General features: G+C 52.0%; 4 protein-coding genes and 1 long non-coding RNA gene across 6 annotated transcripts in view; 3 read left to right on the top strand and 2 right to left on the bottom strand.

Moving 5' to 3' along the window:
- The window catches only part of LOC147091115 (solute carrier family 35 member G3-like), a 30395-nt gene extending 30064 nt beyond the window's left edge, over nt 1–331 (top strand). For both annotated transcript variants that reach the window (XM_085977583.1, XM_085977582.1), the window contains exon 2: nt 1–331. This exon is cut by the window's left edge and continues 795 nt beyond it. In XM_085977583.1, coding sequence (XP_085833709.1) covers nt 1–306 — 306 coding nt within the window. In that variant the 3' untranslated portion in view covers nt 307–331.
- Nucleotides 332–24050: 23719 nt separating this feature from the next.
- LOC147091114 (uncharacterized) lies at nt 24051–40611 on the bottom strand. The gene is made up of 2 exons (XR_015075375.1): nt 40220–40611; nt 24051–25154 (listed from the first exon to the last, which is right to left on the bottom strand). It is a non-coding gene; the product is annotated as an uncharacterized LOC147091114 (long non-coding RNA).
- A 269-nt stretch (nt 40612–40880) lies between these two features.
- On the top strand, nt 40881–99181 carry polr2a (RNA polymerase II subunit A). The gene is made up of 29 exons (XM_085977581.1): nt 40881–41183; nt 48969–49101; nt 51874–52010; nt 53990–54163; nt 54717–54998; nt 57094–57255; nt 58855–59075; nt 59876–60008; nt 62243–62367; nt 63699–63909; nt 65933–66142; nt 68690–68858; nt 73201–73295; nt 73400–73603; nt 75721–75943; nt 77101–77284; nt 77779–77950; nt 79492–79597; nt 81351–81556; nt 82855–83079; nt 83490–83736; nt 83932–84032; nt 84674–84781; nt 90215–90397; nt 91876–92079; nt 92686–92872; nt 94294–94407; nt 94546–94695; nt 97123–99181. The coding sequence occupies exons 1-29, from the start codon at nt 41097–41099 to the stop codon at nt 98235–98237; spliced, it is 5868 nt and encodes a 1955-aa protein (XP_085833707.1). The 5' UTR covers nt 40881–41096; the 3' UTR covers nt 98238–99181.
- Nucleotides 99182–105966: 6785 nt separating this feature from the next.
- LOC147091112 (zona pellucida sperm-binding protein 3-like) lies at nt 105967–114889 on the bottom strand. Its single transcript, XM_085977580.1, has 9 exons — nt 114508–114889; nt 112620–112732; nt 112428–112531; nt 111638–111815; nt 111423–111543; nt 110508–110599; nt 110299–110432; nt 107432–107560; nt 105967–106131 (listed from the first exon to the last, which is right to left on the bottom strand). The coding sequence occupies exons 1-9, from the start codon at nt 114871–114873 to the stop codon at nt 106004–106006; spliced, it is 1365 nt and encodes a 454-aa protein (XP_085833706.1). The 5' UTR covers nt 114874–114889; the 3' UTR covers nt 105967–106003.
- Nucleotides 114890–120382: 5493 nt separating this feature from the next.
- On the top strand, nt 120383–126782 carry LOC147091111 (zona pellucida sperm-binding protein 3-like). Its single transcript, XM_085977149.1, has 9 exons — nt 120383–120779; nt 121962–122074; nt 122161–122264; nt 123451–123628; nt 123724–123844; nt 124653–124744; nt 124823–124956; nt 125463–125591; nt 126620–126782. Exons 1-9 carry the CDS (start codon nt 120414–120416, stop codon nt 126745–126747), a joined length of 1365 nt encoding a protein of 454 aa, XP_085833275.1. The 5' UTR covers nt 120383–120413; the 3' UTR covers nt 126748–126782.
- Nucleotides 126783–141671: the final 14889 nt, after the last annotated feature.

Below are 141671 nucleotides of genomic sequence, written 5' to 3'. Positions count from 1 at the left end.
CTGCTGCAGGTGCCCACCATGCCGGCCGACACCCTGAGCTGGAGCTGCGTCGTCGGAGTCACCGTCCTGGCCCTGGTCTCCTTCTTCTGCGCCAACTACGCCGTCACCAAGACCCACCCGGCCCTGGTGTGCGCCTTCCTCCACTCCGAGGTGGTCGTGACCATGATGATCCAGTACTACGTCCTGCACGAGCCCGTCACCCCTTTCGACATCAGTGGAGCCAGCGTGATAATCTGCAGCATCATCGTAATCACCGCCAAGAACATGGTCCCCAAAGAGGAAGAGAAGTCAAGTGAAACAAAATAACATTAAAAATTTTAATTTTGTACACATCCAAGTCTGTGTGGTGCTTTTCTGTTTCTTTTGTCAGCTGGGCACCCCGCTTACCGCAACTAAACTTGCATTTCGATATCGGAACAGGAGTGGGCCATTCGGCCTCTTGAGCCTGCTCCGCCATGCAATAAGATCATAACAACATCTTCTTAGGCAGTCCCTCGGAACCGAGGATGACTTGCTTCCACATTTTTAATGAGTTCTCAGATGACTGATGAGTCCAATGCGGGACCTACAGTCTCTGTCACAGGTGGGGCAGACGGTGGTTGAAGGGGCGGGTGGGTGGGGTGCTTGGGTTGACGTGCGCTCCTTGCGCTGCCTGCGCTTGGCTTCCGCTTGCTCCCTGCGAAGAGACTCGAGGTGTTCGGCACCTTCCCAGATGCTTCTCCTCCACTTTGTGCGGTCTTGGGCCAGGGATTCCCAGGTGTCGGTGGGGGGGATGTTACACTTTTTCAAGGAGGCTTTGAGGGTGTCCTTGAAGCGTTTCCTCTGCCCACCTGGGGCTCTGTTGCCGTGCCGGAGCTCCGAGTAGAGCGCTTGTTTTGGGAGTCTCATATCAGGCATGCGGACGATGTGGTCCGTCCATCGGAGCTGATCGAGCGTGGTCAAAGCTTCGATGCTGGGGATGTTGGCCTGAGCGAGAACACTGACATTGGTACGCCTGTCCTGCCAATGGATTTGCAGGATCTTGCGGAGGCAGCGTTGGTGGTACCTCTCCAGTGCTTTGAGGTGCCTGCTGTACATGGTCCATGTCTCTGAGGCATACAGCAGGGCGGGTATCACTGCTGCATCATCATCAGAATTAGGAGCAGGAGTCGGCCATATGGTCCCTCGAGCCTGCTCCGCCATTCCATAAGATCATGGCTGATCTATGACCTAGCTCCACCTACCCGTCTTTGCCCCATATCCCTTAGGTTAACAGAAATCCATCAATCTCAGATCTAAAATTAACAATTCACCCAGCATCAATCGCCGTTTGCGGAAGAGAGTTCCAAACTTCTACCATCCTTTGTGTGTAGAAGTGTTTCCTAATTTCACTCCTGAAAGGTCTGGCTCTAATTCGTAGACTCTGCCCCCTAGTCCTGGACTCCCCAACCAGCGGAAATACCATCTACAAGATGCACTGCAGCAACTCGCCAAGGCTTCTTCGGCAGCACCTCCCAAACCCGCGACCTCTTCCACCTAGAAGGACAAGGGCAGCAGGCGCATGGGAACGCCGCCACTTCCAAGTTCCCCTCCAAGTCACACACACCTGGTGTCAGCTGTGACTCAGTGGGTAGCACTCTTGCCTCTGAGTCAGAATATTGTGGTTTAAACTCCAGGGATTGAACACAAAAAACCTGCTGACACTCCAGTGCACTGTCGCAGGGGCAGTACTGAGGGAGCGCCGCACTGTCGCAGGGGCAGTACTGAGGGAGCGCCCCACTGTCGGAGGGGCAGTACTGAGGGAGCGCCGCACTGTCGGAGGGACAGTACTGAGGGAGCGCCGCACTGTCGGAGGGGCAGTACTGAGGGAGTGCCGCGCTGTCGGAGGGGCAGTACTGAGGGAGCACCCCACTGTCGGAGGGGCAGTACTGAGGGAGCGCCGCACTGTCGGAGGGGCAGTACTGAGGGAGTTCCGCACTGTCGGAGGGGCAATACTGAGGGAGCGCCGCACTGTCGGAGGGGGCAGTACTGAGGGAGCGCCGCACTGTCGGAGGGGCAGTACTGAGGGAGCGCCGCACTGTCGGAGGGGCAGTAGTGAGGGAGCGCCGCACTGTCGGAGGGGCAGATCTGAGGGAGCGCCGCACTGTCGGAGGGGCAGTACAGAGGGAGCACGGCACTGTCGGAGCGGCAATACTGAGGGAGCACTGCACAGTCGGTGGGGCAGTATTGAGGGAGCGCCGCACTGTCGGGGGGGCAGTACTGAGGGAGCGCCGCACTGTCGGAGGGGCAATACTGAGGGAGCACCGCACAGTCGGTGGGGCAGTACTGAGGGAGCGCCGCACTGTTGGAGGGGCAGAACTGAGGGAGCACCGCACTGTCGGAGGTTCAGTACTGAGGGAGTGCTGCACTGTTGGAGGGGCAGTACTGAGGGAACGGCGCATTGTCAGAGGGGAAGTACTGAGGGAGCACCGCACTGTCGGAGGGGCAGTACTGAGGGAGCGCCGCACTGTGGGAGGGGCAGTACTGAGGGAGCACCGCACTGTCGGAGGGGCAGTACTGAGGGAGCGCCGCACTGTTGGAGGGGCAGTACTGAGGGAGTGCCGCATTGTCGGAGGGGCAGTACTGAGGGAGCGCCGCACTGTCGGAGGGGCAATACTGAGGGAGCACCGCACAGTCGGTGGGGCAGTACTGAGGGAGCGCCGCACTGTCGGAGGGGCAGAACTGAGGGAGCACCGCACTGTCGGAGGTTCAGTACTGAGGGAGTGCTGCACTGTTGGAGGGGCAGTACTGAGGGAACGGCGCATTGTCAGAGGGGAAGTACTGAGGGAGCACCGCACTGTCGGAGGGGCAGTACTGAGGGAGCGCCGCACTGTGGGAGGGGCAGTACTGAGGGAGCACCGCACTGTCGGAGGGGCAGTACTGAGGGAGCGCCGCACTGTTGGAGGGGCAGTACTGAGGGAGTGCCGCATTGTCGGAGGGGCAGTACTGAGGGAGCGCCGCACTGTCGGAGCGACAGCACTGAGGGAGCGCCGCGCTGTCGGAGGGGCAGTACTGAGGGAGCACCGCACTGTCGGAGGGGCAGTACTGAGGGAGTGCCACACTGTCAGAAGGGCAGTACTGAGGGAGTGCCACACGGTCGGAGGGGCTAGACTGAGGGAGCGCTGCACTGTCGGAGGGGCAGTACTGAGGGAGCGTCGCACTATCGGAGGGGCAGTACTGAGGGAGCCCCGCACTGTTGGTGGGGCAGTACTGAGGGAGTGCTGCACTGTTGGAGGGGCAGTACAGAGGGAGGGTCGACTGTCAGAGGGGCAGGGAGCGCTGCACTGTCGGAGGGGCAGTACTGAGGGTATGCCGCACTGTCTGAGGGGCAGTACTGAAAGAGCGCCGCACTGTCGGAGGGGCAGTACTGAGGGAGCGCCGCACTGTCGGAGGTTCAGTACTGAGGGAGCGCCTCACTGTCGGAGGGGCAGTACTGAGGGAGCGCCGCACTGTCGGAGGGGCAGTACTGAGGGAGTGCCGCACTGTTGGAGGGGCAGTACAGAGGGTGGGCCGCACTGTCGGAGGGGCAGTAGTGAGGGAGCGCTGCACTGTGGGAGGGGCAGTACTGAGGGAGCGCCGCACTGTCCGAGGGTCAGTACTGAGGGAGTGCTGCACTGTCGGAGGGGCAGTACTGAGGGAGCGCCACACTGTCGGAGGGGCAGTACTGAGGGAGCGCCACACTGTCGGAGGGGCAGTACTGAGGGAGCGCCGCACTGTCGGAGGGACAGTACTGAGGGAGCGCCACACTGTCGGAGGGGCAGTACTGATGGAGCGCCGCACTGTCTGAGGGGCAGTACTGAGGGAGTGCCGCACTGTCGGAGGGGCAGTACTGAGGGAGCGCCACACTGTCGGAGGGGCAGTACTGAGGGAGCGCCGCACTGTCTGAGGGGGCGCCACACTGTCGGAGGGGCAGTACTGAGGGAGCGCCGCACTGTCTGAGGGGCAGTACTGAGGGAGCGCTGCACTGTCGGAGGGGCAGTACTGAAGGAGCGCCGCACTGTCGGAGGGGCAGTACTGAAGGAGCGCCGCACTGTCGGAGGGGCAGTACTGAAGGAGCGCCGCACTGTCGGAGGGGCAGTACTGAGGGAGCGCCGCACTGTCGGAGGAGCCGTCTTTCGGATGAGACGTTAAACCGAGGCCCCGTCTGCTCTCTCAGGTGGACGTAAAAGATCCCACGGCCACTATATCGAAGAAGAGCAGGGGGAGTTCTCCCCGGGTGTCCTGGGGTCAATATTTATCCCTCAATCAAGATAACAAAAACAGATGATCGGGTGATTATCACAATGCTGTTTGTGGGATCTTGCTGTGCGCAAACTGGCTGCCGCGTTTCCTACATTACAACAGTGACCACACTTCAAAAAGTACTTCATTGGCTGTAAAGCGCTTTGGGATGTCCTGAGGTGGTGAAAGGAGCTGGAGAAATGCAGAGTCCTTTCTTTTTTTTTCACCATCCCGGCTTGGAAATATATCGGCCGTTCCTTCATTGTCACTGGGTCAAAATCCTGGAACTCCCTCCCTGACAGCACTGTGGGAGCACCTTCACCACACGGACTGCAGCGGTTCAAGAAGGCGGCTCACCACCACCTTCTCAAGGGGACAATTGTGGGACGGGCAATAAATGCCGGGCCTGGCCATCAGTGTCGCCACTGTTGGGAGCTTGGGCCAGAAAGCCCGTGCATCTGCTTGCTTGCACGGGTAATTTGCGGGTTACGGCTGTGAACCATTTTGGGTTGAAATGACGACACGGCAGTTCCGCCCTCTGCCTCCTGGCGGTGCTGTGGGACCCGTCGGCGGTGCGGCTCAACACCACCACCCGCAGGAGGCTGGGCGACACTGCAGCCCGTGCAGGGCAGGCACCCTGGATCTCCGCCGCCGGACCTTCGCCCTCCTCCGCTCGCCCACGTGACTCTATTCCAGCAGAGGTCGGCGGGGGAGCGACCAGCCCCAACGCAGGGGGCCTCCCACCTTCCACCCTCCGTAAATTTAAGCTCATCCGAAACTGCGCTGCCCCCGTGTCCTAACTCGCCCTGAGTCCCAATTCACCCATCACATAGAAACATAGAAGATAGGAGCAGGAGTCAGCCATTCGGCCCCTGGAGCCTGCTCCACCAGTCAATGAGATCATGGCTGATCATCCAAATTCAGTACCCTGTCCCTGCCTTCTCCCCATATCCCTTGATCCCTTTAGCCTTAAGAAATATATCTAACTCCTTCTTGAATATATTTAATGAATTGGCCTCAACTGCCTTCTGTGGTAGAGAATTCCACAGGTTCACCACTCTCTGGTTGAAGAAATTCCTCCTCATCTCAGTCCTAAATGGCTTACCCCTTATCCTTAGACTGTGACCCCTGGTTCTGGACTCCCCCGCCATCGGGAACATCCTTCCTGCATCTAGTCTGTCTAGTCCTGTTAGAATTTTATAAGTTTCAATGAGATCCCCTCTCATTCTTCTAAACTCCAGCGAGTATAAGCCCAATCGACCCAATCTCTCCTCATACGTCATTCCTGCCATCCCAGGTATCAGCCTGGTGAATCTTCGCTGCACTCCCTCCATGGCAAGAACATCCTTCCTCAGATAAGGCGACCAAAACTGCACACAATACTCAAGGTGTGGTCTCACCAAGGCCCTATCTATCCCCTTCTTAAATATATTCAGTTCAGTTCTGGGATTTGTTCGGCAAAGGGTGTTAAGGGCCCACGGATAGATGGGAGTCCAGATGCAGATCAGCCGCAATCTCGTTCAGCAGGCTGCAGGGGCTGAATGGCCTCCTTACTGTTGCTAGCCGTGAAGACCGTCGTCACCCCGCCCCCAACCCCCGCCCCTCCCGTCACCCTGTCTCCGGGCTCGGAATCCCCGCTGCAGTTTCGGTCTAGCTGTCCTTACCTGGAAACCCCATTCCTCGAAGGGCTGGTTGTCCCAGGCGCCATCCTGCACACCCCCCCCCCCCGCACCCCTGGAGGAGGGGGACGATGGGAGTCCGGATCCAAACACAAAGCGGCGGTGTTGGGTTGTTTTTTTTGTTTGCAGGGGGTGCGGGAAGGGGGGGGGGGGGGGGGGACTCCCTCGAGACACATAGAGTGAGAGAGAGACAGAGAGAGAGAGAGACAGAGAGACAGACAGAGAGAGAGAGACAGAGAGACACAAAGAGAGAGAGAGACAGAGACAGACAGAGAAAGACAGAGAGAGAGCGAGACAGAGAGAGACAGGGAGAGACAGAGAGAGACAGAGAAAGAGACAGAGAGACAGAGAGAGAGACAGAGAGACAGAGAGAGAGAGATAGAGAGAGATAGAGAGACAGAGAGACAGAGAAAGACAGGGAGACAGAGAGAGAGACAGACAGAGAGAGAGAGAGAGAGAGACAGAGAGAGAGACAGAGACAGAGAGAGCGAGACAGAGAGAGAGACAGAGAGAGCGAGACAGAGAGAGAGAGAGAGAGACAGAGAGAGACAGAGAAAGACAGAGAGACAGAGAGAGACAGAGAGAGAGACAGAGAGAGAGACAGAGAGAGACAGACAGAGAGAGAGACAGAGAGAGAGACCAAGAGAGACAGAGAGAGACAGAGAGAGAGACTGAGAGAGACAGAGAGAGACAGAGAAAAACAAAGAGAGAGCGAGACAGAGAGAGAGAGGCAGAGAGACAGAGAGAGACAGAGAAACAGAGAGAGAGAGACAGAGAGGGAGAGACAGAGAGAGAGACAGAGAGAGAGAGACAGAGAGAGAGACAGAGAGAGAGAGACAGAGAGAGAGACACAGAGAGAGAGACAGAGAGAGAGTGAGCGCGGCTGGGTTAGAAGCGCAACTCAGTCCCCCCTGTGACGTCACAAAGATCCGCTCCGGTGACATTGCGCCCGGGGCCAGTGCGTTGTGGGTAGCGCCAACCCCGTGAGGTCACTGGGCGGAACCCGATGATGTCACCACGGGGGAAGGGCCGCACATAATTGGCTGTCGCCAGAGGTTCTGGAACAGGCCGACAGAGAGAAGCAAGGGGGCGGGGAGAGTGGGGGCAGTACTGAGGGAGCGCTGCATTGTCGGAGGGGCAGCACTGAGGGAGCGCTGCATTGTCGGAGGGGCAGTACTGAGGGAGCGCTGCATTGTCGGCGGGGCAGTACTGAGGGAGCGCCGCACTGTCGGAGGGGCAGTACTGAAGGAGCGCCGCATTGTCGGAGGGGCAGTACTGAAGGAGCGCCGCATTGTCGGAGGGGCAGTACTGAGGGAGAGCCGCACTGTCGGAGGGGCAGCACTAATAAGAAGAGCAGGGGGAGTTCTCCCCGGTGTCCTGGGGCCAATATTTATCCCTCAACCAACATCACTAAAAACAGATGATCTGGTCATTATCACATTGCTGTTTGTGGGAGCTTGCTGTGCGCAAATTGTCTGCCGCGATTCCCACATTACAACAGTGACCACACTTCAAAAAGTACTTCATTGGCTGCAAAGCGCTTTGGGACGTCCTGAGGTGGTGAAAGGCGCTGGAGAAATGTGAGTCTTTCTTTCTAACTTTGCTGCAGGCAATGATATGGCGCTGCTGCCCTCTTCCTGTTAGTGCTGGTGTACTGCGAGCAGTGTCCGGGGTCTTGGCCATTCTGAGGTACAGACACTGCACAGGGTACTAGAACCCCCCACCACCACCCCCCAGCTTCATATTTAACTGGGGCGCTGCATTCTGTAGATGGGGCAACCATTTGGCGGATACTTTCTCTTCTGGCAATTCGACACCTCCTCAAGGCTCCGACTCTCTCCCGGGGGCATCGTGCTAGACAGACTAGATGCAGGAAGGATGTTCCCGATGGTCGGGGAGTCCAGAACCAGGGGTCACAGTCTGTTAGCCATTTAGGACTGAGATGAGGAGGAATTTCTTCACCCAGAGAGTGGTGAACCTGTGGAATTCTCTACCACAGAAGGCAGTGGAGGCCAATTCATTAAATATATTCAAGAAGGAGTTAGATATATTTCTTAAGGCTAAAGGGATCAAGGGATATGGGGAGAAGGCAGGGACAGGGCACTGAGTTTGGATGATCAGCCATAATCTCATTAAATGGCGGAGCAGGCTCGAGGGGCCGAATGGCCTACTCCTGCTCCTATCTTCGATGTTTCTATGTGCCAGGGTTGCCGGTGATAGTCCAATATTCCCCAACCCCCCCAGCTGGTCACCCAGGCATCAGCCCGAGCAGACAGCATCAGCCCGCTGCTCAACCGCGGTCAACGGTGCAGAGGACAGCAACAGACCGCAGGAGGACGTAGACAGACTGGTGAAATGGGCAGCCACCTGGCAGATGAAAAGTTAACACAGAGAAGTGTGAGGCACTGCATTTTTTGGAAGGAAAATATGAGGAGTGGCAAGCAAAACATTTTTTTGTTTGTTTTTATTCGTTCACGGGATGTGGGCGTCGCTGGCAAGGCCCAGCATTTATTGCCCATCCCTAATTGCCCTTGAGAAGGTGGTGGTGAGCCGCCTTCTTGAACCGCTGCAGTCCGTGTGGCGAAGGTGCTTCCACAGTGCTGTTAGGGAGGGAGTCCCAGGATTTTCATATTTCTTTGTAGCAGTTTGATAAGGGAGAACCAGTGGATGTGGTGTATTTGGACTTTCAGAAGGCTTTCGATAAGGCCCCGCATAAGAGACTAGCGTGAAAAGTTAAAGCACATGGGATTGGGGGCAAGGTATTGACTTGGATAGGAAACTGGTTGGCGGACAGGAAGCAAAGAGTTGGAATAAACGGGTCTTTTTCCGAGTGGCAGGCAGTGACTAGTGGGGTACCGCAGGGATCGGTCCTTGGACCCCAGCTATTCACAATATATATTAATGATCTAGACGAGGGAACTAGATGTAATATCTCCAAGTTTGCAGATGACACAAAGCTGGGTGGGCGTGTGTGCTGTGAGGAGGATGCCGAGAAACTCCAGTACATAAGAACATAAGAAATAGGAGCAGGAGTAGGCCAATCGGCCCCTCGAGCCTGCTCCGCCATGCAATAAGATCATGGCTGATCTGATCCTAACCGCCAATCCACTATCACAGAACCATCTCCTTAATCTAACAGAATTAGACACACGAAATAGGAGCAGGATCAGGCTACACGGCCCCTGGGCCCGCTCTGCTACCCACAGGGCCATGACCGATCCGAACCTAGACTCATGTCCAAATTCCTGCCCACTCCCCGTAACCCTTAATTCCCTTTACTTCTAGGAAACTGTCTATTTCTGTTTTAAATTTATGTAAGATGTAGCTTCTACAGCTTTTTGGGGCAGCATATTCCATGGACCTACCACCCTCTGAGTGAAGTAGTTCCTCCTCATCTCAGTTTTGAAAGAGCAGCCCCTTATTCTAAGACTATGCCCCTAGTTCTCGTTTCACCCATCATCGGGAACATCTTCCCCGCATCCACCCGATCCAACCCCTTCACAATCTTATATGTTTCAATAAGATCACCTCTCATTCTTCTGAACTCCAATGAGTAGAGTCCCAATCTACTCAACCTCTCCTCATATGTCCATCCCCTCATCTCCGGGATTAACCGAGTGAACCTTCTTTGTACTGACTCGAGAGCAAGTATGTCCTTTCTTAAGTATGGACACCAAAACTGTACGCAGTATTCCAGGTGCGGTCTCACCAATACCTTGTACAACTGAAGCAATACCTCCCTATTTTTATATTCTATCCCCCTAGCAATGAAAGCCAGCATTCCATTGGCCTTCTTAATCACTTGCTGCACCTGCATACTAACCTTTTGAGTTTCGTGCACCAGGACCCCCAGATCCCTTTGTACTTCAGTACTTTCCAGTTTCTTGCCATTAAGATAATAACTTGCTCTACGATTTTTCCTGCCAAAGTGCATAACCTCACACTTTCCAGTATTGTATTCCATCTGCCAAATCTCTGCCCACTTACTTAGCCTGTTGATGTCCCCTTGCAGGTTTTTTATGTCCTCCTCACTCACTACTTTCCCTCCCATCTTAGTATCATCTGCAAACTTTGTACGATTTGGACAGGTTGGGCGATTGGGCAGATGCAGTATAATGTGGATAAATGCGAGGTTATCCACTTGGGTGGCAAAAACAGGAAGGCAGATTATTATCTGAACGGCAATAGATTGGGAAAAGGGGAAGTGCAACGAGACCTGGGTGCCCCTGTGCACCAGTCGCTGAAGGTAAGCATGCAGGTGCAGCAGGCGGTTAAGAAGGCAAATGGTATGTTGGCCTTCATAGCGAGAGGGTTTGAGTACAGGAGCAAGGATGTCTTGCTGCAGTTGTACAGGGCCTTGGTGAGACCACACCTTGAGTATTGTGTGCAGTTTTGGTCGCCTTATCTGAGGAAGGATGTTCTTGCCATGGAGGGAGTGCAGCGAAGATTCACCAGACTGATACCTGGGATGGCAGGAATGACGTATGAGGAGAGATTGGGTTGATTGGGCTTATATTCGCTGGAGTTTAGAAGAATGAGAGGGGATCTCATTGAAACTTATAAAATTCTAACAGGACTAGACAGACTAGATGCAGGAAGGATGTTCCCAATGGCCGGGGAGTCCAGAACCAGGGGTCACAGTCTAAGGATAAGGGGTAGGCCATTTAGGACAGAGATGAGGAGGAATTTCTTCACCCAGAGAGTGGTGAACCTGTGGAATTCTCTACCACAGAAGGCAGTTGAGGCCAATTCATTAAATATATTCAAGAAGGAGTTAGATATATTTCGTAAGGCTAAAGGGATCAAGGGATATGGGGAGAAAGCAGGAACAGGGTACTGAATTTGGATGATCAGCCATGATCTCATTAAATGGTGGAACAGGCTCGAGGGGCCGAATGGCCTACTCCTGCTCCTATCTTCTATGTTTCTATGAAGGCCAACATACCATTTGCCTTCTTAACCGCCTGCTGCACCTGCATGCTTGCCTTCAGCGACTGGTGCACAAGGACACCCAGGTCTCGTTGCACTTCCCCTTTTCCCAATCTACTGTCATTCAGATAATAATCTGTCTTCCTGGCAATGGCTTCGGTCTTCCCAATATTGAGTTGGAGGTAATTTCTGCTCATCTAGGACTGGATGTTGGACAAGCAGCGTGACAAACCAGAGAGTAGAGGGGTCGAGAGAGGTGGTGGTGAGGTAGAGCTGGGTGTCGTCAGCATACATGTGGAACCTTACGTCCTGTTTTCGGATGATGTCGCCGAGGGGTGTAGGGAGTGGTGTGTGGGGTCAGCATCACCTCTGACTTATGAGCGGTTCGAATCGCTCCCACTCCCTTGGTTCTACACCGTGGACTTATTTGGGGGTTGTGATAAAATTGCAGCAGACAACTGGTTTTGATGCAAGAACTTTGAATTTTATTTGAGAAAGAAGACAACACAATAATCTTAACACTCTAATAAAATGGGGAAAACACTTTGACATACACGAGGGAATTACAGCAGAAAAATACCTCACCCATCCCAATCCCACCTTACTAGCAAAGTTGGACTCTAAAGGACCAGGGATAATGCTCACCAAACGCAGGAATAGTTTGCAGATTGGAAAAACTTGCGAATCTTCGGTTTTCTTCCGAGTTGGTTTTCTTTGGTCACGGTGGCCCAATATTACCCAGTTGGCTGATGGTAATGTTCGGTTGGTTGTTTCGTAAGGCCCTTGTTGCCGCGAGGTGTCTGACAATCACTGAAACTGTTGCTCCGGTTTCTTCTTGTGTTTGAACTGCTTCCAGAGAACTTCTGCGAGACTCCTTCGAACTGCAGAGCGTACTGAACTCGAACTTGGAACTCCCACTGCTGTGAAAACAGGCGTTTAGTTATACTAATCGGAGCCTGCTAATTAAGTTGTTTAAAGTGGTTTCGGGATGGTTCCGGGATGGTTCCGTGGGCTGTTGAACTGTTTAAAGATGTGACAACTGGTTTCGGGATGGTTTTTCCTGAGCTGTTGAGCTCTTATTTAATTGTGGTGAATTGTCCTCAAGTTTTGAGTTTCCTGTGGGGCCTGAGGTTCTTTGTAGGTTGGTGAAACGATTTGTTTTATGCATGGTTTTGGATGGGTTCTGTGAGGCTGTTCTTCCGTGGGTCTATTGTTAGCATGTACATTTCTTGATGGGGCTGAGTGACGTTTACAGTTCCCCCAGAGAGTTTGATTTTCTCGAATACTCAAACTGTCTACTGCAGAGGTAGATCCCAAATTCTGTAAGCCTTTTTCCAAACATGCCTGAACATGTCCTTTTTAAAATGCCAAGTCTGTTTCTGACTTTGAATCTCCTTGTTAGGACCAACATGCCCTCCTCAAGTTTTTAGCAAGGGTCCAAAGTCATTTTAATAGGGTTTTCCTTCGTCTTGGGGGATCTGTTAATTTTGAGAATCTTACAGGGGGCAGCATGTGGATGAGGAATAGCAGCCATGTAATCTCCTGGGAGGGGCAAAAAAAAACACCCAGAAAAAGAAACACAGGGCCAATAAAATGACTGGAAAATTCCTCTACGGTTACCTCAGGCGTTGGAAACCAGTCCGGGAGATCACATTGACCATGTGTACGCTGTTTCACTACGATGACGCCAGGGATGAGAAGCTTTAGCGAGGAGAGATTCGAGAAACTAACTATCAGGAAAGGCTGAACAGGCTGGGCCTCTTTTCTCTAGAAGAGAAGGCTGAGGGGCGACCTGATAGAGGTCTTTTACTAGCTAGAATACTGCATGCAGTTCTGGTCACCACATTACAGGAAGGATGTGATTGCACTGGAGAGGGTGCGGCGGAGATTTACCAGGATGTTGCCGGGAATGGGGAATTTTAGCTACGAGGAAAGATTAGATAGGCTGGGGTTGTTTTCTTTGGAACAGAGGCTGAGGGGAGACTTGAGGTGGATAAAATGATGAGGGGCCTAGAGAGTGTGGATAGGAAGGAGGTCAATAACCTGGGGGCAGAGATTTAAAGTACTTGGTAGAAGGATTAGAGGGGAGTTGAGGAGAACTTTTTTCACCCAGAGGGTGGTGGGGGTCTGGAACTCACTGCCTGAAAGGGTGGTCGAGGCAGAAACCCTCATCACATTTAAAAAGTACTTGGATATGCACTAGAAGTGCCGTAACCTACGGGGCTACGGACCAAGTGCTGGAAAGTGGGATTAGGCTGGAGAGCTCTTTGTTGGCCGGCACGGACACGATGGGCTGAATGGCCTCCTTCTGTGCTGTGAATTTCTATGATGATACGATTCTGAAGGGGTTTGATAGGGTAGATGTAGAGATGTTTCCACTTGTGGAGACCAGAACTAGGGGCCATCAATATAAGACAGTCACTAATAAATCCAATAGGGAATTCAGGAGCGTGGAATGTGGAACTCGCTACCACAGGGAGTGGTTGAGGCAAATAGCAGAGATGCATTTAAGGGGAAGCTGGATAAACACACGAGGGAGAAAGGAGTAGAAGGATACGGTGATGGGGTGAGATGGAGAGGGGTGGGAGGAGGCTGGTGTGGAGCAGAAACACCGGCACGGAGCAGTGGGGCCGAATGGCCTGTTTCTGCGCTGTAAAATTCTGCGTAATTCGATATAAACTGGGCTCTTTTGATAAGTTTTAGATGAGAGCTTAACGGCGTATTCAAAATGATGGGAATTTCGATATGGTTAATCGGGGAAACCTCGTTCCACTGCTCAGTGAGTCAGGGGACGAATTGAAGATCTCACCAAAAGGGAGGGAAGAGTTTCAAAGGTTTTTCTCTCTCAAAAAACACAAGATTGTCAGAACATGGAATGACCTAGCAAAAAGAGCGGTGGGAGCGGAATCCAAAATTACCATCAAAAAGCAAAATGGTTAAATATTTTTTTAAATAATTTCAATGTGTACGGGGAAAAGGACAGGGGAGTGGATAATTCATTCAGAGAGCCGGCAGAAGTGTGATGGGCTGAATGGCCTCCTTCTGTGCATGATTACAAAACAAACCTCGATTTTAAAATTCTCATCCTCCTGTTCAAATCCCCTCCACGGCCCAAACTGGGGTGGGGGGAAGTTGAGAAGAAATGTCTTTACGCAGCGAGTTGTTGTGATCTGGAACGCGCTGCCTGAAAGGGCGGTGGAAGCAGATTCAATAGTAGCTTTCAAAAGGAGGATTGGATAAATACTTGAAAAGGTGAAACTCGCAGGGCTGTGGGGAAAGAGCTGGGGCAGTGGGACTGATTGGAGAGCTCGTTCAAAAGGCAGGTTGGGCCGAATGGTCTCCTTCTGTGCTGTACGATGCTATATGTCACGTTATTAGGAGGGGCGGAGTGGATAAGTGTTGGCTTTCTGCAATCAATGGGTGATCGAAGTGGTCAGAATTGATTCAGGGGGTTTCTCAGGAAAGGGTCAAGTTATTCCATTCAGTTGCTGGGTACCCTGCGAGGCTGTATCGTGCACTGGTTTGGGGGTTGCGTGTGGGTAAATGTCATTTTTCAATCCTGGCCACCTAAAATGAGAAATACCTGTCTTTAATCCCTTCTGTCCTGGGATATTTTCAAAGGAATTGGGAGCACGATTGCGGCTGTATTGCAACGAGAAGTCGGAATCCATCACTGACGTTTTGCCGTGTTGGAAGAGACCAACCGCATCTCAAAGATCGATTTGATGTCGAGCATTCGTGCAGAAGTGTCTTCGTTGTTGAGGAGGAGAACCGTTTGCAATTACCGTCAATATATTGTTTGTGTGCTCATTCACCCGTCCAAAGCTCTGCTGCCCCGTGTCCTAACTCGCCCGAGTCCCGCTCACCTGTCACCCCGCGTCCTAACTCGCCCCGAGTCCCGTTCACCCGTCACCCCGTGTCCTAACTCGCCCCGACTCCCGCTCACCCGTCACCCCGTGTCCTAACTCGCCCGAGTCCCGCTCACGCGTCACCCCGCGTCCTAACTCGCCCCGAGTCCCGTTCACCCATCACCCCGTGTCCTAACTCGCCCCGACTCCCGCTCACCCGTCACCCCGTGTCCTAACTCGCCCCGAGTCCCGCTCACCCGTCACCCCGTGTCCTAACTCGCCCCGAGTCCCGCTCACCCATCACCCCGTGTCCTAACTCGCCCCGAGTCCCGTTCACCCGTCACCCAGTGTCCTAACTCGCCCCGAGTCCCGCTCACCCGTCACCCCGTGTCCTAACTCGCCCCGAGTCCCGCTCACCCGTCACCCCGTGTCCTAACTCGCCCCGAGTCCCGCTCACCCGTCACCCCGCGTCCTAACTCGCCCCGAGTCCCGCTCACCCCGTGTCCTAACTCGCACCAAGTCCCGCTCACCCGTCACCCCGCGTCCTAACTCGCCCCGAGTCCCGTTCACCCGTCACCCCGTGTCCTAACTCGCCTCGAGTCCCGCTCACCCGTCACCCCGTGTCCTAACTCGCCCCGAGTCCCGCTCACCCGTCACCCCGTGTCCTAACTCGCCCCGAGTCCCGCTCACCCGTCACCCCGTGTCCTAACTCGCCCCGAGTCCCGTGTCCTAACTCGCCCCGAGTCCCGCTCACCCGTCACCCCGTGTCCTAACTCGCCCCGAGTCCCGCTCACCCGTCACCCCGTGTCCTAACTCGCCCCGAGTCCCGCTCACCCCGTGTCCTAACTCGCCCGAGTCCCGCTCACCCGTCACCCCGTGTCCTAACTCGCCCCGAGTCCCGCTCACCCGTCACCCCGCGTCCTAACTCGCCCCGAGTCCCGCTCACCCGTCACCCCGTGTCCTAACTCGCCCCGTGTCCTAACTCGCCCCGAGTCCCGCTCACCCGTCACCCCCTGTCCTAACTCGCCCCGAGTCCCGCTCACCCATCACCCCGTGTCCTAACTCGCCCCGAGTCCCGTTCACCCATCGCCCCGTGTCCTAACTCGCACCAAGTCCCGTTCACCCATCACCCCGTGTCCTAACTCGCACCAAGTCCCGCTCACCCGTCACCCCGTGTCCTAACTCGCACCAAGTCCCGCTCACCCGTCACCCCCTGTCCTAACTCGCCCGAGTCCCGTTCACCCATCACCCCGTGTCCTAACTCGCCCCGAGTCCCGCTCACCCATCACCCCGTGTCCTAACTCGCCCCGAGTCCCGCTCGCCCATCACCCCGTGTCCTAACTCGCCCCGAGTCCCGCTCACCCGTCACCCCGTGTCCTAACTCGCCCCGAGTCCCGCTCACCCATCATCCCGTGTCCTAACTCGCCCGAGTCCCGCTCACCCGTCACCCCGTGTCCTAACTCGCCCCGAGTCCCGCTCACCCGTCACCCCGTGTCCTAACTCGTCCCGCTCGCCCCGAGTCCCGTTCACCCGTCACCCCATGTCCTAACTCGCCCCGAGTCCCGTTCACCTGTCACCCCATGTCCTAACTCGCCCCGAGTCCCGCTCACCCGTCACCCCGTGTCCTAACTCGCCCCGAGTCCCGCTCACCCGTCACCCCGTGTCCTAACTCGCCCCGAGTCCCGCTCACCCGTCACCCCGTGTCCTAACTCGCCCCGAGTCCCGTTCACCCGTCACCCCGTGTCCTAACTCGCCCCGAGTCCCGCTCACCCGTCACCCCGTGTCCTAACTCGCCCCGAGTCCCGTTCACCCATCACCCCGTGTCCTAACTCGCCCCGAGTCCAGTTCACCCATCACCCCGTGTCCTAACTCACACCCAGTCCCGCTCACCCATCACCCCCCGTGCTCGCTGACCTACACTGGCTCCCGGTCCGGCAACACCTCGATTTTAAAATTCTCATCCTCATGTTCAAATCCCTCCATGGCCCTGCCCCCCACCCCCCATCTCTGTAACCTCCTCCAGCCCTGTTTGTGGGAGCTTGCTGTGCACAAATTGGCTGCCGCGTTTCCTACATTACAACAGGTGACTACACTTCAAAAAGTACTTCATTGGCTGTGAAGCGCTTTGGGACGTGCTGAGGTTTGGGATATGGGATACTTGCCTTCATTAACCGAGGCATAGAATATAAGAGCAGGGAGGTTATGATGGAGCTGTACAGAACGCTGGTTAGGCCACAGCTGGAATACTGTGTGCAGTTCTGGTCGCCACACTATAGGAGGGATGTGATTGAATTGGAGAGGGTGCAGAGGAGATTCACCAGGATGTTGCCTGGGCTGGAGCGTTTCAGCTATGAAGAGAGACTGGACAGGCTGTGGTTGTTTTCCTTAGAGCAGAGAAGGCTGAGGGGGGACCTGATTGAGGTGTACAAAATTATGAGGGGCATAGATAGGGTAGATAGAAAGGAACTTTTCCCCTTAGTAGAGGGGTCAATAACTAGGGGGCATAGTTTCAAGGTAAGGGGCAGGAGGTTGAGAGGGGTTTTGAGGAAAAGCTTTTTCACCCAGAGGGTGGTTGGAATCTGGAACTCACTGCCTGAAAGGGTGGTAGAGGCAGGAACCCTCACAACATTCAAGAAGCATTTAGATGAGCACTTGAAACGCCATAGCATACAAGGCTACGGACCAAGTGCTGGAAAATGGGATTAGAATAGACAGGGCTTGAAGAAAAGATATACTTGCTCTCGAGGCGGTTCAGAGAAGGTTCACTCGGTTGATTCCGGAGATGAGGGGGTTGACGTATGAGGAGAGGTTGAGTAGATTGGGACTCTACTCATTGGAGTTCAGAAGAATGAGAGGCGATCTTATCGAAACATATAAGATTGTGAGGGGGCTTGATCGGGTGGATGCGGGGAGGATGTTTCCACTGATGGGTGTGTGGTAAACCACTATTTGTATTCCTGTTTGTCCTGTTTGTATTCCACTGTGTACATGCCTGGACATGCCTCGGCTGACTCCTCCCACAGGTCCTAGTATAAAGGTGACTGCTCCCCAGCCCTTTGTATCCTGGACCGGTCGACCACTCGAGGCAGACCTCCATTCTGTTGTTAATAAAAGCCTTTAGTTACTCTTCTAACTCTCAGTCTTTTATGAGTAATTGATAGCGCATCAATTTTATTAACAACATTTTTATAATGGAGAAGATCCTCACACCAGCATGCCTGGACTTAGATCATCGGGAGGCGGACTCATCCACCAAGTTTACTCACTGGCTTAAGTGTTTCGAAAAATTCCTGACCGCCTCCGAAGCAATCAAATCGGACGAGGACAAACTGGATGTCCTGACCTCCAAAGTGAACCACCGAGTGTACTCGGTCATCCAAGACGCGACCTCGTACGCGGATGCTATCAAGCTCCTCAAGGACCAGTACACGCGCCCAGTGAACGAAGTGTACGCCAGGCACCTCCTGGGGAGTCGTAAACAACAACCTGGGGAATCGACCGTGGAATACCTTCAGGCATTGTCTGTGCTTGGCCGGGCCTGTGGTTGTAAGGATGTAAAGGCCGCCGTGTACACAGAGGAACTTATCCGGGATGCTTTTGTAGCGGGCCACAGATCCAATTACACACGACAGCGACTGTTGGAGCAGAGTAACCTCGACCTCAACAAGGCCTCTGAACTCGCACTATCGTTGGATGCAGCCTACCAGGGCATGGATGCCTACTCCTCTGCACCGTGGACGCCGCGGGGAATGACAGCCTGGGACACGGTAGGACCGCCTCATAGCGCCGTGCCACCCCAGCCACACCCCAACAACGGCCCAACTACCGCAGCAGTGTCCCAAGGCCAGACAGCAGTGCCCCAAGGCCAGAAATGCTACTTCTGTGGCCAGGCAAAACACCCCAGAGCGCACTGCCCGGCGAAAAACGCGATCTGCTCGGGCTGCGGGAAGAAGGGACACTACGCTAGCGTCTGCAGGGCCAAAGCCACCCCGAACCCCAGCAGCGCCGCGTGTGGGCCATGCGGGCCGCCATTTTGGACCTCCCCGGCCGTGTGCGAATCACCGATACAGCAGCCATTTTGGACGCCTCCAGCCACATGGGGATCATGGACGCCGCCATCTTGGACGACAGCCGGGACGCAGCAGGCCCCCGACACCGCCTCATCTGATACCCGCAGCGACACACCGACCCCTACACTGGCATCCGTTACACTGGACCAAGCGAGACCGCACCAACTGGCCAGTTCCACAATGGACATTAAGGTAAATGGTCACGATACAATCTGCCTTTTTGACTCTGGGAGCACGGAGAGCTTCATCCACCCCGACACGGTGCGGCGTTGCTCTCTCCCAGTCCTGCCTGCGCAACAGCGGATTTCTATGGCCTCCGAGTCCCAGTCGGCGGACATCGGCGGCTACTGCGTGGTGACACTCGTAGTAGACGGGACCGTGTACGATCATTTTAAACTTCTGGTCCTGCCTGACCTCTGCGCTGCCGTCCTGCTGGGGTTAGATTTTCAGTGCCACCTTAAAAGTGTTACGATGGCGTACGGTGGACCCCTACCCCCACTCACAGTCCGCAGCCAGCAGCTTCCAAATTGCCCGCCGCGCACCAGGTGCAACCTCTCCACACTCAGAGTCACCCCCCCACCACTGTTTGCTAACCTCACCCCCGACTGTAAGCCCATCGCCACAAAGAGCAGGCGATACAGTGCCGGGGACAGGGTTTTCATTAAAACCGAAGTGGAGCGGCTCCTGAAAGAAGGGATTATTGAGGGCAGCACCAGCCCCTGGCGAGCCCAGGTTGTGGTCGTTAAGACCGGCGAGAAGCAGCGCCTGGTCATCGACTACAGCCAGACAATAAATCGCTACACCCTGCTGGACGCCTACCCACTCCCCCGTATAGCTGATATGGTCAACCAGATCGCGCAGTACCGCGTCTTCTCGACCATTGACCTGAAATCAGCGTACCACCAGCTCCCCATCCGCCCTGAGGACCGCCAGTACACTGCCTTTGAGGCAAACGGCCGCCTCTATCACTTCCTTAGGGTTCCCTTTGGCGTCACCAACGGGGTCTCCATCTTCCAAAGGGAGATGGACCGGATGGTAGATCAAAATGCGTTGCAGGCCACTTTCCCATATCTGGACAATGTGACCATCTGCGGCCGTGACTTGCAGGACCATGACGCAAACCTCGAAAAATTCCTCCGCACCGCCCAACTCCTAAACCTGACATATAACAAGGAGAAGTGCATATTCCGCACAAACCGCCTCGCCATCCTTGGCTGTGTTGTGGAACACGGAGTCATCGGCCCCGACCCCGACCGGATGCGTCCCCTTATGGAACTTCCACTGCCCCACGGCCCTGAAGAGGTGCCTAGGGTTTTTCTCCTATTACGCCCAGTGGGTCCCCTACTATGCGGACAAGGCCCGTCCGCTGATCAAGTCCACCTCTTTTCCCTTGACGGCAGAGGCCCGCTTAGCCTTCCACCGTATCAAGGAGGACATTGCCAAAGCCACCATGCACGCAGTGGACGAATCCATCCCCTTCCAGGTGGAAAGCGACGCATCCGACTTTGCCCTGGCCGCTACCCTCAATCAGGCGGGGAGACCCGTGGCCTTCTTTTCACGAACCCTCCAAGGCCCGGAGACCAGACACTCCGCTGTTGAGAAGGAGGCCCAGGCGATTGTGGAGGCTGTGCGTCATTGGAGGCACTACCTGGCCGGAAAACGATTTACCCTGCTCACTGACCAGCGTTCAGTTGCTTTTATGTTTAACAACAAGCAGAGGGGCAAAATCAAAAATGACAAGATCTTGAGGTGGAGAATCGAACTTTCCACCTACAACTACGAGATCTTGTACCGGCCAGGGAAGCTAAATGAACCCCCGGATGCGCTATCGCGTGGCACCTGCGCCAGCGCGCAGATCGATAGACTACGGGTCCTCCACAATGACCTCTGCCACCCGGGGGTCACCAGGTTCTTCCACCTCATCAAGGCCCGCAACCTGCCTTACTCTATTGAGGAGGTCAGGACCATGACCAGGAACTGCCAAGTCTGCGCTGAGTGCAAACCACACTTTTATAGACCAGACAGGGCCCACCTGATAAAAGCCACTCGCCCCTTCGAGCGCCTGAGCGTTGATTTTAAAGGGCCTCTCCCCTCCTCCGACCGCAATGTGTACTTCCTCAATATTATTGATGAGTACTCCCGTTTCCCATTCGCCTTCCCCTGCCCGGACATGACCAGTGCCACGGTCATTAAATGTCTGAACAACCTCTTCACCCTGTTCGGCTTCCCCAGCTATATCCATAGCGACCGGGGCTCATCATTTATGAGCGACGAACTCCGTCAGTACCTGCTAACTAGGAGTATTGCCACAAGCAGGACCACCAGTTACAACCCCCGGGGGAACGGACAGGTGGAAAGAGAAAATGCGACAGTTTGGAAGGCCGTCCTGCTAGCCTTAAAGTCTAGGGGCCTTCCAACCTCCCGCTGGCAGGATGTGCTCCCCGATGCGCTCCACTCTATTCGGTCACTGCTCTGCACTGCCACTAACGCCACCCCTCATGAGAAAATGTTTGTCTTCCCAAGGAAGTCCACATCAGGGACATCGCTACCGCCATGGCTGACGTCCCCAGGGCCGGTCCTACTGAGAAGACACGTGAGGACCCATAAAACGGACCCCCTGGTCGAGAGGGTCGACCTCCTCCACGCCAACCCCCAGTATGCTTACATCGCATACCCGGACGGGCGGGAGGACACAGTCTCCATAAGAGACCTTGCACCCTCGGGGACCACAGTAACCCACTACCACCCCCCCCCACGATCCGATATCCAGCCCCAGCAGACGGCAGGCCTGGGCCCCGCGACCCGCTCGACATCTACGAGGACGACACGCCTGTGCCACAGCCTACGCTGGACCCGACGCCGGAAGCTTCACTACCCCTGCCGTCGCCACGCCGATCACAGCGGCAGACAAGACCTCCGGAGAGACTCCAATACACTAACTTTTAATACACTTCACCCCGCCGGACTCAATTTTAAACAAGGGGTGAATGTGGTAAACCACTGTTTGTATTCCTGTTTGTCCTGTTTGTATTCCACTGTGTACATGCCTGGACATGCCTCGGCTGACTCCTCCCACAGGTCCTAGTATAAAGGTGACTGCTCCCCAGCCCTTTGTATCCTGGACCGGTCGACCACTCGAGGCAGACCTCCATTCTGTTGTTAATAAAAGCCTTTAGTTACTCTTCTAACTCTCAGTCTTTTATGAGTAATTGATAGCGCATCAGGGTGAGACTAGAACTAGGGAGCATAATCTAAGAATAAGGGGCTGCGCTTTCAAAACTGAGATGAGGAGAAACTTCTTCACTCAGAGGGTAGTAAATCTATGGAATTTGCTACCTCAAGAGAGCTGTGGAAGCTGCGACATTAAATAAATTTAAAATGGAGATAGACATTTTCCTAGCAGATAAGGGAATTAGGGGTTACGGGGAGAGGGCAGGGAAGTGGACGCGAGTCTAGGTTCGGCTCAGCCATGATCCTATTGAATGGCGGAGCAGGCCCGAGGGGCCGTATGGCCTACTCCTGCTCCTACTTCTTATGTTCTTATGGCCGGAAGGGCGTCTTTCTGTGCTGTATAACTCTGTGACTATGAGGTGGTGAAAGGCGCTGTATGAAAATCCTCTTTTCTTGGCGTCTTGTTTCTATATATATATATATTTTTCTTTTTAAAAAGCAGCCCCTGCGCAGGTCAACAGATTTAGGGTTTAATGAAACGCACTGCACGCAACACCTAAAACATATACTGCAAAGTCCTTGCGAGTCTGAAGGCTGCGGCAAAGCTAAGAAACAATGTAGGCGTCCGAATGGAGAGGTTAGAGCTGTAGGGCTGCAATGTTCTTTCAGAGAGATCACGTGTCTGTTCTGTTGCTCTGTATTGATGGAGATTCCACTGCAAGCAGCAAGCTGCCCAGCTTCGACCATCACACCTGCATTCACGACAAAAGGGAGCTGGCTGCACTGGAAATTGTACTGGGGTTTTTCTTTTTTAAAAACAACAAAGTTCCTTCCCCAATTTCCCACCTCCTCTTGTTGGGGGTACAGCTCCAGAAATTCCTCAGAGTGCCAATCCCTCATGCGCGAGCCAAAAACGGTAGCATTGGTAGGAAATTCGACCACAGCGGCATCACGAGGTGGGTGGTGGGGGTAGCACGGCGATCGAGAACATGGACACTCACTGAATCTCCCCCCCCCACAAAATTAACCTAGGGAACACACATGCCAATTGTATGGGGTCGGCCATTTAGGACTGAGATGAGGAGGAATTTCTTCACTCAGAGGGCGGTGAACCTGTGGAATTCTCTGCCCCAGAGGGCTGTGGAGGCTCAGTCGTTGAGTGCATTCAAGGCTGAGATCGATAAGATTTTTGGACTCTGGGGGAATCGAGGGATATGGGGATCGGGCAGGAAGGTGGAGTTGAGGTGGAAGATCAGCCATGATCTTACTAATTTTGGGAGCAGGCTCGAGGGGCCGAATGGCCAACTCCTGCTCCTATTTCTTATGTACTTGTCTCAGCCCCTACTATTGTCTCACACTATTCACAAATGACATAATTAAAAGTCTGGTCAGGGCATGACTGCACAGCACGGAGCTCCGAGCTGGGACCCAGCTGGGTCAAGCACCACAGCATGGAGCTCCGAGCTGGGACCCTGCTAGGTCCGAGCATGACTGCACAGCATGGAGCTCCGAGCTGGGGCCCTGCTGTGTCAGAGCACGACTGCACAGCATGGAGCTCCGAGCTGGGGCCCTGCTGGGTCAAGCACCACAACACGGAGCTCCGAGCTGGGACCCTGCTGGGTCAAGCACAACACAGAGCTCCGAGCTGGGACCCTGCTGTGTCAAGCACCACAGCATGGAGCTCCGAGCTGGGACCCTGCTAGGTCAGAGCACGACTGCACAGCACGGAGCTCCGAGCTGGGTCAGGGCACGACTGCACAGCACGGAGCTCCGAGCTGGGGCCCTGCTGGGTCAGGGCACGACTGCACAGCACGGAGCTCCGAGCTGGGGCCCTGCTGGGTCAGGGCACGACTGCACAGCACGGAGCTCCGAGCCCCTGCTGGGTCAGGGCATGACTGCACAGCACGGAGCTCCGAGCTGGGCCCCTGCTGGGTCAGAGCACCACTGCACCGCACGGAGCTCCAAGCTGGGACCCCGAGCCTGCTGGGAGGGGCTGGACTCCACAGAAATCGAACCAGGCCACCATATGTCTGGGTGCAACAAGATGGTACAGATCTCCGATGTGATCATTCCATTGTGCATCAAGGTCGTCGACACTGCTGCAATAACACAAAGACGTTTCAGACTAAGTTTATTGTCCACATTTAAAAATGACCAAACATTACATTTCATTAATCAGCACGACATTCCACTACAGATGTTTCCATTGTGGGGGAGACAAGAACTAGGCGCCGTCAATATAAGAGAGTCACTAATAAATCCAATGGGGGGATTCAGGAGAAACCTCTTTCCCCAGAGAGTGGCGAGAATGTGGAACTCGCTACCACAGGGAGAGGTTGAGGTGAATAGCACAGTTGCATTTAAAAGGAAGCTGGATAAACACGTGGGGGGGGGGGGGGGGGGGAAAGGAATAGAAGGATATGGTGGTGGGGTGAGATGGAGAGGGGTGGGAGGAGGCTGGTGTGGAGCAGAAACACCGGCACGGAGCAGTGGGGCCGAATGGCCTGTTCCTGTGCTGTACACTCGAAGTAACAGTGCATTAGTGCACCCGAGATCAAATCTGTGGGGAACTGCACCGAGCAGAGCCTCGTCTTCCGAATAAAATATCCAACATTTCTCACTGGCTGGAAGCCAGGCTGCCCAGCGAACCTTGGAGCGGCAGGGAAATTCACAAAGCTGGGGGAAAATCGCCAGGAGGGGAGCAAGTTACCAACCAGACTTGGAACGTTCCAAGTTTCCTACCGTTGCCATAGCAGGGTGCTGGCACGGACCTCGAGCCCTGTCTGCACGGCGATGCCAAAGCCCACACAGATGTAGTGTTTGGCCATCGCAGCGTTCTGTTCCAACATTACTCGCAGCGGCACGAGTTCCGCCTGATGCCAGTAAAACAGGATCTGCGAGGAGGGGGGGGGGGGGGCGACGACGACCACGTGGCCTACACATACCTACTGGGGGGCAAGGGATTAAAATGGGAGACGGACACACAAAGTGCTGGATAACACACAGCAAGCCCTTCAGCGGCAGAACAGAGACAGGTTGGCGCCCTTGGTCGGAAATGGCCGCTCCAGAGAAGGGTCCCCGTCGGTCGGGTGCCTGTATTTTCGGATGAGGCGTTAAACCAAGGTCCTGTCTGCTCTCTCGGGTGGACGTAAAAGATTCCGCGGCCACGGTTTCGAAGAAGAGCAGGGGCATTCTCCCTGGTGTCCTGGGGCCAATATCTATCCCTCAGCCAACATCACTAAAACTGGTTTTACATTACAACAGTGACCACACTTCAAAAAAAGTACTTCATTGACTGTAAAGCTCTTTGGGACGTCCCGAGGTCACGAAAGGCGCTGGAGAAATGCGCCAGAATGATACCCAGACTCCAAGGGTTAAATTACAAGGAGAGATTAGACAAACTCGGGTTGTATTCCCTGGGACTTAAGGTTAAGGGGTGATCTGATTGAAGTATCCAAGATATCAAGGGGAACTGAATGGGTAGAGAGAGAGAGAAACCATTTCCGCCGGCTGGGGAGTCTAGGACTCAGTGACATAGCCAATGTTTCCCGTAAGCTGCGTGAAAATCTGAACGGGCCGCACAGCCAGTTAAAGGGACCGCGCACCCCCCAAAAGAAAATTCGAGGGAACATCGGACAGAGTCTAAAAATAACACTTCTACAGGTGGTAGAAGTTTGGAACCCTCTTCCCCAAACAGCAATCGACGCTGGGTCAATTGTTCATTTTAAATCCGAGACTGATAGATTTATTAAAAGGTATTCAGGGTTATGGGAGGCAGGTAGATGGAGTTAGGTCACAGATCAGCCCTGATCTCATTGAACAGCGTAACAGGCTCTAGGGACTGGATGGGCCTTCTCCTGTTCCTGTGTAACAGGCTCGAGGGGCTGAATGGCCTTCTCCTGTTCCTGTGTAACAGGCTCGAGGGGCTGAATGGCCTTCTCCTGTTCCTGTGTAACAGGCTCGAGGGGCTGAATGGCCCTCCTCCTGTTCCTGTGTAACAGGCTCGAGGTGCTGGATGGCCTCCTCCTGTTCCTGTGTAACAGGCTCGAGGTGCTGGATGGCCTCCTCCTGTTCCTGTGTAACAGGCTCGAGGGGCTGAATGGCCCTCCTCCTGTTCCTGTGTAACAGGCTCGAGGGGCTGAATGGACCTCCTCCTGTTCCTGTGTAACAGGCTCGAGGGGCTGAATGGGCCTCCTCCTGTTCCTGTGTAACAGGCTCGAGGGGCTGAATGGGCCTCCTCCTGTTCCTGTGTAACAGGCTCGAGGGGCTGAACGGCCTCCTCCTGTTCCTGTGTAACAGGCTCGAGGGGCTGAATGGGCCTCCTCCTGTTCCTGTGTAACAGGCTCGAGGGGCTGAATGGGCCTCCTCCTGTTCCTGTGTAACAGGCTCGAGGGGCTGACTGGGCCTCCTCCTGTTCCTGTGTAACAGGCTCGAGGGGCTGAACGGCCTCCTCCTGTTCCTGTGTAACAGGCTCGAGGGGCTGAATGGGCCTCCTCCTGTTCCTGTGTAACAGGCTCGAGGGGCTGACTGGGCCTCATCCTGTTCCTGTGTAACAGGCTCGAGGGGTTCAACAGATTCCGCCTATTCCTAAGTGCGTTCTTTATTTGGAAATAAACCTGTAAAGGTGGCACTGGGATGCCCCATGTGTCATTTACTGAAAAACAGCTGGACAAGCACCCTCATCTGAAGAGGCACCAATTGAAGTAATAAATGAAACACCAAGTCTAACTAAACTGAAAAAAAGGCCGATTCTAAATTCATATTATTTGCGTCTAGTGGCCATTCTACACCCCGCGGCAGCCACTGGCTGCGAAAGGGGTCGGATGCGATGTGAATTTCCAGCAATGTCTGTTGTTATTTAGATGTACAGCCCCTGCATTTCACCCAGAGTAATTACAATGCTTCGATTCACACCGATTGCAGAGTGGGTCCAGTGAAATAATCATCAAATACCAACCCCCCCCCCCCCCCCCCCACCGCCACTCTCATCCAGTCATCTCTGGTGAAATATAAGTGACAAATCTGTGATGGAGGTGCTGTTAATATACATGCAGCGTGTACAGTGATAAGTGATGCAATTTAAATGAGATATTCTAGGCTCAAGCATGGGGCAAATAATCCAGGCGGGCTGCGATCAACAGGTACGTGCCCTGGATGTGGCGTGCTGTCAGAAGGCACAGTTAGTGTACTGGTGCCATTGCGCTATCGGAGAAACTGCACGGCAACCAACGCGCTCTCTATTCATTCAGCAGCACAGAGTGCATCTTCACCCCAATGTTGGACAGCCGGAAATGCTTTTCCCAGACAAAAGGCAGGCCGTACAACTCTGCTGGCTTGATGTTCCACCACAGTGCCCGTCCCTGCCCCAGCTCATCTGCTGCTGAAACCCTCATCTGTCCTGTTACCCACCCCCCGCCCCTCCCAAAGACTCAACTAGACCAACGCTCTCCTGGCCCTCCGCAAACATGAGCTCACCCAAAACTCTGCTGCCCCGTGTCCTAACTCGCACCAAGTCCCGTTCACCCCCCCCCCCCCCCGTGCTCGCTGACTTACAGTGGCATCTGATGGAGAACACACAGCGCCGGGGGGGAATAAATCAGAGGAGAGCAGCGCTGGGAGACCGTGCGCCCAAAACTGGCGCTCAAACACAAAAACGAGCGAGAGAAGTTGTCAGGCGAATCTCAGCGTCACTCCCAGGCACACTTGTGGAGTTGTTTTTAAATTCATTCTCGGGATGTGAGCCTCGCTGGCAAGGCACCCCTAGCTGCCCCTCCAGAGCGCTGGTGGGCCTTGTCCCTGAGCCGCTGCAGTCCGTGTGGTGAAGGTGCGCCCACACTGCTGCCGAGTAGGGATTTTGACCCAGTGGCAATGAAGGAACGGCCAATATAGTTCCAAGTCGGGATGGTGCGCCATTGGGAGGGGGAACTTTGAGGTGATGGTGTTCCTGTGCGCCTGCTGCCCTTGTCGGTGCTGTTGAAGTATATTCGCTGGCAGAGGGTATCTGTCTGACTGGGAGAAGGGGCAGGGAAGAGAAGCAAGGAATGCAGCAGAGAAGGTTAAGGGGAGATTTAATCGAGGCGTTCAAAATCATGAGGGGGTTCGATAGAGTAAATAAGGAGAAACTGTTTCCAGTGGCAGGAGGGTCGGTAACCAGAGGACACAGATTGAAGATAATCGGCAAAAGAACCAGAGGGGAGATGAGGAGAATGTTTTTACGCAGCGAGTTGTTGTGATCTGGAATGCGCTGCCTGAAAGGGCGGTGGAAGCAGATTCAATAGTAACTTTCAAAAGGGAATTGGAGAAATACTGGAAGGGGGAAAATTCACAGGGCTGTGGGGAAAGAGCAGGGGGGAAGTGGGACTAATCGGAGAGCTCGTTCAAAGAGCCAGCACAGGCACGATGTGGCGAATGGCCTCCTTCTGTGCTGTATCGCTCAAATATTCTATAATCTAATCATCCTCTCTGATCACAAATGCAGAAGGAAACACTCGCCTCGATTTGTACAAGCATGCGAATGGATTGACAGAGGACCATGGTCAGTAGGAACACGGGGAAGTGTTTTTAACTGTAGCAGACTCCGCATCCCCGCCACCGCCCCCCCCCAACCACCCAACAGTGTTGTCACTGGGATTTTAATACAGTTTTTAAGGCCATGGGTGTAAAAGAATGTTTGCACACTGACCGCTCGAACCGTGACCACCCAGTCACTCAGACAGTCTGTCCTTTGCCAAGTGTCTACAGAAAGCATGTTGTGCTCCGGGCACGGCACTGTGGTGGTTAGGGCCCCGGGGACTGGCGGCACAAGAGTTCCGAGCACACCGCGGGGAGCCGTGAAGCGTAGTTCAACAAAGCTGCTTCTTTGTGGGCTGGTACTGGAGAACATAGAAACACAGAAGATAGGAGCAGGAGTCGGCCATTCGGCCCCTTGAGCCTGCTCCGCCATTCAATGAGATCATGGCTGATCATCCAAACTCAGTACCCTGTCCCTGCCTTCTCCCATATCCCTTGATCCCTTTAGCCTTAAGAAATATATCGAACTCCTTCTTGAATATATTTAATGAATTGGCCTCCACTGCCTTCTGTGGTAGAGAATTCCACAGGCTCACCACTCTCTGGGTGAAGAAATTCCTCCTCATCTCTGTCCTAAATGGCTTACCCCTTATCCTTAGACTGTGACCCCTGGTTCTGGACTCCCCGCCATCGGGAGCATCCTTCCTGCATCTAGTCTGTCTAGTCCTGTTAGAATTCTATAAGTTTCAATGAGATCCCCTCTTATTCTTCTAAACTCCAGCGAGTATAAGCCCAATCGACCCAATCTCTCCTCATACATCATTCCTGCCATCCCAGGTATCAGTCTGGTGAATCTTTGCTGCACTCCCTCCATGGCAAGAACATCCTTCCTCAGATAAGGTGACCAAAACTGCACACAATACTCAAGGTGTGGTCTCACCAAGGCCCTGTACAACTGCAGCAAGACATCCTTGTTCTTGTACTCGAACCCTCTCGCTACGAAGGCCAACATACCATTTGCCTTCTTAACCGCCTGCTGCACCTGCATGCTTACCTTCAGCGGCTGGTGCACAAGGACACCCAGGTCTCGTTGCACTTCCCCTTCTCCCAATCTATTGCCGTTCAGATAATAATCTGCCTTCCTGTTTTTGCCACCTAAGTGGATAACCTCGCATTTATCCACGTTATACTGCATCTGCCCAATCATCTGAACAATGACGAAAGCTAAAAAAAAGTCGAGTAAAAACCCAGCTGGTTCACCAACGTCCTTCACCCACCAGCCCAACCCGGTCTGGCCTACACGTAGCTCCAGTCCCACACCACGTGGTTGACTGCTGAATGTCTTCCAAGGTGGCATGGCAAGGCACTCGATTGTCAAGGCAACGAAGGGCGGACAATAAACGCGGGCTCACCAACATTTTCCGCAACCGAGAACAAGTGAGGACGATGACGTACCAGCGTGGGAGGGCAGAGTTGCAGCACATGGGGTAGGACAGAGGGAGTTACCCTGCACGTAAGCTGTACCGGGAGTGCAGGCAACTGGAACTCAGGAAATGAAACTGAAAGCCACATCGTGAACTTAACTCTGTCAAAAACACTGATGTTTACACTAGATACGATGTCATCGCCAGGATTTCAGTAAAGCACAGCAGTGGGAAAGTGGGTACACGCCGCACTGTCAGAGGGGCAGCACTGTCAGAGGGGCAGCGCTGAGGGAGCGCCGCACTGTCGGAGATGCCGTCTTTCAGATGAGACGTTAAACCGAAACCCCGTCTGCCCACTCAGGTGGACGTAAACGATCCCATGGCACTATTTCAAAGAGGAGTCAGGGAGATCTCCCCAGTGTCCTGGCCAATATTTATCCCTCAAATAACATCACTAAGAACAGATTATCTGGTCATTTATCAAATCGGCTGCTGCGTTTCCTACATTGCAAGGGTGGCTACACTTTATTGACTGTAAAGTGCTTTGGGACGTCCTGAGGTTGTTAACGGCGCTACATCTCTTTGGAATTCTCTACCCTAGAGGGCTGTGGATGCTCAGTCATTGAGTATATTCAAGGCCGAGACTGATAAGATTTTGGGACTGTGGGAAAAATCGAGGGAAAGGGGGAATCGGGCGGGAAAGTGGAGTGGAGGTCGAATGTCAGCCGTGATGTTATGGAACGACGGAGCAGGCTCAAGGGGCCGAACGGCCGACTCACACTTCTGTTGTTATAAATGCAAGCTCTGTCTTTCTTAAAGGGGCCTGGTGCCAATAGGCTAAGGCTGCAGTTATACTGCCACTGCGTCATCTGAAGCAGAAACAATTAAGGGCACCCAGTTCTCGAGCCAGGTCAGCAACATTATAGCAGGACAGAAACCAGGGATTTCAAACCAGCTTTAGTTGCCAGTATAACCCATCCAAATATGCCTTGTGATAACGGAGATGCCAGTGGGAAGATACTGCCTACCTTGCGCTGATCAGCAGTACGATTCTCTGGACCGTGCGCTGGTCAGGCCACATCTTGGGTACAGAGGCGCGTTCGGACAACAGACACAAGGGAGATACTCGAGCCCCAAAGGCAGTTCAGGAGAGCGTCACCAGACCGACGCTGAGCATCACAGGACTGAAAACACGAGCGAAGACGGGAGAAACGGGGGGTTTTCAGCCGTGAAGGGAGGCGATTGGGAGCAGATCTAGTCGAGGATGGAGACGACAAATCTAGAACACTATTTCAAGCTAAACTTATAAAGCACTGGTTAGGCCACAACTGGAGTATTGCGCCCAGTTCTGGTCCCCACACTTTAGGAAGGATGTGAAGGCCCTTGAGAGGGTGCAGAGGAGATTTACCAGAATGGTTCTGGGGATGGGAGATCTTAGCTACAAGGACAGGTTGGAGAAGCTGGATTTGTTTCCATTAGAGCAAAGGAGGTTGAGGGGTGATTTGATCGAGGTGTACAAGATTATGACGGGTTTGAATAGGCTAGACGGGGAAAGGCTGTTCCCACGAGTTGATGGTATGAGGACTAGGGGACACAGATTTAAGGTTTTGGGTAAAAGATACAGGGGGGGGGGACGTGAGGAAAAACTTTTTAACGCAGCGAGTGGTGAGGACCTGGAACTCGCTGCCGACGGAAGTGGTGGAGGCGGAGACACTCAATGTTTTCAAGGGGAGACTGGATAGGCACTTGAGGGAAATAAACTTGCAGGGCTTTGGGGATAGAGCGGGGCTGACTGAATTGCTCTACAGAGAGCCTGCACGGACTCGATGGGCCCAATGGCCGCCTTCTGTGCCGTTATGACTATGAGTAGGGCAAGGGGAGACCAGATCAACCTGGAGAAGGCAGGAAGTCCTTCTTTACACACAGTGACCCTGGAACCGACTTCTGGGCGGGGAACCGGAGGCAAAAACCCGTCAATGGTTGAAGGAATAAATCAGACACAATAGGAGTCTCGAAAGGCAAAAGGTAGTTTGTCTCTGCTTCCTCAGCAGTGTCTATTTTAGGATTTATGCTCTTCCAAAAGAATGCATGAATCGCACAACATTCCTAACAAACCTCAATTAGAACACAGAAACATAGAAGATAGGAGCAGGAGTCGGCCATTCGGCCCCTCGAGCCTGCTCCGCCATTCAATGAGATCACGGCTGATCATCCAAATTCAGTACCCCGTCCCTGCCTTCTCCCCATACCCCTTGATCCCTTTAGCCTTAAGAAATATATCTAACTCCTTCTTGAATATATTTAATGAATTGGCCTCCACTGCCTTGTGTGGTAGAGAATTCCACAGGTTCATCACTCTCTGGGTGAAGAAATTCCTCCTCATCTCTGTCCTAAATGGTTTACCCCTTATCCTTAGACTGTGACCCCTGGTTCTGGACTCCCCGGCCATCGGGAACATCCTTCCTGCATCTAGTCTGTCTAATCCTGCTAGAATTTTATAAGTTTCAATGAGATCCCCTCTCATTCTTCTAAACTCCAGCGAGTGTAAGCCCAATCGACCCAATCTCTCCTCATACGTCATTCCTGCCATCCCAGGTATCAGCCTGGTGAATCTTCGCTGCACTCCCTCCATGGCAAGAACATCCTTCCTCAGATAAGGACATCAAGACAGAACAGCAAGATTGGAACAGCCACAAAGCTGAGCACCATTCAGCCCATCTAGTTTATCCATCCAATACAGCCCATTCCCCCAGCTATCGTTCAGTTACATGGACAACAACTTTTTAAAATAATTCGAGTAATACCAGTATGTTTTTTTTTTACAAATTCTGCTTGCATCCTGCTGAAATATTTTTGTTTTAAGAATGCATTCTTCAAACAGCCACTTCCTTCAGTTCAGAGGCTCCTTCCTCGGTATGTGTCCCAGGTCATCGCTGACATTTAACAATAAAAAGCATAAAAAGGCTGGAAATGCACAACCGATCAATCAGCGTGTGAAAGGGTCGACAGGCGCAATCCTAGAGGTGAGCAAAATGGGGTTCTCAAAGGGTCACCACATCAAACGTGAACTTATAGAATGGGCCTGTATTCACTGGAGTTTAGAAGAATGAGGGGTGATCTCATTGAAACGTGCAAGATTCTGAGGGGGATTGACAGGGTAGATGCTGAGAGGCTGTTTCCCCCTGGCTGGAGAGTCTAGAACCAGGGGTCACAGTCTCAGGATAAGGGGTCGGCCATTTAGGACTGAGATGGCAGAAATGATGTATGAGGAAAGATTGGGCTTATATTCGCTAGAGTTTAGAAGAATGAGAGGGGATCTCATTGAAACTTATAAAATTCTAGCAGGACTGGACAGACTAGATGCAGGAAGGATGTTCCCGATGGCCGGGGAGTCCAGAACCAGGGGTCACAGTCTAAGGATAAGGGGTAAGCCATTTAGGGCAGAGATGAGGAGGAATTTCTTCACCCAGAGAGCGGTGAACCTGTGGAATTCTCTACCACACAATACAATACAATACAAATCGCTTTATTGGCATGATAAGGTACATCTTATGTTGCCAAAGCATCAAAATACATTTATGGTTGAACACATAAACGCGGTTCCATTCATACAGTAGGCAGTAGAGGCCAATTCATTAAATATATTCAAGAAGGAGTTGGATATATTTCTTAAGGCTAAAGGGATCAAGGGATATGGGGAGAAGGCAGGGACCGGGTACTGAATTTGGATGATCAGCCATGATCTCATTGAATGGCGGAGCAGGCTCAAGGGGCTGAATGGCCGACTCCTGCTCCTATCTTCTATGTTTCTATGAGGAGGAATTTCTTCACTCACAGAGGGCGGTGAATCTTTGAAATTCTCTACCCCAGAGGGCTGAGAATGCTGAGTCTTTGAGTATATTCAAGGCTGAGATCGAGAGATTTTTGGACTCTCGGGGAGTCGAGGGATATGGGGATCGGGCGGGAAAGTGGAGTTCAGGTCTATGATCAGCCAGGATCTTATTGAATGGCGGAGCAGGCTCGAGGGGCCGTACGGCCTACTCCTATTTCTTATGTTCTCATTCTGACGGATCAGCTGTGCAGCGCCAGCATTTTCCGTTTCTCACTTCCAGCAATTGCAATATCGTTCCTAAAAATATGGGTTGGCCTGACTTTTCAGAGAAGAACAGGAGGAGGCCATTGAATGAGACCATGGCTGATCTGGATCTTAACTCCACCCACCCAGGCTCCAGATACCTTCACACGCTTGGCTGGCAAAAATCGATCGATTCCAGATTTCACGTTATTAATTGAGTGAGCTTCTGCTGCTTTGTGGGAGAGTTCCACACTTCTACCACCCTTTGCGCATTTCCGAACTTCTGTCCTAAACGGCCAGGCTCTGGTTTTAAGGTAAGTGGGCAATGGAATAGCTACTGCTGTATATTCAGAATGTTACAATGGCCACAGACAACCTCTGCCATGTTCTGATCAAGCAGCGTGTATGGTTTTTGGGTAACAACCAGTCGCATTGCCAACTCCCTGACACGCCTGTCCACACCACAGTGCACAAGTGTGTCAGAACTTCTCTTGCATAGAAACATAGAAGATAGGAGCAGGAGTCGGCCATTCGGCCCCTCGAGCCTGCTCCGCCATTCAATGCGATCATGGCTGATCATCCAAACTCAGTACCCTGTCCCTGCCTTCTCCCCATATCCCTTGCTCCCTTTAGCCTTAAGAAATATATCCAACTCCTTCTTGAATATATTTAATGAATTGGCCTCTACTGCCTTCTGTGGTAGAGAATTCCACAGGTTCACCACTCTCTGGGTGAAGAAATTCCTCCTCACCTCAGTCCTAAATGGCTTACCCCTTATCCTTAGACTGTGACCCCTGGTTCTGGACTCCCCGACCATCGGGAACATCCTTCCTGCATCTAGTCTGTCTAGTCCTGTTAGAATTCTATAAGTTTCAATGGGATCCCCTCTCATTCTTCTAAACTCCAGCGAGTATAAGCCCAATCGACCCAATCTCTCCTCATACGTCATTCCTGCCATCCCAGGTATCAGCCTGGTGAATCTTCGCTGCACTCCCTCCATGGCAAGAACATCCTTCCTCAGATAAGGTGACCAAAACTACACACAATACTCAAGGTGTGGTCTCACCAAGGCCCTGTACAACTGCAGCAAGACATCCTTGTTCCTGTACTCGAACCCTCTTGCTACGAAGGCCAACATACCATTTGCCTTTTTAACCGCCTGCTGCACATTTCAGAGAAGATAGCTTGTAATCCCCTCCATGCCACACAGTCTCGTCCCAGCCTGGAACGCAAGCACGAGACCCCTCGCCGAAGCCTCTTAACAATGCTGTACTCTACCCAAACACAAAGGAGGTTTGGGATAATGGGTCTCCCTCCTACATGTGGGAAAGGACTTGGCCTCTGTTCAGCTTATCCCAAACACTTGGCAGGCGAGAAGAACATATTTTTGTTTGGCATGGGTAACGGAACCAAGACGGGCAGACTGAGTTAAGATGCAGACTAGCCATGATCTAAGTGCATGGCGGTACAGGCTTGAGGGGCTGAATGGCCTCCTCCTGTTCCTGTGTAACAGGCTCGAGGGGCTGAATGGGCCTCCTCCTGTTCCTGTGTAACAGGCTCGAGGGGCTGAATGGGCCTCCTCCTGTTCCTGTGTAACAGGCTCGAGGGGCTGAATGGCCTCCTCCTGTTCCTGTGTAACAGGCTCGAGGGGCTGAATGGCCTCCTCCTGTTCCTGTGTAACAGGTTTGTGGGGGCTGAATGGCCTCCTCCTGTTCCTGTGTAACAGGCTCGAGGGCCTGAATGGCCTCCTCCTGTTCCTGTGTAACAGGCTCGAGGGCCTGAATGGCCTCCTCCTGTTCCTGTGTAACAGGCTCGAGGGGCTGAATGGCCTCCTCCTGTTCCTGTGTAACAGGCTCGAGGGGCTGAATGGGCCTCCTCCTGTTCCTGTGTAACAGGCTCGAGGGGGCTGACTGGGCCTCCTCCTGTTCCTGTGTAACAGGCTCGAGGGGCTGAATGGGCCTCCTCCTGTTCCTGTGTAACAGGCTCGAGGGGCTGAATGGCCTCCTCCTGTTCCTGTGTAACAGGCTCGAGGGCCTGAATGGCCTCCTCCTGTTCCTGTGTAACAGGCTCGAGGGCCTGAATGGCCTCCTCCTGTTCCTGTGTAACAGGCTCGAGGGCCTGAATGGCCTCCTCCTGTTCCTGTGTAACAGGCTCGAGGGGCTGAATGGCCTCCTCCTGTTCCTGTGTAACAGGCTCGAGGGCCTGAATGGCCTCCTCCTGTTCCTGTGTAACAGGCTCGAGGGGCTGAATGGCCTCCTCCTGTTCCTGTGTAACAGGCTCGAGGGGCTGAATGGCCTCCTCCTGTTCCTGTGTCACAGGCTCGAGGGGCTGAATGGCCTCCTCCTGTTCCTGTGTAACAGGCTCGAGGGGCTGAATGGCCTCCTCCTGTTCATGTGTAACAGGCTAGAGGGGCTGAATGGCCTCCTCCTGTTCCTGTGTAACAGGCTCGAGGGGCTGAATGGCCTCCTCCTGTTCATGTGTAACAGGCTCGAGGGGCTGAATGGCCTCCTCCTGTTCCTGTGTCACTGTGCCAAGTGATTTTGGTGGCATGACATCCCATGAATTTCAACACTTGTGTTGTGGTTTGACCACTGCAATTAAAAAGTCTCAGGGAACGAGCTTGCAACTCTACAGCGCCTTTCACGACCTCAGGACGTCCCAAAGCGCATTACAAATAATGAAGTGCTTTTGAAGTGTAGTCACTGTTGTAATGTAGGAAATGCGGCAGCCAAATTGCGCACAGCAAGCTCCCACAAAGAGCAATGTGAGAATGAGATCATCTGTTTTTAGTGATGTTGGTTGAGGGATAAATATTGGCCCAGGACACCGGGGAGAACTCCCCCCCCCCCTGCTCTTCTTAAAAATAGTGGCCGTGGGATCTTTTACGTCCACCTGAGCGGGCAGACGGGGCTTCGGGTTAATGTCTCATCCGAAAGACGGCACCTCAGACAGTGCAGCGCTCCCTCAGTACTGCATTGGGGTGCTACCAACTGAGCCAAGCCAGACAACATAAACCAATGGATCCCCAAAATTCCTGCAGTGATCCCGGAACCGCATTTAACAAGAACAGAATCGGACTTATTCATCAGTCACCATAAATCAGTGGTTGTACCTCAACCCATCACTGTGATAGAACACACCAATGGGGCTTCTCTGTTCAATAAGACGTTAAAACTTACATTAATAGTGCAGATAAGATTGTCGTTAGGGCAACGGATTTAAGTAAAACCTACATTCGCCACAAACTATTATAATTAATTAAAATATATATCGTCATTCCTTTTTCTTAGAAGTAGCTAAGTTTTAGGACAAGTGTAGGCATGGGTTAGTTTAGAAGCGAGGAGCTTGTTTGGTAACACAAAAAATGAAGTTTTATTTTCAATAAACTTACGTTTAAAACTATTTTGACTAGTAGACTTAGGAAATTTTGAAGCAAACTTTACTTTCCTCAAAAAGATATTAAATTAAGAGCGTCCACACGAACATTTAACGGCGCGTCCACACGAACATTTAAGAGCGCGTCCACACGAACATTTAAGAGCGCGTCCACACGAACATTTAAGAGCGCGTCCACACGAACATCTAAGAGCGCGTCCACACGAACATTTAAGAGCGCGTCCACACGAACATTTAAGAGCGCGTCCACACGAACATCTAAGAGCGCGTCCACACGAACATTTAAGAGCGCGTCCACACGAACATTTAAGAGCGCGTCCACACGAACATTTAACCGTGTTCACACGAACATTTAACTGTGTTCACACGAACATTTAAGAGCGCGTCCACACGAACATTTAAGAGCGCGTCCACACGAACATTTAAGAGCGCGTCCACACGAACATTTAAGAGCGCGTCCGCACGAACATTTAACCGTGTTCACACGAACATTTAACGGCGCGTCCACACGAACATTTAAGAGCGCGTCCACACGAACATTTAAGAGCGCGTCCACACGAACATTTAAGAGCGCGTCCACACGAACATTTAAGAGAGCGTCCACACGAACATCTAAGAGCGCGTCCACACGAACATTTAAGAGCGCGTCCACACGAACATTTAAGAGCGCGTCCACACGAACATTTAAGAGCGCGTCCACACGAACATTTAAGAGCGCGTCCACACGAACATTTAAGAGCGCGTCCACACGAACATCTAAGAGCGCGTCCACACGAACATTTAAGAGCGCGTCCACACGAACATCTAAGAGCGCGTCCACACGAACATCTAAGAGCGCGTCCGCACGAACATTTAAGAGCGCGTCCACACGAACATTTAAGAGCGCGTCCACACGAACATTTAAGAGCGCGTCCACACGAACATTTAAGAGCGCGTCCACACGAACATTTAAGAGCGCGTCCACACGAACATTTAAGAGAGCGTCCACACAAACATTTAAGAGCGCGTCCACACGAACATTTAAGAGCGCGTCCACACGAACATCTAAGAGCGCGTCCACACGAACATCTAAGAGCGCGTCCACACGAACATTTAAGAGCGCGTCCACACGAACATTTAAGAGCGCGTCCACACGAACATTTAAGAGCGCGTCCACACAAACATTTAAGAGCGCGTCCACACGAACATCTAAGAGCGCGTCCACACGAACATCTAAGAGCGCGTCCACACGAACATTTAAGAGCGCGTCCACACGAACATTTAAGAGCGCGTCCACACAAACATTTAAGAGCGCGTCCACACGAACATTTAAGAGCGCGTCCACACGAACATTTAAGAGCGCGTCCACACGAACATTTAAGAGCGCGTCCACACGAACATCTAAGAGCGCGTCCACACGAACATCTAAGAGCGCGTCCACACGAACATTTAAGAGCGCGTCCACACGAACATTTAAGAGCGCGTCCACACAAACATTTAAGAGCGCGTCCACACGAACATTTAAGAGCGCGTCCACACAAACATTTAAGAGCGCGTCCACACGAACATTTAAGAGCGCGTCCACACGAACATCTAAGAGCGCGTCCACACGAACATCTAAGAGCGCGTCCACACGAACATTTAACAGTGTTCACACGAACATTTAACAGTGTTCACACGAACATTTAAGTGTGTGCTCACACGAACATTTAAGTGTGTGCTCACACGAACATTTAACAGTGTTCACACGAACATTTAAGTGTGTGCTCACACGAACATTTAAGTGTGTGCTCACACGAACATTTAACAGTGTTCACACGAACATTTAAGAGTGTGCTCACACGAACATTTAAGAGTGTGCTCACACGAACATTTAAGAGTGTGCTCACACGAACATTTAAGAGTGTGCTCACACGAACATTTAAGAGTGTGCTCACACGAACATTTAAGAGTGTGCTCACACGAACATTTAAGAGTGTGCTCACACGAACATTTAAGAGTGTGCTCACACGAACATTTAAGAGTGTGCTCACACGAACATTTAAGAGTGTGCTCACACGAACATTTAAGAGTGTGCTCACACGAACATTTAAGAGTGTGCTCACACGAACATTTAAGAGTGTGCTCACACGAACATTTAAGAGTGTGCTCACACGAACATTTAAGAGTGTGCTCACACGAACATTTAACAGTGTTCACACGAACATTTAAGTGTGTGCTCACACGAACATTTAAGTGTGTGCTCACACGAACATTTAACAGTGTTCACATGAACATTTAAGTGTGTGTTCACACGAACATTTAACAGTGTTCACACGAACATTTAAGAGTGTTCACACGAACATTTAAATGTTCATGTGAACACTCTCTTAAGAGTTGTTAAATGTTTTAAAAAGTTTTTAAATGATTAAAGAGTTTTTAAAATGATTAGAGAGTTTTTTTAAATGATTAGAGTTTTTAAAATGATTAGGGAGAGTTTTTAAATTAGAGTTTTCAACTGATTAAATCAGTTTTTAAACGAACATTAAGAGTTTTTAAATGTTTAAAAGTGTTGTTAAATGATTTTAAATGATTCAAACAGGAATAAAATGCTACGACACAGACACACTGGAACTGGAGACATTTGGTGGATCGAGTTGGATTTCAGTGGGAGGGGGAGTAAGGTGGAGAAATTTTGTAAAAAAATAATGACGACTTATTTTTCAACGAGAAATGTTTTACTCAGTTGAAGGAATCATTTAAAGAGAGAGACAGAGGGGAATTGAATCCCTGTCCATTGTCGGTCAGGAGCTGCCCCGCCACCATTTTCCACACACACACACCACACACACAGAGCCGGGCCTCACACCGACACAAACCTCTCTTAAAACTCGGAAATCGAATTCAAAAATCAACAAACCCGAGCCAGCGACCAGATCCGACCTCCGTCCCCGGCCGATCCCAGTCCGATCGCCCTCAAGGCCGAGCTCGGCGTCGAAAACCCAGGGCTCGGGCTTTCGGCGGCTTTTCCTGACGGAACCATCGCTCATCTGCCCCCGGGGGAGGGAGGCCTAGCTTACGAGAGCCCGGGGATTTTGGGAAGATTTTTTTTTAAATTAAATTTTTTAAAAAGTTGGCCGCGGTTAGAATGAGCTGGAATTGGGACTCGGCGCGGCGGAAAATGCCGTTTTCTGAGGTAAAGCGGTGGTAAAACGGGTGAGAAGCGGGGGAGGAAATGAAGCGTTTATCTATAGGCCGCAGGCCCAGCCGGGCCGAGCCGCCTCGCTCGCTCGCTCGAACCGCTTTCGTCTCTCTCTGTGTGTGAGAGGAAGCCGCCAAAAAAAAAATCATCATCATCACAACAACAACTCCGCACCTTCGGGCATTTCCGTGACGGCGGCGGCCGAAGATTAATATATGCGCCCCGCCCCAAATGCGCGGCCGACCAATCGGCCGCCTCCGGAGGCGGGCATTTGCATAGGGAGGCGTGCCCGGCCCGTGCGGCGCGGCGCCGGCCACCCCGTGCCGGTTGCAAAGTCTATAAAAGGCGGCGCGCCGGCCGCGGAGCTTTCAGATGCGCTTCGAGCGCACTCGGAGCGGCAGGGGGAAAAAAAGCACCCACCTCCTAAAGGGTTTTAACACAACACTCTTCCCTCCTCTACGCCCCCCCCTTTCGGTGTTAGAAGCCGGTTTTAATAGTGTTCTTTTTAAAAGGGGGATTTGTGTTTTTTTTCTCTTTTTTCCCCCCCACAACAACACACTGACGAGGCGTCGCTCGGCTGCTGCGAGTCTGAACCATGCAAGGACCGCCTTCCGGGGACAGCGCATGCCCACTGCGTACCATCAGGAGGGTGCAGTTTGGCATCCTCAGCCCAGACGAAATGGTACGTGCTGCACTTTTTCCAGGGACCAGGGGATGTTGGCAAACACATTTTCCTTCGCACCAAATGTAACCCAAAAGAAAAAGATGCACTTGCAAATCCCCCAACCCCCCCTCACCCCAATTTGGAGCAAATGAATTTTTGCAATTGCATTTAGATCTCAGCATTTTTTGCGGAGCCTGACTTCCTGCTTTAAAATGTAATACTTTTTTAAAAAGTTGTAATTGCATTTGCAGTAAAATGTCTTTGCATTTCATCTAGCCCGCCTGATTTCTTTTTTGAATCCTGATTTCACTCCAGTTTTTCTGAATCATTTGGTGTTGGGAATGTGCAAAAAAAAAGCTGAGTGTTTCTTCTTTGCAGGGTATGATTATTTCTCTGTGTGAGAGAGGGGGGAGATTCTGCATGCTCCAGGACTTCCAGATGGCTTCAGTGCTATTTCATAGAAGATGGGATCGGCCATTCGGCCCCTCGAGCCCACTCCGCCATTCAGTGCAATCATGGCTGATCATCCAGCTGGGATGGCAGTTGTACAGGGCCTTGGTGAGACCACACCTTGAGTATTGTGTGCAGTTTTGGTCGCCTTGCCAAAGGGTGTTCTTGCCATGGAGGGAGCGCAGCGAAGATTCACCAGGCTGATACCTGGGATGGCAGGAATGACGTATTGGGTCGATTGGGCTTATACTCGCTGGAGTTTAGAAGAATGAGAGGGGATCTCATTGAAACTTATAAAATTCTAACAGGACTGGACAGACTAGATGCAGGAAGGATGTTCCCGATGGCCGGGGAGTCCAGAACCAGGGGTCACAGTCTAAGGATAAGGGGTAGGCCATTTAGGACGGAGATGAGGAGGAATTTCTTCACCCAGAGAGTGGTGAACCTGTGGAATTCTCTACCACAGAAGGCAGTTGAGGCAAATTCATTAAACATATTCAAGAAGGAGTTGGATATATTTCTTAAGGCTAAAGGGATCAAGGGATATGGGGAGAAAGCAGGGACAGGGTACTGAATTTGGATGATCAGCCATGATCTCATTGAATGGCGGAGCAGGCTCGAGGGGCCGAATGGCCGACTCCTGTTCCTATCTTCTATGTCCCACTCCCCAGAGATTTCTCAGTGCAACATCCAGGGCTGACGCTCCCCCAGTGTAGGGCCGAGGGAGCGCCACACTGTCGGAGGGGCAGTACTGAGGGAGTGCTGCACTGTCAGAGGAGCCGGCTTTCGGATGAGACGTTAAACCGAGGCCCCCGTCCACCCCCTCAGGTGGACGTAAAAGATCCCACGGGCACTATTTGGAAGAGCAGTGGGTGGGGTGGGGGGGGGGGGAGTTTCCCCGGTGTCCTGGGCCAACATCACTAAAACAGATGATCTGGTCATTGTCACATTGCTGTTTGTGGGAGCTTGCTGTGCGCAAATTGGCTGCCGGTTTTCCCACCTTACAACAGTGACCCCCACTTCAAAAAGCACTTCATTGGCTGTAAAGCGCTTTGGGCCGTCCGGTAGGTGTGGAGTGCACTGTAGAATCGCGAGTCTTGGTCTAACTCCAATCTGAAATGCCTTTTGAATGTCTCTTTGAGCGCCTTTTTTTCCCCTCTTTCCTGCAACTGTTGGTTGGTCAAGAGCTCAGGTTTACAGGTGGGAAGTGTTTTGGGCTGTTGCCAGCAAAGTGTTGAATTTTATCTCGAGAAAGTGCAGCCTTGTACATGTTACACGTGCAGTTGCGTAATCCTTCTTTCATAACCGGTTTAAAGGGACATTGTCTTGAAGTGGCAGTGTCCTTTCCGAGTTTGCCAATCAGTGCCCTGACTTATTGACATCGATTTGCAAAGTTTGTTTTTACTGTATGGCCTTATTTTTATGCCTGCCGTTTTAGTTTAATTTTCACAAAAGCAATCTCAAGTGTTTCGGCGTGACGTAATAATTAGGAGTGGCCCATTCGGCCCCTCGAGCCTGCTCCGTCATTCAATAAGATCGTGGCTGATCATTGACCTCATCTCCACTTTCCTGCCTGATCCCCATATCCCGAGATTCCAAAAATCTATCGATCTCAGCCTTGAATATACTCAACGACTGAGCCTCCACAGCCCTCTGGGGCAGAGAATTCCAAAGATTCACCACCCTCTGAGTGAAGAAATTCATCCTCATCTCTGTCCTAAATGGCCGACCCCTTATCCTTAGACTGTGACCCCTGGTTCTAGACATTCCAGCCAGGGGGGAAACAACCTCTCGGCATCTACCCTGTCAATCCCCCTCAGAATCTCCGATGTTTCAATGAGATCACCTCTCATTCTTCTAAACCCCAGACAGTATAAGCCCAATCCACTCCATCTCTCCTCATAGGACTGCCCTCTCTTCTTGGGCAGTCCCTCAGAACCGAGGATGACTTGCTTCCACATTAAAAGAGTTCTCAGGTGACTGATGAGTCCAATGCGGGACCTACAGTCTCTGTCACAGGTGGGGCAGACGGTGGTTGAAGGGGCGGGTGGGTGGGGTGCTTGAGTTGACGTGCGCTGCCTGCGCTTGGCTTCCGCTTGCTCCCGGCGAAGAGACTCGAGGTGTTCGGCGCCTTCCCGGATGCTTCTCCTCCACTCTGCGGTCTTGGGCCAGGGATTCCCAGGTGTCGATGGGGATGTTACACTTTTTCAAGGGGGCTTTGAGGGTGTCCTTGAAGCGTTTCCTCTGCCCACCTGGGGCTCTCTTGCCGTGCCGGAGCTCCGAGTAGAGCGCTTGTTTTGGGGAGTCTCGTATCGGGCATGCGGACAATGTGACCCGTCCATCGGAGCTGATCGAGCGTGGTCAAAGCTTCGATGCTGGGGATGTTGGCCTGAGCAAGAACACTGACGTTGGTGCGCCTATCCTGCCAATGGATCTCGCATCCCAGGGATCAATCTAGTGGCATTAAGGCCGCGCTAGCTTGAGCTTGCTCCTGATAAATTTGCCTTGTGGAAAATCGACCCTTTTTTTTTTCCAACAGTAATTCCCGAGCGGTGCAGTGAGGCACGAGAATAGAGTAACTCCCCAGTGTTAATTTCATGCAAAGCAGCCCCCTCGTAAGTTTTTAACAGGCTGCATTTTTGCTGCCAAACTGCAGTGTAGCCACCCACTTCATGGACACTGACGTTTCTGTCAGTCGAGTTGACCCGGAGCGCGGTAAGTTCCAGCTGCAAAGCTTGCCATCCCTTCCATGATGCACCACGAGTTAAAACCGTACACCAGCTCTCGGGGAACGTGGGTGGGGCCGTACAGCTGATGTGCCTTATTCAGCCTGCTTTCTCCTGTTTTATTTAGACAGAATTGTCCAATGCTTTTTTGATGAGGCTGTAGTTGGGAGATACGGAACCAAGACTGGCAGGTGGGAGTTGAGATCTAGATCGGCCGTGATCTCATTGAGACAGGCTCGAGGGGCTGAATGGCCTCCTTGTTCCTGTGCCACAGAATGAACTGTACTTCCACAGGTCGGGTGAACACTTCACCGGAGCTGTTCTAACTTTGGAATTCAGAGAGTGTCCTGAATAAAATTCTTCCCTTTGTCCCTCCTAACTTTTCTTCCCCCTTTCGGTTTCCACCGTGACTGTATTTGGGCGGTCGCGCGAGGTGAGCAGCGGCCCCCAGCTTTCTTCACTGTCCCGCAGGGTGATGTGGTTCCTCCCGTCTCGGACCGTCCATCAGCTGCCACCCTCGAGTGTCTGAAACTCCTTGAAACGATCGTGCTTCAACAGCAAGCAGAAGACTGGAACTGTTGAGTGCTGCTCTTTAAGAAGGGGGGATGATTTCGGATTGTTAGAACTGTGTATAGATGCCCATCTATAACACGAAGGGCTGCTTCAAGCCAACACAGTTTATCGTGCTGATACGCCCCCCTCCTGCCCTGCTTTTGATTCATCTGGCATCTGTCAGACCTGTCCGCACCAGTGCCTCTCCCCTCGTATTGTGCAGCTCTGAATATGCAGTGCGTGTCTGGAAAGATGGGGTCTAGAATTGTACTGTTTCCCCTTCTCCCGGGTCCAGTTTGTGCAGCTGCCATTGTACACTACTGAAATCCAGGTGCCAGCACTGGAGTGACGCGAGGCTTATGTAACAGATGTTCAGAGAGCGCTTGTTATAGTGTCGGTGCTGCAGTGTAATGTTGGGTGTCGTACGTGAAGTGCTGTAGGCTTGTAGGCAATACAGGCACTGGGTGTATCATCCACGATCATTGATACTTCCGTGTGTATCCTTGAGTTTGTGAAGCATTTGTTTTATAATAAACAGAAATTACCAATAAAATCTTTTTTTAATGCTGCAAGTTTTTTACGTCCTTTCCCGATACACTCTCGGGGGGGGGGGGGGGGGGGGGCACACCACTGCTTGTTTAAAAAAAAAATAATACCCACCTACTCAGTCTGTATTGGGCAGGATCCATTGAGATGCAGAATAGCGCCCACTCCAATTTTATTCTTTCTCTGGGTGGGTGGTGAAGAGGTGGATACTCCTTATCAGCATATTGTATTTCAGCATCCAGCCCCCTCTGAGGGGCGAGGCTAATGTTTTAAATGGGGGGAGGGGGGGTTGCGGTTGATTACCCATACAACAACAACCTGCATTTATACAGCGCCGTTAATCACAGAATCACAGAAAAATGTAGTAAAACATCCCAAAGCGCTTCACAGGAGCGATTATCAGACACAATTTGACCCCGAGCCACGAGATATTAGGGACCGGTGACCAAAAACTTGGTCGGGGGTCAGTTTTAAGGAGCATCTTAAAGGAGAGGAGAGGTTTAGGGAGGGAATTCCAAAGCTCGGGGCCCAGGCAGCTGAAGGCACGGCCGCCAATGGTGGAGCGATGGCAAGAGGGCAGAATTGGAGGAGCGCAGAGATCTCTTGAGGGTTGTGGGGCTGGAGGAGGTTACAGAGATAGGGAGGGGTGGGGGGGGCGAGGGCCGTGGAGGGATTTGAAAACCAGGAAGATCATTTTAAAATGGAGGCGTTGCCGGACCAGGAGGCAATGTAGGTCAGCGAGCCCAGTGGGGGTGATGGGTGAACGGGACTCGGTGCAAGTTCGGACACGGGGCCGCCGAGTTTTTTGGATGTTCATGGAAAATAAACACAGGCTGCATGACTGGTTCGCTGCCTCGCCTTCTGCGTCTGACATTAAATGCTACCTCATTCTTTCTCTCGTGCTCGTATATGAGAAATATACTCTGATGTTGCCAGTGTAGAGATATATCATCGAATTGTACAGCTCTTTGAAAGAACTTTCCAATTATTCCCACACTCCTCTGTCCCCACAGCCCTGCTCACTTTTCCCCTTCAAGTATTTACCCAATTCCCTTTTGAGTGTTACTATTGAATCTGCTTTGAATACTTGAAGGGGGAAAATTTACAGGGCTGTGGGGACAGCCGGGGGAGTGGGACTAATCGGAGAGCTCTTTCAAAGAGTCGGCGCAGACACGATGGGCCGAATGGCCTCCTCCTGTGCTGTGATTCTATGACTGGCGCTGTCCTATTGTACTGACTGTTCTCCATAGATAATCAACGCGATTATAAAGAGGTTGACGTTTCTCCAGCGCCTTTCACCGCCTCAGGATATTCCAAAGCGCTTTACAGCCAATGCAGTACTTTTGAAGTGTAGTCACTGTTGTAATGTAGGAAATTGTGGGCCCGGAAATAAAAAGTGCGCCTAAGAATGTTGCGTCTGATGGTGAAGTTGGTTTCTGTGAAGTGGATGTGGGGGAGGGCTGCCCCCCCCTCAATTGTTTTTAGAGCTCCATCTTGCACAAGAGGGAAATGGAAGCTGAGCGGCGGACAGGCGATTGAATCGGGGTCCCCCGGGGCACATAGTGTGCCCCAAGGGCTGGTGGCAGATGTGCCCGAGGTTTGCTCCTGAGTGCCAGATGCCCGAAGGCTGTACTGTGTGCCTTTAGCGTGTGTTGACTGTGCATCGATCCACATGGAACCAGCAACAGAGGATGTTCCGTCGCCCGCCTGAAATGACTTGTGCTTTCGGCCCCGATTTGCATTCGGTTCCCTGTGTCTGATCTCCACCCTGGTATATTTGTTAAAAAGTGCCTCGGAAACAGCGTTGGCACTAAGTGCCCTGAGGGATGGTGGCGAGTGGGCTGGAGTCTGGCTTCCTGCAGCCCTGGTTAACCGTTGGCAAACAAGAGCTGCTTTAGCGTGCGATTGACACCATCTGAGGTGGTCCAGGAAAGTCTGGAGCTTTGCAGCTTGCGTTCCGTGTTAGCGGAGAGGTACTGGCCTGTCCAGCGGTTGAGTGGCCCTTTCTCCAGTGTAGGTGGTGTCTGGAGACTCAAAGAATCATGTGGTTTGAGATCTCGTACTGTTACAATTCTGAAAATTGAGAAACTGGCGAGTTGGGCTATCTTAATCGTGGCTTTTGGGTTCGATTTGAATGCAAGCTAGCTGGACAGCATTGATTTTAAAAACCAGAGTGTGCTGGAAACACTCAGCAGGTCAGGCCACATCTGTGGAGAGAGGGAGAGAGAAACCGAGTTAATGTTTTAAGCTCGACGTTCTTCAGAGCTGGAGGAAGTAAGAGATGTGGCAGTTTCTAAGCAAGTGTAGAGCCAGTGTGGGGGGGCAGGAGTGATTAAATGACAAAAGGGATGATGGTGCAAGGGATGGCAACGGGACAAGGAAAGAAGCAAAAGACACGGAGCAGAGGAGGTGTAAATGGTTACAGCAGAACCGTTGCCAGCTCCTGCGCTCCCAGAAAATGGGAGCGGTGGTTATGATCTGAACTCGACGAGTCCGGAAGGCTGTAATATGCCCGATCAAAAGATGAGGCGCTGTTCCTCGAGCTTGCGTAGTTGGATGACATTGATGTTGGTGCAATGGTGTAAATGATAACTTGGATCTTGAGCCTCCTATCTCTGTCTCGCCCCCCCCACCCCGAAAACAACTTACGATGTGTTCAGTTCCGTCATGTTACAAGGAAGACCCTTGTGTTTAGTCTCTGCTCCATCCCAGCAGAATCGGTGTTTGTATAAGCGCCCTGACCGCATCCTCGTGATGCGCTCTGTAACCAATGGGCTGCTTTTCAAGTGCAGTCGCTGTCGCAGGCACGGCAACCAGTTTACTACACACAGCAAGCTCCCACAAACAGCAGGTGAACAAAAAGGACCCGTTAATACGTTGTTGGCTTTGTCGAGGCTAATAAATCCAATCGGGAATTCAGGAGAAACTTCTTTACCCAGAGAGTGGAGAGAATGTGGAACTCGCTGCCACAGGGAGTGGTTGAGGCGAATAGCGGAGATGCATTTAAGGGGAAGCTGGATAAACACACGAGGGAGAAAGGAATAGAAGGATACGGTGATGGGGTGAGATGGAGAGGGGCGGGAGGAGGCTCGTGTGGAGCAGAAACACCGGCACGGAACAGTGGGGCCGAATGGCGTGTTTCTGTGCTGTACGTTCTCTGTAATATGGCTGGGTCTATGGAGCTGTGGGTCGGGATTCCTCTCGTGGGCATATAATCGCAGAGCCCGTCCCACCCATCCTGCAGTGTAAAACCTCCTGTACCAGAGTGCTGGTCTGAGTACTGGGACGCAAGAACATAGAATTAGGAGCAGGAGTGGGCCACACGGCCCCTCGAACCTGCTCCACCACTCGATGAGATCATGGCTGAGCTTCGACCTCGACTCCACTTTCCCGCCCGATCCCCAAATCCCTCGTGTCCAGCAATCTGTCGATCTCACTCTGAGGGGAGACCGTTTGGTGGGAATGTCGGGCTTGACCCGTTGTCGCTCATGGTTTATTTTGTGTGTTTGTTTTTTGTCGTCGTCCCCAGAAACGGATGTCTGTGACTGAAGGGGGAATAAAGTACTCTGAGACCACCGAGGGCGGCCGGCCAAAGTTAGGTGGGTTGATGGACCCCCGCCAAGGCGTTATCGAAAGAACTGGAAGATGCCAGACGTGTGCAGGTGAGCAGCTACCCGGTTACAGGAAGCAAACTCCACCGTGCTCACCGCTCGCGATGTTCCCCGTGTGCTTAAAACAATAAAGTCTCTCGAACCCCACTTTATCTTTGGTCCCTCTCTGCTGGATTTGCTTACCTCGAGGCCGTTCCAGTAACGTCCCGAGTCCACACTGCATAACGGTCCCTTTATTTGTCCCGTCCTTCTCGTCACTCCTGTGCTGCACCGCTATCTGAGAGACGGAAATTCGGGCACTTGCTTATTTACCAACTTCCAGTCTCAACATTAGTGGGACGGGGTGGTGCTCCACGGATGATAGAAGTTCCAGTGTTACTGTGCAGTGTCGGTTTACCAGAATGATACCCAGACTCCAAGGGTTAAATTACAAGATTACACAAACGAGGACCCTGGAATTTAGAAGATTAAGGCGATCTGATCGAAGTTTTCAGGATATTAAGGGGAACAGATTGGGTAGAGAGAGAGAAACTATTCCCGCTGGTTGGGGATTCTAGGACTAGGAGGCAGAGTCTAAAAATTAGAGCCAGACCTTTCAGGAGTGAAATTAGGAAACACTTCTACACACAAAGGGTGGTATAAGTTTGGAACTCTCTTCCACAAACGGCAATTGATGCTGGGTCAATTGTTAATTTTAAATTGGAGATTGATGGGTTTTTGTTAACCTGTGGGATACGGGGCAAAGGCGGGTATGTGGAGTTAGGTCACAGATCAGCCATGATCCCATTGAATGGCGGAACAGGCTCGAGGGGCCGAATGGCCTCCTCCCGGTTCTTATGAGGAGCTAGGAACACCAGGACATCTTTGGTAAAGGGTGATGTTGCAATTCACCCACTCCTTGTTCCTTTTTGTGAGTCTGATTTGGAAACATCTACATATCCTTGGGTAATAGTGGAGCATCAAGCGTGTATGAGGGAACCTGTAGAGTTGACCCATGCCCATCTCTAGAGCATATGGAATGGTTTGGTTGGGTGAAGATGTCATAAACCGTTTGCCTTTGCTCCCCAGCTCCGTGCTCCTCTACTAAATCTGCTGGGGTAGATTCTGCTGGTCTTGTTCCCGGGATAGTGGGCGGGGAAGAGCAGATGCCTGTAAGGGAATCCACCAGTGTTTTCCACTCACTTATTTCAATGGAAAGAGGACGGATGGGCTCCCTCGTAGGTGTGAGCGCCGCCTTCCCACAACTATTGTGTTCACTGCGCCCAGGAGAGCCAATGTGCCCAGGCAGAAGAGCAGGGAAATCTAACCTGCAAACTATCTCTGTGGGTGCCAACAGCTCCCTAATACTGTGGCCATCCTCCTGAGGCATGGCACACTATTACAACAGCAACTTGTATCTATACAGCGCCTTTAACGTACTAAAACGTCTCAAGGCGCTGCACAGGAGTATTATAAGACCGATCCACATAAGGATAAATTAGGGCAGGTGAACTAAAGTTTGGTCAAAGAGGTCGGGTTTTAAGGAGCGTCTTAAAGGAGGAGAGAGAGACGGAGAGGTTTGGGGAGGGAATTCCAGAGCTCGGGGCCCAGGCAGCTGAAGGCACGGCCGCCAATGGTGGAGCGATTATAATCGGATGCTCAAGAGGGCAGAATTAGAGGAGCGCAGATATCTCTGGGTGGTGGGAGGGGGGTGGAGGTTGTGGGGCTGAAGGAGATTAGAGATAGGAAGGGGCGAGGCCATGGAGGGATTTGAAAACAAGGCTGAGAATTTTGAAATCAAAGCATTGCTTAACCGGGAGCCAATGTAGGTCAGCGAGCACGGGGGGGGGGTGGGGGCGGGGGGTGATGGGCGAACGGGACTTGGTGCGAGTTAGGACACGGGCAGCCGAGTTTTGGATCACCTCAAGTTTACGTAGGGTGGAATGTGGGAGGCCGGCCAGGAGTGCGTTGGAATAGTGAAGTCTAGAGGTAACAAAGGCCCAGATGAGTGTTTCAGCAGCGGATGAGCTGAGGCAAGGGCGGAGACGGGCGATGTTACGGAGGTGGAAGTAGGTGGTCTTTGTTATGCTGCGGATATGTGGTCGGAAGCTCACTTCAGGGTCAAATATGACACCAAGGTTGCGAACAGTGTGGTTCAGCCTCAGACAGATGTTAGGGGGAGGGATGGAGTCAGTGGCCAGGGAACGGAGTTACAGGGTGGAAGGAGGGTTCACAGCGGAAGCTGATTACGAGGACAGGTTGCACAGACGACATTATATTCCCTTGAATATAGAAGATTTAGGGGTGATTTGAATTGAGGGGATTTGATGGGGGTGGATCGAGAGAAACTATTTCCTCTGGTGAGGGGAGTCCAGAACAAGGGGGCAGAACCTTAAAATTAGAGCCAGGCTGTTCAGGGGTGATGTCAGGAAGCACTTCTTCACACAAAGGGGGGTGGAAATCTGGAACACTCTCCCCCAAAGAGCTGTTGAGGCCGGGGGTCAATTGAAAATTTCAAAATTGAGATTGATAGATTTTTGTTGGGTATTAAGGGTTATGGAACCAAGGCGGGTCGATGGGGTTAAGATACTGATCAGCCCTGATCTAATTGAATGGCGGAACAGGCTCGAGGGGCCGAATGGTCGTCTCCTGTTCCAATGGTCCCTTTCTCACCGATTATCCGTACGCATCTTTTCCAATAGTGGACACCCTCGTGCCCAGGAGTAGGAACCCTGACTGCTGTATTCTCTCTCTCTCTCTCTCTCAGCTCCTGGGGCCTGTAGAAGCCGCCCCGTGGTGTGTGGGCTCTGCACTATCTCACCGATCTGTTGTCTCCATTTGTAGGTAACATGACCGAATGCCCGGGTCACTTCGGGCACATCGAGCTGGCGAAGCCGGTTTTTCACGTCGGTTTTCTTACGAAGACAATGAAGGTTCTGCGATGCGTCTGTTTCTTCTGTTCCAAGCTCCTGGTGGATTCCGTAAGTAGTGCTTTTACATCGAGTCCACAGCAGAAAAACAGGCCATTCGGCCCACCTGCTCCATGCCAGTGTTTCTGCTCCACACGAGCCTCCTCCCACCCCTCTTCATCTCACCCCATCACCATATCCTTCTATTCCTTTCTCCCTCATGTGTTTATCCAGCTTCCCCTTAAATGCATCGACGTTATCTTTAGTGATGTTGGTTGAGGGACAAATCTTGGCCACAGATTGAATGGAAGAAATTTTTTTTTTTTTTTTTAAGGCATTTTCTTCTTCCAGGGCACCCCTCGGATTTACTCCCCCCACCCTTCCCCCTCGTGACGATGCCTAGTGACACTGGGGCAGCAGTAAATGGCGATCCTCTGGTGCCTCGCCCCATTGGCCATTCTACGCACGCAGACCCGGACAGTGAGTGTTGGGCTCATCGGCTGTGTTGGGAGCCAGGCGAGCCTTCAGTTGACCTGATGCAGCAGCCAAGAGTCACCAGACACCGACTGGGAGCGAGCCATCTGGCTGTGTTTTCCCCCCTGCCCCAACTCTCTCAAAGCCCAAACAATATTGAGGCCAGCTTGCAGTAACCCAACTACCATTCTGCGCTACCTCAGGAGGCAGCTGGTGCGGTTGAGAGGACGGGTTGTGGTGCATTTAATCATGGACCCATGAGGCTCATTCTGTGCTGTTGTATGTGTCGGATACTTTCGCCCATAGCCAAGGGTGTCCAATGGAGCCTGTGGAATTCTCTGCCACAAAAGGCAGTTGAGGCCAATTCATTAAATATATTCAAACATAGAAGATAGGAGCAGGAGTCGGCCATTCGGCCCCTCGAGCCTGCTCCGCCATTCAGTGAGATCATGGCTGATCATCCAAATTCAGTACCCTGTCCCTGCCTTCTCCCCATATCCCTTGATCCCTTTAGCCTTAAGAAATATATCTAACTCCTTCTTGAATATATTTAATGAATTGGCCTCAACTGCCTTGTGTGGTAGAGAATTCCACAGGTTCACCACTCTCTGGGTGAAGAAATTCCTCCTCATCTCTGTCCTAACTGGCTTACCCCTTATCCTTAGACTGTGACCCCTGGTTCTGGACTCCCCCGCCATCGGGAACATCCTTCCTGCATCTAGTCTGTCTAGTCCTGTTAGAATTGTATAAGTTTCAATGAGATCCCCTCTCATTCTTCTAAACTCTAGCGAATATAAGCCCAATCTCTCCTCGTACATCATTCCTGCCATCCCAGGTATCAGTCTGGTGAATCTTCGCTGCACTCCCTCCATGGCAAGAACATCCTTCCTCATAAGGCGACCAAAACTGCACACAATACTCAAGGTGTGGTCTCACCAAGGCCCTGTACAACTGCAGCAAGACATCCTTGTTCCTGTACTTGAACCCTCTCGCTACGAAGACCAACATACCATTTGCCTTCTTAACCGCCTGCTGCACCTGCATGCTTACCTTCAGCGACTGCTGCACAAGGACACCCAGGTCTCGTTGCACTTCCCCTTCTCCCAAACTATTGCCGTTCAGATAATCTGCCTTCGTGTTTTTGCCACCAAAGTGGATAACCTCGCATTTATCCACATTATACTGCATCTGCCATGCATCTGCCCAATCACCCAACCTGTCCAAATCATACTGGAGTTTCTAGAAGGAGTTAGATATATTTCTTAAGGCTAAAGGGATCAAGGGATATGGGGAGAAGGCAGGGACAGGGTACTGAATCTGGATGATCAGCCATGATCTCATTAAATGGCGGAGCAGGCTCGAGGGGCCGAATGGCCGATTCCTGCTCCTATCTTCGATGTTTCTATGTATTGGGCCATTTTCGCAGAATGATACAGCACAGGAGGAGGCTATTCGGACCATCGTACCTGTGCCGGAAAAAATCTTTGTGGAGAAGCTTGCGTTCGAGGTGTGTGTGTGTGAGCGTGTGCAAAATTATTCATCAGGAAATCTCTGCCCCCTTTTTTTGCCTTCTGTAGAATAATCCCAAAATCAAAGACATCTTGATCAAGTCGAAGGGTCAGCCGCGCAAACGCCTGACTCACGTGTACGACCTGTGCAAAGGGAAGAACATCTGCGAGGGAGGCGAGGAGATGGACAACAAGTTTGGCGTGGAGCAGCAGGAGGGCGAGGAGGACCTCACCAAGGAGAAGGTAAACGGCGCCCGGGACCTGTGGTCGTCGTCCCTCCCTTCCCTTTTTAAGTGCCGTGTAACCAGAATCACGTGGCGGGGGGGGGAGGCCGTTCGGCCCGTCGTGCCTGCGCTGTATCCAATTCCTCTTTGAATTTGTCAAACTGCTGGCCGAGTCTGCAATTCCCGACCACTCCCTGCGGCAGCGGGTTCCACATTCTCCCCGCTCTCTCTGGGTAAAGAAGTTTCTCCGGGTGGATTTATTAGTGACCGTCTTATATTGATGGTCAGTGTTCCCTTTTAAGCTGCCCGGGCCACGCAGCGCAATGGCGCTCTCGCACGGACAGTTCGCCGGCTTTTAAAGGCAAAGACGGAGTGTGCGCGGATTTTTGAATGGGCCGTGCAGCCCGTTAATGTGGCAGCGCGGCTCAAAGGGGAGCATTGTTTATGGCCTCTCCCACAAGTGGAAACATCTACGTCTGCCCTATCGAACCCCTTATCATTTTAACGTCTGGTTAATGTGACGATTCGGTGTCATCGCCTCCGATGTGCTTTTTTTTTCCCCCCGTCGCTAGGGTCACGGAGGTTGCGGTCGATACCAGCCTCGCATTCGGAGGGTGGGACTGGAGCTGTACGCGGAGTGGAAGCACGTGAACGAAGACTCGCAGGAGAAGAAGATCCTGCTTAACCCGGAGCGCGTGTACGAGATCTTCAAGCGCATCACGGACGAGGAGTGCGTGATCCTGGGCATGGACCCCAAGTACGCCAAGCCGGAGTGGATGATCCTTACCGTCCTCCCTGTGCCGCCGCTCTCCGTGCGCCCGGCCGTCGTCATGCAGGGCTCCGCGCGGAACCAGGTACCGTCTTGCCGTGTAGCGCGAGCAGAAATATCGCGCGGGCGCTGGGAAATCGGGAAAGCAAGGCAGAAAATGCTGGAGAAACAACTCGGCAGGTCAGGGAGCATAGGAACTAGACGGGCAAGGAAAAGACCCACAGGTCCATCACTCGTGGCGGCCAGAACTTTGTCACTAAAACACTTCCCCCCCCCCCCGCAGTCATCTAATCTCCTGGGACAGAGAAAATATCCAGGGGCCAAATGAGGGGAGAAATACTGTGGAAAATTCCTATCAATAATCTATCAATAGGCATGCTTTCAAGCTCTTGAATTATTTTATCGACCTGGATTGGGTCACCGCCAACATTCCCGCTAAGCTGCGAGCCAGGACTGGCTTTTCAAATGTGCAAAATGGACATCACAGCCTGTTAAAGGGACCACACAGCCAAAGTTAAAATTGGGCAAACATTGGCCACCTCTAAGTCAGCGGTTCTCAAACCTTTCTGGTTGAAGGACCCCTTTTCAAATGGATTAGTGATCACTGGACCCCCCCACCTCTCGTCTAAATTATAATCAATATATATGAAAATGCTACGTGTAAAGTGTTTTAACAATGCCTTTTCTGTTAACAAATGTTCAGTTGTCCTGCAGTGACCTATGTTAGGGAGGAGGAATTGGCCAGGGTTCATAGAAACATAGAAGATAGGAGCAGGAGTCGGCCATTCGGCCCCTCGAGCCTGCTCCGCCATTTAATGAGATCATGGCTGATCATCCAAACTCAGTACCCTGTCCCTGCTTTCTCCCCATATCCCTTTAGCCTTAAGAAATATATCTAACTCCTTGAATATATTTAATGAATTGGCCTCAACTGCCTTCTGTGGTAGAGAATTCCACAGGTTCACCACTCTGAGTGAAGAAATTCCTCCTCTGTCCTAAATGGCTTACCCCTTATCCTTAGACTGTGACCCCTGGTTCTGGACTCCCCGGCATCGGGAACACCCTGCATCTAGTCTGTCTAGTCCTGTCAGAATTTTATAAGTTTCAATGAGATCCCCTCTCATTCTTCTAAACTCCAGCGAGTATAAGCCAATCAACCCAATCTCTCCTCATACGTCATTCCTGCCATCCCAGGTATCAGCCTGGTGAATCTTCGCTGCACTCCCTCCATGGCAAGAACATCCTTCCTCAGATAAGGCGACCAAAACTGCACACAATACTCAAGGTGTGGTCTCACCAAGGCCCTGTACAACTGCAGCAAGACATCCTTGTTCCTGTACTTGAACCCTCTCGCTACGAAGACCAACATACCATTTGCCTTCTTAACCGCTTGCTGCACCTGCATGCTTACCTTCAGTGACTGGTGCACAAGGACACCCAGGTCTCGTTGCACTTCCCCTTCTCCCAATCTATTGCCATTCAGATAATCTGTCTTCCTGTTTTTGCCACCAAAGTGGATAACCTCGCATTTATCCACATTATACTGCATCTACCATGCATCTGCCCAATCACCCAACCTGTCCAAATCATACTGGAGTTTCTCGGCATCCTCCTCACAGCACACACACCCACCCAGCTTTGTGTCGTCTGCAAACTTGGAGATATTACATCTAGTTCCCTCGTCTAGATCATCATTAATATATATTGTGAACAGCTGGGGTCCTAGCACCGATCCCTGCGGCACCCCACTAGTCACTGCCTGCCACTCGGAAAAAGACCCGTTTATTCCAACTCTTTGCTTCCTGTCTGCCAACCAGTTCTCTCTCCAAGTCAGTTCCTACTCCTGATTGTGATCCAGATAGGAAATGTGTGGGGCACGGGTGAGGTCCGGATCTAGCTTTGCTGGAGTGCCTCCCATGGTTGAATAACTGTAAACACTCGCATGCCGATCAATTGGGCGCAGTACCGCAAGGGGTGGCTGGTTCCCAGTAGCACTTGAAGCCTTCTGGGGCGAGGGAGAAAATTGAGAGGTGGGGAGGGAAGGAGAGAAAGGGGGACACGAGCTTAAGCGGCCGGACGGTCTAACCCGTTCGCCGTTTCCAGCTCCTCGGCCTGAAAGGAACTCGCTTCCTTGGCGTTATTTAAAAATATATAAAATGTGAACTGCGTGTCGTTTGCAGGATGATCTGACCCACAAACTGGCCGACATCGTCAAGATCAACAACCAACTGCGGCGGAACGAGCAGAACGGGGCGGCAGCCCACGTCATCGCTGAGGACGTTAAGCTCCTGCAGTTTCACGTGGCTACCATGGTTGACAATGAGCTGCCCGGTCTCCCCAGGGTAAGTGGAGCTGGGCGGAGCATGTGGCACACCCGAGGGCAAGGGGGGAGGTTCGTGCGCATGAGTAGCAACTCCGGGGGTGTGGAAGCATGCCCCAGCTTGGCTCAGTGGTTGGGGCGTGGGGGGGAATGGTGTGGTTAAAGCCCCACTCCAGGCCTTGGATCATGGAACCCAGGCTGACTGAGGGAGCACCACACTGTCGGAGGGGCAGTACTGAGGGAGTGCCGCATTGTCGGAGGGGCAGTACTGAGGGAGCGCCGCATTGTCGGAGGGGCAGTACTGAGGGAGCGCCGCACTGTCGGAGGGGCAGTACTGAGGGAGCGCCGCACTGTCGGAGGGGCAGTACTGAGGGAGCGCCGCACTGTCGGAGGGGCAGTACTGAGGGAGCGCCGCACTGTCGGAGGGGCAGTACTGAGGGAGCGCCGCACTGTCGGAGGGGCAGTACTGAGGGAGCGCCGCACTGTCGAAGGGGCAGTACTGAGGGAGGGCCGCACTGTCGGAGGGGCAGTACTGAGGGAGCGCCGCACTGTCGGAGGGGCAGTACTGAGGGAGGGCCGCACTGTCGGAGGGGCAGTACTGAGGGAGCGCCGCACTGTCGGAGGGGCAGTACTGAGGGAGCGCCGCACTGTCGGAGGGGCAGTACTGAGGGAGCGCCGCACTGTCGGAGGGGCAGTACTGTGGGAGCGCCGCACTGTCGGAGGGGCAGTACTGAGGGAGTGCCGCACTGTCGGAGGGGCAGTACTGAGGGAGCGCCGCACTGTCGGAGGGGCAGTACTGAGGGAGGGCCGCACTGTCGGAGGGGCAGTAATGAGGGAGCGCCGCACTGTCGGAGGGGCAGTACTGAGGGAGCGCCGCACTGTCGGAGGGGCAGTACTGAGGGAGCGCCGCACTGTCGGAGGGGCAGTACTGAGGGAGCGCCGCACTGTCGGAGGGGCAGTACTGAGGGAGCGCCGCACTGTCGGAGGGGCAGTACTGAGGGAGCGCCGCACTGTCGGAGGGGCAGTACTGAGGGAGGGCCGCACTGTCGGAGGGGCAGTGCTGAGGGAGCGCCGCACTGTCTGAGGGGCAGTACTGAGGGAGCGCCGCACTGTCGGAGGGGCAGTCCTGAGGGAGCGCCGCACTGTCGGAGGGGCAGTATTTCGGGTGAGACGTTAAACCGAGGTCCCTTCTGCTCTCTCGGGTGGATGTAAAAGATCCCACGGCCACTATTTTGAGAAGAGCTGAGGCGTTTCTCCCCGGTGTCCTGGGGCCAATATTCAACCAACAGCAGCAAACAAGATTACCTGGTCATTTGTCTCATTGCTGTTTGTGGGAGCTTGCTGTGCACAAACTGGCTGCTGTGGCTGTCAACCTGTTGACTGACGTGCTTCAGTGCGTTCCTGATGGGCGTTCTGTAAATGGCAATGCATTCTTTCAATGCCCCTTTCCTTTTACAATGTTGTTGCTACCAGGTGTTTTAAAACTGGCAGTGGTTGGGAGAAGACTCTGTGTCCCTTAGCAATTATTATATCTTCAGTCCCGAGAGCCAGCCCGGGCACGACGGGCTGAATGGCTTTCTTCTGCGCTGTGATTGTATGATTTTTTTTTTTAACATTTCAGGCAATGCAGAAGTCGGGCCGTCCGCTGAAGTCCCTGAAACAGAGGCTGAAGGGGAAGGAAGGCCGTGTCCGCGGCAACCTGATGGGTAAGCGCGTGGACTTCTCCGCGCGTACCGTCATCACGCCCGACCCCAACCTCTCCATCGATCAGGTGGGTGTGCCGCGGTCGATCGCAGCCAACATGACCTTCCCCGAAATCGTCACGCCGTTCAACATCGACAGGTGAGTGCAGCGAGACACTTTGCCGCCACCCGATTGGGTTTATTCTTTGCGTTCGGCCCAGTCGGTCTGGTGCTGTGCTGGGCGGGGGGGGCTCTCCCCCTCTGTGATTGACAGCAGCCTCGCCGCTGTTTCGGGGAGACCCAGACGTACATATTTGCGCGCAAATCATCTTGCCGTCGGCGTTCAGTGCATGAACGACAGGGCCAGCAGCCTATCTCCTTAACCAGCGAGGTTTAGGGATTGAGAAAGAAACAGACAGGGCGGAGAAGGAGGGTTCATTAAAGTCAAATCGGGTAAAGAAAGAGAGGGAACTTAAGAGTGAGAGAAGAGACAAAGGAAAAATAAGAAACTCAATTTTAAATGTACAAATCTCTTAAATTTGCTACCTGCAGGAATGAGATTGAGCTGTTAAATTGTTCCCTCTCTGGGCCGGAGGGGTTGATTCACATCGTTAATGGGGTACTTGCGCTGTTGAGTACAAGCTCTAAGTTTTCCGCGGCGAATTTAATGTGCACATCCAGCCAGTTCTTGAATAACGGGGAGGTTGAGGGCGAGCTGCCGTTTCTAATGGGGGAGTGGCGTAAATCGACCAGCGCGTTCTGGCGACTCCGGACTCGTGACGTCGCTCTCCGTCCCCTGAACGTGCTGGCCGATTTTAGCCCGGCGATAATGGCGTCCTTCCTGAACGCGCTGTTAATTGTCCAGCCAGGTTTTGCGGTATGGCGCAAGCGCTCCGATTCCAGTGCTGCGCACTCGGCGGCTTTTAAAGTTTGACCATTTGCCGCGATGTGCTTGTGCAGGCTCCAGGAGTTGGTGAGGAGAGGCAACAACCAGTATCCGGGCGCCAAGTACATCATCCGAGACAACGGCGACCGAATCGACTTGCGTTTCCACCCCAAACCCAGCGACCTCCATCTCCAAATCGGATACCGGGTCAGTGCAAAGTGCTTTGAGATGCAGGAGGCGTCTGTAGCTTAGTTTATACTGACATTGGAGGCTGAGTGCAGTTTACTGTCACCCTTGCTGCGAAACTGTGGAGCTGGGGCCAGTTCTGAAAGGGCCTGGAGGACATGTTCTTGCAGCATGTGTTTGACACTGGTTTACAACTCCAGTATTGTCCAGCTTCTTTCCAAAGGAAATGCTTGTAGGAGCAGGGGCTTCTCGTTTAGGTCTCCCGAATACTTATTACCCAGAACTTTTTTTTTTTACATTTGAGATTCTGGCATACTCTAGATTTAAAAAAAAAAAATAATAATAATAATAATTCTCATCCTTGTTTACAAATCATGGCCTTGCCCCTCCCTATCTCTGTAACCTCCTCCGAGATCTCTGCGCGCCTCCAATTCTGCCCTCTTGAGCATCCTTGATTATAATCGCTCCACCATTGGTGGCCGTGCCTTCAGCCGCCTGGGCCCTGAGCTCTGGAATTCCCTCCCTAAACCTCGCCGCCTCTCTCCCCTCCTTTAAGACGCTCCTTAAAACCGACCTCTTTGACCCTCGCCTGTACTAATGCAGGAAACTGGTTTATCCGGAGGTTGTATGTCCGGAAACATCGATCTACCGGCAGAAATCAGGAGCCGTTATGTTAGTTTTTTTTTCTTCTCGTGGCTTTTTTTTCCCCCAACAGTCAGGCTCTGCAAAGTCTCTCTGAAGCTGTTGCTAAGCTACAGAGATGCTTCCAAGGTACGGCCGACTGTTTAGAAGCTGTTGCTAAGCAACAGTGTTTGTTGTCAGATACGGAGATGAAAACCTCCATATGCTTCAACATTAACGCTGGTATGTCTGGCAATTTTGATAGATCGGCAACAGCTCGGTCCCGTCGGTGCCGGATATCTCAAAGTTTCCTGTATCTCCTTATGTGGCTCGGTGTCAATTTTTTTGTTTGATTATGCTGCTGTGTAACATCTTGATTTGCTACGTTCAGGGCACTTTATAAATGAAAGTTGTGACTAGGCTGGTGCCCGGGCTTTCAATGCACTTTAATACTTACAGGCTGGGAATGGAGTTCTTAATCTCAGTGTGAAGCAGAGTCTAGTTGCTGCCTCCTGCAATTGGATGTTGTAGCTATCGCTCTGAGACTGGTGGCTACAATATAACCTCAGTCTCTCTGCCCAGCGAAGCCTCACTCACCAAGATTGGGTCATGCCCACCTCTCTGGGGGCAGGCAACGGATCAGCAATTGTGGTGCACGTGCTTTCCCAGCATAGCTGTGGCTCAGTGAGCAGCACCCTCGCCTCTGAGTCACAAGGTCGTGGGTCCAAGTCCCGCTCCAGAGACTTGAGCCCACAATCCAGGTCGACATTCCCAGTGCCAGTACTGAGGGAGTGCCGCACTGTCGGAGGGGCAGTACTGAGGGAGCACCGCACTGTCGGAGGGGCAGTACTGAGGGAGCACCGCACTGTCGGAGGGGCAGTACTGAGGGAGCGCCGCACTGTCGGAGGGGCAGTACTGAGGGAGCGCCGCACTGTCGGAGGGGCAGTACTGAGGGAGCGCCGCACTGTCGGAGGTGCCCTCTTTCAGCAGACGTTAAACCGAGGCCCCGTCTGCCCCCTCTGGATGTAAAAGATCCCACAGCCGCTATTTGAAGAGGAGCAGGGGGGAGTTCTCCCCGGTGTCCTGGGGCCAATATTTATCCCTCAACCAACATCACTAAAACAGATTATCTGGTCATTATCACATTGCTGTTTGTGGGAGCTTGCTGTGCGCAAATTGGTTGCCGCGTTTCCCTAAATTGCAGCAGTGAAGAAGTACTTGATTGGCTGTGAAGCGCTTTGGGACGTCCTGAGGTGGTGAAAGGCGCTGGAGAAATGCAAGTCTTTATTTCTTTCTTTCACAGTGCCGTTGGGGCGAATGAGGTTGTGCGACCTTACATTGACACACTTGGTAACTAAATTGCTTCAGGAAAGGTAACCGCTCCGCCGTTTCCCACCACGCCGGCCCCCCCACCTCGGAGTAAACGAGCCCCCTTCCTACGTGGAAGTCGCAAGCTTGGGCGGTCGAACTCTCCCAGCAGGTTTGGGGGCTTGCTGTCCGGGGCGGGTGGTGGGCGAGGAGGTAATCGGTCGCGACGGCGCAGATGGCAAAAAAAAAAAAATCTTGTTGAATTCCCCCATCGTGTTCTGCCCGCACCCGCCACTTACAGTATGCCTGCTGTCCATGCGTTCCAGGTGGAAAGGCACATGTGCGACGGCGACATTATCATCTTCAACCGACAACCCACGCTGCACAAAATGTCCATGATGGGGCACAAGGTGCGGATCCTGCCCTGGTCCACTTTTCGACTCAATCTCAGGTGAGTGTCCATCCTTTTCGGAAGGAGCATGACGTAAGAAAACTACTAGGCACTTGGTCTAAGCGTTAAACAAAGCTTTAATCAACTGTTTTACCACATGGAGGTCTCGTTGTGTCCTTCACTAGTTCCTGTTAAGAATGTCCTGCGCAAGCTGGGCCCGTGCCCGAGTATTTATACTCTCCCTGGACAACAACACCCGCAGGCTGCTCGGTATTATTTCATAAGTTTTTCTTTCATGAATGACTGACTCATGTCAGTGTGTTTACCCTTTTTTTCCACCCCACCTCTGTCACACCTCCCCGTAAGAGTTTAGCAATTGGGAGGTGTGTAGGTGGTAGCCCTGGATGTGAGAGGCCTGGGCGCCGTTCCACCAATTGTTCATCAGTTGAGCCAACGTCACACCGGTTGGGAGCGTCGAAGCCGCCGTGGCTGACCAAGGTCGGCCCGTGATCTCATTGAATGGTGGAACAGGCTGAATGGCTTGTTCCTGTGTAATGGGCTGAATGGCCTCCTCCTGTTCCTGTGTAATCGGCTGGAGGGGCTGAATGGCCTCCTCCTGTTCCTGTGTAATGAACTTGAGGGGCTGAATGGCCTCCTCCTGTTCCTGCATAACAGGCTCGAGGGGCTGAATGGCCTCCTCCTGTAACTGCGTAACAGGCTCGAGGGGCTGAATGGCCTCCTCCTGTTCCTGTGTAACAGGCTCGAGGGGCTGAATGGGCCTCCTCCTGTTCCTGTGTAACAGGCTCGAGGGGCTGAACGGCCTCCTCCTGTTCCTGTGTAACAGGCTCGAGGGGCTGAACGGCCTCCTCCTGTTCGTATGCGCCACTGGAGCCAAATAAGTTTTAAAGCCCAGATTTCGAGGATTTCTGATTCAGGATTTATCCATCATTGAGACAACTGCGCTCAGAGCTGTCCTGTTTCATAACGGTCGAGTCCTGTGAAATTCAAGCGGGGCGGAGCAGCGGGTGAGAAATAGGAACTGAGCTCCCTGGGTGTCGTGGGCTGGATTGCCAGGGCAGTGCTCAGGCAGTCCAGTGGACACCCTGCGGCCTTTGACGGTTCGCCGCTCGGTACAGGAGCCAAACGTAGGGGCAGACGACGTAAGAAAACTACTAGGCACTTGGTCTAAGCGTTAAACAAAGCTTTAATCAACTGTTTTACAACAGGGAGGTCTAGTTGTGTCCTTCACTAGTTCCTGTTAAAGAATGTCCTGCGCAAGCTGGGCCCGTGCCCGAGTATTTATACTCTCCCTGGACAGCGCCACCCATAGGTCGCTCAGTATTATTTCTTTCATGAATGACTGATTCATGTCGGGGTATTTTTGTGTGCAGCGTGACGACTCCGTACAACGCGGATTTCGACGGGGACGAGATGAACCTCCACCTGCCCCAGTCCCTGGAGACGCGGGCGGAGATTCAAGAGCTGGCCATGGTCCCCAGGATGATCGTCACCCCTCAGTCCAACAGGCCCGTCATGGGTATCGTGCAGGACACGCTGACTGCAGTGCGCAAGTTCACAAAGCGAGATGTCTTCATGGACCGGGTAAGGGGCTTTTTAGGGTTTGTTTCCCGGCAAACGTTAAGCTGGGGATTCTGACTTTCATTTAGGGGCACACCTCTTGATGTTCTCCCCCCCCCCCCCAGTCTGTGCTGCGCTAGCTGACCCCAGTCAGGACTGCAAGTAGAAGCATAGCCACAGCCGTCAGCGACCTGGTTTAGAGGGGCGAAGAACCGGCCCGGGTTACTGCTCCTGATTTTGGCAGATGGTACAATGTGGGAAAATGTGAGGTTATCCACTTTGGAAGGAAGAATGAAAAAGCTCATTATTATTTAAATGGAACGAGATTACAGAATGCTGCGGTACAGAGGGATCTGGGGGTCCGAGTATATAAACGCAAAAAGTTACCGTGGGTACAGCAAGTAATTAGGAAGGCTAATGGAATGTTGGCCTTTATTGCAAGGGGATGGAGTATAAAAGGAGGGAAGTTTTGATGCAACTGTACAGGGCGTTGGTGAGACCGCACCTGGAGTACTGCGTACAGTTTTGGTCTCCTTATTTAAGGAGGGATATACTTGCATTGGAGGCAGTTCAGAGAAGGTTCACTAGGTTGATTCCTGGGCTGAAGGGGTTGACGTATAACGAAAGGTTGAGCAGGTTGGGCCTATACTCATTGGAGTTTAGAAGAATGAGAGGTGATCTTATTGAAACGTATAAGATACGGTGGCACAGTGGTTAGCACTGTTGCCTCACAGCGCCAGGGACCCGGGTTCGAATCCGGCCTCGGGTGACTGTCTGTGTGGAGTTTGCACATTCTCCCCGTGTTTGCGTGGGTTTTCTCCGGGTGCTCCGGTTTCCTCCCACGGTCCAAAGATGTGCGGATTAGGTTGATTGGCTATGATAAATTGACCCTTAGTGTTAGGGGGATTAAATACGTGGGGTTACGGGGATAGGGTGGGATATGTGTTGGTGTAGGGGTTACGGGGATCGGGTGGGATATGTGTCGGTGCAGGCTCGATGGGCCGAAATGGCCTCTCTCTGCACTGTGGGGTTTCTGTTCTGTGATACTGAGGGGGCTTGACAGGGTGGATGCAGAGAGGATGTTTCCCCTCGTGGGGGAATCTAGAACTCGGGGGCACAGTTTCAGGATAAGGGGTCGCCCATTTAAGACAGAGATGAGGAGGAATTTTTTCTGAGAGTGGTGAATCTGTGGAATTCTCCACCCTGGAGAGCTGTGGAGTCGGTGAGTATATTCAAGGTGGAGATAGACAGATTTTTGAACTACAGGAAACTCTTTGGTATCCGGGACCGACGTGTTGCCGGTTGATTACAAATTCCGGATGACGGAGAGGGTTATCTACCGAGGCTATTTTTAACAAACAAACAAAAATTTTAAAAAAACAAGAAATGTGCGGTATACAGTAATTGGCGGATCAGAAGAGACTCCCGGCAGCGCAGGAGAGTCAAACTCCTGTTATTGAGGTGTTCCGACTCCCGACAGCGCCAAGAAGCCGAGTAGTGGCAGTTTGGAGAACCAACCCCCCACTGACTAACTCGGCCACTGCGGGAGACTCGGACTCAGCAACATTGCCGGTTATTGGGGTGTTGTTTTCGGAGTGAGAATTTTGCCGGTTAAGAGAGAATTCCGGATATTTAGGTGCCGTTTAAACGAGAGTTTCCTGTACAAGGGAGTCGAGGGGTATGGGGATCAGGCGGGGAAGTGGAGTTGAGGCCAAGATTAGATCAGCCATGATCTTATTGAATGGAGGAGCAGGCTCGAGGGGCTGATTGGCCGACTCCTCCTGTTTCTTATGATCACTTCAGTCATGTGCACGGGAGCCCAGGGCGGGGTGGCTGTGATGCACGTCATAGTAGCACATAGTTCTGACATGTCCGTGTTTAAGATGATTAAAGGACTCGATAGGATAGATCGAGAGGAACGATTTCCTCTGGTGGGGGACAGTCCAGAACAAGGGGGCAGAACCATAAAAATTGGAGCCAGGCGGTTTTGTTTTTTGATTGCGGTATGTTGGGGTCGCTGACCTGTCGCTCTCTCCCACTGACCCAGGGTGAAGTCATGAACCTGTTGATGCATCTGTCGACGTGGGACGGGAAGGTCCCCCAGCCTTCAATCCTCAAGCCTCGGCCGCTCTGGACCGGCAAGCAGATCTTCACACTGGTCATTCCAGGCCACATCAACTGCATCCGGACCCACAGCACTCACCCAGACGAGGAGGACAACGGGCCCTATAAGCACATCTCGCCAGGGGACACAAAGGTCAGGCCGGCTTTCTCCCCCCTCGCCACCATCGCACTGCTTTTAGACTGAGTTAGCTATCTGATCGAAAGACCGCATGACGGAAAAGAACAATCAAATGTTGCACAGGAGCTGAGCATAGACAGTTCATCGAGCGTACAGCACAGAAACAGCCCATTCGGTCCCACTGCTCCGTGCCGGTGTTTCTGCTCCACACCAGCCTCCTCCCACCCCTCTTCATCTCACCCCATCACCGTATCCTTCTATTCCTTTCTCCCTCGTGTGTTTATCCAGCTTCCCCTTAAATACATCTCTGCTATTCGCCTCAACCACTCCCTGTGGCAGCGAGTCCCACATTCTCTCCACTCTCTGAGGTAAAGAAGTTTCTCCTGAATTCCCGATTGGATTTATTAGTGACTCTCTTATATTGATGGCCCCTAGTTCTGGTCTCCCCCACAGTGGAAACATCTTCTCTACGTCTACCCTATCGAACCCTTTCATCATTTTAAAGCCCTCTATCAGTCCCCCCTCAGCCCCCTCTTTTCTAGAGAAAGGAGCCCCAGCCCGTTCAGCCTTTCCTGATGAGTATATACTTTCAGTTCCGGTATCATCCTGGTAGATTTTTTTTTGCACCTGCTCCAGTGCCTCTATTTTCATTTTATAATATGGAGACCAGAACTGTGCCCGGTGCTGAGTGTGGTCTAGCCAGACCTGAACTGTGCACGGTGCTGAGTGTGGTCTAGACCAGACCTGAACTGTGCACAGTGCTGAGTGTGGTCTAGACCAGACCAGAACTGTGCACGGTGCTGAGTGTGGTCCAGACCAGACCAGAACTGTGCACGGTGCTGAGTGTGGTCCAGACCAGACCAGAACTGTGCACGGTGCTGAGTGTGGTCTAGACCAGACCAGAACTGTGCACGGTGCTGAGTGTGGTCCAGACCAGACCAGAACTGTGCACGGTGCTGAGTGTGGTCTAGACCAGACCAGAACTGTGCACGGTGCTGAGTGTGGTCCAGACCAGACCAGAACTGTGCACGGTGCTGAGTGTGGTCTAGACCAGACCAGAACTGTGCACGGTGCTGAGTGTGGTCTAGACCAGACCAGAACTGTGCACGGTGCTGAGTGTGGTCTAGACCAGACCAGAACTGTGCACGGTGCTGAGTGTGGTCTAGACCAGACCAGAACTGTGCACGGTGCTGAGTGTGGTCTAGACCAGACCAGAACTGTGCGGAGTGTGGTCTAGACCAGACCTGAACTGTGCACGGTGCTGAGTGTGGTCTGGACCAGACCTGACCTGTGCACGGTGCCGAGTGTGGTCTAGCCTGACCTGAACTGTGCACGGTATGGAGTGTGGTCTAGCCCAGACCTGAACTGTGCCCGGTGCCGAGTGTGGTCTAGCTTGACCTGAACTGTGCACGGTGCCGAGTGTGGTCTAGCCCAGACCTGAACTGTGCCCGGTGCCGAGTGTGGTCTAGCCTGACCTGAACTGTGCATGGTGCCGAGTGTGGTCTAGCCCAGACCTGAACTGTGCCCGGTGCCGAGTGTGGTCTAGCCCAGACCTGAACTGTGCCCGGTGCCGAGTGTGGTCTAGCCTGACCTGAACTGTGCCCGGTGCCGAGTGTGGTCTAGCCCAGACCTGAACTGTGCCCGGTGCCGAGTGTGGTCTAGCCCAGACCTGAACTGTGCCCGGTGCCGAGTGTGGTCTAGCTTGACTTGAACTGTGCCCGGTGCCGAGTGTGGTCTAGCCCAGACCTGAACTGTGCATGGTGCCGAGTGTGGTCTAACCTGACCTGAACTGCACGGTGCTGTAAAAGTGTGTCGGCTCCGCTCAAACCAGCCTTTCCGCTGCCCCCAATTCTTTCAATGGAAAGTTGTACCGCGAGGGCAGAGAATGACAGTACGTGCAGTAAGATTATCGTTTGTTGCAGGATCTCATGACGGTTCGTGTGCTGGAGGGGTGGGGGGCGATGGAGGGGCAAGGGGGTGGTGTCTGTCGAGAGCAGCGGCACGGTTGAATTGAGGTCGGGCACATTGCTCATCACCGATCGGGAATCGCTTTTCAGGAGATTAAATGGGTCGGGCCCAGTCCTGTGCGAATAAATTATTGGATGCTATCGGGAGGCCCATATCTTTAAGGATCCCCCCATTTTGCTAAATTATAAAGTCACTCGAATACACCCGAACTGCTCGGTACCTCCCCAAGTGTTAACGACACGTTGATTGCTCTTTGTGCGATCACCCCCTCCCGTACTGTAGTGCCGAGAGTTTACTAGTGACCAGTGTTCCCTGTAAGCTGCACCTTGTCCTGCGCAGCCCGGTTCTCTCAATGCGTGGTCCCTTTAAATGTAGGCGAGTGCACGGTATTTACAGTGGGAAAGCCGGTGAGCGGCCTGCGCGGGACCTCTCCCGTTACTGTGCGGCCGCGCGGCTTCGAGTGAACGTTGCCAGCAGACCGAGTTGAGCCTGTGTGTGAGAGTGCGTGTCGGTGGTGGTGGGGGGGCTCCGTAAATATTCAGCATTGGCTCGCGACGGATTTGACGGACGGGCCACTTTTTTTTGTGTGTGCAGGTGATTGTGGAGAATGGCGAGCTGATCATGGGCATCCTGTGCAAGAAGTCGCTGGGTACCTCTGCTGGGTCCCTGGTACACATCACCTTCCTGGAGATGGGCTACGACATCACCAGGCTCTTCTACAGCAACATCCAGACTGTCATCAACAACTGGCTACTGATCGAAGGTAACAGCTCGCTGTACACTGGAGCAATCCAACCTACGACACGGCCAGGGGTTCAGTAAATGCTGGCTCCAGCGTGGGATTTACACCCCTGGGGGCTTGACAGGGTAGATGCTGAGACATTGTTTCCCCTGGCTGGAGAGTTTAGAACCAGGGGTCACAGTCTCAGGGGTCGGCCATTTAGGACTGAGATGAGGAGGAATTTCTTCACTGAGGGCGGTGAATCTTTGGAATTCTCTGCCCCAGAGGGCTGTGGAGGCTCAGTCGTTGAGTATATTCAAGGCTGAGATCAATAGATTTTTGGATATTAAGGGAATCGAGGGAGATGGGGATCGGGCGGGAAAGTGGAGTTGAGGTCAAAGATCAGCCATGATCTTATTGAATGACGGAGCAGGCTCGAGGTGTATGGCCCACTCCTCCTAATTCTTGCTATGTCATTTATTTTTTAAATACTGTACTCTCTGATGCAAAATTGTGCATCACAGATTTCTAGGTCTGCAGGGGACTTCCTTCCCTGCACTTGCCAGACCATAACCGCTCGGTAACTGGAGGTCGTCCATTTAAGATCACCGGCGAAGGGCGATGTTAGCTGACCACCTTGTTTTACGCAGAGGGATTTGTTACGAGACAATGTTCGGCCAGAAACTGAGGTGGGAGCAGAATCCATACTGGCTTTTAAAAGGGAAGTGGGTAAATACTCGAACAAGAAAAATCTAAAGGTAAGGGACCGGGGTCGGGGGGAGTGGGATTAATCGGAGAGCTCTTTCACAGAGCCGGCACAGGCACGATGGGCCGAATGGCGGCCTCCTTCTGTGCTGTGAAATCCTGTGGCTTTCTGAAACCTGTTACCCGAAGTCCGCAGGCCGTAGAATTGCCGTTTAGTGTCTGTCCTGGAGCACGGGTTTCAAAACTGAAATGAATGAGCTCTGGCTAAGGAGGGGCATTAGTGGAGCTGCCGTCCAATCCTGGTTCTTGTCTGACTTCGCGTGGGTGAGATTTCTGGTAGGGTTTATCGGATGGCGCCCTGGTCCTCTTGTCTTTCTCTGTTCCCCGCCCCACGGTTACTTATCATCGGGATTCTGGTCGGGTTTTGATAAGAGTGAATAAGGAGAAACTGTTCCCAGTGGCCGGAGTGTCGGTAACCAGAGGACACAGATTGAAGATAACCAGCAAAAGAACCAGAGAGGAGATGAGAAATTTTACGCGGTGAGTTGTTGCGATCTGGAACGCGCTGCCTGAAAGGGCGGTGGAGGCGGATTCAGTAGGAACTTTCAAAAGGGAATTGGATAAATACTTGAAAAGGAGAAATTTGCAGGGCTGTGGGGAAAGAGATGGGGGAGTGGGACTAATCGGAGAGCTCTTTCAAAGAGCCGGCACAGGCACGATGGGCCGAATGGCCTGTGCTGTAAGATTCTCTGGCCTTCACCCTCCTTCCCTCACATGGTTGTTCTTTGATGGCAGCTGTGTAGAATCATACAGGAGGTAGAGTAACGCTGGAGTCAAAGTCACTGCTGCGCAGCGTCCCATCTGTGATTGGCAATTCTTTTACTCCATATAACTTCTAACTAACCATGTTAACCGGGAGTGTGGTGGGGAAAGGAGAGAGAGAATGGACCCCCTGCCCAGGCTGCATGGATTAATCACCGTTCCTGTATCAGAGTGACAGGTATATAAGAACAGGGGGAGACCATTCAGCCCCTCGAGCCTACTCCGCCATTCAACGGGATCATGGCTGATCTGCGACCTAACTCCATCTACCTGCCTTTGCCCTGCATCCCTTTGGTTAACAAAAATCTACCAATCTCAGATTTAAAATTAATTGACCCAGCATCAATTGCCGTTTGCGGAAGAGAGTTCCAAACTTCTACCACCCTCTGCGTGTAGAAGTGTTTCCTAACTTCACTCCTGTAAGGTCTGGCTCCTCATTTTTAGCCGCTGCTCCCTAAAATACTGAGCTCTTGTCGTGTCCCTCCGCAACATCTACCTCTCAAAACGTAACCATTTTATCGAATTCCACTGCTCCACCAAGCCAGTAACGTCCCAAGCCTGCCGACACTGGGGTAAATCTGGTGCTCGAAAGGCGTGCAGTCCTCTCTGTCTGGCCTTCGCTTCCTTTCGCGCTGAATCGACCCTGTGCTGTAGCGCGGTGTGCTCGAAGCCCTTTCTGCCCACTGGGCGATGCTGTGATGGCTGCAGTGTGCTCGATTTCGGCAGCAGTGTGTTGTGCATTCTGTCGCTCGCTGGTTGAAACGGGTTAGTGCAACAGCGGGCAAGTTCCGGGCGGTAGACACAATCTGCCCTTCATTCCATCTCGCTCGCCTCCAGTTGTCCCGGGAGTTGGCTGGAATTGGAATCGTGCCCGTAAAAGCCTCCTGCGCCGTTTTTTTTTTTAATTCTCACCACAGTACACTTTGAATTTCTTTTTAAAACTGAATCTACGAGGGTTGCCCTTATTGTGGGACAGGCCATATATTGGAGGAAAGCTGGCGAAACTGGCCACAAGAACAGGAGGCGGCCGTTCAGCCTCTCTAGCCTGTTCCGTCATTCATTTCGATTGTGGCTGATCTGTATCTTAACTCCCATCTACCTGCCTCGGTTCCGTAACTTTTAATACGCTTGTGTGATAGAAATCTAACCGTGCTCTCAGACTAGCGTGCGAGTAACCCCCAACTCTGCTCCAGACCACAATACAGCCGCACTGGTCCAAACATGGACACAAGAGCTGCTTTCCAGCGGTGAGGTGTCCTCCAACTGGACTGCCACCTCGCACCACAGCGCACGCACGTGAGTCCGAAGCTGAGAGATGGGATTCTCTTAGATTATCTTTCGCCAACTCTGCGGCTTTTATCAAGCAGTTGATTGAAATCCGTGAGGGCGCCCTATTTGACAGCGCATTTGACACGTGAGAAATCACCACTAGACTCGACTACTCCAACACTCTCCTGGCCGGCCTCCCACTTTCTACGCTCCGTAAACTTCAGCTCATCCAAAACTCAGCTGCCCACCCCCCCCCCCCCCCCGTGTCCTAACTCGCACCAAGTCCAGTCCCGTTCGCCCATCACCCCCTGTGCTCGCTGACCTACATTGCCTCCCAGTTAAGCAACAGCTCGACTGTTGTTGAAGCTTTGTATGTTAAAAGGCGCAAGAATGTTTTCAGATCCCTCCATGGCCTCGCCCCCTTCCCTATCTCTCTAACCTCCGAGATCTCTGCGCTCCTCCAATTCTGGCCTCTTGAGCATCCCCCGATTTTAATGGCTCCACCATTGGCGGCCGTGAAGCTGTGCAATTCCCCCTCCACCCCCTCTTTCCTCCTTTAAGCCGCTCCTTAAAATGGAGCAACTCGAGGGGCCATATGGCCTACTCCTGCTCCTATTTCTTATGTACCTCTTTGATCAAGCTTTTGGTCACCTGTCCTAACGGCCCAGAAATTCGGGTCGGGGGCTTCCCGCGGGTGCAAGCCCCCGACCTGCACTTACCTAGCGCGCCGGCCGTTGAGCTGTGGGCCCGCGTGGGATTCTGATCCTGGGCCTCCTCCAACTGCCGGCGTGCCGTGCTTGCGTATCCCAGGGGCGCAGTTAGTTCGAGGCGTCCCCTGGGATCACGTGGGCCATGGAGAGCCAATGGGAGCAGAGAATGCTTCATTCATAAGTTTGACAGGAAGAGCTGTCAAACCTCTAAATACTATAAGTCCCAAAACATCACTAAAACCTCCAAAAAAGTTTTTAATCACATTTTTAAAATAAACTATAAATTACATGAAATAACTACTAAACAGTAATTTCAAATTTTTAAAAAATTAATTACATTTTCTAACGGGGCTAAAAATATACTTACCTTTCTTTAAAGTATTTAAAAATAATAAACCTGTGGAAAAAATGTTTTAATTTTAATTAATTCCCCACTTACCTTGTTAAAAGCAGGCCTTGCGACTGCTTTTTAAAAGTGTAACTGCTGGAGACTTACCCTCCCGGAGAAACCTGCAAAAAACCGTAAGTTCGATGCGCACGCGCTGCCTCTCCAGCGCACGCGTTCCACCTCTGAACCCCTTCTTCAGGGGAACGGAAGCGCCGGATTCCCGCGCATGCGCAGTGCATGCACGAAACCGGCACTTTTGTTGGGCTTACGTGTGAGTACCCAGCGCGTACTCACCCGTGGAGACACGAATTTCTGGGTCAATATCTCCTCATGTGGCTCGGTGTCAAATCTTGTCTGATAATCGCTCCTGTGAAGCGCCTTGGGACGTTTTACTACGTTAAAGGCGCTGGATAAATGGAAGTTGTTGTTTTACAACAGATTTGGTTTGTTTTTTTTGAAAAACCATGGGTTTTCTTTTGCTTTGCGACAGGTCACACCATCGGTATTGGGGACTCCATCGCTGACGCCAAAACCTACCAAGACATTCAGAATACCATCAAAAAGGCCAAGCAGGATGTGATAGAGGTAAGTTCGGCACCAGAGTGCCTCTATCGAACGGCAACGGTCCTTTGCGGCCGCGCGCTCTTTCCGTAGCCGTGCAAGCTAACCGCCCCCCCTGACCGTTGCAGGTCATCGAGAAAGCTCACAACAACGAGCTGGAGCCCACGCCCGGGAACACCCTGCGACAGACCTTCGAGAACCAGGTCAACCGAATCCTGAACGATGCCCGTGACAAGACTGGCTCGTCCGCCCAGAAATCGCTGTCTGAGTACAACAACTTCAAGTCCATGGTGGTTGCTGGTTCCAAAGGATCGAAGATTAACATTTCACAGGTGAGCCCATAGCATTTGGGAATCGGCAGCCAGGCGTCCGTCTCCTCGCTCCCCTTCATGTGTTGCTGTTACTTTCGGTCCAGAATCTCTGGGAGGGGACGTGGAGTCCTATAACCCATCAAACACTCCCAGGGCAGGTACAGCACAGTTTAGGTACAGAGTAAATCTCCCTCTACACTGTCCCATCAAACACTCCCGGGGCAGGTACAGCACGGGTTAGATACAGAGTAAAGCTCCCTCGACACTGTCGCATCAAACACTCCCAGGGCAGGTACAGCACGGGTTAGATACAGAGTAAATCTCCCTCCACACTGTCCCATCAAACACTCCCGGGGCAGGTACAGCACGGGTTAGATACAGAGTAAAGCTCCCTCTACACTGTCCCCATCAAACACTCCCAGGGCAGGTACAGCACGGGTTAGATACAGAGTAAAACTCCCTCTACACTGTCCCATCAAACACTCCCAGGGCAGGTACAGCACGGGTTAGATACAGAGTAAAGCTCCCTCTACACTGTCCCCATCAAACACTCCCAGGGCAGGTACAGCACGGGTTAGATACAGAGTAAAGCTCCCTCTACACTGTCCCATCAAACACTCCCAGGGCAGGTACAGCACAGGTTAGATACAGAGTAAAGCTCCCTCTACACTGTCCCATCAAACACTCCCAGGGCAGGTGCAGCACGGGTTAGATACAGAGTAAAGCTCCCTCTACACTGTCCCATCAAACACTCCCAGGGCAGGTACAGCACGGGTTAGATACAGAGTAAAGCTCCCTCTACACTGTCCCATCAAACACTCCCAGGGCAGGTACAGCACGGGTTAGATACAGAGTAAAGCTCCCTCTACACTGTCCCATCAAACACTCCCAGGGCAGGTACAGCACGGGTTAGATACAGAGTAAAGCTCCCTCTACATTGTCCCCATCAAACACTCCCAGGGCAGGTACAGCACGGGTTAGATACAGAGTAAAGCTCCCTCTACACTGTCCCATCAAACACTCCCAGGGCAGGTACAGCACGGGTTAGATACAGAGTAAAGCTCCCTCTACACTGTCCCATCAAACACTCCCAGGGCAGGTACAGCACAGGTTAGATACAGAGTAAAGCTGCCTCTACACTGTCCCATCAAACACTCCCAGGGCAGGTACAGCACGGGTTAGATACAGAGTAAAGCTCCCTCTACACTGTCCCATCAAACACTCCCAGGGCAGGTACAGCACGGGTTAGATACAGAGTAAAGCTCCCTCTACACTGTCCCATCAAACACTCCCAGGGCAGGTACAGCACGGGTTAGATACAGAGTAAAGCTCCCTCTACACTGTCCCCATCAAACACTCCCAGGGCAGGTACAGCACGGGTTAGATACAGAGTAAATCTCCTTCTACACTGTCCCAACAAACACTCCCAGGGCAGGTACAGCACGGGTTAGATACAGAGTAAAGCTCCCTCTACACTGTCCCATCAAACACTCCCAGGGCAGGTACAGCATGGGTTAGATACAGAGTAAAGCTCCCTCTACACTGTCCCATCAAACACTCCCAGGGCAGGTACAGCACGGGTTAGATACAGAGTAAAGCTCCCTCTACACTGTCCCATCAAACACTCTCAGGGCAGGTACAGCACGGGTTAGATACAGAGTAAAGCTCCCTCTACACTGTCCCATCAAACACTCCCGGGGCAGGTACAGCACGGGTTAGATACAGAGTAAAGCTCCCTCTACACTGTCCCATCAAACACTCCCAGGGCAGGTACAGCACGGGTTAGATACAGAGTAAATCTCCCTCTACACTGTCCCCATCAAACACTCCCAGGGCAGGTACAGCACGGGTTAGATACAGAGTAAATCTCCTTCTACACTGTCCCAACAAACACTCCCAGGGCAGGTACAGCACGGGTTAGATACAGAGTAAAGCTCCCTCTACACTGTCCCATCAAACACTCCCAGGGCAGGTACAGCATGGGTTAGATACAGAGTAAAGCTCCCTCTACACTGTCCCATCAAACACTCCCAGGGCAGGTACAGCACGGGTTAGATACAGAGTAAAGTTCCCCCTACACTGTCCCATCAAACACCCCCAGGGTTCAACACAGTAACGAGTCTCCTTTCTCCGCCCAGGTTATTGCTGTGGTGGGCCAGCAGAACGTGGAGGGAAAGCGGATTCCCTTCGGCTTCAAGCACCGTACGCTGCCGCACTTCATCAAGGATGACTACGGCCCCGAGAGCAGAGGTTTCGTGGAGAACTCGTACCTCGCCGGCCTGACCCCCACAGAGTTCTTCTTCCACGCCATGGGAGGCAGAGAGGGTCTGATTGATACCGCCGTAAAGACTGCCGAGACTGGTAATTCATCAGCTCATCTCGCCCCTCTCTGCCGGGGTGCAATGGGGATACCGCTCCCTCCGGGGCACGCTCAGCCAGGGTTCCTGCTCCTAGTCGCTGTCCAGCCACCACCTGCTACAAAGTGCATGTGTGGCGGGGGGGGGGGGGCGCGCGGCCATGATAACCTTTGTTGCCCAAGTGCTTGTCAACATTAGCTCCACCCCCTCTCCAGTCTGGGCTTGGCAGTGAGTGTTTGTCGCTCGGGTGAGGTGCTGGAGTCTGTACCCGAGCAGAGGTCACTGTCTTCCGGAGAAGAGGGGAGGAAAATTCCCCCAAACTCCAGGCACCATTCGCCCAACAGGTGAGATGGACTCTACCGATTCTCAATCACTGGCTATTGCAAGGTGATCCCCAAATGTAAGAACTTGCATTTCTCCAGCGCCTTTCACCGCCTCAGGACGTCCCAAAGCGTTTCACACCCAATGAAGTACTTTTTTGAAGTGTGGTCACTGTTGTAATGTAGGAAGCGTGGCAGCTAATTTGCGCACAGCAAGCTCCCACAGACCGCAATGATTTTTTTTTGTGTGTTGGTTGAGGACACTGGGGAGAAACTCCCTTGCTTGCTTCGAATAGTGGCCATGGGATATTTTACGTCCACCTGAGAGAGCAGAGGGGGCCTCAGTTTAATGTCTCATCCAAAAGACGGCACCTCAGACAGTACGGCGCTCCCTCAGTCCCGGCGGTGCGGCGCTCCCTCAGTCCCACCCCTCCGGCGGTGCGGCGCTCCCTCAGTCCTGCCCCTCCGGCGGTGCGGCGCTCCCTCAGTCCTGCCCCTCCGGCGGTGCGGCGCTCCCTCAGTCCTGCCCCTCCGGCGGTGCGGCGCTCCCTCAGTCCCGCCCCTCCGGCGGTGCGGCGCTCCCTCAGTCCCGGCGGTGCGGCGCTCCCTCAGTCCCGGCGGTGCGGCGCTCCCTCACTGGCACTGGAGCTTGCTGTGTGCAAATTGGGTGCTGGGTTTCCTACATTAAAACAGAGACTACACTTCAAAATATACTTCATTGGCTGTAAAGCACTTTGGGACATGCTGAGGCTGCGGCAGGTACCACTTGCCTTTGCAGGGGCTGGGGATAACACTTGTGCTGATGATGGGTTTCCTTTTTCTCCGCCTCCCCCTCCCCCAGGTTATATCCAGAGACGTTTGATCAAGTCTATGGAGTCTGTGATGGTGAAATATGATGCGACTGTTCGAAACTCCATCAACCAAGTGATCCAGCTGCGTTATGGGGAGGACGGGCTGGCGGGCGAGAGCGTGGAGTTCCAAAATCTGGCGTCCGTGAAGCCATCCCACAAGACCTTCGAGAAGAAGTGAGTGGGGGGGGTTTCTTTTTCAGAGTTGAGCCTTGCCTTGGAGAAGGTGCGTCCAGTGGGATGTCCCACCTACTGACGGATCATCGAGGGTAACGGGGAAATGCTGGAACACACAAAGTTGCTCGGCATCCCTAAAGAGAAACTTAATGCTGGAACTGCTCAGCAAGTCTGCCGGAATCAGTGGCGAGAGAAACCGATTAATGTTTTGGGTACAGACCCTCCGAAACTGAACAGTTGGCACTCTGCACAGTTCCGGTCTGGTTAGACCATCACTTGGAGCACTGTTGGGAATTCGGGAGATTAGTTGGAGCGGGTGAGGGTGGATTTTGGGAGATTAGTTGGAGCGAGTGAGGGTGAGAGTGGATTTTGGGGTCGAGCGGATGGGAAGACAGGTGAATACGGCCCCTGTCTGTCCAAATTGATTCAGCACCGACCAGCGGAGCCCACTGGGCAAAGCGCTGACGACCTGTGCCCGTTCTTTATTCCCACAGGTTCAAGCTGGAGTACACCAACGAGCGAAGCTTGCGCAGGACCTTGCAGGAAGACATAGTGAAGGAAATCCTCAGCAATGCTGCCATTCAGAACGATCTGGAGGTGGAGTATGATAAGATGAAAGATGACCGGGAGGTTCTTCGGGCTGTGTTCCCCACTGGAGACAGCAAGGTAGGCGAGACCGGGGACTCTGGCACACGTCCAGCTCTGTAGATATCGAAGTGTGTTCGTGTCTAATGCATTGTTCTGGAGCCTGCTGAACAGTTGGCAATTCATCCCCCTCTGTGTAGTATCGCTCTCAATACACCTCTCGCTCCGGTGACTGGGCAGGAACTGGCCCCTGAAGGTTCCTGTATAAACGAGGTATTATTCGCTCCAATTCCAGCACCCATGACTCGTTGTAAATGAGCCGTGAGCAGGAGTGATCCCAGTCGGTGTGCCGGTGCTTTTTTGGAATTCTCGTCCCTCTTTGCCAACTAGCCTCAACTCCCAGCGGCAGGCTGTCCCCTGACTCAGAAGGCTGAGAGTTCCAGCCCTACGCCGTCGGCTGAGCACTTTAATCCTGGGCCGCCCACACCCTTGCAGTGCTGAGGGAGTGCTGCCTTGTCAAGAGATACCGTCCTACGGTCTTGAGATATACTGGCCTGTCTCGCCAGTTCCCTGGATGCCTATCTTGCTGCTCCTCCAACTGGCGAGTTCTGGAAATTCCGGGCGCTAAACGGCCTCCAATATGGCGGGCAGGGAACGCACACTCGTAAGCCAGATTGCGCCGCACACCATATTGGCAAAGATCAAAATAATCGGTGTGCGGGGCCCATGCTTGAAAACAGGCCTGGGCCCCTTTGCATACGCCAGTAAGGGGGCCTATTTGAGGCCCCGTTCACTGCACAGTTGTCTTGCCCTGAGGCAGACAGTGCTGGCTACACTCGGCAGGGGGCGGGGTGGAACCCAGGTCTACAGGCAGCCTAACCAACGGCCTTTAAAGGGGCCATAACATAGAAGATAGGAGCAGGAGTCGGCCATTCGGCCCCTCGAGCCTGCTCCGCCATTCAATGAGATCATGGCTGATCATCCAGATTCAGTACCCTGTCCTTGCTTTCTCCCCATATCCCTTGATCCCTTTAGCCTTAAGAAATATATCTAACTCCTTCTTGGAATATATTTAATGTATTGGCCTCTACTGCCTTCTGTGGTAGAGAATTCCACAGGTTCACCACTCTCTGGGTGAAGAAATTCCTCCTCATCTCTGTCCTAAATGGCTTACCCCTTATCTTTAGACTGTGACCCCTGGTTCTGGGCTCCCCGACCATCGGGAACATCCTTCCTGCATCTAGTCTGTCCAGTCCCGCCTGATGCCCACCGACTCGTGTGCCCGCGGTGTCCTGGCAACATCGGATTCCCTCAGCCAGTAACACCACGGTATAGTTGACTGGTCTTCACCTTGCTGTAGCCTGTGGGACCTACTCACTCACCCACACTCGCTGCAGTTCGGGATTAGGTGTGAAATACTTGGGGACCTTTTCAAAGATGTGAGACCCTACATAAAGTTTAGCTTTCTGTTTTTTTTTTTTTCCCCCCCCACCAAGTTGCAGTCTCGTACTGCGCGGGGGTCACAGTGAAGCAACAAGGAGGTCGGCGCTGGCCTGTGAATCTCTGGCGCGGTCGGCCTTGCTTCTCGTTAACCCCCCTCTCTCTCTCTCTCTTGCCCGCAGGTGGTGCTGCCCTGTAACCTGCTCCGTATGATTTGGAACGCGCAGAAGATCTTCCACATCAACACGCGGACAGTGACCGACCTCCACCCCATCCGTGTGATCGAAGGTCAGCGGCTAACCCAACTCCACTGAGGCTTTTTGTCAAAAGACCCGCAGCGCCTGTAGAACGTTGCAGCTCAGAAACGGGCCGCTCTGCTGGTGTCACGGAGTGATCCCGCCCTCTCTCGCTCCCTTACATCCTTCAAAATTCCTGTCTTCGCTTTTAAACCACCGTTTAATTCCCGTTTAAAAGCGTTTACGGAGATTGGTTCAACCAGTAGCGGAGGATTCCACATTCTGACCACTTTCTGTAATCACACTTAACTTCCAGCATTTATACAGCGCTGTTAACTTAGTAAAACGTCCCAAGGTGCTTCACAGGAGCGTAAATCAGACCAAAATAACACGACGCTGGAAAAACTCAGCAGGCCAGGCAACGTCCGTGGAGAGAGAAATAGTCAACATTTCAGGTCGAAACCCTTCATCAGAACTCAGTTCTGACGGAGGGTTTCGACCTGAAACGTTGCCTCTATTTCTCTCTCCACGGATGCTGCCTGGCCTGCTGAGTTTTTCCAGCGTCTTCTGTTAGCTATTTCGGATTTCCAGCATCCGCAGTATTTTGCTATCGTAAATCAGACCAAATTTGACACCGAACCACTTGAGCTATTAGGACAGGCGACTGAAAGTTTGGTCAAAGCGGTAGGTTTTAAAGGAGGGGAGAGAGAGGCGGAGAGGATTAGGGAGGGAATTCCAGAGCTCGGGGCCCAGGCAGCTGAAGGCACGGCCGCCAATGGTGGAGCGATGGAAATTGGGGGGGATGCGCAAGAGGCCAGAAATGGAGGAGCGCGGAGATTTCGGAGGGTTGTAGGGCTGCAGGAGATTAGAGATAGGGAGGGGGCGAGGGCCATAGAAGGATTTGAACAGGAGGATGAGAATATTCAATTCGAGGCGGCGTCCTGCTACTTTTGTGCCCCCCGTCTCGCTAACCAATGAAAACAATTGATCACTCTTTACCATATCATAACACTTCCGAATCCTGTAGACTCCCCTTGGGTCAGCCCATAGCCTTCCCAGCTACAGCGGGAAGTGAGGGTTGGGATGAGGGGCTTAATGTCTTTCTGCAACGAGATTAGATGATATGGTGAGTTGACGGCGCTTAGTGTGTTTATTTTATTTGTTCCTGGGATGTGGGCGTCACTGGCAAGGCCCAGCATTTCTTGCCCATCCCCTAATCGCCCTCGAGAAGGTGGTGGTGAGCCGCCTTGAACCGCTGCGGTCCGTGTGGTGACGAGACTCCCGTGGGTTTTCCCTGTTGCCAGGAAGATCTATCATTCCTTTCTTATTCCATTGTTTTACCGGGACTGAGGGACTTCAGTGACGTGGAGAAGCTGGGGTTGTTCTCCTTGGAGCAGAGAAGGTTAAGGGGAGATTTAATCGAGGCGTTCAAAATCATGAGGGGTTTTGATCGAGTAAATAAGGAGAAACTGTTTCCAGTGGCAGGAGGGTCGGTAACCAGAGGACACAGATTGAAGATAATCGGTAAAAGAACCAGAGGGGAGATGAGGAGAATGTTTTTACGCAGCGAGTTGTGGTCTGGAACGCGCTGCCTGAAAGGGCGGTGGAGGCAGATTCAATAGTAACTTTCAAAAGGGGAATTGGAGAAATACTGGAAGGGGAAAAATTCACAGGGCTGTGGGGAAAGAGCAGGGGGGAGTGGGACTAATTGGAGAGCTCGTTCAAAGAGCCGGCACGATGGGCCGAATGGCCTCCTCCTGTGCTGTGGGATTTGATTCTGAGAACTCGCCTCCTTGTCATTCCAGGTGTGAAGGAACTGAGCAAGAAACTGATCATCGTGAATGGCGATGACCCGCTGAGCCGGCAGGCGCAGGAGAACGCCACGCTGCTCTTCAACATCCACCTGCGCTCCACCCTGTGCAGCCGACGCATGACCGAGGAATTCCGCCTCAGCGGGGAGGCCTTTGAGTGGCTCCTGGGGGAGATCGAAGCCAAGTTCAACCAGTCAATAGTAAGCAATTGGATTACACATTGTAACCTTATCCCCGCCAACCTCCCCGTCGGATTTCAGTGCAACGGTGGGCGGGGGTGAATTTTCATGCTGTGCCTCCCCAGCAGTACACTCGCAGACTTCATTCCCCCTTCTAGGAATAGGAGGAGGCCATTCAGCCCCTCCGGCCTGTCCCGCCATTCAATCAGATCAGGGCTGATCTGTATCTTGACTCCATCGACCCGCCTCGGTTCCGTAACCCTTAATACCCTTACCCAACAAAAATCTATCAATCTCAGTCTCGAAAGCTCCAATTGACCCCCAGCCTCTGCAGCTCTTTGGGGGAGAGAGTTCCAGATTTCCACCCCCCTTTGTGTGAAGAAGTGCTTCCTGACATCACCCCTGAACGGCCTGGCTCTCATTTTAAGGTTCTGCCCCCTTGTTCTGGACTCCCCCCACCAGAGGAAATAGTTTCTCTCTCTCCACCCGATCAACTCCTTTAATCATCTTCAACACCTCGATTAGATCACCCCTTAATCTTCTAAACTCGAGGGAACACAAGCCCAGTCTGTGAAACCTGGCCTCGGAATTTAACCCTTTTAGCCCCCGGGTATCGTTCTGGTGAATCTGCGCTGCCCCCCCCTCCGAGGCCGAGATTCTCTGGGTGAAGAAATTCTCTGGGTGAAGAAATTCCTCCTCATCTCAGTCCTCAATGGCCGACCCCTTATCCTGAGACTGTGACCCCTGGTTCTAGACTCTCCAGCCAGGGGAAACATCCTCTCGGCATCTACCCAATCAAACCCTCCATTTCAATGAGATCACCTCTCATTCTTCCAAACTCCAGAGAGTATAGGTCCAATCTACTCAATCTCACCTCACCGGACAGCCCCCTCATCCCAGCGATCAATCTAGTGACACTAAGGTGCAGTATAGCTCTGCAGGGTGATGGGACCCCACCGTACTCGACCCGGATAGCTGATGGCACACAGACTCCACGCTGAGTGAGAACTGGATGCTGCTTGACCTGTGATGCCCCCTCCAGTCAAACGTGTTGTCAAAGCTCGCGGGTGAACAATGGCCACTTGGGTGATGTGTTGGTGACTTGTGCCCACAAAGCCATCGGGCGGTTGGTGCATTGTGGGGGGTGATGTGTGGCGAGCTGGGCGGTTCTGTTTGGGCTCATCCAGGGGTATTTTTGGGGGGGGTGGGAAGAAAGAGACTGCGCGCTTGGTTGGAGTAATCTGGAAACTGTAGAATTGAAGTTTGTGTTTGTGACGTTGCTAATTTTCTTTCTCTCTCTCTGTCTCTGCCCCCTCTAGGCCCACCCTGGGGAGATGGTGGGCGCTCTGGCTGCCCAGTCCCTGGGAGAGCCCGCCACACAGATGACCCTGAACACCTTTCACTACGCCGGCGTGTCGGCCAAGAACGTCACCCTGGGTGTCCCTCGTCTGAAGGAGCTGATCAACATCTCCAAGAAGCCCAAGACTCCCTCGCTGACCGTCTTCCTGCTGGGCCAGTCTGCCCGAGATGCAGAGCGGGCCAAGGTATGTGACCGAGGGGGTCGGCCGGTTAGGTCAGAGAGGAGGAGGAATCTCTCCACTCAGAGGGTGGTGAATCTTTGGAATTCTCTGCCCCAGAGGGCTGTGGAGGCTCAGTCGTTGAGTATGTTCAAGGCTGAGATCAATTTTTGGATTTAAGGGAATTGGGGATCGGTAGTCAGTGTACAAGGGCGAGTTCTCTGATTAGGGGACTGGGCCCTCAGTTTACCAATTAACGCTCCCTGGAGAGTTTCTCCTTAGAGGGACTCCGCACGATGGACTAATCCCTCGTCCAGTGCAAACATAAGCATTGAAGAGGGGAAAGGTATCGAGCTATGCTGGGAACACAGGTTTGGATTAAAGGGGCGGGGAGCTGCTGTACACTGATGCGCGTTTCCCGTTCCCTGTTCCCGCAGGACATCCTGTGCCGACTGGAGCACACCACCCTGAGGAAGGTCACCGCCAACACTGCCATCTACTACGACCCGGACCCCCAGAACACGGTGGTGTCGGAGGACCAGGAGTGGGTGAACGTCTACTATGAGATGCCGGACTTTGACGTGACGCGGATCTCGCCATGGCTGCTGCGGATAGAGCTCGACCGCAAGCACATGACTGACCGCAAGCTGACCATGGAGCAGATCGCCGAGAAAATCAACGCTGGTGAGATTCCCCGCCGCTTGTCCTTTCAGCCTCTATCTCTCTCTGTTGGGTGCAATTCCCTCAGGGGTTAACGGAGAACATAAGACCGTGTCTTTGATTTTTATTTAAACTCAGTGGTGTAGCTGTGACTGTCGTCTGTCTCCGGCTGCCTGTCACTGCGCAGTGTAACATCCAGTGCTGTTTTGTACCCGGCAGGTTTTGGCGATGATTTGAACTGCATCTTTAATGATGATAACGCCGAAAAACTGGTCCTGAGAATCCGCATCATGAACAGCGATGAGAATAAATTCCAAGAGGTGAGAGGCGGGGGTGTGACAGAGTGCCCCAGCAGTCTGAGGTAGCTCTGGGGAAGGAAGGCAGTGCGCTGTAGGAAGCGTGTCTGATGGGGCAGTGTAGAGGGAGCTTTACTCTGTGTCTAACCCGTGCTGTACCTGCCCTGGGAGTGTTTGATGGGACAGTGTAGAGGGAGCTTTACTCTGTATCTAACCCCGTGCTGTACCTGCCCTGGGAGTGTTTGATGGGACAGTGCAGAGGGAGCTTTACTCTGTATCTAACCTGTGCTGTACCTGGCCTGGGAGTGTTTGATGGGACAGTGTAGAGGGAGCTTTACTCTGTATCTAACCCGTGCTGTACCTGCCCTGGGAGTGTTTGATGGGACAGTGTAGAGGGAGCTTTACTCTGTATCTAACCCGTGCTGTACCTGCCCTGGGAATGTTTGATGGGGACAGTGTAGAGGGAGCTTTACGCTGTATCTAACCCGTGCTGTACCTGCCCTGGGAGTGTTTGATGGGACAGTGTACGGGGAGTTTTAATCAGTGCCAACAGATGACTGAATCCGGAAAACATTGCCTTTCCTAACTTGCTGAACACGAAATGCAGTTCCTGCTCGGTGTGAATCTATCGCGGGCTCGCTCTGACCTTTCCTGTTTCATTACAGCAAGAGGAGGAGGTGGTGGACAAGATGGACGATGATGTATTCCTTCGGTGTATCGAGTCGAACATGCTGACGGACATGACCTTGCAAGGGATTGAGCAGATCAGCAAGGTGAGCTCCTGGCTGGTGACATTGCCCGGCTGGGCTGGAACGTTCATCCAAGGGCCCTGTTCATCTGTATTGGCGACTTGATTGGTCGATTAGTGCGAGGTGCTGCAATTTGGTAGGAAGAAGAGAGGTCGGGCACGCCTTGGACAATAAGAATCTAAATGGGGTGGAGGAGCGGCGGGATCTCCGGGTACAGATACACAAATCACTAAAAGTAGCGACCCAGGTTAACAATGTCATTAAAAAATGCCATCAAAACACTGAGACAAAAGCAAAATCGAGCCGGTGCTGGAAATCCGAAAACAAAACACGGGGTCATTTCTTGTCAAAGACCTTGGTTAGACCACACCTGGAGCACTGTGCACAGTTCTGGTCTCCACATACCCTGGTTAGACCACACTTGGAGCACTGTGCACAGTTCTGGTCTCCACATACCCTGGTTAGACCACACTTGGAGCACTGTGCACAGTTCTGGTCTCCATATAGCTTCATTAGACCACGCCTGGAGCACTGTGCACAGTTCTGGTCTCCATATACCTTGGTTAGACCATACTTGGAGCACTGTGCACAGTTCGGGTCTCCATATACCCTGGTTAGACCACACTTGGAGCACTGTGCACAGTTCTGGTCTCCACATACCTTGGTTAGACCACACTTGGAGCACTGTGCACAGTTCTGGTCTCCACATACCTTGGTTAGACCACACTTGGAGCACTGTGCACAGTTCTGGTCTCCACATACCCTGGTTAGACCACACTTGGAGCACTGTGCACAGTTCTGGTCTCCATATAGCTTCATTAGACCACGCCTGGAGCACTGTGCACAGTTCTGGTCTCCATATACCTTGGTTAGACCACACTTGGAGCACTGTGCACAGTTCTGGTCTCCACATACCCTGGTTAGACCACCCTTGGAGCACCGTGCACAGTTCGGGTCTCCATATACCCTGGTTAGACCACACTTGGAGCACTGTGCACAGTTTGGGTCTCCATATACCCTGGTTAGACCACACTTGGAGCACTGTGCACCGTTCTGGTCTCCATATACCCTGGTTAGACCACACTTGGAGCACCGTTCACAGTTCTGGTCTCCATATACCCTGGTTAGACCACACTTGGGGCACTGTGCACAGTTCTGGTCTCCATATACCCTGGTTAGACCACACTTGGAGCACTGTGCACCGTTCTGGTCTCCATATACCTTGGTTAGACCACACTTGGAGCACTGTGCACAGTTCTGGTCTCCGTATACCTTGGTTAGACCACACTTGGAGCACCGTGCACAGTTCTGCTCTCCATATACCCTGGTTAGACCACACTTGGAGCACTGTGCACAGTTCTGGTCTCCGTATACCTTGGTTAGACCACACTTGGAGCACCGTGCACAGTTCTGCTCTCCATATACCCTGGTTAGACCACACTTGGAGCACTGTGCACAGTTCTGGTCTCCATATACCCTGGTTAGACCACACTTGGAGCACTGTGCACAGTTCTGGTCTCCACATACCCTGGTTAGACCACACTTGGAGCACTGTGCACAGTTCTGGTCTCCATATACCTTGGTTAGACCACACTTGGAGCACTGTGCACAGTTCTGGTCTCCGTATACCTTGGTTAGACCACACTTGGAGCACCGTGCACAGTTCTGCTCTCCATATACCCTGGTTAGACCACACTTGGAGCACTGTGCACAGTTCTGGTCTCCATATACCCTGGTTAGACCACACTTGGAGCACTGTGCACCGTTCTGGTCTCCACATACCCTGGTTAGACCACACTTGGAGCACTGTGCATCGTTCTGGTCTCCACATACCCTGGTTAGACCACACTTGGAGCACTGTGCACAGTTCTGGTCTCCATATACCTTGGTTAGACCACACTTGGAGCACTGTGCACCGTTCTGGTCTCCATATACCCTGGTTAGACCACACTTGGAGCACTGTGCACAGTTCTGCTCTCCATATACCTTGGTTAGACCACACTTGGAGCACTGTGCACCGTTCTGGTCTCCACATACCCTGGTTAGACCACACTTGGAGCACTGTGCACAGTTCTGGTCTCCATATACCTTGGTTAGACCACACTTGGAGCACTGTGCACAGTTCTGGTCTCCATATACCTTGGTTAGACCACACTTGGAGCACTGTGCACAGTTCTGGTCTCCGTATACCTTGGTTAGACCACACTTGGAGCACTGTGCACAGTTCTGGTCTCCATATACCCTGGTTAGACCACACTTGGAGCACTGTGCACCGTTCTGGTCTCCACATACCCTGGTTAGACCACACTTGGAGCACTGTGCACAGTTCTGGTCTCCATATACCTTGGTTAGACCACACTTGGAGCACTGTGCACAGTTCTGGTCTCCATATACCCTGGTTAGACCACACTTGGAGCGCTGTGCACCGTTCTGGTCTCCACATACCCTGGTTAGACCACACTTGGAGCACTGTGCACAGTTCTGGTCTCCATATACCCTGGTTAGACCACACTTGGAGCACTGTGCACAGTTCTGGTCTCCATATACCCTGGTTAGACCACACTTGGAGCACTGTGCACAGTTCTGGTCTCCATATACCTTGGTTAGACCACACTTGGAGCACTGTGCACAGTTCTGGTCTCCATATACCCTGGTTAGACCACACTTGGAGCACTGTGCACCGTTCTGGCCTCCACATACCCTGGTTAGACCACACTTGGAGCACTGTGCACAGTTCTGGTCTCCATATACCTTGGTTAGACCACACTTGGAGCACTGTGCACAGTTCTGGTCTCCACATACCCTGGTTAGACCACACTTGGAGCACTGTGCACAGTTCTGGTCTCCACATACCCTGGTTCGACCACACTTGGAGCACTGTGCACAGTTCTGGTCTCCATATACCCTGGTTAGACCACACTTGGAGCACTGTGCACAGTTCTGGTCTCCATATACCTTGGTTAGACCACACTTGGAGCACTGTGCACAGTTCTGGTCTCCATATACCCTGGTTAGACCACACTTGGAGCACTGTGCACCGTTCTGGTCTCCACATACCCTGGTTAGACCACACTTGGAGCACTGTGCACAGTTCTGGTCTCCACATACCCTGGTTAGACCACACTTGGAGCACTGTGCACAGTTCTGGTCTCCACATACCCTGGTTCGACCACACTTGGAGCACTGTGCACAGTTCTGGTCTCCATATACCCTGGTTAGACCACACTTGGAGCACTGTGCACAGTTCTGGTCTCCACAGTCCTTGGTTAGACCACACTTGGAGCACTGTGCACTGTTCTGGTCTCCACAGTCCTTGGTTAGACCACACTTGGAGCACTGTGCACAGTTCTGGTCTCCGTATACCTTGGTTAGATCACACTTGGAGCACTGTGCACAGTTCTGGTCTCCATATACCCTGGTTAGACCACACTTGGAGCACTGTGCACCGTTCTGGCCTCCACAGTCCTTGGTTAGACCACACTTGGAGCACTGTGCACCGTTCTGGTCTCCGTATACCTTGGTTAGACCACACTTGGAGCACTGTGCACAGTTCTGGTCTCCGTATACCCTGGTTAGACCACACTTGGAGCACTGTGCACAGTTCTGGTCTCCGTATACCTTGGTTAGACCACACTTGGAGCACTGTGCACAGTTCTGGTCTCCATGTACCTTGGTTAGACCACACTTGGAGCACTGTGCACAGTTCTGGTCTCCGTATACCTTGGTTAGACCACACTTGGAGCACTGTGCACAGTTCTGGTCTCCATGTACCTTGGTTAGACCACACTTGGGGCACTGTGCACAGTTCTGGTCTCCGTATCCCTTGGTTAGACCACACTTGGGGCACTGTGCACAGTTCTGGTCTCCGTATACCTTGGTTAGACCACACTTGGGGCACTGTGCACAGTTCTGGTCTCCGTATACCCTGGTTAGACCACACTTGGAGCACTGTGCACAGTTCTGGTCTCCGTATACCTTGGTTAGACCACACTTGGAGCACTGTGCACAGTTCTGGTCTCCATGTACCTTGGTTAGACCACACTTGGAGCACTGTGCACAGTTCTGGTCTCCGTATACCTTGGTTAGACCACACTTGGGGCACTGTGCACAGTTCTGGTCTCCGTATACCCTGGTTAGACCACACTTGGAGCACTGTGCACAGTTCTGGTCTCCGTATACCTTGGTTAGACCACACTTGGAGCACTGTGCACAGTTCTGGTCTCCGTATACCTTGGTTAGACCACACTTGGAGCACTGTGCACAGTTCTGGTCTCCATGTACCTTGGTTAGACCACACTTGGAGCACTGTGCACAGTTCTGGTCTCCGTATACCTTGGTTAGACCACACTTGGAGCACTGTGCACAGTTCTGGTCTCCGTATACCTTGGTTAGACCACACTTGGAGCACTGTGCACAGTTCTGGTCTCCGTATACCCTGGTTAGACCACACTTGGAGCACTGTGCACAGTTCTGGTCTCCGTATACCTTGGTTAGACCACACTTGGGGCACTGTGCACAGTTCTGGTCTCCGTATCCCTTGGTTAGACCACACTTGGAGCTCTGTGTGCAGATCCGGTCTCCATAATTACGAAAAGGATCTACAGTAAACTCTTGTTTAAACGGCACTTAATCATCCGGAATACTTTAATAACCGGCAAAATAGATAACCGGTAATCTTGCCGGATCCATCCAGCACTCGTTTTGCCGAGTCTGAGTCTCCCGCAGTGGCCGAGTTAGTCAGTGGTTTTTATTTTTGTTTGTTAAAAATTGCCTTGGTAGGTGTACCTCTCTGTTAGCCAGAATCTTTCATCAGCCGGCACCATCCTGGTCCCACAGGTGCTGGATAAGAAAGAGGTTACTGTAGGTACAGTAGAGAAGGTTATAACGATCAGGAAAGGCTGAACGGGATGTGGTTCCTCTCTCCAGACACGAGAGGGCTGAGGGGTGACCTGATCGAGGGCTTTAAAATGATGAAAGGGTTCGATAGGGTAGACGTAGAGAAGATGTTTCCACTTGTGGGGGAGACCAGAACTAGGGGCCATCAATATAAGACGGTCACTAATAAATCCAATCGGGAATTCAGGAGAAACTTCTTTACCTTCCTGTGGTAGCGAGTTCCACATTCTCACCACCCTGGGTAAAGAAGTTTCTTCTGAATTCGCGATTGGATTTCTTGGTGACGATCTAATATTGATGGCCTCTAGTTCTGGTCTCCCCACAAATGGAAATGTTCTCTCAGTATCCACTCTATCAAAACCTTTCATCATTTTAAAGCCTCTATCAGGTCACCCCTCCGCCTTCTTCAGTCTTTCCTGGTGGGTATAACCCCTCAGTTCTGGTATCAGTGAGTATCGGAGGGTTCGACGGCTGTGTGTAACTTGTCGCTGTGTTAATCTGTTTAGATTGTTGCTCGTGCGTCTCAACGCTCTCCTCTTGCCCGCTCTCCTTCTGCTTTAGGTGTACATGCACCTCCCCCAGACCGACAACAAGAAGAAGATCATCATCACGGAGGACGGGGAGTTCAAAGCTCTGCAGGAGTGGATTCTGGAGACGGACGGAGTCAGCCTGATGAGGGTGCTGAGCGAGAAGGACGTGGACCCCGTCCGCACCACCTCCAACGACATTGTGGAGATCTTCACGGTAACCGCCAGGGGTCCCGCTGGGCTGCTTTAGGGCGGGGGCGGTGTTGGCATTTGCAGGGTACCGAGAACCCGACGCTTGTTCCGGTTTGTCCCATCCATCAGATGTCATCGAATCACACAGCACAGAGGGAGGCCATTCGGCCCATCGTGCCTGTGCCGGCTCTTTGTAAGAGCTCTCCAATTTCCCCTGTAGCCCTGCAAAAATGGTACCTTTCCAAGTAGATCTGGATGTGAGCAGGGGTGAAATAAAGATCATAAAGCCCTGTAAACGCACAGCACCCGAGCAAAGAACAGGCAGATTGACATTTTGGGTCGAGAGGCCCTGATCGCACAGAAAGTGGCCTTCCCTTTTCTCCTTACCAGGTGTTGGTGGGCCCGCTGTGTGTCCGGCCTTTCCTGCGTGCGTCGTAAAACCCTCGTGCCTCTCCGCTCTGGGTGGGTGTGTCCAACACTCTGCTGCCCGTGCCCTAACTCGCCCCGAGTCCCGTTCACCCATCACCCCCCGCCCACCGGCCCCTGTGCTCGCTGACCTACACTGGATCCCGGTCCGGCAACGCCTCGATTTCAAAATTCTCATCCTCGCCTTCCAATCTCTCCACGGCCTCTCCCCCTCCTTATCTCTCTAACCTCCTCCAGCCCCTCGCCCCCCTCCCAATCGCTGTAACCTCCTCCAGCCCTACACCCCTCCCTATCTCTGTAACCTCCTCCAGCCCCTACAACCCTCCCTATCTCTGTAACCTCCTCCAGCCCCACAACCCTCCCTACCTCTGTAACCTCCTCCAGCCCCTACAACCCTCCCTATCTCTATAACCTCCTCCAGCCACTACAACCCTCCCTATCTCTGTAACCTCCTACAACCCTCCAGCCCTACAACCCTCCCTATCTCTGTAACCTCCTCCAGCCCCACAACCCTCCCTATCTCTGTAACCTCCTCCAGCCCTACAACCCTCCCTATCTCTGTAACCTCCTCCAGCCCTACAACCCTCCCTATCTCTGTAACCTCCTCCAGCCCCACAACCCTCCCTATCTCTAACAACCTCCAGCCCCACAACCCTCCGAGATCTCTGCGCTCCTCCAGTTCTGGCTTCTTGCGTATCCCCCCGATTTTTGGCGGCCGTGCCTTCAGCTGCCTGGGCCCCGAGCTCTGGAATTCCCTCCCTAAACCCCTCCGCCTCTCCCTCCTCCTTTAAGACGCTCCTTAAAACCTACCTTGACCAAGCCTGTCCTAATATCTCCTTCTGGCGCTCAGTGTCAAATTGTTGTCTGATAGTCGCTCCTGTGAAGCGCCTTGGGACGTTAAAGGCGCTGTATGAATGCAGGTTGTTAATTTTCAATGCCTGTGGGTTTTCGATTGCTGCAGTCTCGGCCGTCAGGCAGTAAGTTCTTGAGATGCCCTCCTGCAGGCTGTGGAGTTAGAGACTGCAGGTTGTTTGCCGAGCGCTCTTCACTCCCCTGGTCTTTCTGCCTCTGTTCCAGGTTCTGGGTATTGAAGCGGTGCGGAAAGCCTTGGAGCGGGAGCTCTACCACGTCATCTCCTTCGATGGTTCCTACGTCAACTACCGGCACTTGTCGCTGCTGTGCGACACCATGACCTGCCGCGGTCACCTGATGGCCATCACCCGTCACGGTGTTAACAGGCAGGACACCGGCCCGCTCATGAAGTGCTCCTTTGAAGAAACGGTAAGGACAGTAGGGGGGGAGAGAAGCAAAGATGCGCACAGGCTGGCCAAGCTTGAGTTGCCTGACAAGTTTCATTTATATAACGGGTGGCTCCCAATGTCCCGATGGCCGGGGAGTCCAGAACCAGGGGTCACAGTCTAAGGATAAGGGGTAAGCCATTTAGGACACAGATGAGGAGGAATTTCTTCACCCAGAGAGTGGTGAACCTGTGGAATTCTCTACCACAGAAGGCAGTTGAGGCCAATTCATTAAATATATTCAAGAAGGAGTTAGATATATTTCTTAAGGCTAAAGGGATCAAGGGATATGGGGAGAAGGCAGGGACCGGGTACTGAATTTGGATGATCAGCCATGATCTCATTAAATGGCGGAGCAGGCTCGAGGGGCCGAATGGCCGACTCCTGCTCCTATCTTCTATGTTTCTCCTGAAGGGGCCTGACTCATAGGAACATATCCTACATTACAACAGAGCTGTAAAGTGCTTTGGGCCGTACTGAGATGGGGAAAGGTGCTGTTAACCCCACAGCTCAGTCCCACACTGGACATTGCGCCTCTCCACTAACCCCGCCGCTGGCTAACGATTGTCTGCCTCTTGCTCCGCTGCAGGTGGATGTATTGATGGAGGCTTCAGCGCACGGTGAAATGGACCCGATGAAGGGAGTGTCGGAGAACATCATGCTGGGGCAGCTCGCCCCAGCGGGAACCGGGGCTTTCGACCTGCTGCTCGATGCCGAGAAGTGCAAGTACGGCATGGAGATCCCGACGAACATTGGCGGGCTCGGCGTGGGGGGACGTGAGTGCTTGCCTTTTTCCAATAAACGCCAATGTTCAGCTACAATAAATGATGTCCTGGATTGTGTTGGGTTAAGTCTGTCGGGAAGAAGGCAGTGGAGGGGACCGGTGGGCGAGAGCATCTCACGAGCAGAGCTTTTAACGGTATCGGTCAGATAAACCCAGAGTGTCACCTTGGCCATTCTCCAGTTGTAGCTGGGTGCTATACTGGAAGAGCCGAGATATTGGAGAGATGAGTTTCACTGGGCTGACCGATCATTGGGAATAAAAGCCTGTCTTCGTTCCAGCTTTAAGGGTCCCTCTTGTAAATGAGTTTTGTCAAATCTCAGACTCCCAATTTGTGACTAATTCACCCGTGAAATGGACACGGGTGGCTGATATGGGAATGTCCCAGTGGGGCAGCAGAATTCGGAGTGTCTTAAAGGAGGGGAGAGAGAGGCGGAGAGGTTTAGGGAGGGAATTCCAGCGCTCGGGGCCCAGACGGCTGAAGGCACGGCCGCCAATGGTGGAGCGATGGAAATCGGGGGATGCTCGAGGTCAGAATTGGAGGAGCGCAGAGATCTCGGAGGGGTTGTGGGGCTGGAGGAGATTACAGAGATAGGGAGGGTTGTAGGGCTGGAGGTTAGAGATAGGGAGGGTTGTAGGGCTGGAGGAGATTACAGAGATAGGGAGGGGTGTAGGGCTGGAGGAGATTAGAGATAGGGAGGGTTGTAGGGGCTGGAGGAGGTTAGAGATAGGGAGGGGTGTAGGGGCTGGAGGAGGTTACAGAGATAGGGAGGGTTGTAGGGCTGGAGGAGGTTACAGAGATAGGGAGGGTTGTAGGGGCTGGAGGAGGTTACAGAGATAGGGCGGGTTGTAGGGGCTGGAGGAGGTTACAGAGATAGGGAGGGTTGTAGGGGCTGGAGGAGGTTACAGAGATAGGGAGGGTTGTGGGGCTGGAGGAGGTTACAGAGATAGGGAGGGGTGTAGGGGCTGGAGGAGGTTACAGAGATAGGGAGGGTTGTAGGGCTGGAGGAGGTTACAGAGATAGGGAGGGGTGTAGGGGCTGGAGGAGGTTCCAGAGATAGGGAGGGTTGTAGGGGCTGGAGGAGGTTACAGAGATGGGGAGGGTTGTGGGGCTGGAGGAGGTTACAGAGATAGGGAGGGGTGTAGGGGCTGGAGGAGGTTCCAGAGATAGGGAGGGTTGTAGGGGCTGGAGGAGGTTCCAGAGATAGGGAGGGTTGTAGGGCTGGAGGAGGTTCCAGAGATAGGGAGGGTTGTAGGGGGCTGGAGGAGGTTCCAGAGATAGGGAGGGGCGAGGGATTTGAAAACAAGGATGCGAATTTTAAAACCGATGCGTTGCCGGACCGGGAGCCAATGTCGGTCAGTGAGCAACAGATCCAGCTCGGGTGTCTGAATAACGTTTTTTAATTTTACTTGCAGCTACTGGAATGTTTTTCGGCTCCGCCCCCAGCCCCATGGGAGGGATGTCTCCCGCTATGACACCGTGGAATCAGGGCGCAACTCCTGCGTACGGAGCCTGGTCGCCCAGCGTGGGTGAGTGCAGAAACCGTGTCTCGTAACCGCGCCAAATTGGTCGCACGCGCCCAGCAGCTCCGGCTGCAAGCTACACGGGCCCAGGGAGCGTGGCCTTTTGAAGAGATTGATGTCTCCTCTCCTCCTCTTGTATTGCAGGCAGTGGAATGACTCCCGGAGCAGCCGGCTTCTCTCCCAGTGCGGCGTCCGACGCCAGCGGCTTCAGTCCCGGCTACTCCCCAGCGTGGTCGCCAACCCCGGGCTCTCCTGGATCTCCCGGCCCATCTAGCCCGTACATTCCGTCTCCAGGTCAGTGCCGGATCGGCGGTAATCTCCAGGGCTCGGGTGTGACGTGTTTTACCAGCGGGGCCGGAATAAATAATGTCGAATTTACAGCACAGAAACAGGCCACTGGGCCCAACCGCTCTGTGCTGACGTTTACTCTCCACTCCACTCGAGTCTCCTCCTGTTCCATCTACCACCTCCTCAGCTTATCAGCATATCTTTCTCTTCCCTTTGCTATCATGAACTCAATCGCGTTTCCTTTTAAAAGCATCAGTGCTATTCGCCTCCACCACTCCCTGCGGTGGCGGGTTCCACATTCTCACCCCCCTCTGGGTCAAGAAATTTCTCCCTGTTGGATTTATAATTGATGACCTTGTGTCGACGGCCCCTAGTTTATGGATTCTCGCACAAGTGGAAACGTTCTCTTCCCTGTTCAACCCGTTCCTCATGGTCAAGACCTCTCTCGGGTCCAGCGTTCCCTCCAAAGGGACAATAGCAAAATACAGCGGATGCTGGAAGTCTGAAATAACAACAGACAATGCTGGAAACACTCAGCAGGCCAGGCAGCATCTGTGGAGAGAGAAACAGAGTTAACGTTTCCGGTCTGGGACCCTTCACCAGAACTGGAAAAAGCTGGAGGTGTAACAGATTAAGCAGGTGCAGAGACGGGGGAGGAAGGAATTGAAAGAACAGACTGTACATTTGTAAGAGGCAGGAAAGATCAAATGTTACAAATGGGAGTGGCAAAAATAATACAGCATGAAAAATGGGGGCAGGGGTTATGATCTGAAATTGTTGAACTCGATATTGAGTCCAGAAGGCTGTAAAGTGCCTAATCGAAAGATATGGGGCTGTTGCTCGAGCTTACGCTGAGCTTCTGTGGAACAATGCAAGAGGTCGGTGAGGTCCGAGTGGGAATGGAGCGGTGAATTAAAGTGACAGGCGACCGGAAGCTCGGGGTCACCCTTACGGACTGAACAGAGGTGTTCCACAAAGCGGTCGCCCAATCTGCGTTTGGTCTCCCCAATGTAGAGGAGACCACATCGTGAGCAGCGAATACAGTATACTAGATTGCAAGTAGTACATCGCTGTTTCACCTGGAAGGGGTGCTTGGGGCCCTGGACAGTGGGAAGGGAGGAGGTAAAAGGGCAGGTGTTGCATCTCCTGCGCTTGCACGGGAAGATGCCGGGTGAAGGAGAAGGGCTGTTGGGGGTGATTGAGGAGTGGACCGGGGTGATTGAGGAGTGGACCAGGGTGTCGCGGAGGGAGCGGTCCCTACGGAATGCTGAAAGGGGAGGGGAGGAGATGATGTGTTTGGTGGTGGGATCACGCTGGATGTGGTGGAAATGGCGGAGGATGATCCGTTGAATGTGGAGGCTGGTGGGGTGAACGGTGAGGACAAGGGGGACCCTATCGTGGTTCCGGGAGGGAGGGGAAGGGGTGAGAGCAGAAGTGTGGGAAATCGAGGGCCGTGTCAACCACAGTAGAGGGAATCCTCGGTTGAGGAAAAAGGAAGACATGTCGGAAGCACTGGTGTGGAATCAAATCCCCTCTAAAGGGTCTGCTGTGCGTGGCCTGTTTATTTCAACGCATGGTCCCTTTCAATTTCTGCCCGCATTATTTCAAAAGGAAAAGCTTTGAGCAGCCTGCGGGCTACCTTGCATCTTCCTGCAGGGCCGTGCACCCTCAGCTTAGAGGGAACCTTGATCCGGTCTCCTCTAATCTCAGTTCTGGTACTGTCCTTTTTTGCACTTCAGAAGACTGAGTTATACAGCACAGAAAGAGGCCCATCGTGTCCGCGCCGGCCATCAAGCCCTGTCTATTCTAATCCCATTTTCCAGCACTTGGTCCGCAGCCTTGTATGCTAATGTGTTTCAAGTGCTCATCTAAATGCTGCTTGAATGTTGTGAGGGTTCCTGCCTCTACCACCCTTTCAGGCAGTGAGTTCCAGATTCCAACCACCCGCTGGGTGAAAACGTTTTTCCTCAAATCCCCTCTAAACCTCCTGCCCCTTACCTTGAAACTATGCCCCCTGGTTATTGACCCCTCTACTAAGGGGAAAAGTTCCTTTCTATCTACCCTATCTATGCCCCTCATAATTTTGTACACCTCAATCAGGTCCCCCCTCAGCCTTCTCTGCTCCAAGGAAAACAACCCCAGCCTGTCCAGCCTCTCTTCATAGCTGAGGCGCTCCATCCCAGGTAACATCCTGGTGAATCTCCTCTGCACCCTCTCCAATGCAATCACATCCTTCCTATAGTGTGGCGACCAGAACTGCACACAGTATTCCAGCTGTGGCCTCACCAGCGTTTTGTACAGCTCCATCATAACCTCCCTGCTCTTATATTCTATGCCTCGGCTAATGAAGGCAAGTATCCCATATGCCTTTTAACCACCTTATCTACCTGTCCTTCTATGTCTTTTTAACTAACCTCTTTTTTTTCCCACTAGGTGGGGCGATGTCTCCCAGCTACTCGCCAACCTCTCCTGCCTATGAGCCGAGGTCCCCCGGTGGCTATACGCCCCAGAGCCCCAGCTACTCCCCAACGTCCCCGTCCTACAGTCCCACCTCGCCTTCCTACTCCCCCACCAGCCCCAACTACAGCCCCACCAGCCCCAGCTACTCTCCCACCAGCCCTAGCTACAGCCCCACGTCCCCCAGCTACAGCCCCACCAGCCCCAGTTACTCCCCCACCTCCCCCTCCTACTCCCCCACTTCTCCCAGCTACTCGCCCACCAGCCCCAGCTACAGCCCCACCTCGCCCAGCTACTCGCCCACCTCTCCCAGCTACTCGCCCACCAGCCCCTCTTACAGCCCCACCTCGCCCAGCTACTCCCCCACCTCGCCCTCCTATTCTCCCACCTCGCCCTCTTACTCTCCAACCAGTCCAAGCTACTCGCCCACCTCTCCCAACTACACGCCCACCTCTCCCAACTACAGCCCCACCTCCCCTAGTTACAGTCCCACTTCCCCCAGCTACACACCCACCTCTCCGAATTACAGCCCCACCAGCCCCAGCTACAGCCCCACCTCCCCTAGCTACAGCCCCACCTCCCCCAGTTACTCCCCTTCGAGCCCTCGCTACACGCCCCAGTCCCCGACTTACACCCCCAGCTCTCCCAGCTACAGCCCCAGCAGTCCCAGCTATTCCCCCACCAGCCCGAAATACTCGCCCACCAGCCCTTCCTACAGCCCCAGCTCTCCGGAGTACACGCCCACCTCGCCCAAGTACAGCCCCACCAGCCCCAAGTACTCGCCCACCTCGCCCAAATATTCGCCCACCTCTCCCACCTACTCACCCACCACGCCCAAGTACTCGCCCACCAGCCCCACCTACTCGCCCACCTCCCCCGTCTACACCCCCACCTCCCCCAAGTACTCGCCCACCTCCCCCACCTACTCGCCCACCTCCCCCAAGTACTCGCCCACCTCCCCCACTTACTCGCCCACCAGCCCCAAGGGCTCGACCTACTCCCCCACCTCCCCGGGCTACAGCCCCACCTCGCCCACCTACAGCCTCACCAGCCCAGCCATCAGCCCAGAGGACAGCGACGAGGAGAACTGAAGACGATCGGGGTGGCGAGCGAGAGCGAGCTGGGGGTCCCTTCACCGTCCCGTGGACTGCGTGCACAGCCCGCACCCGTCTGCGCTTTTTAATACGGAGGCTCTTGCCCTACTTGAACTGGACTTGTATTCGCTGGTCTTTACCGTTTTATATCGACCTCGCGGGAAAGGATTGAAGGAGCAACTGAATCCTGGAACCCTTTTTTTTTTCAAAAATCGAAGATTTGGAAAGAAGGAATTGTATAATTTGAATATATATATTTTTTGCTTTTGGACAGTTTGAATTCTGGGTGCAGTAACGGGTTTTTAATTAAGATTTTGCAAACCTTTCGCCCGCCCCCTCTCCCCCTCCCCCTTGCACCTGGGCAAGTGTGAATTCGGAAAATCTCGTAATTTGGGGATAATGTGACTTGACCGTGTTTTTGCTGGGCGTTTTCTGCCCCACCCCCGGTAACCCGGGGCAACTCGTCTGTCGAGCCCTAAATGGTTTATTTATACGTGGATGTGATTTGTGCTTTGAGGACGGTGAGTGTGGAAGATTTCTATTCCATCTCGGAGAGGTGACTCGGCGGGTTAGCGATGTCGGGGGGAAGGGGGGGTGGGAAACGGGTCGACGGCTAAAATGAATCGGGTTAACGTGTGGAACAGACGACCTTATTCCCCCCCCCCTCGACACCCCCACCCCCCCCCCCCAAATTGTGTCCCTTCAGCAGAGATGGAGATGGACCCTTTTATTTGGGGGTTGGGGAGCAGATTTTTCTTAAACCAACTGATTCTGAAGCGACTCTTGCGACTTGACCGTAAAGACGGGATATGGAAGCTGTTTGAGGCAGTGCATGGCTGCCTGATTTGTGTACAGAACATTTACGAGTCTTTTTCCTGTTTTCTCTTTGGAAATGTTGGAAAAATACTAAAAAAAAATAAAGTTTTACTAATTTTTGTGGAGTTCTGGCTTTCTTATCCTTTTTAATTTAGATTTTTTTTGAGCTGGTGAAAGTCTCCTGCGCCTAATGTCGGCGGACTTGTGGTTTTTTCATTTTCTGTCCTTTGACTTCTGGGCTTGTGGCGATCTCGTAGCTGCGACTTACTGTTCTGGTGGCAGCCCACTGCATTACACAGCGTTCCCAAGACATCTACAGTCTTACCACACAAGAATTGGGAGCAGGAGGAGGCCGTACGGCCCCTCGAGCCTGCTCCGCCATTCAGTAAGATCATGGCTGATCGTCGACCTCAATGTAATATTTCCAAGTTTGCTGACGACACGAAACTAGGTGGGGTTGAGAGTTGTGAGGAGGATGCAAAGAGGCTTCGAGGCGATTTAAGACAAGCTAAGTGAGTGGGCAAATACATGATGTGGATAAATGTGAAGTTATCCACTTCGGTAGGAAAAACAGAAAGGTAGAGTATTATTTAAATGGTGATAGATTGGGAAATGTTGATGTACAAAGGGACCTGGGTGTCCTTGTACACCAGTCACTGAAAGCAAACACGCAGGTGCAGCAAGCAGTTTGGAAGGTAAATGGTATGTTGGCCTTCATTGTAAGAGGATTTGAGTACAGGAGCAAGGAGGTCTTACAGCTTTGCAGGGCCTTGGTGAGACCACACCTGGAGTAGTGTGTGCAGTTTTGGTCTCCTTACCTAAGAAAGAATATACTTGCCATAGAGGGAGTGCAGCGAAGGTTCTCCAGACTGATTCCTGGGATGGCAGGACTGTCGTATGAGGAGAGATTGGGTCGACTAGACCTGTATTCACTAGAGTTTAGAAGAATGAGAGGGGATCTCATTGAAACATATAACATTCTGACAGGGCTAGACAGACTGGATGCAGGGAGGGTGTTTCCCCTGGCTGGGGGGTCTAGAACGAGGGGTCACAGTCTCAGGATACAGGGTAAGACATTTAGGACTGAGATGAGGAATTCCTTCACTCAGAGGGTGGTGAACCTGTGGAATTCTCCACCACAGAAGGCTGTGGAGGCCAAGTCACAATATATTTAAGAAGGAGATAAATAGATTTCTAGACACAAAAGGCATCAAAGGATATGGGGAGAGAGCGGGAATATGGCATTGAGATAGAGGATCAGCCATGATCATATTGAATGGAGGAGCAGGCTCGAGGGGCCGACTCCTGCTCCTATTTTCCTGGGGGTTTTCTATGTAACTCCACTTTCCCACCCAATCCCCATATCCCTCGATTTCCCCCAAGAGTCTAAAAATCTATCGATCTCTGCCTTGAATATACTCAACGACTGAGCCTCCACAGCCCTCTGGGGTCGAGAATAGATGGGAGGAAATATCTTCAGCACCTCCCAAACCCGTGACCTCTTACCACCTAGAAGGACGAGGGCAGCAGGCGCCTGGGAACACCACCACCTCCAAGTTCCCCTCCAAGTCACACACACCATCCTGCTTGGAAATATATCGCCGATCCTTCATCGTCACTGGGTCAAAATCCTGGAGCTCCCTTCCCTAACAGCACTGGGGGGGCACCTCCACCACACGGACTACAGCGGTTCGAGAAGGCGGCTCACCACCACCTTCTCAAGGGCGATTAGGGATGGGCAATAAATGCTGGTCCTCGCCAGCGACGCCCACATCCCAGGAACCAATTTTTTTTTAAATAGGCTGTGTAGGCTGGAACTACTAAATTTATCTACAAAAGATACATATTAGGCATAAGCTAGACAATACAACAGCACGATGCCTGAAAGGTCACTGCTTCCTGTTGCATAGGAACAGGAGTAGAGATTTCAGCCCCTGGAGCCTGTTCCTCAATTCTGTATCCTCCCTCCATTTACCCGCCTTGGTTCCATACTCCGAACAAATAGGCACAGCAAGGGTGTTCTCTTCCTTACGGTTCCTTGGAGCCAGATGAGCCGCTCTCCATGTCCCTCGCTGGGCAGCCTCGCTTGTCATGGGTAATCCAAGCGGTCAGAGAGCTGACCCTACACACATTGAGTACGGACTGAGGCAATGGTTAAGAGTGTGGTGCTGGGGCGGGGGTTAGCCAACGGTCTCCTTTTCCCATCATCCTGAGGAACAGCTCCTTGGTGCTGGCAGTCATACAGCACAGAAGGAGGCCATTTGGCCCATCGTGCCTGTGCCAGCTCTTTGAAAGAGCTCTCCCGATTATTCCCACTCCCCCCTGCTCTTTCCCCAGAGCCCTGTGAATTTTTCCTTTCAAGTATTTCTCCAATTCCCCTTTTGAAAGTTACCATTGAATCTGCTTCCACCGCCCTTTCAGGCAGCGCGTTCCAGATCACAACAACTCACGTTCAAAAATATATTTTTTTATTTTCACCTCTGGCTATTTTGCCAATTATCTTAAACCTGTGTCCTCTGGTTCTCGGTACTCCTGCCACTGGAAACAGTTTCTCCTTATTTATTCTCCCACAACCCCTCTGTCGTTCCTCCAATATCGTACTCGAATGGGTATTTCGTGGGTGGTGTGTGACTGACTGTTGGCAGGACTGCAACCAAGCTGCCTGCAATCGAACACCCGCACCTTGTGGTAGATCACTGGACAGCGATCCCATGGAGGAACTCAAGCTGATTTAGTTTGCGGAGACCAATTGTACCACCCTTACAGCCGCCTGGTTAACTGACCAACTCCAGAAAAAGCAGAGGACCAAATCCATCATCTCATTGAATGGAGGGGCTGAATGGCCTCCTGCTCCGAGGTGTCGGCCAGTGGTTCACTTGATAGCACGCTCGCCTCGCAGACAGAAGGTTGTGGGTTCAAGTCCCAACCTTCACCACAAAAATCTAGGCTGGCACTCCAGTGCAGTACTGAGGGAGCGCAGCACTGTCGGAGGGGCAGTACTGAGGGAGCGCCGCACTGTCGGAGGGGCAGTACTGAGGGAGCGCCGCACTGTCGGAGGGGCAGTACTGAGGGAGCGCCGCACTGTCGGAGGGGCAGTACTGAGGGAGCGCCGCACTGTCGGAGGGGCAATACTGAGGGAGCGCAGCACTGTCGGAGGGGCAATACTGAGGGAGCGCCGCACTGTCGGAGGGGCGGTACTGAGGGAGCGCCGCACTGTCGGAGGGGCGGTACTGAGGGAGCGCCGCACTGTCGGAGGGGCGGTACTGAGGGAGCGCCGCACTGTCGGAGGGGCGGTACTGAGGGAGCGCCGCACTGTCGGAGGGGCGGTACTGAGGGAGCGCCGCACTGTCGGAGGGGCAGTACTGAGGGAGCACCACACTGTCGGAGGGGCAGTACTGAGGGAGCGCCGCACTGTCGGAGGGGCAGTACTGAGGGAGCACCACACTGTCGGAGGGGCAGTACTGAGGGAGCGCCGCACTGTCGGAGGGGCAGTACTGAGGGAGCGCCGCACTGTCGGAGGGGCGGTACTGAGGGAGCACCGCACTGTCGGAGGGGCGGTACTGAGGGAGCGCCGCACTGTCGGAGGGGCAGTACTGAGGGAGCACCACACTGTCGGAGGGGCAGTACTGAGGGAGTGCTGCACTGTCGGAGGAGCCGTCTTTTGGATGAGACGTTAAACCGAGGCCCCGTCTGCTCTCGGGTAAAAGATCCCACGGCCACTATTTCGAAGCAGAGCAGGGGGGAGTTCTCCCCGGTGTCCTGGGGCCAATATTTATCCCTCAACCAACATCACTAAAAACAGATGATCTGGTCATTATCACATTGCTGTTTGTGGGAGCTTGCTGTGTGCAAATTGGCTGCCGCGTTTCCTACATTACAACAATGACCACACTTCAAAAACTATTTCATTGGCTGAAAAGCACTTTGGAACATCCGGTGGTTGTGAAAGGTGCTGGAGAAATGCAAGTCTGTCGTCTTTCAGGAGAGTAGGAAACCAAGGGTGGGGACCTGGAGCACAGCAGAGGGGGTGTAGTGAGTGTTGGATAGGAACGGAACCATGAGAGGACTGTCCTCAAGGTGGCCGGCAGAGGAGACGAGGGTGCTTATGGTGTCACCACTGGAGACACACCGGGGCTGGTAAGCACTGGGCAGGTCAGTGTCTGTTTTGCCAGGACTTGATGCCAGAGAAACATTTGCAAAGCACTGAAGTCAATAGTGTTGGAGAGATGTGTTATCATCTTAGACAAGGACCCCGTGCTTGCAGATGGGGCAACACAGAGGGTCGAAATGCAGACAGGTTGCACAGACTGGGCTTGTATTCCCTCGAGTTTAGAAGATTAAGGGGTGGTCTAATCGAGGTGTTGAAGATGATTAAAGGAGTTGATCGGGTAGAGAGAGAGAGAAACTATTTCCTCTGGTGGGGGGAGTCCAGAACAAGGGGGCAGAACCTTAAAATTAGAGCCAGGCTGTTCAGGGGTGATGTCAGGAAGCACTTCTTCACACAAAGGGGGGTGGAAATCTGGAACTCTTCCCCCCCCAAAAAGGTGTCGAGGCCGGGGGTCAATTGGAAATTTCAAAACTGAGATTGATAGATTTTTGTTGGTTAAGGGTTACGGAACCAAGGTGGGTAGATGGAGTTAAGATACAGATCAGCCCTGATCTCATTGAATAGCGGAACAGGCTCGAGGGGCTGAATGGCCTCCCCCTGTTCCTATTGGTTAGTGAGTAAACGCATTGTGTCAATATAGTGAGCCTTACAGGAGGTTGCGATTTGTTTGGAGAGAGAGAGAGAGAGAGAGAGTGTGGAAGAGGAGCAATAGAGGAACAGGAGGAGGCCATTCAGCCCCTCGAGCCTGTTCTGCCAATGAGATGATGGATTTGGTCCTCGGAGTTGGTTGGCTAACCAGACAGCTGTAGTGGTGGTACGAGTGGTCTCCACATCCTTGGAGCAGTAAAGGAAATCAAACTAAATCAGCTCGAGTTCCTCCATGGGATCGCTGTCCAGTGATCTACCACAAGGTGTGATTGTGGTGAGTGGTTTTTAATCAGACTGGAGGAAGGTATACTGTAGGGTTCCCCTGGGATCAGTACTAGTCCCACTGCTTTTCTTGATATATATTAATGACTTGGAGTTAGGCGTATAGGACTCTCTCAATATTTACAGGTGACAAAACTGGGAAGTATAGTAAAGTGAGGAGGATTGTGATAGACTTTAGGACAGACAGGCTGGTGAAATAGGTGGACACGTGGCAGGTGAAATTTAACACAAGTGTGAAGTGTTTTGGTAGGAAGAACAGGGAGGGGCAATATAAACTAAAGGGGGTGGATGAACAGAGACCTGGGGGTATGTGTGCACAAATCATTGAAAGTGGCAGGGCAGGTTGAGAAAGTGGTTAAAAAAGCATTCGGGATCCTGGGCTTCATAAATAGAGGCATAGAGTACAAGAGCAAGGAAGTTATGAACTTTTATAAAACACTGGTTCAACCACAACTGGAGTATTGTGTCCAATTCTGGGCACCGCACTTTAGGAAGGATGTGAAGGCCTTAGAGAAGGTGCAGAAAAGATTTACGAGAATGGTTCCAGGGATGAGGGACTTCAGTGACGTGGATAGACTGGAGAAGCTGGGGTTGTTCTCCTTGGAGCAGAGAAGGTCGAGAGGAGATTTGATAGAGGTGTTCAAAATCATGAGGGGTCTAGACAGAGTAGAGAGAGAGAAACTGTTCCCATTGGCGGAAGGGTCAAGAACCAGAGGACACAGATTTAAGGGGATTGGCAGAAGGTGACAAAGAAAACCTTTAAAAAATATATAACTGCATTGTGTGGTTAGGATCTGGAATGCACTGCCTGAAAGGGAATTGGATTATAAAAACTATGCAGGGTTAGTCCAAAGATGTGCAGGTTAGGTTGATTGGCGATGATAAATTGACCCTTAGTGTTAGGGGGATTAAATACGTGGGGTTACAGGGATAGGGTGGGATGTGTGTTGGTGTAGGGGTTACGGGGATCGGGTGGGATATGTGTCGGTGCAGGGGTTACGGGGATAGGGTGGGATATGTGTTGGTGTAGGGGTTACGGGGATCGGGTGGGATATGTGTCGGTGCAGGCTCGATGGGCTGAAATGGCCTCTATCTGCACTGTGGGGTTTCTGTGATTTATGAAGAAAAGGGCAGTGGAGTGGGACTCGAAGTGCTCTTGCAGAGAGAGCTGGCACGGGCTAAATGGCCGCCTTCTGTGCTGTAACCATTCTAATGATTCTATGAAGTGTGGGTATTGGATACGAGGTGGCTTGGTTGGAATCCACCAGTGTAGTCATTCACTGCGCTAGTTTTGGTCTCCCAGCAGGAACCACGGGGAGGGGGAAGGGAGATGCAGGACCTCCCAAGTCACAACATCCCCAATTCGCACAGTGCTGCCTACAGCCCAATCTGTCCCACTGCTGTTCCAACTAACAATAGGCCAGGGAACAGTCACTGTTCATCACCGGCAGATCAGGCATCCCTGCCCCCAGTTTTAGGGCGTGTCGATCAAGCAGTCCACCTCACTGCAAGAGCCTGTGAATGCATGAAGATTCACTCTTCCCCACCAACCCCAGCCTTCCTTCATTCTAGGGAAAAGAAATGAGACCCAGTCTACCTGCAGAAGCCAGTTACCACTATTCAGGAATGTAGACCAAAACTTACAGCAGCCAATGAGGAAAGCTGAATCTTTATCATCAAGTTCAACGCAAGATGGGAAACTATTCCAAGGCAGAATACACCTCATCTGAGCAACATCAGAACCGGAGGATTGCAAGGTCATAAAGCCTGTTATTTATTAAATCTAAATGCAAGTTCCCTCATCTAAAAAAGGAAAGCAGGCAAATCAACTTCCATTCATCCACCATGAGAATTTAATGTCCACGCAAGGAGTTAATTTCACAAGTTAGTTTTTATTCTGTTCGATACATCAGCTTGTGGTCAAGGACAATCTGGAACTGGACTCCGTGCTCCTCTTGTAGGCAACCACTACTGCCAATCCAGAGATCAGGATCATAACGGCACCCAGTCCAGCAAGGATGGCCAGGAAGAGTCCGTCTGCACACAGAAGAGAAACACATGAGGTCCATGTCAGCCAGGAGGTCCATCACATGACTCAAAACTCAGTCATACACTCAACTTGCTCACCAGACAGACCAACTTTGTACAACTGTCACACACAACTCAAGCAGTTTACAATCAGGATGAAATAATATATGACTAGGTGGCTGCCCATCTTACAGTAGACATCCCAAGTCCACCTGCATGGTATGGGCATGTACCAATGGAGGTAGAATGGGGCAGAGAGGCAGGTAGTCAGCAGGTCAGTTATAGAATCAGCCAGTTATCTGCAAGCACAGTTTGCATCTGGTTCCAACACAGCAACCTGCCTTTATATAGCGCCTTTAATGTAGTAAAAAGTCTCAAGGTGCTTCACAGGAGCGATGAACAAAGTGACAGCCACAGGAGATACTAGGGCAGGTGAGCTAAAGCTTGGTCAAAGAGGGAGGGTTTAAAAGGAATATCTTGGAGGTTTAGGGAGGGAATCCAGAGCTCAGGGCCCAGGCAACTGAAGGCACGGCCACCAATGGTGGAGCGATGCAAATCAGGGATGTGCAGGAGGCCGGAATGGGAGGAGTGCAGAGATCTCGGAGGGTTGTGGGGCTGGAGGAGGTTACAGAGATAGGGAGGAGGGGGGTGCAAGGGCCATGGAGGAATTTGAAAACAAGGATGAGAATTTTTAACAGGTGTTGCTGGATTGGAAGTCAATGTAGGTCAGCGAGCAGGGGGGTGGGGAAGATGGTGGAAGTGGGGGGAATGGGACTATGGGAGGAATTTGACCAGTGTTTATACACCATTACTTTGGTTGCAGCAGGGTTAGCATGAAAATAAATTTGGAGCCATGGGGACCTGCCCTCTGATCCAGCCCTTTTGTAAGGAGTTGCAACTAATGGAATAATTTAACAAAGTTTAATTTCAACAAGAGGGAAACATATCTAGATCCCCAGGAGGTGCCCATCAGCCTCCAATGTGACTCGATTATTGTGGTAAACCACTGTTATAACCTGTGTGTCTGTATGTGTATTCCACTAGGTACAGGTCTGGACATGCCTCTGCTGACTCCTCCCACTATTCCAGGTATATAAGTGACTACCTCCCAGTCCCTTAGTATTCTGGACGGGTCGACCACTCGAGACAAGACCTTCATTCTTTAGTTAATAAAAGCCTGATTGTTACTTGCTTAACCTCAGTCTTTTGAGTAATTGATGGCGCATCAATTATTCACTACTTGGCAAAGTTAGTTGAACCACAATCAGGTGCGGCAGATACACTGCAATGGGAGCAAGAACAGTCTTACCAGGGAGAACTTGCTGCTTTTCACTGCCACGACCCAAAGGCCTGGACTCCGATGCTGCAAAGCCGTTGGACTCCAGGATCACCAGGGGACCAAGCGTCGGGTCCGCTTCCCATGTAGACGGAGACACTTCTGGTTTGGGGGGGGGGGGGGGGGGGGGGGGGAGAAAAAGAGAGGGAGGGAAATAGTGAGAAGTAGGTCAGAGAGAGTCAGTGACTGTTCACCAGGAAGTGGGGGGGAATTGATGGGCCAGAGCTATTGAAGGGGTGATGAATCTCCAAATACCCAGTGAATTAGGGCACTTGAGGAGCAGAGTGATCCTTTGCCCTGCTGATGGAGGTTGTTGCTGGGCAGGTCCTGGATTATCCAGGGAGGGGCAGAGGGTCGTTCCCCTAGTTGGACCCTGAAGGATGAGACTCTCCAAGGGTGGAGAGCAGGACAGGGAGAACACATCCTGCCAACAGCAGTCACTAGATGTGGACCAAGAGTTATTTCACAACTTCCAAAAAAAATATATTCCACTGAGAAGAAAAGGGTGTAAAAGAAAAGACAGCCATCCATGGCTAAGTAAAGAAATTAAGGATAGTATTCGACTAAAAACAAGGGCATATAAGGTAGCCAAATCTAGTGGGAGGATAGAGGATAAGACAGCAAAAAACAAAAAGATTGATTAAGAAAGGGAAGATAGATTATGAAAGTAAATTAGCAAAAAATATAAAAACAGATAGTAAGAGTTTTTATAGTTATATAAAAAGAAAAAGGGTGGGTGGCTAAAGTAAATGTTGGTCCCTTAGAGGATGAGACCAGGAAATTAATGGTGGGAAATATGGAGATGGCAAAAACACTGAATATTTTACATCAGTCTTTACAGTAGAAGACACTAAGAATATCCCAACACTGGACAAACAGGGGGCTAAGGGAGGGGGGGGGGGGTGGGGGGAGGAGCTAAACACAATCAACATCACTAAGGAAGTGGTACTCGGTAAAATAAATGGGACTCAAGGCAGATAAATCACCTGGACCTGATGGCTTACATCCTAGGGTCTTGAGGGAAGTGGCGGTAGGGATTGTGGATGCATTGGTAATAATTTTCCAAAACTCCCTGGACGCGGCAAAGGTCCCGGCAGACTGGAAAACTGCTAATGTAACACCCTTATTTAAAAAGGGCAGTAGACAGAAGGCTGGAAACTATAGACTGGTTAGCCTAACATCTGTGGTAGGTAAAATTTTGGAGTCCATTATTACGGAGACAGTAACAGGACATTTGGATAATCATAATTTAATAGGACAAAGTCAGCATGGTTTTATGAAGGGGAAGTCATGTTTGACAAATTTGCTGGAGTTCTTTGAGGAATTAACATATAGGGTGGGTAAAGGGGAACCAGTGGACGTAGTGTATTTAGACTTCCAAAAGGCATTTGACAAGGTGCCACAAGATTATTGCTTAAGATTTTAAAAAAAATCACAGGATTGGGGGTAATATTCTGGCATGGATAGAGGATTGGCTATCTAACAGAAGGCAGAGGGTTGGGATAAATGGTTCATTCTCAGACTGGCAATCAGTAACTAGTGGTGTTCCGCAGGGGTCAGTGCTGGGTCCCCAACTCTTTACAATCTATATTAACGATTTGGAGGGGACAGAGTGTAACATATCAAAGTTTGCAGATGATATGAAGATGGGAGGGAAAGTAGTGAGGAGGACATAAACCTGCAAGGGGACATAGACAGGCTAAGTGGGCAGAGATTTGGCAGATGGAATACAACACTGGAAAGTGTGAGGTTATGCACTTTGGCAGGAAAAATCATAGAGCAAGTTATTATCTTAATGGCAAGAAACTGGAAAGTACTGAAGTACAAAGGGATCTGGGGGTCCTGGTGCACGAAACTCAAAAAGGTTAGTATGCAGGTGCAGCAAGTGATTAAGGCGGCCAATGGAATGTTGGCTTTCATTGCTAGGGGGATAGAATATAAAAACAGGGAGGTATTGCTTCAGTTGTACAAGGTATTGGTGAGACTGCACCTGGAATACTTCGTACAGTTTTGGTGTCCATACTTAAGAAAAGACATACTTGCTCTCGAGTCAGTACAAAAGGAGGTTCACTCGGTTAATCCCGGGGATGAGGGGATGGACATATGAGGAGAGGTTGAGTAGATTGGGACTCTACTCATTGGAGTTCAGAAGAATGAGAGGCGATCTTATTGAAACATAAGATTGTGAAGGGGTTGGATCGGGTGGATGCGGGGAGGATGTTCCCGATGATGGGTGAAACGAGAACTAGGGGCACAGTCTTAGAATAAGGGGCTGCTCTTTCAAAACTGAAATGAGGAGGAACTACTTCACTGAGGGTGGTAGGTCCATGGAATATGCTGCCCCAAAAAGCTGTAGAAGCTACATCATTACATACATTTAAAACAGAAATAGACAGTTTCCTAGAAGTAAAGGGAATTAAGGGTTACGGGGGAACAGGCAGGAATTTGGACGAGTCTAGGTTTGGATCGGTCATGGCCCTGTGGGTAGCGGAGCGGGCCCAGAGGCCGTGTAGCCTGATCCTGCTCCTATTCCGTGTGTCTAATTCGGTTTGATTCAGGAAATGGTTCTGTGATAGTGGATTGGCGGTTAGGATCAGATCAGCCATGATCTTATTGAATGGCAGAGCAGGCTCGAGGGGCCGATTGGCCTACTCCTGCTCCTATTTCTTACGTTCTATGTTAAGAGCAGAACCTTGGTGGACATCAACAAGGGGCAAGGTCAGTCCGGCTGAAGGGCCAGGGATTCAAGGTGGTGCCCCCTGACCTATAGAGAGGTCAGAACGTCACCCAGTGACGGAGAGATCAAACCTGCCAGAACCCAAGACTCCAACCCACCGTACCTGCTCCAGAAGACACTCTCCTCTTTCTTTGGGTTCCCGCCAGAGTTTGACATTTGCCGGTGTCACAACAGCAACAGATGGATTGGGCGGCAGCCTCTCGCACTGGGGCCCAGCTGTCAATCACCAGGGACCAGCTAGACACAGAAACCAGAGTTAATGCACAACCTGCCGCCCCACCATTAGTTAATCCCAGTAAAGCAATGACTCCCGTTCGGTTCGACCTGTGGAACCAACAGGCCTTGTTCAGAGGGTCAGGGCTTTGATCAGCGGCAGAAACTCGCAGGTGGCAAGTGATGAAAATCTGGAAGAGTCAAAGGGCAGAGAGAGAGAGAGAGAGTTAGTCACAATGTAGAAGGATGAAGTCAAACTGTTTACTTTTTTTAAATCATTCTTGGGATGTGGGTGTCCCTGGCCAGGCCAGCATTTATTGCCCATCTCTAGTTGCCCTTGAGAAGGTGGTGGTGAGCTGCCTTCTGGAACCGCTGCAGTCCATGTGGCGAAGGTGCTCCCACAGTGCTGTTAGGGAGGGATTTTGACCCAGTGACAATGAAGGACCAGCAATACATTTCCAAGTCAAGATGGTGTGTGACTTGGAGGTGGTGGTGTTCCCATGTGCCTGCTGCCCTTGTCCTTCTAGGTGGTGGAGGCAACAGGTTTGGGAGGTGCTGCCGAAGAAGCCTTGGCAAGTTGCTGCAGTGTCTTGTGGATGGTACACACTGCAGCCAGTGCGCCGGTGGTGCTGATCAAGCGGGCTGCTTTCTAGTGGCAGCGAGGGCAGTGTGGAGTCGGAGTGGGAAGGCTCTAGGTTTTGGGTCAGTGTGGATTGTTTGAAGGGCCCTGCACGGACCCAGCACCCCTGGCTAGGTGGAACCCAGGGATTTGATCCCAATACATTGCAGCCTTTGCTGGAAAGGGCCCTTGGGTACAATGGCGGGTAGGACGAGAGAGGAGAGATTCCCAGATCCAGGAACAATCCCACTCAGCTCAAAGGTGCTACACACGTAGCCCAGTCTTAGAACTTGGAGAAATGGGACCAGAGAAGTCAAGTTACAACATCAGTACCAGAGAGTGCTGAGAACAAGTCACACCTCCCCCCACAGCAATCCCCCAAAGTCACCCCATACCAAGCTCCTGGAATCCCGGTAGAACCGAAAGGCATCCAGGATAAAGCGGACCTTGTCTTCCTCATCCCTCGGAGACACGAAGGCAGAAGTAGAGTCGCCAGCTTTGCTGTCCAGGAGGCACCTGGAAGAGAGAGAAGGGTGGGGGGGATAAGAGTGAGGGGGGGATTCACACCAGGGACAGAGATCCCACCGTCCATTCCAGGGGAGACACTCACCCATTGTGGTCAATGATGGTGTATCTGGGGTTGGAGGTCTCGGCGGAGCTCAGTGTAGCCACACAGCGGTCAATGAAGAGCTTGAGTGGCATATGATTCAGGGTCACAACCGAGGCCTCGATGTGAATCTGATCACCCAGGTAGTAGATGTTAGAATCCCGAGTCTCACTCCAATTCTCTGCAATACAAGAGGGACAAAGACATCAGGGGTGTGTGCAGTCTGGATCCCCCATCAATCCAGCTCCAGTTTTGGTCTCCTTACCCAAAGGCGGCTATATTTGCCTTAGAGTCAGTGCAACAAAGGTTCAGTAGATTGATTCCGGGGATGAGGGGGTTGGCCAATGAGGAGAGATTGATCCGATACTCTGGAGTCAAGACTGAGGTGATCTCACTGAAACATCACATCTTAAGAGGGCTTGACAGGGTCGATGCCGAGAGGCTGCTTCCCCTCGCTGGAGAGTCTAGAACCAGGGGTCAGTCTCAGAATAAGGGGTCGGCCATTTAGGACTGAGACAAGGAGAAATTTCTTCACTCAAAGGGTGGTGAATCTTGGAGCATCCACAGCCCTCGGGTAGAGAATTCCAGTCGTTGTGTATTCAGGGCTGAGAGCGATAGATTTTTAGACACGGAGGGAATCCAGCGATATGGAGATCAGGCGGGAAGGAGGAGTTGAAGTCGAAGAGAATCAGTCATGATCTTATTGAATGGCAGAGCAGGCTCGAGGGGAACATATGGCCTACGCCCACTTAATGTTCTCGTGTCCCACCTCAATCCCATCCATCCCACCTACCATTCATGAGGGCGAGCGAGAACTTCAGGCTGGCCTGTCCAATCCGGGTGGAGCTGAATGGTGCCCAGGTGGGTTCGATGAGGTCACTGCTGACATTGCCCTTCCTATCAGATGGAAAGAGGTCCTTTAGTCAGAGAGGCAACAAGTCAAGTCAGGGATGAGACAATGAGAGAGAGAGAGAGTGTTCCATACCTGGGATAGCGACATTCAATGGGAATAGTAACTGGGTTAGTCCGCATGATGTTCTGCTCCGAAGTGGGTACATAGTAGAGGCTGGTCCTGTAAACCAGCGAGTCCGCAGTCAGCTAAAAGGACAGAGACACATTACTGAGGGTCACAGGCACCACCCACCCAACGTTTGTCCACTGGGTTTTATTATACAAGACTCGCATTTCTCCAGCACCTTTCACCACCTCAGGACGTCCCAAAGCACTTGACAGCCAATGAAGTACTTTTTGAAGTGTGGTCACTGTTGTAATGTAGGAAATTCAGCAGCTAATTCACACACAGCAAGCTCCCACACACAGCAATGTGATAATGACCAGATATAATGTTTGTGATGAAAGTTGAGAAATAAATATTGGCCAGGACACCAGGGATAACTCCCCTGCTCGTCATAGTGCCATGGGGTCTTAGGTCCCGCCCCTCCGGCGGGGTCTTAGGTCCCGCCCCTCCGGCGGGGTCTTAGGTCCCGCCCCTCCGGCGGGGTCTTAGGTCCCGCCCCTCCGGCGCGCCCTCGGTCCCGCCCCTCCGGCGCGCCCTCGGTCCCGCCCCTCCGGCGCGCCCTCGGTCCCGCCCCTCCGGCGCGCCCTCGGTCCCGCCCCTCCGGCGCGCCCTCGGTCCCGCCCCTCCGGCGCGCCCTCGGTCCCGCCCCTCCGGCGCGCCCTCGGTCCCGCCCCTCCGGCGCGCCCTCGGTCCCGCCCCTCCGGCGCGCCCTCGGTCCCGCCCCTCCGGCGCGCCCTCGGTCCCGCCCCTCCGGCGCGCCCTCGGTCCCGCCCCTCCGGCGCGCCCTCGGTCCCGCCCCTCCGGCGCGCCCTCGGTCCCGCCCCTCCGGCGCGCCCTCGGTCCCGCCCCTCCGGCGCGCCCTCGGTCCCGCCCCTCCGGCAGTGCAGCGCTCCCTCAGTACCGCCCCTCCGACACTCCCTCAGAACCGCCCCTCCGACACTCCCTCAGAACCGCCCCTCCGACACTCCCTCACAACCGCCCCTCCGACACTCCCTCACAACCGCCCCTCCGACACTCCCTCACAACCGCCCCTCCGACACTCCCTCACAACCGCCCCTCCGACACTCCCTCACAACCGCCCCTCCGACAGTGCGGCGCTCCCTCAGTACCGCCCCTCCGACAGTGCGGCGCTCCCTCAGTACCGCCCCTCCGACAGTGCGGCGCTCCCTCAGTACCGCCCCTCCGACAGTGCGGCGCTCCCTCAGTACCGCCCCTCCGACAGTGCGGCGCTCCCTCAGTACCGCCCCTCCGACAGTGCGGCGCTCCCTCAGTACCGCCCCTCCGACAGTGCGGCGCTCCCTCAGTACCGCCCCTCCGACAGTGCGGCGCTCCCTCAGTACCGCCCCTCCGACAGTGCGGCGCTCCCTCAGTACCGCCCCGCCCTCAGCACCACCCTGGTGTCAGCCTAGAATGGGACTTGAACCCACTACCTTCTGACCGAGGCGAGTGTGCTACCTACAGGTCACAAGTGCTTTTAGAAACCAGCACAAATATTACAAGTTAACTGGAACAAAAGCAAAACGTATTTAGAGATCTTACTACAGGAGCTGGAAAACTGAACTAATTATTCCCCAGGCTCCCCTCGATCAAATAGTACAGCCCACAAATCAGAGCCTGTTAACTAGCAGCTCACACACTAATAGGAGGATCTCAGTCCATTAGAACCCATGGCCCTTTAATTGGGGGAGGGGGTGGATTAGTTGGCTTGACTCCACCCCAATCTCAGTCAAGAAATAAGGAATTGAGAAAGTTAAACATGGTCAAAAAAGTTAGACTAGAGAAACATTTTAAGCTATAAAGTTTCCCCATTCGAGCTAACCTGTCCCGGGTTACAGACCTGGAGTAGATCACTTACATTCAGGATGGTACCACACTGGTGCAGCAGAGTGTGGAATACAATGGTCCTGAGGTCTGAATCCACTTGGCTAGAGCCACAGTGACCCAGCTTCAGGTGACTGGCGTTGACCAGGTAGCCACTCCCAAACAGGTCCATGCTAACCCTGACCACCATCTCCTTCTCCTCACACTGCACCGTGACACTGCGGGACCGGGAGTTCACCCCCAGACCGGGACCAGGAGGGAGGGACGGGGCAGTGGTGACCCGGCTGGACTGGGTCCTCCTCTGGGCAACCTTCCAACCTCCCCGACCATTGGAAGCATGAACAGCTCCAACAAACAACCCCAGCAAGAGAAGCCACTTCACTCCACCCAAAGACCACATCTTGAATTCCCCAGCCCTGTGCATTGGGATTGTGGGCCAATTGCCCGCTTTATATTGGACTCATTCGGCCCCAGTCAATCCCAATTCAACAACTGGGCCAATCCAAACTCAATGCTGAGGCTTCACCTGGCCAATCATGTAAGGGACCCAAGTCTAGTCATTGCTCATTGGTTGTGGGAGATTTGTCACCTATTGATCCATTCATTGCCACTTCGCTAATCTCATTCTCATTGGGAATTCCTTTAATCCCACGGGATATCCCAAGTGGTTTTTTAAATTTAAAATTGAACAATTTTTTTTTTACATTTAAAATTAAACAATGTATTTACAGTTAATGACATTACAGAGCCAAGTCTCAGCTCTTTGTGCAAAGTCACAAGCCATCATTCCCTACAAGGCAGGGGTCTCACACACAATTATAACAACTACGACACGCAGCTCCTGTTTGTGAAATTGGGCGGGACACGTGCCTGCCTGCGGGAGCTGCCTGTCTTCTACCAGGAACTGCCATGGGTCTGGAACAGCGTCGCCTCCGGGCGGAGTTCTCCCCCGTCAGGAGTGGCGGCTGTCCTTCGGGAGCCGCTGCTCAGGAATCCGCGCCTCCACGACCGCAGGTTCGGGTGGCTGGCGGAGGGCAGGGCTGTGCCTGGCAAGGTGACCAGGGTCGGGGACCTGCTCGATGGCAGAGGAGCGGGCTGGATGGCGCCGGAGGAGCTGGCGCAGCGCTTGTCTTGGGCCAACGTCCGGCTCGCGGCCGATTCCATCGAGATGCTGAAAGCGGCACTGGGCCCCAACTCCACTAGGTGTATCGAGGAGGCTCAAGCACGTGGGGCGATCCCGTCCGAACTGACCCCCGTTCGGATGGAATTCCTCATCGGCGCCCAACCCCGAAACCCCTCTTGGGAACCGACGCCCCACAACTTGAGCCGTCTTGGGAAATGCCCTCTGTGTCCTTTAGCTCTGCGCGGAGCGGTTTCCTGTACGGGTTGCTCCTGCACACTCGCCACTTTGCCATCTTCGTCTGCCGTCCGGACACGCCTTGCCATCCTGCCGTCTGGCGGAGGCGGAGGTCCCCAATGGGAGGCTCTCTACGTGGGAGTCCTCCCCCTTTCTATTGGGGACTTGGCCTGGAGGGTGTTGCGCGGAGCGGTCCCGTGCAATAAGATTTTAAACAAGTTCACGGACTCCCGGGCTGCTTGCTATTTTTGTGGCCTAGAGGAGTCTGTGTTCCATGTGTATATGGAGTGTAAGAGGTTGCAGCCCCTGTTCCACTACCTAAAGGGGCTGCTCCTCAATTTTTGGTTGCACTTCAGTCCCACGCTCCTGATCTACGGCCACCCGGTGCGGAGGGGAGCGGGCGGGTCGGAGGACCTCCTCGTGGGACTGCTCCTGGGCCTGGCCAAAGTGGCCATTAATAGGTCCAGGCAGCGGGCGGTCGAGGGCGTCGTCTGGCTCGATTGCCTGCCTCTCTTCCGCGGCCATGTTCGCGCCCGGGTGGCCCTGGAGATGGAGCACGCAGTGTCCGCCGGCACGCTCGAGGCCTTCCGAGACCGGTGGGCACTGCGGGGACTGGAGTGCATCAGATTAGATTTATTTGCCATATGTAACAAGTACAATGGAATGCTTGTTCCCCGTAGGGACGCGTCAGCTATACATACAGCGCCGCGTTCCGAGTCAATACAATGGCTTCCCGTGGCAGTGGGAGCACGATGTCCCTCAGCCGCTCCGTCCTCCTCGTCACCGCGGCCTCCTCCTCACTGTTGCCGGCTCCACGTGTGGTGGCCTGCTTCTCCCGCTCTGGCCACCATGCCCGGCTCCCCTCCCCCCATCCGGACTGCGAGTTACCCGAAATGGAGCTGCCGGCCGACGTGCTGCAGCGTGTCGTGAGTCTGCTGCTGCTGCTCGTTGCGCTGCGCTCCTCTGCCTGACTCGCCGAACACATCGTCGGGATGTGAATGCTCCAATCGCCGCGGCCTCCTCCTCACCGTCGCCGGCTCCACGCTGCACGGCCCGGGGCCTACTTCTCTCTCTTCACAGGTCGGCCTCTGGCCGCCATGCTCGGCTCCCCTCCTCCCAGTCGGAATTCCTTCCCGCCGAGGAGCTGCCGGCCGATGTGCTCCAGCGGGTCGGCTTGGCTGCTGCTGCTGCTCACCGCGCTGCGCTGCCTCTGCCCGACTCGCCGAGCACCTCGCTCCGGTTGCGGGAGCGAGCGGCGAGAGCTGGCCGCCCGAAACAGGGAGAGCGATCTCAGCACCGGACCGTCACAGCCGCCATCGTCACCCGGCCAGTGTGATTTTAACTTAATTTGATAAGTTTTAAAAATTAATCTAGGGTTTTTTAAGCTTCTTTACAGTCCACTTGTTCAGTCGGGAGAGCGAGAGGCTCCACTTGGCGATGCAGAGAGCCCTGCAGATGGAGAAGAATGTCAACCAGAGTGTGCCGGATCTGCCCAAACCCTCCACTGGGAGCGCTGACCCTCATCTGTGTGAATTACTGGAGACCCACTATCTGGATGAACAAGTGAAGACGACCAAGAAGCTTGTAGACCACATCACCAATTTGTAGAGACTGGGACCCTTCGTAGCGAGAGGGTTCGAGTACAGGAGCAAGGATGTCTTGCTGCAGTTGTACAGGGCCTCGGTGAGACCACATCTTGAGTATTGTGTGCAGTTTTGGTCGCCTTATCTGAGGAAGGATGTTCTTGCCATGGAGGGAGTGCAGCGAAGATTCACCAGGCTGATACCTGGGATGGCAGGAATGACGTATGAGGAGAGATTGGGTCGATTGGGCTTATGCTCGCTGGAGTTTAGAAGAATGATAGGGGATCTCATTGAAACTTATAAAATTCTGACAGGACTGGACAGACTAGATGCAGGAAGGATGTTCCTGATGGTCGGGGAGTCCAGAACCAGGGGTCACAGTCTAAGGATAAGGGGTAAGCCATTTAGGACAGAGATGAGGAGGAATTTCTTCACCCAGAGAGTGGTGAACCTGTGGAATTCTCTACCACACAGGGCAGTTGAGGCCAATTCATTAAATATATTCAAGGAAGAGTTGGATATATTTCTTAAGGCTAAAGGGATCAAGGGATATGGGGAGAAGGCAGGGACAGGGTACTGAATTTGGATGATCAGCCATGATCTTATTGAATGGCGGAGCAGGCTCGAGGGGCCGAATGGCCGACTCCTGCTCCTATCTTCTATGTTTCTATGTTTCTATGACCCCGGCCTTGTAGGCAATGATGACTTGTGACTTTGTACAAAGAGCTGAGACCTGAGCTCTGTAATGTTATTAGCTGTAAATTTTTAAAAAAATTAAAAATATACATAAGAAATAGGAGCAGGAGTCGGCCACTCAGCCCCTTGAGCCTGCTCCACCATTCAATGAGATCATGGCTGATCTGATTACTCCACATTCCCGCCTACCCCCATAACCATTCACCCCTTTGTTTAAAAAAAACAATATCTTGATTTGACTTGTTAGGTTTGGTTTGATGTTTTCTTGAGTTACAGTTGATTTGTTAACCGCCCAATCAAAAGAGGAACAACTGCCTCGAGCTGTCTCCTGACTGACCTGTTTGGACACCATTTACACCTTTGACCGCTGTGATTATCTCTCTGCCGAGGTGTGATAAATGGCAGTTAGAAAGATTACCTGTAAACATCTGACATTATTCTCTGACTATATAAGCTGTGTCTTTATGCATCTCTCCACTTCACCTGATGAAGGAGCAGCGCTCCGAAAGCTTGTGATTTCAAATAAAGCTGTTGGACTATAACCTGGTGTTGTGTGATTTCTTACATTTGTCCACCCCAGTCCAACACCGGCATCTCCACACCATCAGCAAGGAGAGGGGAGGAGAGGATTGGTGTCTCTCAGTGACCAGGAGGGGGAGGAGGATCCAGAGAGACAGAGGGCAGAGTGGAGATCACCACTACTGTTGATGCTACTGAGGCTCCTGAGGAGCCAAGAGAGAGAGAAGAGGAGAGACTGATGGAGTTCCAGTGTCGGCGAGGAGGCCAAATCGTCTTGGCGGCCATCAAGAGGCCGGAGCGGGATGGGTGGAGCGGCGGTCTGGGGGAGATGCGGGGAGCTCTGCGGATGGAGAGGAGTGTCGGCCGGAGTCTGCTGGATCTGCACGGGCTCTCCGCTGGGAGCACCGACCCTTGTGCGACTTCCTGGAGACCCACTGGTTGGATGGACGGGTGGGAATGGTCGGGAGGCTTGGAGATCACATCACCAACTTGAAGAGACTGGGAATCCCCTGGGAATGGCGTGGGAGAGAACCTGTTTGACAAACTCACTCTGGGAGAGAGCGATTAAAGTGACTAGTGGGATCAAGCTTATTGGCCCAGAAATTCGGGTCGGGGGCTTCCCGCGGGTGCAAGCCTCCGACCTGCACTTACCTAGCGCGCCGGCCGTCGAGCTGTGGGCCCGCGTTGGGCCTCCTCCAACTGCCGGCGCGCAGTGCTTGCGTATCCCAGGGGCACAGTTAGTTGGAAGCGTCCCCTGGGATCACGTGGGCCATGGAGAGCCAATGGTAGCAGGGAATCTGTATTCATAGATTTGACAGGAAGAGCTGTCAAAACTATAAATAGAGATCGGCCCCTTAAAACCTAAGTAAAACTTCAAATAATTTTTTTTTTAAATCACATTTTTAAAATAACTATAAATTACATAAATTAACAATTTTAAACAAAAATTTAAATTTTTGTAAAAAATAATTAAAGTTTTTAACGGGGCTAAAAATAAACTTACCTTTCTTTAAAGTATTTAAAAATAATAAACCTGTGGAAAAAATGTTTTAATTTTACTTAATTCACCACTTACCTTGTAAAAAGCAGGCCTTGCGACTGCTTTTTACAAGCGTATCTCCTGGAGTTACCCTCCCAGAGAAAGCTGTAAAAAAACGTAAGTTCCAGGCGTGCGCGCTGCCTCTCCGGCGTACGCGTTCGACCTGTGAACCCCTTCCTTTAAGGGAACGGAAGTTCCGGTTTCCCGCGCGTGCGCAGTGCATGCACGAAACTGGCACTTTCGTTGGGCCTACGCGTGAGTACCCAGCGCGCACTCACCCGTGGGGACCCGAAGTTCTGGGCCATTGTGTTCAGTACTCATGTTGATATAATTGTGTGTGAGACCCCTGCCTTGCAGGGAATGATGGCTTGTGACTTTGTACAAAGAGCTGAGACTTGGCTCTGTAATGTCATTCACTGTAAATAAATTGTTTAATTTCAAATTTTAAAAAAATTGTTCAAATTTTAAATTAAAAAAACCACTTGAGATATCCCGTGGGATTGAAGGAATTCCCAATGAGAATGAGATTAGCGAAGTGGCAATGAATGGATCAATAGGTGACAAATCTCCCACAACCAATGAGCAATGACTAGACTTGGGTCCCTTACATGATTGGCCAGGTGAAGCCTCAGCATTGAGTTTGGATTGGCCCAGTTGTTGAATTGGGATTGACTGGGGCCGAATGAGTCCAATATAAAGCGGGCAATTGGCCCACAGTCCCATTGCACAGGGCTGGGGAGTTCAAGATGTGGTCTTTTGGTGGAGTGAAGTGGCTTCTCTTGCTGGGGTTGTTTGTTGGAGCTGTTCATGCTTCCAATGGTCGGGGAGGTTGGAAGGTTGCCCAGAGGAGGACCCAGTCCAGCCGGGTCACTGCTGCCCCGTCCCTCCCTCCTGGCCCTGGTCTGGGGGTGAACTCCCGGTCCCGCAGTGTCACGGTGCAGTGTGAGGAGAAGGAGATGGTGGTCAGGGTCAGCATAGACCTGTTTGGGAGTGGCTACCTGGTCAACGCCAGTCACCTGAAGCTGGGTCACTGTGGCTCCAGCCAAGTGGATTCAGACCTCCAGACCATTGTATTTCACACTCTGCTGCACCAGTGTGGCACCACCCTGAATGTAAGTGATCTACTCCAGGTCTAACCCAGGACAGGTTAGCTCGAATGGGGAAACTTTATAGCTTAAAATGTTTTTCTAGTCTAACTTTTTTGACCATGACTAACTTTCTCAATTCCTTATTTCTTGACTGAGATTGGGGTGGAGTCAAGTCAACTAATCCACCCCCTCCCCCAATTAAAGGGCCATGGGTTCTAATGGACTGAGATCCTCCTATTAGTGTGTGAGCTGGTAGTTAACAGGCTCTGATTTGTGGGCTGTACTAATTTGATCGAGGGGAGCCTGGGGAATAATGAGTTCAGTTTTCCAGCTCCTGTAGCAAGATCTCTAAATACATTTGTTTTTGTTCCAGTTAACTTTTTTTTTTGGTAATGTTTGTGCTTGTTTCTAAAAGCACTTGTGACCTGTAGGTAACACACTCGCCTCAGTCAGAAGGTGGTGGGTTCAAGTCACATTCTAGGCTGACACTCCAGGGCGGTGCTGAGGGAGCGCCGCACTGTCGGAGGGGCAGTGCTGAGGGAGCGCCGCACTGTGGGAGGGGCAGTGCTGAGGGAGCGCCGCACTGTCGGAGGGGCAGTGCTGAGGGAGCGCCGCACTGTCGGAGGGGCAGTGCTAGGGGAGCGCAGTACTGGGGGAGCGCCGCACTGTCGGAGGGGCAGTACTGGGGGAGCGCCGCACTGTCGGAGGGGCAGTGCTGGGGGAGCGCAGTACTGGGGAAGCGTCGGAGGGGCAGTACTGGGGGAGCGCCGCACTGTCGGAGGGGCAGTACTGGGGGAGCGCCGCACTGTCGGAGGTGCCGTCTTTCGGATGAGACAGTAAACCAATTCCTCATCTGCCCCCTCGAGTGGATGTAAAAGATCCCACGGCCACTATTTTGAAGAACAGTGGGGTTCTCGCCGGTGTCCTGGCCAATAGTTATATTTTGACCAACATCAGTCACAGATGGTTTGGTCATTATCACATTGTGTGTGGGAGCTTGCTGTGTGCAAATTGGCTGCTGCGTTTCCCACATTACAACAGTGACTACACGCCAAAAAGTACTTCATTGGCTGTAATGTGCTTTGGGATGTCCTGAGGTGGTGTAAAGTGCTGGGGAAATGCGAGTCTTGTATAATAAAACCCAGTGGTCAAACGTTGGGTGGGGTGGTGCCTGTGACCCTCAGTAATGTGTCTCTGTCCTTGTAGCTGACTGCAGACTCGCTGGTTTATAAGACCAGCCTTTACTATGTACCCACTTCGGAGCAGAACATCATGCGGACTAACCCAGTCACTATTCCCATTGAATGTCGCTATCCCAGGTATGGATCTCTGTCATTGTCATTGTCTCATCCCTGACTTGACTTGTTGCCTCTGTCTGACTAAAGGACCTCTTTCCATCTGATAGGAAGGGCAATGTCAGCAGTGACCTCATCGAACCCACCTGGGCACCATTCAGCTCCACCCGGATTGGACAGGCCAGCCTGAAGTTCTCTCTTGCCCTCATGAATGGTAGGTGGGATGGCTCGGATTGAGTGATTCCATGACTAGGAGTAGGCCATATGGTCCCTCGCGCCTGCTCTGCCATTCAAGATCCTGGCTGATCTTCTTCTTCAACTGCACTTTCCTGCCTGATCCCCATATCCCTCGATTCCCCATGAGTCCAAAAATCTATCGATCTCGGCCTTGAATATACACTCGAGGACTGAGCCTCCACAGCCCTCTGGGGCAGAGAATTCCACAGGTTCACCACCCTCTGAGTGAAGAAATTCCTCCTCATCTCAGTCCTAAATGGCTGACCCATTATTCTGACCCCTAGTTCTAGACTCCCCAGCCAGGGGAAAGACATTTTATCCTGTCCAGTCCTGTAAGAATTTTATACATTTCAATGAGATCACCTCTCATTGATCTAAACTCGAGAGAATCACAGAATGGCTTCCTTCTGTGCTGTAACCATTCAGCCTGTCCAGCCTGTGCCAGCTCTCCGAGAGAACTTCAGCTAGTCCCACTCCCCCGTAGCCCCGCATGTCTTTTTTCCTTCAGATTCTTATCCAATTCTCGTTTTGAAAGCCAAGATTGAGTCTGTCTCCACCACCCTTTCAGGCAGTGCATCCCAGATCTTAACCATTTGCTGCATTTATTTAAAAAATGTCTTCTGTCACCTTTAGTTCTTCTGCCAATCACCTTAAATCTGTGTCCTCTGGTTCTTGACCCTTCTGCCAATGGGAACAGTTTCTCTCTACTCTGTCCAGACCCCTCCATGATTTTGAACACCTCGATCAAATCTCCTCTCGACCTTCGACCTTCTCTGCTGTAAAGACAACAACCCCAGCTTCTCCAGTTTATCCACGTAACTGAAGTCCCTCATCCCTGGAATCATTCTCGTAAATCTTTTCTCTAAGGCCTTCACAGCCTTCCTAAAGTGCGGTGCCCTGAATTGGACACACAACTCGAGTTGAGGCCGAACCAATGCTTTATAAAGGTTCATCATAACTTCCTTGCTTTTGTATAGGCCTAGTCTACTCCATCTCTCCCATAGGACAACCCTCTCCTCCCAGGAATCAGTTTAGTGAACCTTCATTGCACTCCCTCTAAGGCAAATATATCCTTCCTTTGGGTACAGAGACAAACTGGAGCTGGATTGATGGGGATCCAGACTGCGCACACCCCTGATGTCTTTGTCCCTCTTGTATTGCAGAGAATTGGAGTGAGACTCGGGATTCTAACATCTACTACCTGGGTGATCAGATTCACATCGAGGCCTCGGTTGTGACCCTGAATCACATGCCACTCAAACTCTTCATTGACCGCTGTGTGGCTACACTGAGCTCCGCCGAGACCTCCAACCCCAGATACACCATCATTGACCACAATGGGTGAGTGTCTCCCCTGGAATGGACGGTGGGATCTCTCTGTCCCTGGTGTGAATCCCCCCTCACTCTTATCCCATCCACCCTTCTCTCTCTCCCAGGTGCCTCCTGGACAGCAAAGCTGGCGACTCTACTTCTGCCTTCGTGTCTCCGAGGGATGAGGAAGACAAGGTCCGCTTTATCCTGGATGCCTTTCGGTTCTACCGGGATTCCAGGAGCTTGGTATGGGGTGACTTTGGGGGATTGCTGTGGGGGGAGGTGTGACTTGTTCTCGGCACTCTCTGGTACTGATGTTGTAACTTGACTTCTCTGGTCCCATTTCTCCAAGTTCTAAGACTGGGCTACGTGTGTAGCACCTTTGAGCTGAGTGGGATTGTTGCTGGATCTGGGAATCTCTCTGCTCATGTCCTGCCCCCCCCATTGCACCCAAGGGCCCTTTCCAGCAGAGGCTGCAATGTATTGATCAAATCCCTGGGTTCCACCTAGCCAGGGTTGCTGGGTCAGTGCGGTGCCCTTCAAACCATCCACACTGACCCAAAACCTAGAGCCTTCCCACTGACTCCACGCTGCCACTAGAAAGCAGCCCGCTTGTTCAGCACCACCGGCGCACCGTGGCTGCAGTGTGTACCGTCCACAAGACACTGCAGCAACTCGCCAAGGCTTCTTCGGCAGCACCTCCCAAACCTGTTGCCGCCACCACCGACAAGGACAAGGGCAGCAGGCACATGGGAACACCACCACCTCCAAGTCACACACCATCTTGACTTGGAAATGTATTGCTGGTCCTTCATTGTCACTGGGTCAAAATCCCTCCCTAACAGCACTGTGGGAGCACCTTCGCCACATGGACTGCAGCGGTTCCAGAAGGCAGCTCACCACCTTCTCGAGGGCAACTAGAGATGGGCAATAAATGCTGGCCTGGCCAGGGACACCCACATCCCAAGAATGATTTTAAAAAGTAAACAGTTTGACTTCATCCTTCTACATTGTGACTAACTCTCTCTCTGTCTCTGCCCTTTGACTCTTCCAGATTTTCATCACTTGCCACCTGCGAGTTTCTGCCGCTGATCAAAGCCCTGACCCTCTGAACAAGGCCTGTTGGTTCCACAGGTCGAACCGAACGTGAGTCATGCTTTACTGGGATTAACTCTGTAATGGTGGGGCGGCAGGTTGTGCATTAACTCTGGTTTCTGTGTCTAGCTGGTCCCTGGTGATTGACAGCTGGGCCCCAGTGCGCGAGGCTGCCGTCCAATCCATCTGTCGCTGTTGTGACACCGGCAAATGTCAAACTCTGGCGGGAACCCAAAGAAAGAGGAGAGTGTCTTCTGGAGCAGGTACGGTGGGTTGGAGTCTTGGGTTCTGGCAGGTTTGATCTCTCCTTCACTGGGTGATGTTCTGACCTCTCTATAGGTCAGGGGGCACCACCTTGAATCCCTGGCCCTTCAGCCAGACTGACCTTGCCCCTTGTTGATGTCCACCAAGTTTCTGCTCTTGGTCCACATCGAGTGACTGCTGTTGGCAGGATGTGTTCTCCCTGGCCTGCTCTCCATTCTTGGAGAGTCTCATCCTTCAGGGTCCAACTAGGGGAATGACCCTCTGCCCCTCCCTGGATAATCCAGGACCTGCCCAGCAACAACCTCTATCAGCAGGGCGAAGGATCACTCTGCTCCTCAAGTGCCCAAATTCACTGGGTATTTGGAGATTCATCACCCTTCAATTAGCTCTGGCCCATCAATCCCCCCACTTCCTGGGAAACAGTCACTGACTCTCTGACCCACTCCTACTTCTCACTATTTCTCTTCCTCTCTTTCTCCCCCCCCCCCCCCCCCCCCAAAACCAGAAGTGTCTCTGTCTACATGGGAAGCGGACCCGACGCTCGGTCCCCTGGTGATCCTGGAGTCCAACGGCTTTGCAGCATCGGAGTCCAGGCCTTTGGGTCGTGGCGGTGAAAAGCAGCAAGTTCTCCCTGGTAAGACTGTTCTTGCTCCCATTGCAGTGTATCTGCCGCACCTGATTGTGGTTCAACTAACTTTGTCAAGTAGTTAATAATCGGGTCACATTGGAGGCTGATGGGCACCTCCTGGGGATCTAGATACATTTCCCTCTTGTTGAAATTAAACTTTGTTTAATTATTCCATTAGTTGCATCTCCTTTAAAAAGGGCTGGATCAGAGGGCAGGTCCCCATGGCTCAATTTATTTTCATGCTAACCCTGCTGCAACCAAAGTAATGGTGTATAAATGAGGTGAAGTTCCCCCTGCACTTCCACCATCCTCCCCCCTCCCCCCTCCCCCCCCCCCACCGGCTCACTGACCTACATTGGCTTCTGATCCATCCTTGTTTTCAAATCCCTCGTGCCCCATCTCTCTAACCTCCTCCAGCCCCACAACCCTCTGAGATCTCTGCGCTCCTCCCATTCCGGCCTCCTGCATGTCCTCAATTTCCATTGCTCCACCTTTGGCGGCCGTGCCTTCAGTTGCCTGGGCCCCGAGCTCTGGAATTCCCTCCCTAAATCTCTCCGCCTCTCTCCAAGACGCTCCTTAAAACCTCCCTCCTTTGACCAAGCTTTAGCTCACCTGCCCTAGTATCTCCTGTGGCTGTCACTTTGTTCATCGCTCCTGTGAAGCACCTTGAGACTTTTTACTACATTAAAGGCGCTATATAAAGGCAGTTGCTGTGTTGGGACCAGATACAAACTGTGCTTGCAGATAACTGGCTGATTCTATAACTGACCTGCTGACTACCTGCCTCTCTGCCCCATTCTACCTCCATTGGTACGTGCCCATACCATGCAGGTGGATGCTGGATGTCTACTTTAAGATGGGCAGCCACCTAGTCATAAATTGTTTCATTCTGATTGTAAGCTGCTTGAGTTCTGTATGTGAAAGTCATAACGTTGGTCTGTCTGTTGAGTGAGTTGAGTGTATGACTGAGCTTTGAGTCATGTAATGGGCCTCTTGGCCAACTTGGACCTCATGTGTTTCTCTTCTGTGTGCAGACGGACTCTTCCTGGCCATCCTTGCTGGACTGGGTGCCGTTATGATCCTGATCTCTGGATTGGCAGTAGTGGTTGCCTACAAGAGGAGCACGGAGTCCAGTTCCAGATTGACCTTGACCACAAGCTGATGTATCGAACAAAATAAAAACTAACTTGTGAAATTGCAACTGCTTGTGTGGACATTAAATTTATCTACTCTAGGTCCTAACTCTCCACATCTCATTCACCTGTCACCCCTGTGCTCACTGACCTACATTGTCTCCCTGTCTGGCAACACCTCATAGAAACATAGATAGGAGCAGGAGTCGGCCATTCAATGAGATCATGGCTGATCATCCAAACTCAGTACCTTGTCCCTGCCTTCTCCCCATATTGCTTGATCCCTTTGGCCTTAAGAAATAATCCAACTCCTTCTTGAATACTTGAATATATTTAATGAATTGGTCTCCACTGCCTTGTGTGGTATGGAATTCCACAGGTTCACCACTCTTTGGGTGAAGAAATTCCTCCTCATCTCTGTCCTAAATGGCTTACCCCTTCTCCTTAGACTGTGACCCCTGGTTCTGGACTCCCCAGCCATTGGGAACATCCTTCCTGCATCTAGTCCTGTTAGAATTTTATACGTTTCAATGAGATCCCCTCATTCTTCTAAACTCTAGTGACTATAAGCTTCATCGACTCAATCTCTCCTCATATGTCATTCCTGCCATCCCAGGTGTCAGTCTGGTGAATCTTTGCTGCACTCCCTCTATGCCAAGAACATCCTTCCTCAAGGTGACCAAAACTGCACACAATACTCAAGGTGTGGTCTCACCAAGGCCCTGTAAAATTGCAGCCAGACAGCCTTCTTCCTGTACACTAATCCTTTCACTATGAAGGCCAACATACCATTTGCCGCCTTAACTGCCTGCTGCACCTGTATGCTTACCTTCAGTGACTGGCGCACAAGGACACCCAGGTCTCGTTGCACTTCCCCTTTTCCCAATCTATTGCCGTTCAGATAATCTGTCTTCCTGTTTTTGCCACCGAAGTGGATAATCTCACAATTATCCACATTATACTGCATCTGCCCAATCACCCAACCTGTCCAAATCACACTGGAGTTTCTCTGCATCCTCCTCACAGCACACCCACCCACCCAGCTTTGTGTCGTCTGCAAACTTGGAGATCTTGCGTCTAGATCATTAATATATATTGTGAATAGCTGGGGTCCTAGCACCGATCCCTGTGGTACCTGACTAGTCCCTGCCTGCCACTTGGAAAAAGACCTGTTTATTCCAACTCTGCTTTCTGTCTGCCAACCAGTTCTCTATCCAAGTCAGTACCTTATCCCCAATCCCATGTGCCTTAACTTTACACGCTAATCTCTTATGCGGGACCTTATTGAACGCCTTCTGAAAGTCCAAATACACCACATCCACTGGTTCTCCCTTATCTATTCTGCCAGTTACATCCTCAAAAAATTCCAGTAGCATAATTTACCTCATTTAAAATTCTCATCCTCATTCTCAAATCCCTCCATGGTCTCTCCCCTCCCTGTCTCTCTAACCTCCTACAACCCTCTTGAGATCTCTGGCCTCCTGCACATCTCCGATTTTAATCGCTCCACCATTGGCGGCTGTGCCTTCAGCTGCAAATATCCCAAGCTCTGGAATTTCCCCCCTAAACCTCTGTCTCTTCAGGATGAGGGAACTTGTGTTTTGATTTAATAAATATAGGCTGTACAACGTTGCAATCCTCTGGTTCTGATGTGGTGCAGCGGAGAAGCAGTTTCTGCCTTGGAGTACCACCACTCTTGCTTTGAGCTTGATAAAGATTCAGCTTCCCTCATTGGCTGCTGTAAACTTGGGTGTCCATTCCTGAATGTGGAGCAGAAACGCCGGCCCGGACCAGTTGGGCCGAATGGCCTGTTTCTGTGCTGTAAATGCTTTGTAACCTCAGGATGTCCTTTACAGGGAATGAAGTTTTTTTTCTGAAGTGTAGTCACTGTTGTAATGTGGGAAACATGGCAGCCAAGTAGTGCACAGCAAGCTCCCACAAACAGCAATGTGACAATGACCAGATCATCTGTTTTTAGTGATGTTGGTTGAGGGATAAATATTGGCCCCAGGACACCGGGGTAGAAATCTCCTGATCTTCAAATAGTGCCGTGGGATCTTTGCCCCACTAGAGAGGGCAGACGGGGACTTCAGTTTAACGTCTCATTCTGAATGACAGTGCGGCGCTCCCTCAGTACCGCACCGGGCGTGTGGGCCTGGATTATGTGCTCGAGTTTCTGGAGTGGGGCTCGATCCCACGACCTTCTGACTCGGAGGCGAGTGTGACCTACACTGAGCCACGGCTGACCTGAGCAACCCTCCCTGTGCAGGCTGTGAGATGTAACGATGTTTGTGGATTGGATGATCTGATCTGGCCCTGATGGTGGGGCAGGTGATTCTCACAGCCCTGCGATCTGGAGAGTCTGTCTTGGGGGACAATGGGACACTGCAGTCCGGAAATAGTCTGGTGACGGGACCCGGTGTGGGTGATGGAGACAGTCCCGCAGAGACTGGGACAATTGGAAGGAACAAAGTAACTTAACTGGTCAAAGAAGTCTTCCTTTGAAAGAAGAGTTGCTTTTATATAATGGCTTGCATCACAGAAACATCAAAATACACTTCACATACGATGCGTTACCTTGAAATGCAGTCAGTGCTAATTCAGTAGGGATATGGATGGGCCAGTCTCCATATTCTGGCCCCATGTCTGACCACGAGCTCACCAGTGCAATGTTTTCTGGCTGGGAGGGATGTTGGGGAGGACACAGAGGAAAGTTCCCTGCTCTTCACACCACACCATCACACATTTAAACAGTAACCAAGCCTCCCATTTAAACCCTGGATTACGAGTTAAAGTGGGGGGGGGGCGTGACTCCATGGCCTTGTGACCCAGAGACGGGTGTGGGCCACCCACTGAGCCATGGCGGACATCTTGTAAGAATTTTTTGATTAAAGAATCCCTGGGCGATGTGCTTTTAAATTTCCAGGGATAAAAATGGCTGTCACCACATGGCCGAAGACAAAGGACAATGCTTTGTTTACAAAGCAATTGAATGCTATTAGCATTTGTTTGTATATCGAGTGGATACATCTAAACTGCAGAAGAGACTTTTGTACCTTGAATGGGAAACGTTTAACATTTGAATGGGTTTTAAATCACCCAGCACTGGACAATAGAGCAGTTGTATCTCCCTTTTGTTTCAGCCCAGGGAGCTCCGGAAGACACATTAACCCAGTCTAACCACTTTGAGTTAGCCAATCACAGCTTTCTCTTGTGCATTGGACCCTTTTGGGTGGGGAATTTTGCACACAGCCCTTGCAAGGCAGAACGGCAGGGGCCGCACCAGGTATAAAGATAGCGGTTGAGAAGCTATCGCTCTCTCTTACTTCGCTGGACCACAGGTGAGCAGGGTGTTCTGACTCCTCAACAAGGTAACCTAGTTAAGGAGTTTGGGGGATGGTTGTGAGGGTGCCAGTCAGTTCCTTTTTGTAACCCCTAGATGGCACCTTCACTTGTTTGTTCCTTTGTTAATTGTCTTAGTCTCCGGTGTTAATTGTTCTTAACCCTGTGTTAGTTTTTAAACAGCCTGTTAGCTGTTTATGGGTGGCACCTGGTTTTCTTGGTATATAAGTTCTGTTGTTGTTTTACTCAGGGCTCAGTCCTCACTAGGGTGAACCAGGGAGTTAGTCTTGACAATGTTCCTGGTCTTGACTAGGTTCTCTGTGTGACTAGCCTTTCCTCTATGGCAGCTTGCCTTCACAAGCTGGCTGCCATAGTTCTCTTAAGCTATGTATCTAAGTCTGTGTTCTAGTTCTCTCGAGTTATGTATCTAAGTCTGTGCCATAGTTCTCTCGAGTTATGTATCTAAGTCTGTGCCATAGTTCTCTCGAGCTATGTACCTAAGTCTGTGTTCTAGTTCTTTCGAGCTATGTACCTAAGTTTATGTTCTAGTTCTCTCGAGCTATGTATCTAAGTTTGTGTTCTTGTCTCTGGATATAAGATGTATTTAAGTCGGTTGTTCTGTTAAGTTGCTTGTCTTGGTAAGGTGCTGTTTGGACTAGCGTGTTGCTATGTGGGAGCCGTTGGGATCTTGTCTTGAGCTTTGCATTGGAGGAGGAGCCCGGCTTAAAAACCGGCGGCAGTTGCGAGGCCCGACCACTCGGAGCAGCAGAGAGCAGCGAGGAGGAGCCCGGCTTAAAAACCGGCGGCAGTTGCGAGGCCCGACCACTCGGAGCAGCAGAGAGCAGCGAGGAGGAGCCCGGCTTAAAAACCGGCGGCAGTTGCGAGGCCCGACCACTCGGAGCAGCAGAGAGCAGCGAAGAGGAGCCCGGCTTAAAAACCGGCGGCAGTTGCGAGGCATACCAAATCAACAGCAGAGGAGAGGGGTAAATAGTAATCAGTGTGTGACGTCACCAGGGAGCAGCTGGTGCAGTCGGGAGAGCAGGAGGCCAGTAACTCTTATATAGGTGGAGCTGTTGCTAAACCCGAAACACTACAGTGTAGTGTCTCCCACCCTTCCACCTCCTCTAACCTTTTAGGGGTTAGGGGAAGTTGAAAAGGTAGGTTCAATTTATTTTATTTCAGGAGCCTAACCTAGGTGGAAAAGGTTCCAGGACAGGAGGCGGCAGTGAAAATACAACACCAGAAAACAGGTAGGTGACTGGTTGGTGAGTACTTTCACAAACTTATTCTAAGTAGAATTCAATAATTAAGCTAAATCGCAGTAAATAAAAAGGTATTGTAAGGGTTAAGTCATGGAAGGGCAGCTCAGACCCGTGTCATGCTCCTCCTGTGCCATGTGGGAAATCAGGGACACTGTCCCTGACAACTATGTGTGCAGGAAGTGTGTCCAGCTGCAGCTCCTAGCGGACCGCATGGCGGCGCTGGAGCTGCGAATGGACTCACTCTGGAGCATACGCGATGCTGAGGATGTTGTGGATAGCACATTCAGTGAGTTGGTCACACCGCAGGTAAAGGCTAGCTCAGACAGTAAATGGGTGACCAAAAGGCAGGGTAAAGGCAGGAAGGTAGTGCAGGAGTCACCTGCGGTCATCTCCCTCCAAAACAGGTTTACCGTTTTGGGTACTGTTGGGGGAGATGACTTATCAGGGGAAGGCACCAGCAGCCAGGTTCAGGGCACCATGACTGGCTCTGCTGCACAGAAGGGCGGGAAAAAGAGGGATAGGGCTATAGTGATAGGGGATTCAATTGTAAGGGGGATAGATAGGAGTTTCTGTGGCCGAGACCGAGACTCCAAGATGGTATGTTGCCTCCCTGGTGCAAGGGTCAAGGATGTCTCGGAGCGGGTGCAGAGCATTCTGAAGGGGGAGGGGGATCAGCCAGTTGTCGTGGTACATGTAGGTACCAACGATGTAGGTAAAAAGAGGGAGGAGGTCCTACAAGCTGAATTTAGGGAGTTAGGAGCTAAATTGAAAAGTAGGACCTCAAAGGTAGTAATCTCTGGATTGCTACCAGTGCCACGAGCTAATAAGTTTAGAGAGAGTAAGATAGATAAGCTAAATACGTGGCTTGAGCAGTGGTGCAAGGGAGAGGGATTTAAATTCTTGAGGCATTGGAACCAGTTCTTGGGGAGGAGTGACCTGTACCAAGGGGACGGTCTACACCTGAACTGTGAGGGAGCCGATGTCCTCGGGGTAATATTTTCTAGGGCGGTTCGGGAGGATTTAAACTAATTTGGCAGGGGGATGGGAACCTAGGTAGTGGAAAAGAGGGAAGTCATATGAAGTCAGAAATAGATGGTAGAAAGGTGAGAAGCAATAAGCAAAGGAGAGAAACACAAAGGGCCAAACTAATTCATAATGAGAGTGTGAAAAAAGCAAGCCTGAAGGCTTTGTATCTTAATGCTAGAAGCATTAGGAACAAGGTGGATGAATTAGTTGTGGAAATAGAGGTAAACAAGTATGATTTGATTGGGATTACAGAAACGTGGCTGCAGGGTGGGCAAGGCTGGGAACTTAACATCCAGGGATATACAATATTTAGGAAGGATCGGCAAAAAGGTAGGGGAGGTGGGGTAGCATTGCTGGTAAAGGAGGGGATTAATGCAATGGAAAGGAAGGATATTAACTCGGATGAAACGGAATCTGTATGGGTAGAAATGAGAAATAGCAAGGGGAGGAAAACGTTAGTGGGTGTGATATATAGGCCTCCAAATAGTAATATGGAGGTGAGGGAAGGCATAAAAAGGGAAATTAGAGAAGCGTGCGATGAGAGCACAGCTGTCATCATGGGTGACTTTAATTTACATATTGATTGGACTACCCAAATTAGTAAAAATTCTGAGGAGGAGGAATTCCTGGAATGTTTTCGGGACGGTTATCTGGACCAATATGTCGAGGAGCCGACTCAAGATCAGGCCATTTTAGACTGGGTATTGTGCAATGAGAAGGGACTTATCAGCAATCTTCTTGTACGAGGCCCCTTGGGTCAGAGCGATCATAATATGATCGAGCTCTCAGTCGAGATGGAGAGTGAGGAAATTGAATCAGAGACTAAGGTCCAGAACTTAAATAAAGGGAATTACGAGGGTATGAGACGGGAATTGGGTAAGATTGATTGGGTGGTGTTTCTGGGGGGATTGACAGTGGATAGACAATGGCAAGCATTCAAAGATAGAATGGAAGAATTCCAGAACATGTTTATACCGGTTTGGCATAAAAATAAACCTAAAAAGGTGACTCAACCGTGGATAACGAGGGAAATTAGGGACAGCATAAAATCAAAAAAAAGGGCATATCAACTGGCAAAAAAAAGCACCAGACCGGAAGATTGGGGGCAGTACAGGATACAGCAAAAGAGGACAAAGGGATTAATCAGGAAGGGGAAAATAGAATACGAAAGTAAACTTGCAGCAAACATAAAGACAGACTGCAAAAGCTTTTATCGGTATATCAGGAGGAAAAGACTGGTAAAATCCCAAGTCGGTCCCTTGCAGTCCGATTCGGGAGAATATATAATGGAGAATAAGGAAATGGCAGACCAATTAAACTCATACTTTGGTTCTGTATTCACAAAGGAGGACACAAATAACCTCCCAGGAATATCGGCAAACATAGGGACTAATGAGAGGGAGGAGCTGACAGAAATTAGTATCTCTAGGGATATGGTGTTGGGTAAGTTGAGGGGACTGAAGGCCGACAAATCCCCGGGGCCTGATAAACTACATCCTAGGGTACTTAAGGAGGTGACCCTGGAGATAGCAGATGCTCTAAGGATCATCTTCCGGAACTCCATTGACTCGGGAACAGTACCCGTGGATTGGAGGGTAGCTAATGTTACCCCAATATTTAAAAAGGGGGGTAGAGAGAAAGCAGGGAATTATAGACCAGTAAGCCTTACATTGGTTGTGGGCAAAATGCTAGAGTCCATTATTAAGGATAAAATAGCGGAGCACTTGACAAATGGGGAAAGGATCGGACAGAGTCAACATGGATTTACAAAGGGTAAATCGTGTTTGACTAATCTGCTGGAATTTTTTGAGGAAGTAACTGGTAAAATAGATGGGGGAGAGCCAGTGGATGTGGTGTACCTTGACTTCCAGAAAGCCTTCGATAAGGTTCCACACAAAAGATTATCATGCAAAATTAAGGCTCATGGAATTGGGGGCAAAGTATTAACGTGGATAGAGAACTGGCTGGCGGATAGAAAACAGAGAGTTGGAATAAACGGCTCGTTTTCGGAGTGGCAGGCAGTGACCAGCGGGGTGCCGCAAGGATCTGTCCTGGGACCCCAGCTGTTCACAATATATATAAATGATCTGGATCAGGGAATTGGATGCAATATTTCCAAATTCGCTGACGACACTAAACTAGGAGGAGGGGTGGGCTCTGATGAGGATGTCAGGAGGCTACAGTGCGATTTGGACAGGTTGGGGGAATGGGCGGATACGTGGCAGATGCACTATAATGTGGATAAATGCGAGGTTATCCACTTTGGGGGTAAAAACAGGAGGGTAGATTATTATCTAAATGGCAATAGATTGGGAGATGGGGAAGTGCAGAGGGACCTGGGTGTCCTTGTGCACCAGTCACTGAAGGAGAGCATGCAGGTGCAACAGGCGATTAAGAAGGCAAATGGTATGTTGGCCTTCATATCAAGGGGGTTCGAGTATAGGAATAGGGATACCTTACTACAGCTGTACAAGGTGCTGGTGAGACCGCATCTGGAGTATTGTGTACAGTTTTGGTCGCCCCATCTGCGGAAGGATGTTCTTGCCATGGAAAGAGTGCAACGGCGATTCACCAGGCTGATACCTGGAATGGCGGGAATGACCTACGAAGAGAGATTAAATAGTTTGGGCTTGTACTCACTGGAGTTTAGAAGATTGAGAGGGGATCTCATCGAAACATATAAAATTATGGCAGGCCTGGACAGGCTGAATTCAGAGAGAATGTTTCCAATGGCCGGGGAGCACAGAACCAGGGGCCACAGTCTAAAAATAGCGGGCAAATCATTTAAAACAGAGATGAGGAAGAATTTCTTCACTCAAAGAGTGGTGAGCCTGTGGAATTCCCTGCCACAGAGGGCTGTGAAGGCTAATTCAATAAATATTTTCAAGAGAGAATTGGATATATTTCTGAAGGCTAAGGGGATTAAGGGTTACGGAGAAAAGGCGGGGACGGGGTACTGAACTGGTAAGATCAGCTATGATCTCAGACGAAGATCAGCCATGATCTCATTGAATGGCGGAGCAGGCTCGAAGGGCCGAATGGCCTACTCCTGTTCCTATCTCTATGTTTCTATGTTTCTATGATAAGCCGATTACCCTTGGGGTAGCTTGTCTGGAGTTTTGCCTCGGCAAGCCGGTTGCCCCTTGTGGTAGCTTGTCGCAAGCTCAGTATAGACAAGTGGGCTTCCTCATGGAAGCTGTCCTGAGTTCCTATCTTGACTAGCTGTCTTGTAACTTGTCTCTAGTTCTTATGTTTCTGTCTCGAGTTCTCTTGTCTCTAGTTCTTATGTATATTGCTGTGTTAATCTAGTTATGTGTGAATCTAGTAAAGTTCAAACAAAGTACTGTATATGTGTCTCTTGTTTGGTTTCTGCACTTGGGTCCAGAACCTACCTCGCCCGGAGAGCACGACCTTGTATTTATACGGCCCCGTGGCTCCCCAACCCTGACAATGGTGATTTAAGGGAATTGCTAAGATTGTTTAAATGACATTGTAGCCATTGTATCCCTCGTTTTTGCCGTCTGCAATCCCCTGTTATATAGTTTTACAATTTTACTGTGTTCGTGTGGGATAGTTTGATATTTTGATTATAGTTTCTTTTAGTTAATAAAACTTGATTTTTTCTCTCATCCAAACTACGTGTCTGTTTTAATATCAATAATTATAAGCCCTGCAGTCAGAACTGGAAGGTGGGGTAGCGATTCGAAACCGCTGTTTTAAAATTGGTTTTATTTGTAAATTGGTTTGAGTGCAGGCAAAGGCTGCAAGACCAGGAAAATTACTTTAAACCAGTTTAAAGAAGCCCCCAACCCTTACAATGGCGACCACGGCAGGACTGCAGGCCGTTTTTGATATGATAAGTGGTCTGGATCTAGAGAAAGCATCAGTTATTGTCTTTCTTGCTTTCAGTCTGTGGGCAGCCCTGTGGAAGGTAGTGGCAGTGTGTAAGCTGACCTATCGGGGTATAGGTGGCTGGGCTAGGAAGGGTGAGATGGGAGAGCAGGAGGAGTTTAAAGAGGCCAAGAATCGGGAGTCCCAGCTTGAAAAATGCCAGGCGGAGGTAGAATGCCTCAGAGAGGTGTATGAAGCCAGAGCTAGTGGTATGAGGGTGCGGGAAGAGAATGCACGCCTCACACTAGAGGTCACGAAATGCCAGGCATTTATAGAGCGCCTTGTGCAGGAAGTCACAGAGGCGAGGGACAGAGAGATGAGGCTACAAGAGGAGAATGCACACCTCACCCAAGAAGCTAGCGAGGGAGAGAGCCATGCGAGAAACGAGATAGAATTCCTAAAGTACCAAATCACTGAGGCCAGGGAAAATGAGATGAGACTGCGGGAAGAGAATGCCAGGTTTGGTGAAGCAGATCATGGCCCCTGTAGGGCAGAGATAGAAAGCCTTAACATGGCTTTAAAAGGGGAATGATTTGTGTGATCAGCCTGAAGGCAGGTCAGCTGGACTTTACTGGCAGCCCAAGTAGAACCATCCCACAGGCAGCACCCAGAACGGTGCTGGATTGGGAACTAGAGACCCCAAGACCGCAGCCCACAGCTCCGAGTCTTGAGGAGCTCTGGCAGCGAGGAGGGGTGGACAATGGGGTGGTAGAAGAACACCAGCAGGTCCAGCTAGGCAGGCGGGGACCAGGACCAGTGTACCCCCTCCAACAACGGAGGTACGGTCCGCGCGTGAGGAGTGAGCCTGAGAATAGGAATCCTCAGCCCACAGCAAGATCGAGTTCACAGGCAAGCACTGTGGCTTGTGTGGGGGGAGGAGCCATTCATATTCAGAGTAAGCTGTTTAAGCCAGGGAACAGGAAAGGAGAGTTCTGGGACTCCTGTAGAGCAGGTCCAGTAGCAGAAATCCGGGACAAGGGAGGCACACGGGATAGTTTTGGCCCCAGGAAAAAGGCAGGTCCAAAATTCCCCAGTTAAAGCCACCTGGGTGAGGGAACATGAGTTTGCTGTCCATGCAAGTTCAAGTTCACAGCCTACAAAATCAAGAACTGTGACTTGTTTCCAGGGAAAAGCAGACAAACCCAGAGAGAGATTTGCACCGGCAGAGAAGGTTCCCAGCCAGCTGGGGCTGTGACCCAAGCTCAGGGTCCGCCAGCCAAAGTTTCCCCCATAGAGACACCCCTCAGAAGGTCTCAGCGGGTGCCCCAGCCTAAGAAAGCATGGTCACCCACTTTACAGTGGAGTAAGGCGATCTCCCGAACCAGGGAGAAGCCAGAGAACAGGGGTCCCCACTCAACAGCCATAAGCTGCGGGGGACCAGAGACAGGAGGCAGTCCAGCTTCGCTGCAGCCAGCAGCAATCTGCGACAGTGCCAGAGATTAGCCTGGCCGTCCGGAGACAGGCGGCATTTGTATTATAGCTATGTGTGTGTATATAGCTTGCTTTAAGGTGTATTTTAAGTTTTGTTGATATAACTAGTTTTAAGTTTAAGCTTAAAGAGTTTAAGTTTACATGTGTGCCGAATGTTTGTATTTTGGTCTGAGGTCGAGGGATCCGACCATGTCTCCACCTAAGGCAGCAGGTCAGTGAGACCTGGCTGCATGTCCTTTTAAGTTTTTGCAGGAGATTGGAAAATGAAGCAGCCATGTTCGTCCAGCCCGAGCTGGGCATCGAATGAAGATACGGATACGGAATGTTGGGGATCACCTCGCCACTGGACGAATCCAGGAAACCCCGCAGCGAACTTCGGGAAAAACCGGACAGGGTCCGGAGGAACTTGCCTACTCCTCCTACGGGGAGGAGATGGGCCCCAGCTGGGTGGGGCACGGCCCCCAACCCAGCACCATCCTGACCGAAGTTCACTTGCGGGAGACCTCGCTGTTGAGGAGTCACGATGGGGAAGCGCGGGCGCCTTGTGATAGGGACGCGTTCCCCGGGGGTGGGTGGTGATGGCCCGGGAATGATTGTATAGAGGAGGGGGAGACCCAAGAGTCGCGTGGGTGCGGTCGGGGGAGGGAGGAACTCACCCGGGGGCCCACGGGCAAAGAGGATAAATGTGGCTGGGAAGGATGAGTGGGTGGCCGGATCAGTGTGGGGCCAGGGAGAGCCGCCACACAGGCACCCATCATTTTCTGCAGCCAGTCGAGGGAAGACGGGAGGGGGAGGGACTGGGAGTCATGAGATCCCATACTCCCCGGTCTCGGTCTGTGCCAAGGTAATTTTAAACGTGAGGGGTACCCCGCCTCCACAAAGGGACAAGGGAACGGCTCGGGGCTGGCGGAGCAGGCTGGTCGGAAAATCCATTCTGCCTGTTTTAAAGTTTAAGACGATCAAAGGGGGGTGGAAGGTACATTTACTGCCCGGGTGGGAGGAGCAATACCCACTCGAATTTCGCGACCCATCATCGGCTCGCGATGATCGGGGTTTATTTAAGCATGTTGTTTCAAATGTTTAATTTTTTTTTTGTATTTTGTGTTACAGCCCCAAGTTGAGCAGAGGCGTAGGACCCTCTCCGTGCTTCGGATCGTTTTGATTGCATTGTGTAACTAAGATTGCAACATTTTGTAATAACTTATGATGTAAAAAAGTGATTGTAAATTTGGTTTACACTGTATAATTTTACAAGCGTGTAGGGGTATGAGACCCCTTATTGAAAACTGAAGTATCTGTAAGATGCCAACCGTACCATGGTTTTTTTTTTCTTGAATTAAAGGGGAATAGACGGGGCGGGGATCAGTGGCAGATAGCTATTAGGTAAATACAGGGGATGGTTGTTTGTGGGGGGTCAGAAATCATTGCTCATTTCTTCAAGAGGATACTACAAGCAAGCTGGAAGTATCCAACGGCGGACTGTAAGAATTCGCAATAATTTACAGTTCTGAAGATTCATTTTTTTGTTTAAAGAATCCCTGGGCGATGTGCTTTTAAATTTCCAGGGATAAAAATGGCTGTCACCACATGGCCGAAGACAAAGGACAATGCTTTGTTTACAAAGCAATTGAATGCTATTAGCATTTGTTTGTATATCGAGTGGATACATCTAAACTGCAGAAGAGACTTTTGTACCTTGAATGGGAAACGTTTAACATTTGAATGGGTTTTAAATCACCCAGCACTGGACAATAGAGCAGTTGTATCTCCCTTTTGTTTCAGCCCAGGGAGCTCCGGAAGACACATTAACCCAGTCTAACCACGTTGAGTTAGCCAATCACAGCTTTCTCTTGTGTATTGGACCCTTTTGGGTGGGGAATTTTGCACACAGCCCTTGCAAGGCAGAACGGCAGGGGCCGCACCAGGTATAAAGATAGCGGCTGAGAAGCTATCGCTCTCTCTTACTTCGCTGGACCAAAGGTGAGCAGGGTGTTCTGACTCCTCAACAAAGCAACCTGGTTAAGGAGTTTGGGGGATGGTGATTTAAAGGAATTGCTAAGATTGTTTAAATAACATTGTAGCCATTGTATCCCTCGTTTTTGCCGTCTGCCTTACCCCGTTTTAAGCAATTTTACAATTTTACTGTGTTCGTGTGGGATAGTTTGATATTTTGATTATAGTTTCTTTTAGTTAATAAAACTTGATTTTTTCTCTCATCCAAACTACGTGTCTGTTTTAATATCAATAATTATAAGCCCTGCAGTCAGAACCGGAAGGTGGGGTAGCGATTCGAAACCGCTGTTTTAAAATTGGTTTTATTTGTAAATTGGTCTGAGTGCAGGCAAAGGCTGCAAGACCAGGAAAATTACTTTAAACCAGTTTAAAGAAGCCCCCAAACCCTTACAATCTGACAAGGAGGAGGAACAGAAATGTGAGGTTATAACAATCAGGGAAGGCTCAACAGGCTGGGGCTCCATTCTCTAGAAAAGAAAAGGCTGAGGGGCGACCTGATCGAGGTCTTTAAGATTATGAAGGAGTTCGATAGGGTAGATGTAGAGAAGATGTTTCCACTTGTGGCGGAGACCAGAACTAGGGGCCATCAATATAAGACAGTCACTAATAAATCCAATCGGGAATTCAGGAGAAACTTCTTTACCCAGAGAGTGGTGAGAATGTGGAACTCGCAGAAGCATGGCAGATGCAGTATAATGTGGATAAATGCGAGGTTATCCACATTGCTGTCAAAAACAGGAAGGCAGATTATTATCTGAACGGCAGTAGATTGGGAGAAGGGGAAGTGCAACGAGACCTGGGTGTCCTTGTGCACCAGTCGCTGAAGGTAAGCATGCAGGTGCAGCAGGCGGTTAAGAAGGCAAATGGTATGTTGGCCTTCATAGCGAGAGGGTTCGAGTACAGGAGCAAGGATGTCTTGCTGCAGTTGTGCAGGGCCTTGGCGAGACCACACCTGTGTGCAGTTTTGGTCGCCTTATCTGAGGAAGGATTTTCTTGCCATGGAGGGAGTGCAGCGAAGATTCACCAGACTGATACCTGGGATGGCAGGAATGACGTATGAGGAGAGATTGGGTCGATTGGGCTTATATTCGCTGGAGTTTAGAAGAATGAGAGGGGATCTCATTGAAGCTTATAAAATTCTAACAGGACTGGACAGACTAGATGCAGGAAGGATGGTCCTGATGGTCGGGGGAGTCCAGAACCAGGGGTCACAGTCTAAGGATAAGGGGTAAGCCATTTAGGACAGAGATGAGGAGGAATTTCTTCACCCAGAGAGTGGTGAACCTGTGGAATTCTCTACCACACAAGGCAGTAGAGGCCAATTCATTAAATATATTCAAGAAGGAGTTAGATATATTTCTTAAGGCTAAAGGGATCAAGGGATATGGGGAGAAAGCAGGGACAGGGTACTGAATTTGGATGATCAGCCATGATCTCATTGAATGGCGGAGCAGACTCGAGGGGCCGAATGGCCGACTCCTGCTCCTATCTTCTATGTTTCTATGTTTCTATGACCCCTGCCTTGTAGGCAATGATGGCTTGTGACTCTGTACAAAGAGCTGAGACCTGAGCTCTGTAATGTTATTAACTGTAAATTAATTTTTTTTTAAAATATACATAAGAAATAGGAGCAGGAGTCGGCCACTCGGCCCCTCGAGCCTGCTCCGCCATTCAATGAGATCATGGCTGATCTGATTACTCCACATTCCCGCCTACCCCCATAACCATTCACCCCTTTGTTTAAAAAAAAACAATATCTTGATTTGACTTGTTAGGTTTGGTTTGATGTTTTCTTGAGTTACAGTTGATTTGTTAACCGCCCAATCAAAAGAGGAACAACTGCCTCGAGCTGTCTCCTGACTGACCTGTTTGGACACCATTTACACCTTTGATTGCTGTGATTATCTCTCTGCCGAGGTGTGATAAATGGCAGTTGGAAAGATTACCTGTAAACATCTGACATTATTCTCTGACTATATAAGCTGTGT

This window comes from Somniosus microcephalus, unplaced genomic scaffold, assembly GCF_052327205.1.
Source record: "Somniosus microcephalus isolate GS21.2 unplaced genomic scaffold, FLI_Smic_1.0 unresolved_chr4, whole genome shotgun sequence".
NCBI classification, from domain to species: Eukaryota; Metazoa; Chordata; class Chondrichthyes; order Squaliformes; family Somniosidae; genus Somniosus; species Somniosus microcephalus.
The sequence above is the reverse complement of the archived record's forward strand: the minus strand, read 5'-3'. Positions and strand labels throughout refer to the sequence as shown.

Coding starts and splice junctions, on each gene's coding strand:
- polr2a (XM_085977581.1), top strand. CDS start 41,097: ATGCAAGGACCGCCTTCCGGGGACAGCGCATGCCCACTGCGTACCATC. Junction 54,999..57,093: donor AGGGCTCCGCGCGGAACCAG/GTACCGTCTTGC, acceptor TGTCGTTTGCAG/GATGATCTGACCCACAAACT. Junction 73,296..73,399: donor CCAAGCAGGATGTGATAGAG/GTAAGTTCGGCA, acceptor TGACCGTTGCAG/GTCATCGAGAAAGCTCACAA.
- LOC147091112 (XM_085977580.1), bottom strand. CDS start 114,873: ATGTGGTCTTTGGGTGGAGTGAAGTGGCTTCTCTTGCTGGGGTTGTTT. Junction 110,433..110,507: donor TTCCACAGGTCGAACCGAAC/GGGAGTCATTGC, acceptor TTCTGTGTCTAG/CTGGTCCCTGGTGATTGACA. Junction 106,132..107,431: donor AAAGCAGCAAGTTCTCCCTG/GTAAGACTGTTC, acceptor TTCTGTGTGCAG/ACGGACTCTTCCTGGCCATC.
- LOC147091111 (XM_085977149.1), top strand. CDS start 120,414: ATGTGGTCTTTTGGTGGAGTGAAGTGGCTTCTCTTGCTGGGGTTGTTT. Junction 120,780..121,961: donor AGTGTGGCACCACCCTGAAT/GTAAGTGATCTA, acceptor CTGTCCTTGTAG/CTGACTGCAGACTCGCTGGT. Junction 124,745..124,822: donor TTCCACAGGTCGAACCGAAC/GTGAGTCATGCT, acceptor TTCTGTGTCTAG/CTGGTCCCTGGTGATTGACA.